Source organism: Argentina silus (assembly GCF_951799395.1).
Source record: "Argentina silus genome assembly, chromosome: 1".
Lineage (NCBI taxonomy): Eukaryota > Metazoa > Chordata > Actinopteri > Argentiniformes > Argentinidae > Argentina > Argentina silus.
In genome coordinates this window covers 25282827-25427005 of record NC_139655.1, presented here as the reverse complement: position 1 = coordinate 25427005, position 144179 = coordinate 25282827, and the positions used below count along the sequence as shown (strand labels likewise).

At 42.9% G+C, this 144179-nt stretch overlaps 5 protein-coding genes across 6 annotated transcripts; 1 reads left to right on the top strand and 4 right to left on the bottom strand.

Moving 5' to 3' along the window:
• Positions 1-70114: 70114 nt before the first annotated feature.
• Positions 70115-96667, bottom strand: dhx15 (DEAH (Asp-Glu-Ala-His) box helicase 15). Of its 2 annotated transcripts, none has more exons than XM_083671106.1 (14): positions 96514-96667; positions 93206-93548; positions 91696-91889; positions 91336-91495; positions 87983-88201; positions 84769-84936; positions 78967-79053; positions 77970-78119; positions 77334-77442; positions 74280-74471; positions 72691-72813; positions 72268-72458; positions 71051-71220; positions 70115-70829 (listed from the first exon to the last, which is right to left on the bottom strand). In XM_083671106.1, exons 1-14 carry the CDS (start codon positions 96516-96518, stop codon positions 70712-70714), a joined length of 2229 nt encoding a protein of 742 aa, XP_083527232.1. In that variant the 5' UTR covers positions 96519-96667; the 3' UTR covers positions 70115-70711. The 2 variants fall into 2 exon arrangements, with proteins under 2 accessions (XP_083527232.1, XP_083527231.1); XM_083671105.1 differs by lacking the exon at positions 96514-96667 and adding an exon at positions 96333-96477.
• Positions 96668-100526: 3859 nt separating this feature from the next.
• sod3a (superoxide dismutase 3, extracellular a) lies at positions 100527-101156 on the top strand (the record flags this gene model as incomplete). Its single annotated transcript, XM_083680209.1, has 1 exon — positions 100527-101156. One exon carries the CDS (start codon positions 100527-100529, stop codon positions 101154-101156), a length of 630 nt encoding a protein of 209 aa, XP_083536335.1.
• A 4941-nt stretch (positions 101157-106097) lies between these two features.
• Positions 106098-117757, bottom strand: LOC310801379 (coiled-coil domain-containing protein 149-like). Its single transcript, XM_083665379.1, has 12 exons — positions 117633-117757; positions 116293-116454; positions 116060-116098; positions 115551-115658; positions 115183-115299; positions 114857-115029; positions 114390-114462; positions 114037-114121; positions 113117-113261; positions 112650-112726; positions 108526-108639; positions 106098-107364 (listed from the first exon to the last, which is right to left on the bottom strand). Exons 1-12 carry the CDS (start codon positions 117681-117683, stop codon positions 106790-106792), a joined length of 1719 nt encoding a protein of 572 aa, XP_083521505.1. The 5' UTR covers positions 117684-117757; the 3' UTR covers positions 106098-106789.
• A 3655-nt stretch (positions 117758-121412) lies between these two features.
• On the bottom strand, positions 121413-127288 carry lgi2a (leucine-rich repeat LGI family, member 2a; the record flags this gene model as incomplete). The annotated part of the gene is made up of 8 exons (XM_083678186.1): positions 121413-122230; positions 123459-123623; positions 123830-123999; positions 124477-124548; positions 124975-125046; positions 125501-125572; positions 126738-126809; positions 127110-127288. The coding sequence occupies 8 exons, from the start codon at positions 127286-127288 to the stop codon at positions 121413-121415; spliced, it is 1620 nt and encodes a 539-aa protein (XP_083534312.1).
• Positions 127289-131312: 4024 nt separating this feature from the next.
• On the bottom strand, positions 131313-140619 carry sepsecs (Sep (O-phosphoserine) tRNA:Sec (selenocysteine) tRNA synthase). The gene is made up of 12 exons (XM_083681685.1): positions 140552-140619; positions 140157-140281; positions 139795-139949; positions 139514-139632; positions 138396-138554; positions 138125-138278; positions 137824-137926; positions 137277-137406; positions 136433-136524; positions 134311-134404; positions 133816-133906; positions 131313-131838 (listed from the first exon to the last, which is right to left on the bottom strand). Exons 1-12 carry the CDS (start codon positions 140580-140582, stop codon positions 131592-131594), a joined length of 1500 nt encoding a protein of 499 aa, XP_083537811.1. The 5' UTR covers positions 140583-140619; the 3' UTR covers positions 131313-131591.
• Between the last annotated feature and the right edge of the window lie 3560 nt (positions 140620-144179).

The window sequence follows — 144179 nt, the reverse complement described above, 5'->3', positions numbered from 1 at the left end:
TCCTCCAACCCATCAGCGATTCATGTCCTTGCCCTGGTGAGAGTGTTCGCATCAGCATTCCTTCCCTTTTCTGAAGCGTAGATCTGATTCCTCGAGTGCGTCACTCGCTACACTTCATGGCTCAGGTACTGCCTGTCGCTGAACAGTCTATATGCTACTCTACACACTGTGCTGCCCCCTTTCTCTCCCACTCCAAAAGCAGCTTTGACCAGTCACTGAGACGGCGGCAAGTCCAATGTATCGACTTGATAGAGGGGAAAGTGTTTGGTTCTGCCTGTGTCTCTGTTTTGAACACGATTTGTCTCCACAAGAATCATGAGAATTGTGGATTAGTACAAACACTGGAAAACAAATAAATGCATACTGAAATAATAGTTCTGATCAAAACCTATGATAGAATAACCAGCCGCACCTTACTATACATTAGGTTGCTCCTATACTGTATCTATTAAGTAACTCTGTAACTACTCCAGTAACAACATGTTACTAACATACTGATACGTACTGTAGGACTGTACATTAGCAGCTTTGTAATTGCATATAACACAAATCACTCAACTCTATATACCATGCAATTTTTGAAATTACTACGCAAAAATGTGTTTATACAATGTTGTTGCCAGACAAATTACAGTGTTACTACACAGGTATAGGGGCAAAGTTACCGAATAAATTAAAAGAAAATAATTTAATTTACCACTTGCTAGATCAAAGACAACAAAAGACAATAGTCTTAAAAGGATCCTTGTAACATGCAGGAGAGTCCAGAAAACCCATATGGGCATATCTGATGATAGTCTATACTGACTACCAAGTAGGGAAACAACACTATCAGGTTGGTTAGACAACATTATCAGATTGCACACTTGTGCAATGACTTAAGAGAGGCAGATCGAGACAGCCCCACCATGTTTTTCTCATTATGCTATCAGGTGGCATCGGCTGACAACAGCATCTTAGAGCCTAACCTCTAGACTACGGGCTGATCAACTTCCCATAGTCTTGATGAACCCTGTGACCTCATCGCCGTGGTTACTCCAGGTTTGTTATCAGATGTCTAGGCCTTCCCTGGAAATGTTGCGCAGTGGTTATATTTAGACAGGGTGGAGTTTTCATTGTGTGATATCAGGTCAGACAATCTCAGCTGTGTGTGTATAGGACAACAACGATAAACGCTGATCCATGGATTTAGTATAAGGGTTTCCATGAAAATGTTATGAGAAAGTGCTTCTTACATTCTTACAGTAAGAAAGCTCACATAATACTACAGTAGATATCCTAAATACATATGCTTTGTTGCAACCATTTACAACAATCTGGAAGGCCGACTTCATTTCCGCATAATGCACCTATCATGCCCCAGTTTTGCTATTGACAAAAACAGACTTGATCATAATCATTCCTGGTATAACCACCACACAGACAGACTTATGGCATAAACAGGCATATGCCAGGAATAGCATTGCACTCATGTATTAGGTGAAGATTGGACTGACATTCGCAGACATTGCTGCTGTTGCTCTGTCAATAACCTTTTTGCCTGTAGGGGCGACCCACAGGGACCTCTCCTCTCCCATTTAATTATCCAGCGGTTCAGCTAACCCAACACAGGCATTCCTCCTGCCTCATGGTCCGCCACAAGGGACAGCCGGCCAAAGGCCAGAGGGTGGGCCAACATCTAAACTTTGTACATTGATTCCAGATGATCCCTATGGATCCCCTTGGATTTCATGGAGGATTTACCTTTTACTGTATCCCATCCCCCACTGTAACCAGCATGGATATCTATGAGCACACAAAGCCAGGCCAGGCAGTTGTGCCATTCAGGCGTGGGAAGCAAGGAGAACACTGGACAGTTCAAAGCATCACCCAAACAGTCCAAGACCTCAAATAGATCTAAGTAGATCAGGGAATGATTTTCTTTTGTCATACAGGAGGGCACTCCTCAGGCCTTTCTCCGATGGGCAGCGTACAACAGAAAGAGACTGCTGGATGAGTAAGTGAAAGTTCTGCGTAAGCAACTTCTGTGAAAGTAGGTTATTTACAATCTGAAATGAATTCAATATCTTGTACACATAAGAGGCAGTCGAGAGGGAAAGAGAGCTGCCAAGGGAGGCTAAAGCTAGGCTAATTATGGCACCCAATCATCTCTCTTTGTTGGTTTTAATCATTTTCAGCCCAGATCCCATCAAACTGTTTTCAGTCCTTGTCAAGATTTGCCCACGTCTCGCAGTCCTTAATGTCAGCAGTTAATTAGTGGTTAATATACAGTCTGACAGATGAGTGGACATCAAACAGACAGGCGAAGGAGATGTCTAATTTGGTACCCATGTGCTCATCCTCAGCCCCTCCCACTTTTCCCTCATCCCCTCCCTCCATTCAAGCTGATACTCCACAGAGCGCACACAGCCACCTTCCACACATTGACCCTGTTCTGGCCCTCTGCACCCTGCTGTCTTTTAGCATTCCTAAAGACCTGCTGCCCCCCTGAGGTCTTAGCTGGACCAGAATTAACATTCACTCACACTCACACACACACACACACAGTTTTCCCATCATTCCTACACCAGATCACATACAGGATAGAATACGTGAACACATTTTCTGCAACTGAGAGGAATATTGCACCATCAATGTTGGAGGCAAGAATGTTTATTGCTTAGGTAGTGCATTATTCAGAATATGAGAACAATCCCTGAGAATGGCTGAGAATTAAAAATCGTTGTTGCACTAGGACCAAAAGCAACAGGACAACAAGTTCCATCTCTCAAGGATTCTCCCGAAAAACACAATGTAAACACTACTTTACATTTCTCAACTGTGTCTTCAGCTTTCTTTTCAACTTGGATGTGTTATTTGATGTAAAAGGGAGAACAGGGCTTTGATGGTTTATGTTTTGCCATTGGACATACCATGCATGGCCAGGCTTCATGTGACTACAGGAGTAGACTGCACTTCAAAGTACAGGTTAAGTGCGATAAGTGGAATGAGCATATGCCACTTGGAAGATAATGACAAAAAAAAGACTTTCCATCTCCCTTACACAAAGACAGACACAGGGGCATGGTCACTGCATTAGATTAATGGTGCTGCCAGAGGTAGAGACTCCTAAGAGGGTGACCAGTATAGTGCACCACACCACCAGAAGAGGAAGGACAAATGCATGTGAAGCAGTTGAAGAGCTTGGGATAGACATAGGACGGGCTCAATCCATCATTTGCCTGTAGACTAAGATGCTTCAGAAGCTATGCACAAGGCATGACTGTGATGACAAGGCAATTACAAAAATATATATATCGTTGAGGATATAATTGATTTTCATTCAGAGCTTCCACGACATCTCAGAATACACAGAGTCCTTAGTGATTTCTACTGGGCTTTTCAGACTGCAAAGCAGAGACATTGGTGATGACTGAGAGGATTTGCCTATGCAAGGTGCTATACAGAATTACAGATATAAAATCTACATTTATCCCAAACAACTAGCCATTAAGGGATCCCTATATAAAAAGCGTAGCAAATTTGTGCACCGCCTAGCTCAGACTGATCCTCTCAAATGCGTATACTTGCTTATATTGAGAGTACTGCCTCATCGTGTTGGTTTACCTTGTGCTTAGGGAAGTCATGGAGACCAGGGAAAGCAGGCATGAGCTGGGAGGGAGGGACGCAGTCATTTAGCAAAGTACAGTGCGCCTCCCCTCCTCTCCCAGAGTGACCTCCGACTCACCTCCCCGTCACCTGAGCGAGCGCTGTGCCATCACGGCACGGTGTCAATACCGCAATTTGTTTTTCTATTGCCTCCCTTATCAAGGTTAAACGGAATAAATCAATCATCCTAGTTGGGGCAAAAGGAAAAAAATACCCTTCCTGTCAGAAACTAAGGGTTATAAATAATACGCCAGCAGAAACCAAACACTCGCTATGCGAATTTCTCCAAAAGGCAATTAACTCGAAGGGAGGAAGAAACCTGAAACAAATGCCTTCTGAAAGCCCTTCTGCCAAATCTCAAACACAGGAACACAGGGGTTTGTTCTCAGTAGTGCAGTGTTTCAATTACATGCCGTTTGCCCTTGGTCGGTTTATTTCAATATTTTATGTTGATGCATTACCACTGCAAGAAGTTTTCATTCATTGTATCAGTATGGCTAACTTAAACAAAAATAGACCCATATTTGTATTGTTGTAATACATTTCTAAACCTGGAGTACTGTACCTTGTAGAAGGAAAATAATGCGAGAAAAGCTCTCAATGGTCGTATGCAGAACTCTGAAGTGCGGAGAGGACCAATCAAGTGGCTTCAGTGTAGAGACCTCCTAGTCTGGTGACTGTCAGTATGTGATCATCAGCTAAGAATGCATGCAAGGGTGTATGCGTGTTGATTGGCGTGACTCAATGCCAAGGTCATTTGCACAATACAGGAAGGGTTGGTGGTGGGCCTCGTAAATAAAACATGGGAGGAGTCTATTTTGGGGCCAGCTGTGGTGCAATATATGTGTGAAGAGGTTTGGTATCATGTGACAGAGTCTTTCAGCCAACCAACCGGCACCATGCACAACTTCCTCGGAGAATGTGATATTTTCACCTAAAGCACACTTGACGGGCGCCGACAAATATGCGCGTGCAGGCTGCATGTGATCTTCGCGCCACACGCACAGGGACTCAAGGAATTTCGACCGCAGCAGCAGCCTTGACTTACTGCAAATAAAGCCCAGGTTGTGGGTTAATGTGCTCTATCTTTTGCATGCAGGCTATAGTGGCCCACCCTCTGTTCCTCTCCTATGGTTTCACTACATTGCTGGGAGGTGGGAGATTGATTGGGCCCTGGTATTTACTACCGCGGAAGGCCCAGGTGCTGTGGAACACAAGCGCCACGCTTTGTTTTTATACGCAGTTTATTGCACAGCTGTTTCTGCTGGGCTGACGCTGCAGCCATAATCACCGGCTGAGTGTGGGAGCCACTCAAATAATCATCAAGGGCTCCCGAAACGACGGCATAAAAAACAACCCGGGGAAGGCCACAAAACATCCCTGAGTTTTTTACTGGCAGCATGGCGCGAAGGCCGAGGTCAAAGTTCAATAGAGGACTTTGGGTGAAGAAGTTTCTAGAAGATTCTGTGTAAAGCCAAACCACAATTTCTTCGACCCTGCCGCTCTCAAAAGTTTGTGGCTCATGACTGCCATCCACTCATTAAAAATACCCCCACCCCCCCCTCTCCCTCCCCATTCCCCAAACCCTGCCTTCTAGCCTCACGCCCCCACGTCCTCCAGAAGCATTAGCGGTGTGTGCGGCGGGTCCGCCGGAGTGCCACTGTAATCATTGTAATGCATCTCTGTTCTTTTAATTAAGGGATAATGTCCAATTTCATGACGTTTATGAGGTTATAACATCCATTAGCCCGCAACAGATGCTGTGGCTGAATAGCTAACTAGCCTCGAGCCGAGCCACACGGGGCCCTCCTCCTGGCCAGAGAGAGACGTCGTCCGGCTCTTGACGGTGCAAGCTATCCATGGTCGGTCTCTCTCTCTCTCTCTCTCTCTCTCTCTCAGCTGAAATTGGAAAGAGATTTAAAGAGTATAGCTATTGAACTTTAAACAGCTTATAGCCATGGAACATAAAACTGGCATTAAAATTTGTGATTGCAATTAAACGGAAGTTATTCGCAATGAGAATGTCAAAAGCAGTTCTAATCATTTTTATTGTGGCGCTTAATTATTGCGTTGCACTTTTTTTTGCCGGAGCCAAATGGTTTCCGGGTGCATAATTTCAACCTTTAGCTCCTCTTTTCCCGCTTATGCCAACAGCAAGAGGCAGACTGTCGGTAGCTCCTGAATTCCAGCAAAATGTGCTCGTCTGAACCTCTCCAAAACTCTCAATTTTTTGGGCACACTGCCAGCCCCGCTTTCATGAATGACCTCAATTTTCTTACACGCACCTTCTGCCCATCCCAGTGAAGGGTGAAGGACACAATCTACCCAAAACATCAAAGGAGATATCAATCTTATATCTGGATTTCAGCTTTAGGTCTAAAACCAACATTTTTGGCACAAAAGCTGCTTGTCTACTATGATTTCATTTTCTTCTCAAATTGTATCTGATATATCTGTAATAACACTCATCTAAACTGTCAAAGCATCTACTTACATTTTCATTGAGTTATTACAGGGGATAGGAATGTATTATGGAAAATGTCCTTGAAGAGAATGAAGCCCTCAGCCACAGTTGTCTAAGTAACATTAGCCCCCATTTCTCACGGGATGAGTGGAGTGTCATTGTAGTGACAAGAGGGTCTTGTCTGCTCATCCCCTGTTGATGAAGGGGGTGCACCAACGACCCTCCAGGGGCTCCGCTGTCGCCCTGTTTTGATGGAGTCAGGCTGGGCTTGGTGAGGCAGGGATTGGGGCTGGGCTGGAGGACAGGGAGCAAGCCTGCTGGCTGTCCCCAGGGCAGGGTGAGGGCTGCTGGGCAGCTGTCCGGTAATTAGTCCCCTCCCTGGTGCCTGCCCCCTGGCATCTGCGAGAGCAGTGGATAACACCACCGTGGCCCCTGTCCAGCACTTGGGGACGCACATAAATGAGATTCATTACACTTTATTCAACAACACACACCAGCTAACATAAACACACATATGCACGTAAGTGCACACACACTATATTTGAATTGTGCACATGGTCGGTCATATTAGCGAACACATAAAAGTGAATGCACTCCAACACACACACACACACACACACACACACAACTTGTGGCTCTCCTTTTGTGCAGCAGGTTTTTACCCTCACCATGAACTACTGCCAAGTGCATTCACCACTGACACCAGACAATATTTGATATTACAGAAAGAACTGTGCAGCCCCGTCCCAAATGTCTATTTCTCATAGGTGCCCTAAAAACCCCTCTCAGTCTGAAAAGGCAGCCAGGCCATCAATTCCCCCATTCGGATATGCAGTCAAGCTCACTAAAAGACTGTCTACAAAAAGCACTCCACTTTTACAGCGTTGTATGTTCCTGTGCCTTTGGCCTTCATAAAGCAGTTAGTGTTTACCGCACCTCACTGAGTAATACCCTGTCATGGGTCGAACAAAACAGTGCCCTGAAGATATTAGGGACAAGGGGCTTGCTCTCTCATTCTAACACCTTCACAACCCATTTTCTCCATCCCTCTCTCTTGGCTCCCTTTTCCCTCCCCTACTCCGACGTCTCTGTACCTTCCATTTCTCATTGTCTTCTTTCTTCTTCCTGCCTATCCCTCTATCATTCTCTCCATCCATCCCTCACGCCCCCCATGTCTTAGTCCCCACCTGCCGTTCTTTCCCCAACACACACTATAAAAATCCTTCTCTCTCTTGCTCACTCTCTCCTCTTTTCCATCTTCCTCCTCTCTCCCCCCCACCCCCCCCACACACACTCCCCTGGAGCCCTATGGTGTCAGTGACAGCATCAGTCCTCCTTGCCTTTTCATCTCTCTTTCTTTCCCCTCATGTCGACTCCTGCCGAGCGTTTGAGGGCCTCAGTCTCACTCTGTGAGAGAGCCTAAGTGTCCTTGGGTGAAGGGGGCTCCTGAGGAGCTAATGGCGAGGCGGTATGACTAATGGGGAAAAACCGTGACAAAATAAGACAAATGGTTTGGACCAACTTCATTACCTAAGTGACAGCTTGACGGCGCCACCGTATAATATGGTATTTTTCATCTGTGACTCATTTGGAAACAAAATGATGATGGTGCGGGGCCTAACTTTTTATGATATGAAAATGGGCAGATATCAAATCTGACAGAGCACAAATGCAAGTGTGGAGAGTTGAAGCTTTTTATTGAGCGTTGCCGTGTGTCATATCTTTAAAAAGAAAGCTAGCACCGAGCGAATTTGTGAGTGTGAGGGAAGATGTTCTGATGCAATGCTGTGATTTAGGTTTCTGACATCAAACTATTGTGCAGCACTGCACCACTGTACAGACAAGCACAGGCGGTTCTGCAACCGCAATTTCACTTCACTTTATGTATTCTGACTTTACAGCATGGACAAGGGACTGTGGAAAAGTTCCTTGTCATGTTAAAAGTTATCAAATTGAAGACACCAAGGCACATAGCCTAAATCTGTGCAGACAGACCTATGCAACAGCATTCTTTCTTGATTCCTCCAATGCCCCACTGTTTACAAAATGAGTCAGAATCTTGTGCCTGTAATAACCAAACATGAATTTTCTAGCCTACCGCAAACATGGGCCTACTGTACCCTAACCTGCCTGAGACTCAACATACTGTAACCCTGCAGCCTGTTCTCTAAATCTCTATGTCAGACTTTCATCTCAAATAAACAGCATGTTACATCTCAAAACAAAACCAAAAGGAGGTAGGATAGTCTTGGGGCAGGCATACAGTATTTAATAGTATCGTCTCATTTCAAATTGATGAAAAGCAAAGATGAAAAGCTCTTCTCATCTATTATCATACAAATAACAATAATTTTCACTTAACAGAAAAAAGACAAAACACTCTTCCTGGATGTGAATAAGGTCTAAATAAGGCATGGTCTACTCAATATCGGAAAAGTTAATTTTTCATGAGAGCCGGGGTCATCTGGTCTACTGTAATCTCAAAGACTGAGCCTTTAAGTATCGGTTGCCGCCCGTCTTCTGCTATAGCATACATTATTAAACGATTGCTTGGGAGTTCTTTGCGGAATACCATTGCGGTCCATTTCTGTCTTCCATTGAATTACACAAATTCAGCTCCTATATTGCAAAGATAGTTTAAATAATTCATGATCTTTCGAATGTCAGAGCCCAAACTCAAAAATGATCACAGTTGTTTTCTTCAAATCTGCCAGACGTTTGACAGCCACATGATGGTAGGAGAAACAAGCATCAGAATTCAGCAGGTTGGGTCGGAATGTTTGGCCTAATTTTGTCTCCGGAGATGATTTGACTGTACTGACTGGATGTGCTGTAGTCTGAGTTGTGTAGTCAATTTTGGTGAAGAGTTTTGATTGGCAGTTATAAGTACACAGAGACTGTGGAGGTCAATGCTGGTTCACCGATCAATTTCAACCTACAGCAAGTTAACCATGACAGGGAATTTATTCTATCCAAACAGACATTTTTAACTCAATACTGCATCTAATCTATGGTTCTCTATAGAATATAAATGATTGTAGTATTCAGTATTCATAATTAGTTTCAAACTCACACTACATCCAATCAGTACTACATCTGCTGTAGTCAAATTATATAGGACTGACTCAAATAAAATATATATCTACATTACAGTTTGACTGTACATAACCTATTTTGGTTTCAAAGGCCTGTGCATTTCTCTGGCTCATTTCTGTGTAAATGCTGCTAGGCCCAGGTTTGCTCCACGCTGTGTTAAAGCCAAGGAGTCATTGCCTCCTCCGAAAGGGAAAATCCATCAAAACCTCCTGGGAATAGCTAGGTAGAGCAGCTGTCTCCCAGGAAGGGAGGGGAAAAGTGTCAGAGTTGCAGATTGTGTGTTATTGTTGAGGTTCCTCCTCTTACTCCCCCCCTTCTCGCCTACCTGCTATTTTTGTCTGCAGTCCCATTTTTATTATTATGGAGAATGGTGCTTGGGCCATTACACAGCTACAATTCCAGGCTAAATTCTATTGCAAATGGCTCCTAAGCTGTTCTACACGCCCACAGGAACTACCTCACCGGAATAGAAATCAATTACTCCACCCTGACTTCCAAAAACTTCCCAAATTTAGTTGCAATCTGCTATTACAGTAGTTTTGTCTTTGAAGGAAGTTTGACTTTTAGTGGTGTGCAAACAAAAAAGCAGTTTTAACAGGCCTACAGTACAGTAGCTCCTACCACGACCCAACATAAGGAGCTAATGCCAAGCGCAATCTTAACTCGTTTTGAGGGAGCATGTTGACAACAAGAGATATTAGACGACTTTCAAAGTGATTCCCTTGCCGCTAAGGCACGGCTAACGATGATTTTCTTATGAAAGAGAGGAGAGGAGCTGGCTGCCACGGAGGAGGTGTAAAATGAATTATTCCGAGGTCATCCGCGAGTCCCCTGGACCAGACAGCCAGGACAAATCCAGCAGGTGTTCTGAGCACGGCTGTCCATTCGGCGGAAAATGATTTCCTGTCTCGCCCCCTCTCCTTTTTTTTTCCTTGTTCACAGCCACTCGCTGTGAGACATCTACAAAGATTTATGAATTAAAGCTTGAACTTAGTATCATGTGCCGCCCAACCCACCTGCCCATCCCCTATCCTGGCTGCAGCCCAGTGAAGTCTGGACTTTAGCCTCTTCAGAGGAGCGGATGGGTCACTGCTCACACACCCGTCCTCCTGCCCCTGCCAGCCAACCCCAGTGCAGGCTGGGAAAAGAAGCCTTTGAAAAAACAACCAATGTGTACAGCCTCCATGTGTAAACATCTTAGCCCTTTCCCACAGATGATGAAGGCATCCACCTGGGACTGCCGAGGGAGAGTGTTTCTGTGAGGTTTCTTGAGATAACCCAGCGATTCTATTATGATGTTCAATAAATGGGTCATTGGAAATAAAAGTCAATGCATCAAAGCTTTCTCTCTGAACATTGGATGCATTTGTTCCCCCAAAAGAGAAATTGAATAGGTGGGGATACGAGGATGGTGGATGGGGAGGATGGTGATAAAACAAATCCTTCAACTCGGTTTCCCTGTGGGGAAATCAAGAATAAAATTAGTTTTATAAAAGACACAGTTCATCGATGTATTCCCTGGCAACATGAGTTTGATATATCAATCAATTATTGCCATTTTGGGGGAAGCAACACATTTTCATTTCAAACAGCACCAGTGAGAATTACATGGGTCACCTCAACAATACCTTCCAGTTTATAACAACTATCAGGTCACTATGCCACTATAAAACATGGGTATGGCATAAAATATAGTGTCTATGCTGTGTAACGACATAGCGACCACCTTTACTATCTGAGCCTCTTTCACTGCTCTGCATTGATTCACACATTTATGCCTTTGTTCTGCTTCAGAAAATTCCCCATTATTATTCTCATGACCTGTCCCACATTGGATAATTGCCACAGATAGGTTAGACTCCCCGCTCTGCATATTTCTGTGGAGCCACTTCTTTCGCATGGATGGTCAGACCTATACTTCAAGCATAATTGACGTAGATCACTGTAAATTGTGTGAATGTGGATTGATTGTTGCTGTTGCCTTTGTCAGTGCCGAAAAAAAGTATGTGAACCACTACATAGATTTCACATTTTGTTATGCTGGAATGTGAAATATAAATGCATTTCATTTGGATTTTTTTTTTTTAAATTGATCTACACAATATACTCCACACATTCAAAGTGAAACAAAAATAATTTGGAAAAAATTATAGAAATTACAAAAAATGAATAACCAAAATGTCCTGTGTATAGGCTAGTTTTAAGGAGTGACTGGGATGTTCTTAACCTATGGATAGTTTTCTTCCATCTTAATATTTGAGATCTGTGGCTCTTTCAAAGTCACCATTGGCCTCACGGAATCCGCTTTTTTTTGTCTCCATCTTTTTACCTAAATTACGTCTGAAAAGCTGGGAGTGAAACTCTTCTCCACAAACTCAAAGCTCCTTCTTTCTCAGCAATTAAGAGCCATTCTTTGATGGAGAACTCAGTGGGAATAAAAACTAGTCACAAAAACTAGTCAACATGAATAATTAAGCAGCAAAAACAAAAACAACATCAGAGAATCATTACGATTGTGTGCTTTGTTTTCTTTCAACCGGCAGTGGTACTGTATTTGCAGTGTATTCAACACTGAACTTTCATCTTGTGGCTGTCTGAGGTGTTCTTTTTTAACACTATTCCCCCGTTAGGGAGTCTAGTGCACTTCCATCCGACTCCTACTGCGCCTTGGCGTCAGAGGAGACTGACAGGTGGAGACGAGATGAGACAGGGTGGAGAACACTGTACTCATCACTACTTACACTCACTTCCCCCCTCCACACCACCACCAGCCATGCAGCACATCACATCCTCACCCTCAACACAGCCCCCTCCCATTCCTAAAGAGTGAAAACAACACTGTCACACTCAAAACGCACACACTTTCACTGCTACACACCCACACAGAAAGAAATCCACACACAGACACTTTTCATACCATGGGAATACAAATTAACCTGAGGTGCCATCAGCAATTAAGACTAATTTCAGTAACGTTCAACATTTCATATTCGCACACATTCCCATTAGCGTAATCAAGCAACAACAAATGTTTTCCTGCATGATAATGGCAACCAGCATCCTCTGTGTGGGGATAAATTAAGGTAAACTCATAAGTCCTGATTAAATTTGGTAGATCTCACCGTCAGACAGTTACCAACCTTCAGGGCGGCACAATCCCCCCACCGTGATCCGATTTGAGGGGAGGTATCAGACAATTTGCATATTCAGCTAACCCCGTCAAACCCTTCCAAAGCTGTAGATAGATCACTATTAGCTAAACTCTGCCTGTTAATGACATTATTTCTCTAATGATGTGATGCCACCTATTTGTGTTGTTGGACATTAATATTCAGTACTTCTCGCGCCATCAAGAAGCATTGGCGTAATTGGAGTAGACGGGTTCCATATACATTAAGATAACGCTACATCACTGAGTGCTTCTCAGGTCAACCCTCCCAGGGACTTCAATTCTCAATAGGCAAAGTTTGCAATTTAAAGAGTGAATCAGTCACATATCCAATGTTGTTCTCTCTCATACAGCTAAGCATCTCTGATACCTTTTAGTCAACATGCACAACACAAACATGTCATTAAGAAAGCTTGCATCTACATTACTTTTTGCATAAAAACTAACGGCTCAAGTGATCTCATTAGGCGATTGGGAACGCAAGTGATTCTCATACTGTGCCAACCCAGTTGCAATTTTAAAGTTATAGTCCCCGTTTAAATTCATGAGGTGGCAATGTGGCGGAGACCAATGTGAAAAAATTATAACCAGCCACAAGCCCAATATGTAAACGTAAATTAAATACAAGTAACAAAGACAAAATGGGCTATTTGAAAGGCGCTGACTGCATTTTAACCATGAGCAAAGTGCAGCTCCAATCAGAGGCACTGATGTCAATTACCATGCTGTCCATTAGCTTTGAGTGTTCAGAGAGGAGTCAATTTTGCTCATGTCAGGCGGTTCAATTTCACATTGAGGAATGACCCTGGAAGGTATTCTTGATTCAGCACTGCTTTTAGCTGCTGCTCAGGCTAAACGGCTCTAATGCATGATACAATAAACACAGTGCTTTATGAACCAGCCTGGCCTCTCACAGTGGCAGTGCAGTCTCATATGACACAGACTCAACGTTACCTCCCGTCCAGGCAAGAGTGCACTACTGAATTACCACTGTCCTGATTATATTTGCTGGATGTTATTGAGGTATACGATGTAGAGTTGAGGTAAACAGGCACAAATTCGGCCTCTTGCATTCAGTATAAGCTTACGGAAAGTAGGGAAACAGCAGGCAAACTAATTTGAGGTTAAGCAACTAGTTTCTATGGTATTGTCCATTAAAATACAGTAATAAACAAAACATTTCAAAATGATTGCTTAAGGTGTCCATTACTAGTCTGACCATGTGACTGTGGCGATGACGCGTTTCAGGCAATCGTCTCTTGTTTGTATGGGGCTGCTGGATGAGAGTATTTCCCTGGTACACTGTATTCATACAAATATATTGCAGTGCAATCTGCTCTGGGGCAGACTGCAGAGATAAAAAAACAGCTCTGACCTATCTCTGGAGGCATGTCATATTGACCCTATAGAGAGAATCTATAGCACAAGCACCATGCTCCAGCTATCATTTATCGTTGATACTGTCCCTGTTTATTCATGCAAAAAAAGTGTCCCTTTGAGTTCCCAGTTCACAAGTTAGTGTTTCATAGGCTGTGTCTGTAACAAATTACAATCAAAGCATATACTGTACTTAGAGCGCTGAGACTGATGTGGTGGATGCTGTGAAGTTATCAGTCTCAAAGCATGACCAGTAGTCACACACATGGCACTCTCTTAGCAGTCAGGTTGATTGAGTGAGTAGAAAAGGAGATGCTGCAAACTACCTACTGGAGCTCTGTGTGTGTGTGTGTGTGTGTGTGTGTGTGTGTGTGTGTGTGTGTGTGTGTGTGTGTGTAATATGAGGTAATCTTAGGAGTGAATGCTTGGCAAACAGCTACAGTATGAAGCCTCCTCTTCTCCTCTGAGAGAAAGGGAGGATGAGGAGGGAGAGAAGAAGAGGCTAAGGAGAGGAGGAGAGAAACCAGATAAAAACAAAAAAGGGATCAGGGAGATAAGTAAAGAGAGCATGTAGGGCCTCAAACATAGCCTAAGAGAGGAGTTGAAAGGAGAGAAGAGTGGATGATGAGAGACAAGTAGAGCAGAGAAGAGGAGAGCGGTGTGTGTCAACGAGAAGAGACGAGAGGGAAGAGAAAAGGGAAGAGACAAGAGAAGCACAGGCGAGAGGAAATGCCTTCCATACTGCCAACAGACAGCCATCCCTCTCCCACACAGTGGAGGAGCTCTGTCACATAAATCCCATAGAGGAGTAGTTCTTTACCTCAAGGGAGGATGGATGGGCCTGCACAATGCCACCCTGCTCCGTCTGTTATCCCCTCTCTACACAAGGCCCCGGCTGTTTAAACCAAGTCCAAACAGACTTACGGTCATGTGTTCCTCCTTGGGTCATAAACCAGGACAGACAAGAGGAGGCGATGGCTTTACACAAGAGTGTAAATTTGTCACACAACAAGAGTTTCTTCTCGATGTCGGTGAAACATGAACAAAACACAGAGTTACAGTACAAAGCAACCCGGTTTGAAATGGAAAGTATGGGTACCATGTTGAACAGTTTCCTTCACAGACAGGAAGTAGAACAGTGTTTGGGGTTGTAGGTATACACCATCATGGGTAAAGACAGCAGAGTAAACACAATGGTTCTGGGAAAAACAAGGTCTGTTGTGAAAAACTTTAAAAAGTACAGCTTCATAATGTTTACCAACAGGGGGTTATTTCCACATTACACTAAATGTAGGCCTCTTGTACAGGGAATTCCCATTTAGCAACAAGAGCCATTTGCCAAACATGCCGACGGTGTGTCCTTATGAATATAACATCTACCTTTTGCAGCCAGGTGAACTGTGGCAGAAAGACAACAACAATACAAACACGCATACACAGAAGCAAACAACACACACACTCTCTCACACACACACACACACACACACACCCACAGCAAGCACGCACGCACACACAGGCACACACACACGCACACACCCACTGTGCTGCTCATCCATGCTCATAGGCTTCTACAGAGAATACAAATCAGGGGAAGTCAATACCACAGACTTCATAAGCTCATCACATAAACAAAAGGGAGCAGAGAGAGATTGAAACGTGTCCTCTAACAAGCACACCAATCCATTAGTAATGAGTAAATTTGCTTTTGGTGACACAAATGTCATATAGCCCAATTCTTTCACTGGCTGGATGACATCAAAACAGTGTATAGTTCAGTATGTTTTCTGTCACTGCGCAAATAAAATGCCAATTGTTTTTGTTCCTCCTACAAACCATGAGAGAGCACGAGTCAAATCTGAATATGAAACAGAATATATTACAGTACAGTAGTTGCTGAGAATATTAAAAGTAGAAAAGTAGATTTGGGTGGTTGATTATGCATTTTGTGTACGAATATAGTTTTACAGCAATCAAGTCCTGTGATGATTCAATGCATTTGTTCCCTCCTGGTATTTGAATGTGGGAGCCGTGAAGAGCGGCATGCAAGGAGTACTGTAGAAGGCCTGGGCAAAGGGAATGTCTTAGACTGGCTTTGAGTTCGGCTTGTTTACTATCAACACTATCAAACACTCCCTAATCCCACATGAGTAGATCACACTGTGGAGGCTGCTGCACATCGTTGTTGAATGCATAATGCCTACTACAGTATTACTGTTATAGCATTAGCTATGCGCTGAGGACATTCGTTTACATAACATTACCTGCAGAGTTGGACCTTTTTTTATTAGCAGACAGCACTGAGCCACCTTTTTACATTTACAGCATCGTGTAGCATTTCCTCCCCTCTGATCTACCACTACACTCCTGATCTTCTGTAATGTAAGAGAATGTTCATACGGCCTAACAACAACAACAACAACAACAACAGCAATGACAACAACAACAACAACAGGCATCTGTTTCAACAGGAAGGAACAGGAAAATGCATTTAGCATTTCTGTATCAAAGTTAGTCTAAAGGCATCAAAAAGAAATAAACCTGGTACACTGTAGCATGTAACCTGTGCAGAGAGTCAGAGGAAACAGAGACCCTCTTAGGAGGCAGGGTATCAAGCGTGCACACGCTACGCTGTGCTTCTTATCTGTTCTAAACAACACATCTGTTCAAAACAACAGTTTCGGAAATGCGCCATTTGAAGAATGCAATCAGAAATGTTTAGGTTTCTGTGACAGTGTGCCGCCCCTTCATCTTGCACCATACAAACAGAGGCTTTCTTCCACGTGGTGGGAGACGACTACAATGCGATTCCACGAGGCCCCAACAAGACGCCCATGCTTTGTGGAGATCACAATTATTGGCACCCATGTGTGAAAATATGATGTTTGTGGAGAGCTGCTACAAGTGTCACCGGTAATAAGTTGGCTCCTGAAGAAAAAGAGCTGTGCTTTTCGAGGAAATAGGCAAAGTTGTCTCCGTAGCAACACAAGCCATGGAAGACAGAATAGTTCACCAACAAGAATAACAATCATAATCCATCTCCCTACAGTGTCACGTACCTGTCTTTGAACGTGATGAATTCCTTGCTCAGTGTTTATTTTATTTAACAGGAATCATCCTTGCCTAAGAATTTAAAATGTAGGGAACAATATTTTCACTGCACATGAAACATGTCAGTGTCAAATCCAATGCAATGATTGTGTAGGACAATAATCTTGACACAAATTATGTTATTGTTCATTGCAGGTTTATCTTGCCATTCCAGTCATGTGTTATACAATTCGGTTTATCATGATTCCAGTTCTGAGAAAAAAGAATTATAGGTTCCACAGCCAGTTGCATGTTTCTGTTTGAATAATGTGGCTGCCATAAAGCATTCAGTAAAAATGGAGTGTCCAACTGGGATATCACAGCTTTACATAGCAATAGGCAGCCTAGATTTCCATTCTTACTGGCCAATACTGCAGCAGACATTGCAGAGTTTTCTAAATATTGTACACAGTCACCATGGCTAAGCATCTGCAAAGGAAACCTCTACAGGAGGCACTGCTATAGCCTATAACAAGATATAATGTGCAAACACATTGGTACAACCTCTGTCAAAGATCTGGCCATGGCAGTGATGTTTGGGTGGTGATGTACTGTAGCCATCTCATGACATCATCATCATAACTAATCATAAGTCCTCAAATCACTTTGAAGGAGAGGAGATGAAGATGGGCTTTCTGCAGCTCAGAACAAGAGAGGACAAATTTCACGCTAGGTTAATAGTAGCCAATTGTATGCCACTTTCAATTAAGGTAATTTGCTCTTTATAAAAGCCAACTATCTAGATGTTGTGACAGATTTTACAGCTAACCATGCAGTGACTTTAATATCTTTATTCAAACTGTTGTGACGGCATGGGGTTAGATCGTTTCCAAGCTTAGATGATTGATATCAAATTAGCTATTTGCTTACTTTGAAACTCTTGGAGATTGAATGTTTAGTATTCAATCAATATTTGGTGTACTGGTGCAATATTTTGAAATGCAATTAGCTACATGGCATGGGTAGCTACTGTATATGTAAAGTGTTTCGGCATGAATAGACTTGATTCAGGTTGTCCAGTACAATTATGTGCCGGGGGAAAGGAGGCAAACAGAATAGCAATTTAGCCTCGGCCGTCATGCTGTACAGCTATGATTACCTTTATATTCCCCATAGATTTTCTGATGACATTATGCCTAGTAATTTTCCCAGGCAATCTTCATGAGAAGTAGCTAGCTGTTCATTTCAAAATCATCTTTCACAAACTCGTCCTTCCTCCCTCCTCTCCATACACGCATGTACAAACACATGGGAATTTCCCCCAAGAAATAAAAATCTGGCTATTGGCTCGTATTCAATCGTTTTTTTTTTGTTTTTTTTAAAACCTACTGGCACACATCTTGGAAAGTCATGACAGCAAAACTGAACAAGCCCAGTAGAGCACACATTTACTCAATGCACTTTCCTCAACCGACATCAGAGCTACAGTATGTCTCATGTATGGTACCGTATGATATGGTACAGTATACAAGCGTATTCCCTTTCAAAGCAAAGAAGAAAGTATCATAATAGAGTGATTCAAGTCCTCAAGACAAATGCTTGGGCATGCCCAGACTATAGAAAATAGAGTATCAAGAAAATAAATAGATCAAAAAGAAAAAAAAAAAAAAAAAAACGGGTATTTGTGTGAATGTTCAACTGGCTATCCAAGACGTAGCTCAGAGGCCAGGCTGAAAACATTTGGCAAAGACGTGTCATGGGTATTTACTGAGCCCCCTTTTCAAGCATTCTGCTTATCTCATGTTAAATAGGCAGGCCTGTTCATAACATGAAAGATATGAGGGGGGTGGGTGATAACCTCTCTCTCTCACCCCTTTCCGTCTAATCAAAGTCACTCGCTGCAGCACAGTAACACTTGCATGATGCAGCTCACGATAGCCCACTGTCCCTCCAGCAATTACAGTTCTGACAGCCCCACACACTCCGGCTATAATTACTACTCTTGTATTTATCCAAGACCGGGTGTGTGTGTGTGTGTGTGTGTGTGTGTGTGGGAGTGGTTTGAGTCCTAATAATGATCAAGCATAAAAACAAGTCTATGAGCGTGAACCTGATGATCTACTGTACTGTAACAAGATGGTTTGTTTGCATTGCATGGTGGGGAGATCCTCACATTGTTACTACAAAGAGGGCTCCTCCTCATCACCGTTGAGAGAACTGCTACCTCAAGAGAATTAGACGGTGAGTGACAGTTAAAGGAGATGTAGCAATGCAGTAATGGGAATTGAACACTCCCTCCTCTCTGCATGTGTGCATGCGTGCATTCTCTCTCTCTCTCTCTCTCTGATGAAATAAGTGAGGACTGAATCACTGATTCCCCCTCCCCCGATATCCTATCGTTATTAGTACCTTGGGAAGAGAAAGGTTGCGATGAACAGAGAAGGCTGGTCTGTGCTGATGAGGGTCAAGCCTTCACTCTTTCACTTCTGCAATAACACTCTCTTAAAAGCCGCCTCTAGTGATTGGAACCTGTGATGAGATGTGGAGGAGATAGGCCCCTTACCGGAAAAGCAAGGCCCCAGTCTTTCGTGGCTCGCACACCTGTCTGATGAGATCACAATTTGGGCTGATGACGGCATAGGTCGCCTGTGAGCCGTGTCAACAGAACTTAAAAAATGAATATGAAGAGGAAACTGCAATAAATAAATAAATCTAGCCATTCTTCTGCTCAAGAGGTCTTCCCACAAATACAATATGTATGATGTATTTCACTGTGCTTTCTCATATTATTAGATCTGTCTCTTAAATCAATGTATTGGTCATCCTCTCTGGAATACAAAAAAAGAGAATTATGTATGCCCTGTGCCATGACAGCTATGTTCCTACATGTAAGGTAGTAGCATGTGAGGAAGATGTAAATGTATCTTCTTGAAGTGATAGCGGCATCTATAGTATATTCCTTATACTAGGACAAGATGATGTTCTCCCTGGAGAGTTGATGTGATATCAAAGTTAGTTGTCTATTTGTAATGTACATTACCCTTGAGATCCACGCTCTCCATACTGATTCTCATTTCATCGCCTCTCTCAGCATATTCCTTCAGAGGACTGGCTGTCTTAATATCTGGTTACTCAGTAATAGTTGTTATATCTTCCAAATCAAGGAGAAAGGGACATTTATGAGGACATATTTGTTAATTTAAACTTTATGAGCTACTGGCAGCATATACTGTATTTGCGTATCTAGAGGTCTGAGTCATGAGACACCTCATTGTGAGACAGCTGACGTCTTGAAATGTAAAAAAAACAAAACAAAAGGGGACTTTTGACTTTGTGTGCATTTTTCTGCTGCTATTTTCATTGGGACCCTCTTGCATACTCTGCATCACAACAACAAATGATTCCCATGCACTTTTGGAGTGGGGGCTGCTTTTCTCTGACTGGCTGTCACAGTGGCTCTAAATCCAGCACCATTGCCTCTTCTCATTAAAAACTAGCCATTAGACACATGGCTCGGAGAACCCGTCCAAACAGAGCTTGTTTTGACCCTTTTACATCCCTTCACTTCATATGCCAGCAAGATAAATAAAAACTTGTCCACAGCCGAGGAAGGATTGACAAGGTAATTTTAGAAGCTCTGCAGAGAGGCTTTCTGCAGCATTTTCTTGATGGGTGAAAAAACAGGCAGTGTATACATATATATATATATATATATATATATATATATATATATATAATTTTTTAGATATGTTCTAATCCCTGCAATTTCTTCCATGCCCTCAATCCAACAAACTAGCTATAATGCAGCACCATCTCAATCATACTTAATAATGTGGATTAGACATGAATATGTGCATTACTGTATGTGGTGTAGCGAGTGAATCAGTTAGGAACAGCAGGGCATAACTGCTTGTTTCCCTGGGACCAGCCTTGGGAACACACAAGGTGAAGCTGCCACTGCAGGTAATGTTTGCCCCCATTAAAATCCCAGAGTTACATTTTAGTTGGAAAACTCAAGCGAGCTCTGCAGTTCTGCACCAAAGCTCAAGACATTTCTCAGGCTCCTTTTTTTTTCTTTGGCAAGGCTGTTTTGAGATCACAGAGCAGAGCTATAATCTAAATGGGATGCCCAGACAAGCAGGTAAATGAATGAGGACAGCTGCCATTTTCTCTGATCATAAGTGAAATAGCCCCCTTTAAGGGCAACAACCAAATCAGACAGACCAGACTTTGTTAATAGATGTTTTATGACTTCTCTGAAGCACACATTATTCTACACCCCCATTAATACACTGATACAAACTTTACCTCCAGTTTGAGAGTAGCAAACGTCTCAACACTGTGTCATAAACACTTATTCTGCCTCAGTTAACCATCTATTGATGACAAATAAAACATGAAAACCTGCTCAATGACTTTCACATATTTATGTTAAAATTGCTCCAAACTTTTGAAACAGTATTATCGATATTTCAGGAAGAACAGCCAAATCATCACACATGATTACAGAGTACAGCTCAGATGATGTCTAATGCATGCTTATCATATTAGCAGTTTGTTTTTGTTGCAGTTAATCATGGCTTAAACATTACTTTAAAAAAGGAATTTCTCCATGAATGGACTGAGTTGATAGTGAAGCTTTGCCTATTCTAAAACCCTAATGCTTCTAATGATGGAGCCCTCTCCATAAGTGTTGTTTACCATATATGAGCCACTATTGTGTGCCATCATCATGGCTTCTGAGTCACCCCAGAGTAGCATGTGATGTGTTTGCCCCAAATTGAAAGCGTACACTAGCCATCACCCTTGACAGTGCATAATGGCGTAACACTCACACAAAGGCACAGAGTGTAAACAAACTAAGAACCTGTCTGGTCGTCATCATTTGTAGCTCATACGACTACAGCACCAGGACAAAGCCGTCTGATTAGAGGTGTAGAGGAGGTCCAACATCAAGACGTCACTACAAGACCTACAGCTGACCAGCGGCCCATTTTTTTAAGCAGCAGAATATCCAAAGTCTGACATGGAGAAAGGGAGGTCTTTGCTTCAGAAGCCAGCAGGGGATGAAGGCTCATGTTTTGGGTGCCAGTGTTGACACACTCATTGTTTGAGGAATAGAGACATGTCTGATGACATGCTAAAAGGTCTCAGTCTGGGAATAGACTGCGTAAACACATTACTCATGCTGCGTCTTTACACATCACTCTCATTCCTGTTGTCCAGCAGAGTTACGGTGGTGACAGTGCCAGGATCAGATGCCACCCTGGCCCTTCTGGGTAAATGCATTGAGGAGGCCAGCCCTTACAGGCAAACGTTTTTCAAATACCACAAACGAAAGGCCTCAGGACCTAACGCTGTGGGGGGGAATAGGACTGGAGGGAGTGAGTGTCACATGGTCTGAGAATAAAACGAGCATTGTGGAAAAGAGGTGACTTGTGCTGTAACCCTATTAATTTGTATCATTCCGGGAGGGGAACGTTGTTATCATTCCAATTCCAGTAATTAAAACATCACTCTACACACGCGCCAAGGAATTTCTTTTTTTCCTGCACAGGGCAGGGTCTCCAAAGCATCAGCACATTACAAACCAATTTTCCTATATCAGCTTATATTCACATTTGATTCTGTCGCAATGCTGATGGGACTTGGGAACAAGGTCTCTGGTACACAGAAATCTAAATAACGTTATGACGCCTGGCGCAAACCTCATTTATAATCCAATGCCTTGGCTGAATTCGATTATGATTATTTTCCCTCCTTTATTCAGGGGAAATAAGGAAAATGGAGATAATAAAACAACATCAACATACATTTGCTGGGTGGTTGCCGTGGCTCCATCATAATGCCTACTAGTGCACAAAAGGTAACCGAGGACAAGTTAATTATACAAACACGCACCCATTATGTGAGAGAAACCAAAGACCTTCTGTGTTCTTCTCTCAGGACCATTACACTTGATAACCAAGAGATCAATCCTTGGACTGTGAACTGAGAGAATCTGACTAATTAATAAGATGACACAGCAAGGCGATATGAAAGCATTGAAGTTAACCAGGTGAAATTAGGTCTTTCTCTGGCTCTCTTCCCTGTGACACACAAGTCAAACGAAAAGCCTAACAACAGAAATTAATGTCTTCTCCTGTCAAACCAAACGTGTAATTACAGACAGCTGCCTTGATCATAAGCAATAGAGCCCAAGTTGCATGCAACCTCAACATAGTTGCATCATGATAGCAGAGACAGCATTTCAAGCAAAAACCCCAAAAGCCCCAACTATATACTTTATTTTTTAAAAGAGTCAGAATCACCCAGGGCCGAAACACAGTCTTAACTTTGAGTGAAACTTATTCAGCACGTCAAAGTGTCACTGCAATGTCAGAGTGGTGATTTGGGGACATTGGCCCCGTACGGAGCACAAAAACCTTGGAACATCTGGGAAATCCCTTGGCTAGAGGTTGGCAGCCGGGCCGGGAGAAGGTGTCAGACCTGAGTGACACACAGATGCGTGGCCTCTGGTGGTCCCGAGCTCCGATAACTCATTAATCAGAGGACCCTGAGAGGAAGAGAGGACTACGGACGCCTACTGCTCTGCCATCCTCTGCTTCCGGTGCCCACACCAACTCACACAGAATTATGCTCATACACACATATATTACAGAGATATGATAGCGTGTGTGTGTGCGTGTGTGGCTTCAGTCTTTCACCCTCAGTTGATCAAGTCTCTGCTCAGAACACTCCCACACTATACCCTCACAAAGCTCCAGCAATTATACACTCAGTTAAAGGAGAGCCATCAGTCCAAAAATGACATCAGTCCAAAAACACATCTTCAAACTGTACATCATTGTTATAGTGTTATAGTGCAGAGAAACAGGGTAATGAAACAGTTACCTGTCACCTTGTCCTGGGTAAAGGGGATTTAATTACTTATCAAACAGCCCTCAATGTCAACAGAGTAAATCTGCTTCATAAATGTGCAAGTAACCATTTTTGACTTTTCACTTCCCAAGGGGAGGAAAATCAATTTTAATCTAAGGTCCTCAATCCATTCCATATGTATGTTCCAGTGCAGTGTACTGTACATCATCTGAGGTAATAAATATGGCTGTCTGACGGAAGAAAAAATTATAATTGAAGTTGTTGTTTGCCATTGCTTAGTGAGGCACTTTTCACCGAGGTGTGTCGAAGTCCTGCTATATAGTATTGTCAACATTCCTAATGAGTTTGTCTTATAATTGAGAACCAAGGGGGATAAAGGATGGGGCAAACAAAATATCTACTTGTGTTACATATCACCTTTCATTACAGCATTATACCAGCTACATTTCCTCCTTGTGAAAATGCCCACAATTCCAGGCTGTACTTTTCTTCAGGCCGTAGTCTCTCAAAGAGCTCTCCACTTGTACAACACTTGTTTTATATATAGCACTGTTATGCAGATATGGGAATGCTAATGCTCTTTATCTTAGTGTGTTTTCTCTCTGTGCATGACTCTGAGGTTGCTCGCCTTAATTCAACTCAGATTGCATTTTCTGACCCTTAATCCTGTGGAAGGCGAGGGGGGATTTCAAAGCAAGTTAAAATACGTATATATTAATAGAGCGTATGAATTTATTTATTTCAGTCTAAATGCTAAAGGGGCTGACTCCCTTTCAACCACAGTCGGACTTTCTTGGCAACAAAATCCCCACAAATTAGCCAGACTGACAGCACCCTCTGAAATATGGGGAGAAACTCATTTGAGGCTAGCATCGGACGACTAATCTATTTATCACACTTTAGTGGATGTGACGTTAACTTGACCAAATCGCTCAGACGGAGGCGTCAAAGCGTTTGTTGGACGTTAAATATTGAATCTGGGGTGTTACAAAAACCTTTTGCTTTTTTATTTTTTCCCCCTGTGATAGAAAGTCGAGCATGTTTATACATGAAATGTCCAGAGAATATTTGCTCCGAAGGGCTTCCTCCATGAATCACAATAGCCTTCTTAGGGGGGTGGGGGGGAGAAGAGAGAGGGAAGAGAGGATGGACAAATCTGCTTACTTTGGAGCTTATTGAGCAGAATGAGTCATGCACAGAGATGAAACGTGACTGCAAAGCAAAAGGTAAGGCAAGCCCAACAAGGAAGAGAGAGAGAGAGGCAGAGGCATGGAGGGGTGAGGGAGAGAGCGAAAGAGACAGTGGCGGAGCAAGAACAGGCAGAAAGAGGGGGAGAGAGAGTACAATACATGAGAAGGCAAAATATGAGAGAGAGGGAGGCATGGACTGAGAGGGAGAGAGAAGGGAGGAGGAATTAAAGGCCAGATGAAATTAGTTCCATCAGGCCACTCTGATTGTTCTTTTTATAGTGTGGCCGCCCCCGGGGAACTGCTGCCTTCTGGGAGTGACAGAGGGTTGCTGACACAGAACGCTTTCAATATCACTGACAGAATTGTTCAAGGTGTCACTATTGATAGTGACACAGCTCTTTGAAAAGGAGGGAGCCTTCACATTTTGTTTTTTCTTCCCTCTCTCTCACCCAGGCTTTCGAGAAGGTCCAATGGAATTGTTTTCTTTTGGTTTCAAACACAACGTGTGTAAAGGTCTGGTGGTTCTATATGAGAGGCTAGTGGGTGATCTGAGCACTAGAGGTAAAGTAGATACATTGCTTATTTAGAATTGATCTGAACATCTGAGAATATGCCTGCAGTACATGACACACTGACCTAGGGCCCACCAAGGTGTGAATAAACAATGGGTTAGGGTTAGTGAAAGAAACTAACAAGTCATTTACTTTGTGTGTGTGTGTGTGTGTGTGTGTGTGTAGCAGACATCAACCCTGCATTGGATTTCCTCTTATTCAGGGGAACAATGCTAAGGGGTTTCTAGGCTACTTGAACATTAATGACTCGGGGGGCCTTTAATTGCCAACGGGGAACAAGGTTCAGCCACAATAGAGTGGAGACCGAGAGCTCTTTTTATGCTATTGATTATTTATCCTGACCTTCAAACATGAAAAGAGGAGAAGGGGATGGAGAGATGGAACATTTCCTGAGCAACAAAACACCTCTCCCTCTCCTCCTCCCGTTTTATCCAATCCTTCAGTCCTCTTCTCCCTCTCTCTTCTCCTCTGCAGTCTTTAAACCCAGTCCAAAACCATAATCCTGAAAATGGAGCCAAAACACCCAGCCTGGTGCATTAGCCAAACAAGCTGCAGGCAAGCAACAGTTTTACAACCACAATTACTTTGTTTAATACCTTTGAATAGTAATGAACACTTTGTTTAAGTTACTGTTACTATATTATGATCAAGCACTAACCAGTATTTTTACTTTATTGTATCATTTAGCACTATAAGGTAGAGCTTTATCAATCCACTTATAACCATTTGGCTTAGCTTGATTAATTCAGTCCATTGAAAAACAATAGAGTAGAAAGTCATATCCCAATAGTATTTTGGAATGTGAGACTCTAAATCATGTAACTAACCTGATGAAGAAATAGAAGCCAAATTACAATGACAGCTGAACCAGCATCTCTCCTAAACACTAGCTTTAGAATATTGTGACTATAAATCCATTTGGTAATGTTTGTGTACCGCATATATGTAGGCTATACTCATGATGCATTATTGTACATTATTTTTGTACTCATGAATGATGGTTATTCTTTCAGTAAGTCATATATAATACTCTTACTATCAAAATATATACGATCAAAATATCTAAATATTGCTTTCATTGTAAATGTATGATAATATGCTAATATATTTATACTGCTCTCTATTTCAGTTAGGGAAATTAGGGGAGAGAAAGTTTCAGAAAATGAAGAGGCACAGCACGTTGACGCAAGTCTGGACTTGGAGAGGAGGCCTGCATTATTATGTAGCAGGAGTGCGTATGATTATGTTAACCATATGCTTAGGAAAACAGAAATTAGCCAAACATCGGGGGAATTGGAGAAGAGAGGAGAGTTTTCAAAAGCAAGCAGTTAAGCTTGTCGGAGTATTTAATCTATGAATACCAGGCGTGAGACTACAAACCATAACTTTGGGGGAAGCGAAGAGAGGCTGGAGTGTGCTTGAAACAGATGTCAGGCCTTCTCTGTGTGTGTGATATGGATGCCATCAACATCACAAGCTGCATTCATAACAGCATTATCCTACCTGGGCATGGCTCAATCAGAATTCAACACAACACTGCAAAGCTGCCTCTATCTTTAAACATGCACCTGTCCATGTATAGAAAACAGGCTTGTTACCTGCTGGAGGGGATCAATAACCCCTGCTTGCTCTATCCAAACTCACCTTGATGGAAAAGCTTAGGGAATGTTTTCATGATATTTTCCAGGGGAACAAGGAAAACTCAATTGATCTTTTATTTGCATAATCCTTTTGCAATTACACGGCTAACTTTCACCCCGGCTTTAGCGTAGATCAACCAAACTTTGATATACCCAAACCTGGCCTTAAAATCCCATTTTAAAAGCATACTTATCATGGCAGTATTTTTTTCAAGTTGGAAATTATGTTCACGTATTGTGATATATGCCAGATACTGTATGTTATGGACGTTGCTAAGGTACAGTAGTAGTTCATGTTTGTTGTAGCAAGTCAGCTGTGACCAGACACACTCTTTATTACTGGCCATCTTGAGACCTGCTGGACTGGGATTGTATAAGCCTATAACAATGAGGACCTCTTTACAGCGCTATAGACATCCTTACCCTTCCACCACTCACCTGAGGCAACCCTCTTTTAGAGAGATTGAGTTCTGCCGTGCGCAAGTCTCATGTCATTAAGAGATGAAAGTCAGGGCGGCCATATTAGTCCTCCTCACTGAGTGATTCAGGAGGCGAGCTTTGAAGCCCTCCTCTCTGACCAGAGAGAATAAGGAGAAGGGCAACAACACTTTGGCAACACCAAGCCAGCACAGGATTTGAGCGAGAGTGGGCGGCCTGAGGCGTGACGCTGCCTCCAAGTCTATATATTCTCTCGTTTCTCTAACTCTCTCTCACCTGGGGACACGTGGTGCCGTCCCCCCAAATCATTTCTAATTACCAACCGCTCAAATGGCTACTGTGAACCGGGCTGGAATCGATACCAAAGACTAACATCAAGTTAATTAATATCAAGGTGATCCAAATAGATTTCCATATAGGCGGAGACAGTTGGACAGAGGTTGGCTCTCATTGTCATTCTGCTGATGGTAGCTGCTGGTGTTTGAGATTCCGCCAACGTGTCCCTATGCAATGACTACGATGACTAACACAGTGATATGAAATGCTCCAAAAAGCAACCAACAGGACTCTCTGCAGAGAACTGTGTAGAGATTACACTACTACTTGAAGTAATACGTCAAATAAATAAAAGCTGAAGGAGAACGTTTGGTGCTGGAGACCAGAAGGCGGAATGCATAATGCCGGGGTTTGTCGGCAGAGTAAATAACACCGCCAAGGTTGAGGGGTTGGATGTGTGGCGTGGTGGCAGCAAACAAACCACAAACAGTGTTTCACAGTGAGGGGCTGTCAAAACCCATTGGCCCAGGCGGACTTATTCAATAGGTTACCAGGGCTTACCAACAAAAGGCTCACAGCCTGAACATTACCGTTACAGTGTAGAGTGTGTGGTTGGTGGTGATTGATAATGTATGAGGAAAAAGAAAAAAATCTCTCCATTGCCTGGAGAGAGTGTATATCCATATCACAGATTTGGACGTCTTATGAATATGTCATGTTTAAAACAAGGTTGAATCTCATGTGGTTCTATAATCAAAATCATATTCAAAAATTTAACTGTCACATGGAGGCTTATGTGGTGCACATCTCTGAACCGCTTAAGTAATACATAAACACCCCCCCCCCCCCCCCCCAGAACCAGATAAGCTATAGGCATGCAAGGGAAGCGATACCAGAGGTCAGTCCCCTTGTCCATTCATACTCCCGTCTCTCTCTCTGGCCTTTCATGCTAATTATAAGATTTATCCATAATCCTGAGCAAAGCCACAATCTGCCATATAGAAAATATTGATATGAGCACTAAAAGGGGAGCTTGCCTCATACATACATTCTCTGTGCTTAATGGCTTATGGTATCCATTTTCACCCCTGCTTGGCGGGGGTCATACACCTATGTGGGTACACCGACGTATGCAAATACAGCCAGCACACCTGCAGTGCATGTGTGTGAGGGGACGCCAGTACGAAGGAATCTTCGTCACTGCAGGGGGGGTTTGGAGATCAGTGTGGAGGTTTAACTTCCAGCAGCGCAGGTTAAAGATGTCACCCAGTCTGAAGGTCAATCATTCCAACTAGTGCTTTACTAGGGTTCAGTGGAGCTGGTATAGCCTTGAGACCAGCGGTACACAACTCAAGTCCAAATGGGCTTCAGCGTGCTAGTTTTTGCTTCTCCAAAATACGTGATTGAACAAGAGGAAGTCACTCTTGGGCTCGACACTCTCTCAAAAAACAAAAAAAGGATGAGAACTGTGTGCCCAAAGCTCATGGCACTTTGCTTCGCTAGAGATGGTAAATCAGCAATCATGCAGAGGTTAAAAGCACCACCTCTGACATCCAAGGTCGGGGTCCATCCGCTAATCCAATTAGAGGTGACAGAGAGGAGGGTCCCAACCCCATAAACTGTCTGTGGAATGCTGTCGATCATCCACTCACAAGGGGGAGGTGGAGGGGAAGACTCAAGGCATGGAAGTCACTTGCACGACGCTCCGCTGGAGCCCGTTAGAGACAAGGTCGACATTGACCCATCCGCTTATCTCAGATCAAACATCTGCCGCTGATATGCGGCGGGAGGGAGGAGGGAGGAGGGAGGAGGGCAGTGGTTGTCAAATGACAGCCACATCAGTTATGGGTTGAGGGCATGATGAGGGGGTGAATGGCTGCTGTTCACTTAGGGGTCATCTGGCTACTTTCCATTGTTGTATGCACAGGAGAGTCCTTTTCTGAGATGGTCTCTAACAATTGCCTTTTCTACCACATGTTATGTCAGACATTGTGTTAGAGAATGTTACTGGACATTTCTGTGGCCAGACAATCATCACCCTGGTCAGGAACTCTGCATCTTTTGGTCTAAAAGGGCATTGCTGAAACACGGAATATAGTGAACTACTGTAACACTCAATATAGTGAACTACTGTAACAGTCAATATAGTGATGTTACCTCTCAAATGTAACCTGAACATGTTGCATTATAAAATGGTAGTTATTCTTTAAAATCTGCTGACTACCATCTTATTATCAACTTTTTCATTTAACATACTGGAGCTAAAAGAATGTTGACTCATATAAAACATTTAAATGAATGAAATGTTTTAAAGCAAAACAAATCTAAAGCACATTTTGTGCATGATGTACTGCTGTGTGTTGCTTGAATAATGATTAGATTTTATAAAGACTAAGTGGTTAGACATTTAGTAAGGGCAACACGTATTAGATACATTGGGACTTCTGTGTTTATTTCCATTTTCAAACAAGCTGAGACAAAATATGAATGCTAACCACAAGTAAATAAGTAGCAAAGGGTTGCTGGTTCTGGTGAATACCTAATCATGCATGTCGTTAAAATAGCAGTGAAGAAACAAATAATAATCATTAGTTCAATACCCTGAGGGCTGTGAGTTTCTGACTTTGATGCAGGGGTTTCCCCACACCAAACAATTCGCATTTACCAAAAAAGGCTAAGAATAATTGTTCTCCCTCCTCCCATTTAGCCAGAGAAAAGAGACACATACAAAGTGACAGAGGAGAGAGAGAGAAAAAAAAGAGAAAGGGAGAAAGCACAAGAGCATGTTCGCAAAGGAGACGGAAAGCTGGATTGTCCTCTAATGGGGTCTGTATTTGGATCTCTGCAGTCGTAGAATAATATCACACTCATTGAAATAATATCACACTCATTATTATCCCACCTCAGCAGCACCCAAACTGTACTGCTTCTCCAGTACCAGTGTAAAGCCTCCCAACCTGGGATAACTCAGCCATATTGTTGTCCTGACAACATCTCTCCTGCAATCCCCTCTCCAGACATCCAAGGATACCTTGACAGAGACGACAATGCAGCAATGCTATGACAACCTGTTAGTAAGGAGGATATGGTGCTTTTATGTTGAGAGGGGGTGATTGAGCTGGTGAAACATACTGAGAGACATGCAGTCCTCGTTGCTGTCATTTTGAGAGGGGGTGATGAAGTTGGTGCGTCTGTGAGTTTTGGTCTTTAACTCTTTGCTGAGGCCCCTTTCCTCCTAACCTTGCCTTCCCCCAAAGCCCAGCACAATACATCACAGAGAGCCCTGCCAGCAGCTCTGTAATAACTCTGCAATCTCTAGAGCAAACAGCCAGTCACACCGCATGAGAAACTATCTTTTTTTTTTTTTTTTTTTAAATCAGCTGAATGCGTCAAACAATACACACTAGCAAATACTGGGAACAGAAAGCTGTACAGGCTGAATGAAGTGTGATACATGCATACAAAACTGAATCACCATCCCTAAGATTTATTAGAATACAGAGTCAGTAGGAGCAGAAAGAAAAACACAGAGAGAAAGAGAGACTACAGAGCACTCTCAATCAGTAAATTATGCCCAGTCTAATTGTGTTCCCTTCCATCACTTTCAATTATCAAACACTCCCTTTAAGAATGAGTTATTTTATCACTACAGAAAGACCAATTGTCCCTAAAGCTGTATTTTACATTAGCGGAGTATGTGGAGAGCAAACGACTTCCATTAAGCTTTACAGCTGACTAGCTTTTCTACTCCTCAAAAAATATTCTCAGAGCCCACGGGTCACGTGACGGGCCTGGGAGAGAGAGGGGCAAAGATGGATGTGAGGAGGGAATATCAGTTCACATGCACAATGGATACAATTAATCTCTGGCGGTGTTATTTCTTATCAGAAGATTATTTGGAGAGTGGGGGGGGGGGTAGATGGGAGGGAGTGTGAGGCTAAAGAGATAGCAGGTGTTCAACAGAGGCTGAGGTGCGCCTTTTAACAGCGGCCACAGGATGGTATTGGGGGAAACAGGACATTGCAGCAAATATTTCCCTCAACAATCACGTCCTATGACAGGACGTATCAACTATGACATCCCCCAGTCAATATCTTAGACGGCTACAAATAGAGTTGGTGGGGGGTGAAAATACACCCTGACAGCAGGACTAATAGGCCTTTCTTGTCTTGTTATTAGCAAGCTACTGTACCTCTGGTGTTTCTTTTCTGGCTGCTCTGGTGGGTTAGATGGCAGGCAGTACCAACATGTGTTGATTTGTCCCGGTGCCTCCAGGTCTGTAGCTGCTGCCCCACAACCAAACCTGGATGTTATACAGCAAGGGCAGTTCTCTCCAAAGCAAATGCATTACTGACATGGCATGAATAAAAAATAATTAACATGGCATGAACAAAAAAAAAGATTGAGACTGTAAGAGACTAAAATGAAAAATGTAAAAAGATTTTCTTTTAAAAAACGGCTTGGGAAACATGGCCACTTAGTTTTGAATGAACATGTTTTGACAAATATCAATTTAATAAATTATTTCCAAAGTCAATCTGGGATTTATTCAGTCAAAACCAGTACTCAAAAGTTTCCTAGCCAGTTCAAAACTAGTTGTTTTTTTACTGTAAGAACGCACATCTTTCCATCAATACAATAGTTAATACTTCAACCAGAAATTAAACATGATATTAAATAAATACATACTTTCTTGTGGTGCAAATGCTGTTTTATCTTTTTTTTTTTTTTTTAAATCCAGTTACTTTGATTGAGTCTGGCCCTTGGGTTCTGAACTTCTGCTGGCTCTTCTGCTGGCTCTGCTGGCTGTAATCTGGACTCTTGACTACAGCCAGGTCCCACACAGTGTGGGTCCCACACTGACCTCCCTATCTGAACCATTGTCCCCAAGGTCTACGCTGTGAGGTTCCTATTCTGCACCCCAGCCTCCTCCTAATCTCTCTCTCAACAAGGGTTTGACCATGACATTCATCTACCCAGCCTCTTACTTAGGAGTATATCCTCAATGAATATATCATGGCTAGGATGTGCTGCAGGTTAGCGCCCGTCCAGTAGGCCTAATTCATGGCACCAGAGTCATCCTGCAAAAGTTGTTGCATTTCACAGATCAGGATAACAAGAGTAATACCATAATTCCATGTTAGGTGATATTGGCAAATGATGTGAGATGATGTGTTTGACATTTTAAGTCTGGAAGATTTGGAAAAGCATCGACAGCAGCAGCGTGGAGATCTTTGCCCGTCGGTTAATTTCTGGTGGCTCAGGTTCACTTGGCCAGGATGAGTGCTGTGCTAATCTCCAAGCCCAGAAAATCAACCCAGACACAGCATAGCTAACGCCAGCCAGACCCCTGAATCTGCTGGCTAGGTAGCGTTTCACTGTTTTGCCATCAATATGAGATCAAGTACCCTCTCTAATGATTCTGCCGCTAATATTGATGCCTTGCGCTTATAGAGGAGCCAAGCCTCCAAAATGTCAACAGTGCTATTTTACGTACTAATGCCATATGGATGCAGTGAGCTGGTAAAAAGCTTTCCTCCACTGTGCCATGCTCAAATGCTAATACCTCTGTGCTCTCAGGTCCGCTTCATTTTCGGCCCCGTTCTGCTACATTAGCGGGAGTGTCTCGCGGCGAGCGGTCAGCTCGCGCTGATACAGAGAGGAAGTCGTCAGCGGGGGGCCACTGTGACTCAACCCCAACAGATTGGTGTGGTGCTGAAAGAGAAGACACAGCATGCTGCCCAACCTGACTCCTCAGTTTCCTCTCTGCATGGCCACAAGGTTAAGGACCTCACCACTCCAACATAGTAGAGAGAACAGGACACACACAACATTATGCGTAGAAACAACACGTGTTCGCTTTGCACTATGATGGGTCGCCGTGCATGGTGGCGCTCAAAAAGTGTGACAAAACAAAACAGTGGGAGACATCACTCAAGCCCAGTTTAGGCTATCGCCTTTATTCAAATGTGTTTTCTCCGTTTCCACTGCCCCATACCAGCAATGCTCATTTCTGTTTTGCACTTTCTCACCTCACCTTTTTTTCTTTTTTACATCAGGGTTATTTTTAACAAATAAGCTGAAGCAAACTCCTGCCATCCTACAGAGGGGGTTGTAAATGGAATCTTGCATTGGTACTGCAGGAAACAGTGCTGACTGGCAGGCTGGATCAAGCATTGTGAATGGAGTTACACTCAAGATGGAGGTGCCAGAGGAGAATTGCCTCCATGAACGTCGGCAGCTGGATAGTCGCATCTTGCTCACACACTGTGCACGTCAAGAAGCAATCTTAATTTAATAATGAACATTAGATTGCCTAAGTATGCATAGTAACTAGAATGTGTTAACATTCCATCCTAAAATATAATAGCACTGCAATACACATCCAAACAATTCTAAATGCAACAGCAATTGTCAAGACTGTAGTCGCCTGCAGTGCAAGAGTGATCTTAAGTCTCCATCTTCCATAGGACTACCACAGACAATGCCTCCCCCTTCTGACAGGTCTGCAGGCTCTGTCCCTCACCACACTCCACAACCCCACTGATGGACACTGCTCATTTTGTCACTCATCTTCCCCACAAAGGCTGGCTTTGCCTTTTTTTGCTTCGTCAACCAGCTCGCTCTAAATCTCTCTGTACAGATGGGGACAGAGCCAGGCTTTTCCAGCCACCAAACTGTTTTGAAATGAGGTGGATAACCCCCAGAGCGTTCACTCTCTCCGCAGGCCTTGCACACTTGTCACGACCTGCAAATTCGCCACCTCCTCTCATCCCCTTGGCCGTGACGTTGAGGGGAGCTTGCACAGTTTTTTGGGGGTAAATTGCAAATAAAACGCTGAAGCCTGGAGAACGGCAGTATTAATCTGAGCTGAAATCTACAGATGAGCTGACTGATCTAAAGCAAGCAGGTCTCAGGGCGAAATTAAATTACTAATCCTAAACAAATGCTGGAGAGAAGCGAGTGGTTTTCAGTTATTTACATAGGCTGGCATCACAAACAACGCGACAGGGAGGCATCCTGGCAAAATGTCAACCCTATTTGAGTGACCTCAATGTAGATTCTGGCATAATTTGCCATTCAGATAGGTATGGGTTATCACTGAATTTGAGATTATTTGACTTGTTGAGCCATACAGATACAGTATGGTACTACGATGCTGACCTGCCGATTCAATACACTACGCACTAACTGTATTGTATGGTGATGAATCAATAGGCTGAGAACAATCCTATTTTACAGTCTAGGGCATTTAGAATTGAGTTGTGCCCAACATCAACACATTATCATCTCACCTAGAGCAAAGAAAATTGCTGATGCAGGCGCCAAATCATAACCTTCATCTATGTGTGCATAGTTTATTAGCCAGCTCATTGTAGCTAAGCAATTGGCTAGCTTTTCACCATTGTCTTGGTCTCCATTCAGCCAAAGGAGACAATGCATAATGAGCAGTTTGTGGGGGCTCTTTCACTAAGATTTCACATCTGCCATTAAATGGTGAAAATGACCTCTACGCAAAAACTCATTGTGAGCAACCAACCATATCTGTCCATTCAGAACAGTGCAGAAATATAGTTCAATTCACATTTCAGACTCTATTGCTACATTAATTGCAAAAAAAACAGATCTATACTAAATTAATTAGCCTCTTGCAAGTGAATGCACCAAAAGCTGGACGAGAGGCTCTGGCATCAAAGATGGTCTTTTATCATCTGTTGTTCTTCAATGCGCTCACGGTGAGTGGAATGAAAAGGTTCCTCAAATTAAAAAGCTGGTCATTTTGGTCACCATTCAAGCTAGCTGCCAGAACAAAAGCCCACCTCGGTTTCCTGCCCTGTCTGTGGCCGGCATCCTAGCGCTTCATCCAGCCTCCCTGAGATAAACGGCTATGGCGTTTTCCAGTACACATGGATCCGTCAGGGGAACCCAATCTCTATGCATAGAGATGAAATACATTACTGTTTTAATAACCATTTACATGTGCATATATGGATGTATGCAGACACCTGGCTAAAAATAGATTATCTTTAGACACACATGGTATGTCATTGTAAATGCAACCATGTGCATATGTGTTTGTGTGTGGCAAAACAACAGGATGAAACAATCCCAGCGAGAATGTGATTTAATTTTAATAATGTATCGCTATTCGGTCGGCTCTGGGGAGTGTGTGTATGTGTGTGTGTGTGCGTGAGAGAGTCTGGTGAGGGTATTATCATCTCATGAAAACTGGCGGCTGCCGCAGTCAGTGAATTAAAAATGGCAGGGAGTACAGGAGAAGGTCCACGATCGTCACTATTCTTAGGAAGCATAACCGTTCTGCCCCCCTCTGACAGCGTGCGTTCCTTTGCAGCGGTATGACGTCTGGGGGAGTGGAGTAAGGCCGGGAGGGCTCCATTACATCACAGACATCTGACACACTACTGACACACATACCGGAGGCTGTGCAATGCGGGCCGGGAAGTGGGACTGGATTTAAGATCTTTTAACACTGTAATATGCCGTAAGGATCGCATGGGTTAAACATCCCACCCTGATGCGTATAGAAATCGTGGGCTTATGGGTACGATTAACTGATCCGATTGCCTCAACCTCCTTGCCCTATGAAACGACAGCTTTTCATTTGCGTGTTGAGCAGGGGTTGGCACTGAGCCCACACCACGAGACCCTGGCACAGGCCATCGGATCCACACGCGCCCTCCCAAGCTGGCACCGGTCTCCCTTTCTCAGCCTACGTCCAGGGCCAGTTGTGACGTAAGCCAGGGATGGGGTATTTTTGGTATGAGGCGCGCGAGTTCTCGCTGAGCGAAGTGGGATAATTTTAGATAGGTGAGATTCCTTCCTATCTCAGCATTCCTGTGTGGCGGTGGCCGTCTGAGATATTTCGGGTGAATGCTTTATGAGGCAACAGCCCCCATGGAAATAAATACCACAGGGGGGAAAAGGACACATGACGTATCTGACACCATTTGGAGGTCCAACAGCCAAACATAGGGATGGGTGCTAAAATGACTTTTGACTGTATTCTAGTTACATGCACACACAGGTTTTTGGCTGGAGCTCAAGGCTAATTTTGTGTGCACTATACTGACGATGGGGGTTAAAAACAGGACAGAATGTCGGACACATGACAGACTTCTATCCAGCCGGCCAATCATCTTGTTAACCTGTGTTGTCACTATAATTACTATAGTAACTACATTGTATTAACATGTTACAAAGAACATAGTTGTGTAATTGTATTGTAATGGAGTTGAGAATGTTGTGTTATTTCACACGTGGAATAAATATATTCCTAAACTCATATACCATGCATTCACCTAATTACTACGTACCAATATGTTAATACAATGATGTTACTTGTGTAATTATATCATTACCACACAGGTATAGGGGTTTTCATGTAATGGCTTTTGAAGCAATGTAGATTTACATGAGGAAAGGATAGAGGTTAAAGAACCAGCAACCAATCTGAGTTAAACAAGCCGCAGCAGCTCCATGCTTAGGAAAGTGCTGCATTGCAAATAGCGTGGGCACTTTATCTTCTGTAATTGATATACATGTCTGCACAGAGACTCATATTACATTGTCACTGTCTTCCTGGGTGTATTTCTGTGTCCCAGATTCACTGCACACCTTGCATCCTTACATCACACACTTGGAGCAAAAAGAGAAATGTGAGCATCCTTATAATAGCGGAGAACAGGGAGTTTTGTCTGTGGTGCGCAGGCCTCTACATTCCTGGTTTCCTGTTGCACCCCTTTGTGCGGACGTTGCATTTTACCTTTCCCGGGCCTCGTGTAAAGCGATCCCACCATCCCTGTGAGCGGACCTCCGTTCCGGACTGTTGTGAGTGATACATGGCTCAGTGATGCCAGCTGCACCCTTTTAAGTCCTTGTTCTTTGAGTCCTGGCAGCATCTCTCCTAGCACAGACAAACAATCAGCAGTTTCTTCCTGGTTGCACATTTCACTGAACCACCACATACACATTCACACCTGAGAGAACACCTCAATGCCCCAGAGCTTGTGATGTGTCTCCTTAAAAAGCCCATAAAGTGGCTACTCTCAGTAGTTTCTATTACTCTTGAGGACATTTGTAAAACCTGACAGGTGAAATACATCATCGGATGTGAGAAATGTAAGAGAGATCTGCAGAGGCATAAACTAGCATGGGTAGCTAGCTCATAACATTTGGTAAATGGCACAGCCTATTAAACAACAAACAGGTGTTGATTTTAACAGGAGAGAAATGCTCATTTCAATTTCAAAAAGATTCTATAAAATCACATTTTACTGACAATGCAGGCTACTTTGAAGAAATATGAGGTAAGACATGCATGTCTATTGCCATAGAGTATACAGTATGATTCATAGTGTATTGGGCAGACACAGGAAGCAAGTCCTCTTCTGAGCCTCACTGGCACTCGAAAAAAACACTTGTTCTTGACCCTGCATGGGCTTCACTTTGGAATGCTGTCTCTAAACAATGCTGGGGTCCTGTTCATTCTTTCCGAATTAAATTTCCAAACATTACATGCAGAACATTCCAGCAACATTCCATAATGGTGATTTCCGATTTCAGCCCTAGCACGTTCAGGGCCTCATCTTTTTGCATCCTCTTATTTACTGTAGCTTCCACTGACAAGAAATTTGTCATTTTTTATAGAGAGCTCAAGGGGTAACAAACGAGCCCAAGTCCATGTTAGTAGGCAGCCTGAAGCCAAAAGGTGGATGTTATTTTGTGCATCTTCATTTCTGTTATCATATCTCATTGATGCATGATAGCATTTAAAAACTCAACTTTGCAGGAGAAGCAATTCTCACCCATTATATAAAATGTCAGTAGAAATGAGTAGGCAAATTAAACATCAAAAATGCTTCAAATTCATATAATTTGCCCTTCGGCTACACAGTACAAAACCAATAGATAGCCTGCCTGATTGTTCTCATGATGATTCCTATTCAGACAAAAATAAATGTGGCACACCTAGTTCACCATACTTCATGCAATAATTAGCTCCCAGCAGACCCGGGAAGAGAGCATGAATGTTTAGCATAGGGAAAATGCAAGTCATGAGTGGGAACGAGAGAGGGGAGGAAGAAGGAGAGAGAGAGAGTCAGGGAGGTGAGACACAGCTGTGTGTAATCTCAGTGACATTGTACTTGTTCAGCAATTAGCGTCTGCAAGAGAGCAAAAGAAAAGGTAACATGAAAAGAAGCCCCAACAAACTTTGAAAAAAAAATAAGTATTGTAAATTGTGAAGTAAACAAAACTAGTAGAAATAAAATGACTAACCAAGAATTTATATCGCTGTTCTTATTGAGCGTGTGTTTTGGGGGCTCTGCCTCAGTGTGAAAATGCGGTGTGGCCCCGCTCCACGGCTCGTTCTCCTAATCGCACGGAAACTCAGACTACTTACAGGAGCAATGAGGGGGCTAATGAGAAAGTAATTTTTTACTAATTTCAACTGGCTCCGCTTCCATTCTGTTTGATTGTGTGAGCCGTCTGCATCATTACGGCAACATCTGCAGTGACTCGCCGAGCGTAAGCCACAGAGAAAAAGAGTAAGGATGGAGAAAGGGAGAGAGGGAGGGAGAGAGGGAGGGAGGGAGGGAAGGGTGGGTGCATTAGAGAGAAAGACCACAAGCTGGAGAGAAAGATTGGGTTTTGATGCTGCGTGAACATAACAGAACAGAACATGCCATTACTTCATGAGCATACCGCCTCCTATTGTCAGTGTTTCTGTTATCAAAGTGGACAAGAGCTGAGACGCCGAACCCCATCCAGAGATCTTCCCAAAGTCCATCTCCAAGCAGCTGCTGCTAATCTCTTCTACCAGAGCACACTAAACAGCTGACGACCCAGTAATCTAGTCCCACCACAATCATTACCTCTGGAGCCAAGAGGGGGTGCCTAACCCAATTGCAGTCGAGTAAACAAATGAAATCCGATTTATGTCCATTGTCTGTCATTCCACTGGCTTTCATGTAATCTCATTTGAATATTCTTAATAGGCCAAATTCACTATCGTTTCATCAAGCTGTCCCGTGCTAGTTACATGGAAGGCACAATGTTTGTCCAGTCTGTCTGTTTGCATGAGTTGAAACGTCATTATCTTTCTTCAGTATGACATAATTGGGCTATTGGATGCATTCTGGTGCCTTGGTCAGTTTTTACCAACTGTTTCTTACCTCTAACCTTCATGAGACAGTTACTCTAAGGGAGGGGTGGAGGGCTGTCAGTGTGGCCCTCAAACACACACACACACACACGGTGGCCAGAAGTCCCTTCCTGCAACAACACCACAAGTAACCCCATCAACCTTTGGGTAGCCCCAGAAGGGGACAGTAGGGGGACTTTTGTTTGCTTCTATCATTTGGATCATGTCTGCACATTAAACTTACAGAAACCGACCGGCCACTTCAGATGACAAATGCGTCCGCCACTTCCGTTTGCCAATCTGTCTGTGTGAACACGACTGCACATGTAATCACCAGCGCACCCATGAGAGAGCGTGCTCCGTGTACAGAACGCATTTCTTTTTCCTTAGAAGTTTCTGGCTCAGTCCTAGTGGTTATATAAGTCTCATATACAACTCCTCTACCTTGAACATGGAGGAACAGGTGCCCGTGAAATTAAAGTTGGGTTTTCAGACGTGTGGAAAGAAATACTAAAATGCCCAGCACTGCAGACTGAAGATTAGCTTTTAACACTTGTCGTCCCAAATGGAGGTCCACGTGTGACACTTTATAATTAAATAACTATGTCCCCCTCCTTCCCTGACTTTTTCTAAATGTCAGTTATTAACATAATAGCGTAGTTACAATTTCAAAATTACACAGAAAATAATCTGGAAGTATTTTCATGACTATAGTAGGTCACAGTGGTGGGCTACCTTAATGCTGCTGCTACAGAAATGCCGCAATGCCGCTGCTGCAGATGGTAGTTGTTTAGACGTGTGAAATGCTGCTGAAAGCCACAAGGTGGAGGCAAGCGCTGTAAAGGATGTTTGAAAAGATCCATCCTTCTGTGGTAGAAATTACTGACAGTGGTGACATTTGTCTTCATTCCTTGTAACAAAATAATCACAAAAATAAACATGAGAGAGAGAATAGTTTGGGATTGCTGAGCCTTGCTTAATCATCTTGCTAGATAGATTAACTCATTGCACGAATGACAGAATATCTCCTATATTTGGCCAAACTGAGTTTATTGTTTGAATATCAAATTATTTTAATGGGGGCCTATTTGTGTTTTTCAAATATCCATATCTACTCTCTTACTGTTTGTTCAGTAGGAGAGTTTTGCAACGTTGAATACCCCCTTCACCTTCCCCCAGCCATTTGTTAACAATGGCCAGAGTGCAAATACCCTTTTGGGTGAAGCAGGGGGAAATCCTGGATGTGGATTTTTTTATACCACACAACCACGCTCTTGTAGATAACAGCTCATGTTCAGTTTATCAACATGTTCCTAAATAATTCGTATAGGCCCTATTGGATGATTCAAAACTGAAACCACTGTCAATTTAAAGCTCAATGAAAATTCATCTCTGATGCATGGAATGTCGCACGCGGCCATATTTATAAAGCAAATGTCCACATTTGTGCCTCTATTCAAGATGTATTTGATATATGCGATTTACAAAAATGTAAACATTGATTGATTGCTTTCAAATAATACTGTCCTTGGCTGCTGAAGAATCAAATAAAAATGGGCAAAGAGTCAACAACCCCTGTGCGGACAACTAAACATTTTTCTGGATACTTTGCAACGTTTTGTTCTGCACTATAGTAATAGGCTATTAGACTTCCTGTTGATGTTATTTGATCTGATCAATTAATACACATCATACACTGTCACATCTTTCACCGTGTATTATTGTGTGTTTTTATTGTGTGTGAAATGCAACAAAGGCAACCCTTACAAGTGTACAGGCCACGACATCCTCTATGGATTGGGCAAGAATGTCTGGACATCTTGTTCTCTCTCACTCTTGGTTCCGTCTCCAGGTTAAAACTGGACCTGGACTCAGAGCATTGCTGGGTCAGGACTGCTTGGTGGCTGTGGTGTTATCGTGAGATACAGTGGCATTCCATCATTGTGCCCCTGCGCTTATTATAGATTCCATTAAGATGGGCCTAAATTGGACATCTCTGTCAGTTTTAGAGCACCTTGTTTGTTTTAGTCTTCTTGACGGTGAGTCATAAGAGTTTTATTAAGCCGTTCAGAGATAAAGAATAAATTAAAAGGCACAATCAAATAAAAGTCTGTTACTTCTATCACTTATTGCCTTTCTGTTCGCTGTATCGTAATTACACTGAAATACACTTCAAAACACTGCAAACTTAGTTAAATACTTAATGAAGGCATAACAGCGAGAGGACTCCACTTAATTGTCTTCCAAACAGTAGCCAAAGACCGTATCTTTTGTTATTCTTTACAAGGGCAAATGAATGGCATAGTCACAGACATGCAGCCAATCGAAGGGAATGCACACGCACACACAGACAGACACACACACACACACCTCAGAGGTCACTTCTAAGAAATACAAGCCAGTTTATTACCCTAATTTACACCATAATAAATCATTTTTCATGATGACAATTAAGATGCCTGGTGATAAAATGTGGCCATATATACTTAAACAACATACCACACAAATTCTGAATACAACCTCTGACAAAACATACTGTAACAAGGAAACAATATACAGATTTCTCCACAGCACCCAATTCAAGACTGAAAGACATTTACCTTGCATGGCTGAGAACGGAGAAAGATTAGTTTGATTTTGCTACATAATGGCGAGGTTCCCCTCTCAGGTTAGGCTGATTTGTGAGCCTGTTTGGGAATATTTCCGGCACACTCACTTGGTAATGGATGTACCGGGCCTTAAATTGTTGTGCAGTGAAAGCAGTTCAATTAATATCATGCCACCATAAAATAACTATTGAACTGACATCCAGGGTGAATGAATGAGCATAAAACGCTGCAGGCAAGGGGAGGGATGTGTGACTTGTGAAATTTACACCTGCAAATCATGCCCTTTTGGGGTTGATGATGTTGACAACTAAATATCAGACCCCCTGTCTCACACCAGAAGGGACGGGTAAAAGATGAGACAGTTATTTTGCATCGACAAAAGATGGCTCATTTGAATATTTATGGCCACCACTAAAGCTCATAAATGATCACTGGTGATTAGGCCTCAGCCCTTCAGTGAGGCAATGAGATGCATCAACAATGGCAGCCATAGAGGTAAGTCATATGAATGTACAAAAGCTGGCAGAAGTGGGAACATACCAACTAACATCTCTCAAACAGTGAGAAAGAGGGAGAAATTGCTCTAGGCTCTACAGACAAAACAGATGCGGCAGGGAGACAGTCTGGGGGTGGCCAGAGAACACTCACACTGCAGTCGATAGTCATTTCAGGAACATTGACCAAGGCTGGACACATGAATATGCATGAGAGAAGAGATGGAGAGAGGGAGAAATAGAAAGAACTCCTGGCCACACTCAACAAGCTCACAATGTTCCCTGCATGCTGATTAAACACTCGAGTACGGGATGACTAAGTCAGGTTCAGACAACTGCGGGGCAGATGGGAGTTTTTAATTTACACTTTGCCACATCCAGGAGGTAGTCGGGTCTTAGTCACGGCTGCCATCTCTGATTGCAGTCATTGGACGAGAGGGAAGTTTTGACTGTACCAAGCAGGTTATTTTGGGTGGTGGTGTCATGTCGACTCGTGAGTATATATTTTGTTGTGGTTGTCTACTTTTGCAGTTTCCAAAAAAAACATAACATTGAGAACAACTGTCAATTAAAAGGCTGGCAATCCCCCCCCCAAAAGGTTGAGCTTCCAGAAGAAGAAAAAGACAACTTATTGCACCAAGTAAATGAATTCAGACTGAGCGTGCATCTACACATAGAAGATGCTACAAAATCATCAAAGGTAGTCTTGTCTTTTCTCCCACAAAAAAGGATGGTGTCATAAGCAAGTTCACAAGGGTTTCAATTAGCGGTGTCTAAATGAATTAAGAGGGTTTAAGCCTTGTGCTGTTTTAGTGGTGGTATTAACCTGGTGCCTCTCATTAACCACCCCTGGCTGATAAAGAGAGCAGGGAGTGCCGGTGCAGACAGACACCTCGTGCTGACAAGGGTGACAGAGTGGATCACATCAGCTCATGAATAGTAATGGCCGCCACCATGTCCCGCTCTCCCCCGTGTGAGAAGTGACTGATTCCATGTCGAAAGAGCCAAGGGCTGCGGGAAATGGAATGACGACTGAGAGACATTCTGGAGGGAAGGAGGGGGAAAAAACAGCCATCACATGAAGGCAACGTCATAACATTGTTCTGGCTGTCAAAGTTGCTGGCGTTGTCTTCTGGAGTTAGTAAATAAACTGAGTTAGCACGGAGAGTGAGACTGGATTTTCAGTCTGTGCCCTTTGGGCGAGTGAAGAGGCGCTGGAGCATCTCAATAAATCAGGCCGAGGCGCCTTTCTTAATGCACTCCCCGACTATCGATAAGGAAAGAGAGGCAAACACTGCCATTCTGAGGAGAGATGTCACTGATAACCTGCCGTGCCCATACTCTGCCCAGCTCCCCAGGCCCGGCTCAATCGATAGCGGCACAATGCTTCACTTGGCAAATGCATAGGTGAGCAGAATCTGAAATAGCAGCGGGGAGAAGGAGTCGAACAAAGCCCTGCTTTCTAATAGAACCGAGAGCAGTGCTCCACTCCAATGTACAGTTCTATAGACAGGCGCCACAAAGCTGTTCTCCTGAGCAGACTGGACGTCACACTTCAGTCAACTTTAAAGCCATGAAAAGAGGGAGAGAATGGAATGGCACCTCTGCTCCCAATCGTCTGTATGTTTTTTCCTCCTCTATCTGTTGTTGTTTTCTGTCTTGTTCCACTGATCTCAGAGAAGAGGGTGACAACTCAAAGTTGAGAGCACAGCTGGGTCCCTGAAATGTTCATTTGTTCCCAGTGAACCCCCTGGCCCACTGAGAGCTCTCACTTATGGCCCTTCCTCTCAGCAAAAAAAAAAAAAAAAAAAAAAGAGAGAGAGAATCTATTGCCCAGAGGAAACAGCCCGCGCTGCCAGCCAGCTCTTTTCACGGGAACATGCAGTTCCTCTTTTCTAAAGATCTGGACTGCCTTTAACCGCATCCCTCCCTCTCACTCTCTTTCTCTCCCACATCAAATGCACAGTGAGGCTGAGATGTCGCAGCGGTGTTTGTCAGACAGCTCTCAGACACAGTGGCTCTTTTGATCAAACTGTAATAGAATGATATTTCCCAGCAATTGTCTAGTTAGACATTCTATCGTTTATTCCAGGGATGTGACAGGTGTTGTGTGCAAGCTGTCAAAAGCTAGCTGGGTGGATGTGTCTGAGCCTAACATAGCTGAGGATAAAGACACATGGTGAAAGGCAACATCTAATGTGATGGACCGGGTTTCGGAGAGCTTGGCATCATTCAGTCCTCGGGTAATTTATTATAAGAGCAACATCTAGCAGAGTGACACCAACTTTTGCTGGCCAGGTTCAAGGGTCTCTGAAAAGAGATTTTTGAGAAATATTCTATACTCCAGTACCTACAGTACAGTATGTGACTTCATGCTGCCTAGCATTATTGTAGACAATCTTTAACCGACTGTAACTGTGTTTATGTTCACTGACTTCAGTTAGTGGACGTCAGCAAAAATGTTCTTTTGAATTCGATCTTCCCTTAAAAAACGGAGAGATAATGTAAATCTAAACTTTAAAGACCCACTTTAAAGCAGGCAGCAGGGCATTAACTAGACAGATCGAGCATAATCACAAGCTTAATTCTTTGGTTGGCATAAAAACATTTTTCTTGTTCAATCACTAGGAATCAGCAAATTAATCATTGTATTTTCAAAGAGCTGGATCACAGGGGCTCCACAATGATAGAATGTTAGGGGGCAGGTTTCATTCATTATGGATTCTGAAAAAGCGAAACAATTTCCGGCATCAATTATTCACACATACAGCCTGTTTCTTTAATAGCTCTCCCATTGTCCCCTAAATGTCTCAAATCATGACAAAGTCGACAGGGAAGACAGAGTGAGCGCTCGGCAGGAAACGCTGGGATGAGGTTTCCTCCCAGTCACGTGGTCTTATTGGTGGGCTGTGCACAGGAATATAGCAAGTGTCAACCTATAGATACATCTTTGGATGAAGTGAGTGTAACATCACCTGTCACTTTCTGCAACGCATCAGAGCAGAGATACTGCCATCTATCTTTATTATAATCTGTTTAAAAGGTCACCAGTCACATTGGCATTCCTCTACTTTATTACATATTTTGGTATTGGTAGTGTGGAGCACAACTAGCCACCCTCACCTCCCACTGAAGGTGAAAGATGATTTTTTTTTTTTACTGCAGTGTTTTCCCCACAGACTTAAGTAGGAAAATTAAGAAAATACTTTTGATAAGTTACAAATTTGACAGGCTGAAACTCTAGACCAACGTTATTCCAGTTGATCTAGAAAAATATTGAAATAGGAAATATGACATTGTACAGAAATGTTGCTTGTTTTTGGCTAGCCAGGCATTCTTAAACCAAGGGAGATAATACTGTAATGCAGTATTAGTCTGTGAGTATGTCCATTACAATGCCCTCAGCCTTTGTTGTTGTGGGATGTACGTCTCAAGGAGTCCATTGTCTGAAGCGGAAAAATACAATAGTATTTCATTTTTATTAGACAACAAACATCATACTGGAATAAGGCTTTTCTCCAGAGGGAAAACAACTCGACAGCATCATCAATCCTTGAAGAAAATGTTGACTTTTTGAGCGCATACTGTCCATGAGTTTCCTATTACATAAAAAACAACAAACACTCAACTTCATATAGCTTAATCTAAGCATCCTCTTTATGGGTATCAATGAATTACGGTTTACAAATTACCTGAGGAAAATATGTTTGACAAGTCAGGTGACTTGATTTGAAGTCACACTTTGCATGAAGTTCTTCCTATATCTGCGCAGTAACTGCGATTACCCAAGTAGTATGCTTTGTAATTGCATAGTAATGGAGATGAGTGGTGTGTGCATTACACAAGTGGAATAAATACTTGTGTAATATAACAAACTGCTCAAACTCCATATACCATGGAACTACCTCATTAGTATGTAAAAACATGTAAATACAAAGTTGTTACTAGAGTAATTACATCATTACTATACAGGTACCGGGGTAACTTAATATAAAGTGTTATATAATGTTTTTGAATGTATAACCACACTGTAGGTCAATTCCTGACCACTAAAACAAATAATTAATTCAATGGGAAGCAGAAAAAGAACTATAGTTCACATCAGACATTCATACAGGGCCAGCTGGAAGGTTAAGGTGATTACAATAATTAATTTCTTTACAATGACTCTCAAATTATTGTTTGAAAATATGTCCTTCAACATAGTATGCATATTTCGTTGTGAGAGCCTATTGCCTCTCATGTCTCTCTGCAGTGTACAAAGGTGCTTTGCTACTTGATAAGTCTCCAAGTTATTTTCTGCCTCAAGCGTAAAGAATAAAATCTTATTAATAGCCTACTTACTTATGGTTCATCATCATCAAATTTTCATTAAAAAAATGTTTTCCAATACTTGTGGGAAATTGGGGTTAGTGTAATAGCCTATGATGAGATTCAGATAAATACCCTTTCTTGTTAGATAGTTGGGAAGTAATTCATCCGACGCACCCACAGTTTGATCCCAATATCAAGTCAAATCGCAGGAAATTCGGGGAGCCACAATTCCAAAACCAGAATTCAAATTGTGATGCACGTTTCCCCAGGACTGTGGAGTACACTGGGGAGGGGAGGGGAGGGGAGGCAGAGGAGAGATCAATGTGTCAGGTTGTGGGTAGAATTTTACGCACGGGGACAGGGTGAGCCATGGCGAGTTTCAAAGGACGCGTGATAGGTCCGTGGACAAAGCTCAGTTTTTATTTCATACCTAATTATTGATTAATAGCAGCTTAACATAGGCACATCAGAAATGGCCAAATCCTGACACAGGCAAAACTCAAAACTGCATTCATTACACACACATTTTACCATACCGCAGTCTGCCCTCGATGTAATGCCTCTATAGTGTAATATCGAAGGACATTTATGCTTTTCTCTAAAATTGAGTCGTTATGTTGTCTAACCTCATAGGCACCAAAGGTTGTGGTGATCGGTTGCATGCATGTTATTCACAATTATAGATATATTGATATAATTTGTCCAAAAAATCAATACGCGCAGCAGTGTCATGTTTTCAAGATAGAACACACATATTTGACTTTTATATTACCAATTACATACTTAGTGGTTGAGAACAGCTGCAGTCAAAGTAGGGTAGCAGTAGTGGCTCTTCCACCTCGGCTGGCCGCCTGGCACAGCCGCCTCTACGTGGATGCAGCAGCCGTACTACTCGGTCACAGCTTTTCACTGTCCTGGCGCCCCGCTGGTGGAATGAGCTTCCCACTGCTGTCATGACTGCAGAGTCACTACCAATGTTCCGCCGTAGATTGAAGACCCATCTCTTCAGGCTACATCTTAACGGTCCCTCCTAAAGACCTCTTCACCCCCACTACCCCCCTGTACAAGTTTCTCTCCTGAAAAATCCTTCTTCTAGCATTGTGACTGCCTATGGCCCCTGTTCTGAGCATTGATCACTTTATCTTATGATGACTGATGGATAGATGATGCATGCAAATGCATTTGTTGTAAGTCGCTTTGGATAAAGGCATCTGCTAAATGCCATAAATGTAAATGTAAACAAACAAAGCTAACTAGCTAGTTAATTAACAAAGGCTGCCTCTATTTATCTCAGGATAGTTTTTCTCAGTCTCCCTGTGCTTTTAGCTACCGATAGAACTATTTCAGCTCTGCCTCCATTCACGAACCAACCAATTAATGGTGTGCAACATCTACATGACAGGTAACTCATTGAGAAATCAAGAGAGGAGCGCGAACCCCTGTGCAACCTCTGCAACAGCTTGACCTTGTGTTTGTGAGAGCTGGTTGCATTTTTGTTGATGAAGCATGAATTGGCCTTTACTGTAACAGATTTTGAGCTAAAAATGAACAATATGCACATTTTAATTTTTCTGTGGTTTGCAAGCTACTTGGACTCTGTCTGCACTGATCTGTCTCATATTTTACAAATGGTAGGCCGGCTAAAATGTGCTGTCGTATCCTTTCTTACATTGGTTACAATGTGTAGACTACTCATAACTGAAACAATAAATCTGCAGCCATTATTTAGGAAATGTACACAAAAACTACCATAGATTGACTTGGGCTACACTTGATTCACACCATGATAGCTGTCAGCCTGTCAGGCAAGCAAAGTGAAACTCTTGTAGCTAAATATGAGTTGACTTCGGGATTATGACAGTAACCATATACCATCTAACCACAACCCATATTGTTCTCCTGGTAGACAAGACCCAAATAATAGCAATGTGTCACATTTAATTTCTTCCCCATTTCAGGAAAGACAAACAAACACTCATGGTCTGTTCAGAGGTTCCACCTCCTCTGGGACTAGGGCTGCTCCTTGTTAAGGATCAATTTGTCCAGACAGCCTTACAAATTGCACAAAGAGACAAAGTTGTCATTGGCGTGCACCACATTTGATTGATGGCTACACACCTGTGTCGTAAATCCTCACGACAGTGCAGAGACTAATCTCTAGCGTGTGTTCGCTCTCTCTCTCTCCCTCCCCTCCCTCTTTCCCTCTCCTTCCACCCTTGCCTTCCTCACCCAAACCCAAACACCAGGCGGTTCAAAGTTTTTAATAGATATCCAAAACACATCACTCGCATTTCTTCCCCTTTATGTTTTGCATCAAAATGTGCAAACTCGCACTGGCAACACATAAATATGCTTATCAGACACTTTATATGTAAATTCGCAGTGAGCAGTGAGTGGCAGTGAGTTTATATTGTGAGGCTGTTACAAAAATTAAAAAAGCCATCCCCGGTGAATACCAGATGAAGTCATTCCACAATAGTCTTTTTTTATCATCCTTTTTTTGTCTGCGGCCGACACGATATCATCGCTTTTTCGATCAAGGAGAACAAGGAGTGAGCAGGCACATCGTTTAAACTCCAAAGTTAACAGCAGTTGGAGATAAAACAACTCCTCTCGGGGGCTGCATTGTGCAGGAGAAATCTCAGTCTTCCCTGGGGAAACCACACCACTGTTTGTTTCTGCAGAAACACCACAGGCTTCTTTTTAAAGCACCCCCTCTAATCAAATGTGATGTGTTCACATGTGCCACCCTCCCTCCCTCGGGAACCACTGCTGCTCTGAAGGAACAAAAATATGTTTATGCATTTTCTACACACAACACAACATTGTTGGGGGATGAAGAGTGAATGAAGATCAGAGAGAATTAAAAAGTGAAACAAAAGGGTCTAAAAAAATATTTTGGAAATACATTTGAGAAAGTCCAGAACTTAAGTTCACAGCTGTAAAAATGGGTCACAATTCCAACGAATTGAACGCAGTCTGTGTGTGTGTGTGTGTGTGTGTGTGTGTGTGTGTGTGTGTGTGTGTGTGTGTGTGTGTGTGAGAGAGTGAGTCTAAGAACAATGGCTACTGATCTTTGTGTGGGGACATTTCGGCAGTGCTTTGATGTGTAGGAGTATGGTGTATGTGTGCATTTTTGTAAGTGCAAGTGTGTAGGTCTATGTGCAAGCAAGTGTGCGACAAAATAAGCCGTCTGTTCAAGATTCACCTGAGCACTGCCATTCCCCCGACTAACGTGACATGACAGAGAAAAGGATTTGGAGAGACCTAAAGTTTAAACTAGACACAAAAGGGGGCGAATATTAGATTTCCTCTGTTGTATGCATGTTAGTGTCCTCACGATTTTCATACCGTAACGGATAGGTATAAATAATTAAGCGGGCTGTTCCCCTGAATAGCCTGAGAGAAAAAGAGAAGAGGAGAAAAAAAAAAGAAAAAGGAACCAGCCTGCTTAGGGCAATTTGGAGTACCACAACATCCACATAATTAGCTCCTCTTTCCAGGAATCACCAGGAATTTCTTTGACGATAAAAAATGGAATGCTTTCCTTCTTTTTCCCCTCTCTCTCAAGTAATTAAAGGGAAGCTTTGCCATCGCTAACATGAAGGCACAGCATGCTCCATATTCCCTGGCATTTTAATGGGAGCAATAAATGCTATGCTCATTTTGGCTATTTATACATTTTATGGCACAAATTGCAGCGTAAAGGGCACAAATCACACAAATGACAGATGAAGGACAGCTGCGGCAAAGTCCTCCATTAGATGATGCAAATACCCAACTGTGGCCATGGCAGTTAATTAGCCAAAGAGGGCCTAATCAGAGTTTTGGATCCCTGTCCCTCCCCAGGTGATACGCTAATAGGAGACACTTGAAAAGGTATGTCTGAAATATGAGAGGAAAGGTGGCACTTTTCAGTTCTATCTGGCATCTCATAAACAACTCTGTGACACTCACAGCAAGCCCATATTTCTTTAAAAAGACAAAAGCTACTGGAGAAAGTCAATATATTTTGAGCTCCTTCTCTCAAAGGAATATTTTTAATATTAAGTTGCTGTTTACTTTCTTCCAGCATATTTTGGATGTTTGGTGATTTGAGCATCTGAAGTTGAAGTGACAAGCCTTGCTCTTCTGTTCTCCTGCCAGATGATTAACAATGCCTGATGTTGGTTGTGGCAGTAACATCTTGGAATGGGCAGGGGGCACTGTGGAGTACACTAGGAGGACACTGAGAGACATCATACCCGAGCAACAGCCAGCACACACAGGCAAACACTCCCCGAGATAAAACACACAGACGCCTGGAGCACTCTGAAGTGAACCAGAGCAGTTTCTCTATGCATTTCAAATAGGCTCCAAAATAAAACAGGCAGCTTTGGTTTCATAATCTACCAAATAATCAGCCAGCGTGCACTTTCCACTTCTCCGCTGTGGAGGAGAAAAAGGAGGAGAGGAGAAAAAAAAAAAATCTAAGTCAGGTTGTCCTGACGGATGATGTGATGCTGTAAACAGGGAATCTTTTTTTCTTACAATTAAAGAGTGGGGGTTATTGATTTCCGATGGGGCTTTCGGGTGACTTGGTGGCTGGCGGGCTGCTGTCACAATGAGGCCTGGGGTAAGGTGACCATGCTCCATGCGGTCCACTAGCTGTGATAAACCTCAGATGTCATCAGCCAGGTAGGACGCTGTGTCCCACCTCCCCACACACACGCACGCACGACTCGCGCACACTCCTTCACTCACTCACCGACCTCCTTGAACTGCCACCACAGCATTTACCCATGTACTTGCACAGCATTTACCCATGTACTAGTGCTGGGAGCTTATTAGCTTGTCATGGAACATTCAGGTCATTTAAAGCAAGAAGCTAATGACATTTAAAGTCAACATGTATGACAATTCTCAGTTTTAGCTCCATAATAGACCTATTTTTGATTCCACAAAGTTGAAGTAATGCAGACGGAATATACCAAAGAATAGCATGAACGGCACCATCTGAGGTGGCCACAGCTCAGACAGAGGTCAGCTGCAGTCTAACTCCTCTGGAAAACAACCATAAATCAGAGACAAGCTGTCAAATGAGCAGCATATCCATCACAGAGGAACCTGCAACACCCCTGACACATGTCGAAGAGAAGGAAACAAGGCTATGCAGATTGATTCATTCTTTAAGTGAGTTGTGGTAACTGTGTTTATCGATTCCATGGATAATTTACTGATTCAAATGTTGTTAGTTAGTTCTGGAGTAACCATTACTGTACATGTCAGGGCTGTGATGTGATGGGCCTCAGGGCAATAAACACACCAGCTGATTTATGTGCAGCACAGTGACCTAAGGTTATGACGAGAGCATTATGCACAACAGGTATCCACAAACGGCTATTTCAAAGCAGAAAGCCAAGTTTCTCCACTGGAAATGTTTATTACTTGGATATATTCATAGGCCTACAGTAGCCAAATTTAGTATGTCAGTAAATTGTTATGCAATACAACATACATTGTAACAAAGTTATTTAACCAGCAATAGGGCTCCCCAGTCCATTTCCCTAACCTTTACACAACTGGACATGTGGGCAGTGAACTGTGTTGTTAAAGCGGAATGGCGAACGTGCATAAAGATGCCGTGACGTCATTCATGGCTTACCATCGCTGCCATTAGTCCTCCACACATGTACAATCGTACAATGATTTGCATAATTTTCGCGCTGGAGCAAAACATATTTAACACACTGTAGTTTACTTATGCTGAAACAAAAATGGAAAAACTGAGAACATTCGGCACATACAGTATATAAAGGGTGCATGCTACTACTCAAATTAGCAAACGATGCACTGTGGGAAATGTGTGACTAAATGATGCCATTAAATTTGCAAACTGTAGGAACGACATATTTGTGCATGTCCGCGGTTACGAAAAAGACATTAGCCACTGTGTATCAGTGTAAAATCAGACTGAGCAAGTGAAGCGAGTGGATGCCTGGGGTATCTTGTTCTCAAATAGCAGCATTCTCTGGCAAAGACTTCATAGTGGAGGGTGGGGCGATATTCCAGTGTCAAACCCACCCCATGTTCCATAGGTCACCTTACAGACTTGGGTGAAAGAGGTCATGGACTTCTGTCGCTGAGCGGAGATAGGGAAAAAGTGTGTCTGCTGGAAACACAGTGGCATGAGAATGCAGAATAGCTCCTGTTTCCCCCATTGGTAAAATACACTCAGTCTGGCATGACGGGGGCCCATACTGAGTCCAAGGAGGGACACTGATGAATAAGAGACTGAGCAAGCGTTAATTATTCTGGGGAAGGAGCAGAAGCCCTTGGCTTGTTTACCACTTTTCCGGAAAACAACTTTTATGATTGCTTTGTAATTATCTCCCTGATAATGTAAAATGCCCCCCCTCCTCTCTCTCCCTCTGTAGCGGACCTTGCAAATTGATAAAGGAATCAGCATAAGCCCAAATGTTTAACTTTTTGGGGGGGAAGGTGGCTGAGTGGTGGTTTAGTAGATAGCTTCTAACAATAAGACCAATATGTACGATACTCCATAACACGAGGATGGTATATCATGACAACATATCTGTACTTACATTGTATCTTTTTGGCCTGACCAATGGAAATTGAGATTAATTGTTTTCTGCTGTGTAGATCAACGTAGTTGCTAATTCTATTCAATTGCTACTCTTTGGCCAAAAACTGCATAATTTTCTCCCTGTGTGAATTAACAAGACGTTTAGCCTACTAACAAGCAGGCAGTCAGCAGTGGACAGCTGAAACGGAATGTGATTTTCTATGTATAGGCAGGTTTTTGACAGTCACCATTCCCAGAGTGCAGGTTACAATGGAAAACAACTCTGTGTCTCCATCTCAACAGCTTGTGATGGCTTTTACAATTGCTCCCCAGGAGTACGTAACACCATAAAACATTTTATTACCCTCAAATAGATCAGGTTAATCTGCCTCTGTTGTTTGCTCTTGTTCTGCAATACAGAAAATGCAAAACAGCGGCAGACTGCCAATTTACTCTCAGAGCTTGTAATTCTGTTTTATGTAGAGCAGTGCCTAAAAAGTAAGACTTCTAGGGAGTGGTTTTCTGTTTGTGTGGTGGATATGATTGTCTGATTTATCAATGAAGGTGGAACAATAAGATGATATTTACAGTACATAAAAATACCTTTTCATTATGATGGTCAACTGTTAACATAAAGCAATTGGCCAATTGCCATCATGATACAAAAATATAGTAATGCTGTAATTGTGTGGTTAAAACATTGTATAACATATGAATACTTATTGTATTATATGGCCATTATAAGATATACATACTGTCATATCAGTGTGTATGTTTTATAGATAATTACATTTTAGGCATTTTCTGAAACATTACATTAAGCTATTTTTGACAGATTTGTCAATATTTTACCAATATTTTCAGTATGAGCTGAGCTCACTGTGGGGTGATTTGGGCTGTGTTCGGAGTCTGGAACTCAGCAGCACAGCAGTGTATGCAGGGAGGAAGTGACAAGGCAGTGTCTGAGGAGGGCCCTCACCCCCGCCGGGCCTCCCAGCTCAATTAGCTCGGCTCAGCCAGGCTTTCTGCTGATGGGGGAAATCAGCATGCTGAAGAGGGAGATGGGGCTACCCTCACTACACTACACAGTCCTGGGAGTCAACCTGTGTGTGTGTGTGTGTGTGTGTGTGTGTGTGTGTGTGTGTGTCAGTGACTCTCAGCTCCTGTCTGATGGATTGGAGCCCCACAGTGCTCTCCTTAACAAGCACCTGGATTACACTTGGGCTATACTTGCTGAAATTCACTGATATTAATTGATGTGCACAGTCATAGTAAAAGTTAATAAGTACAATAGAGACTTATTATGAAAAGGTGAGGTGAATTTAACTAAGCTGCTCCTGCACCATTGTACCAGAATATGACCCATGTTTTTTTTTAACTCTAATCTCTGGCATGAGACCAAGACCAAAAACTAGCTTCTGGAATATGGATTGCAAACTCCTGCCAGAAAAAGAAAAGTTATCTTATTACTCTGAGCTCTAAGCAAAGAAGTCTAACAGCCCCGAAAACCACACGTGTGAAATCCACGTCCCGTGAGACTAGCGTGATACAAAGTTGCTAGACTGTGTTACCTGCTACACCAGCGCATGCATGAAGCATAGACGTTGCACGGCTGCTGTAGCAGCAACGTAAAATTAGGCTTGTCTATTTTTCTCTGATCCACCTGCGTTAACACCCATACAAAGTGCCAGAAATTAATAAGTTTCAATATTTGGACGCTTAGAAACATTCACTCAGTTTCATTGTATGGCAATGTAGTAGAAACATTGATAATAGTAGTAGATGCATACAATAGCGGTACCTGTTCGAAATACAGTCCTCCTTTATACATTAACCCTAACTCTAGTCAGACTTGACAGGGCTCTCAAAATAAAACAACCAGGTTAACTTCAGGAATTGATATATTTGAAGTTCCTTGCAGAAACAAACTGCCGTAAGGAACCCTTACCATCTGAATAAAGCATGATTTACTCTTACACAAGTGCACACCTGAAATTATGGGCTCAGCAGCACTTTCGTAAGTCCCTTACGAAAACATTGATTAAAACTTTCCCATTATCAAACTCCCTGTCCTCCTCAAAATGACCTAACAACGGCGTGGTCCAAACTGCAGAAGGCAGGTGGTCCACATTTCGGATGCAGTGTATAAATCATCGAGATGGACGGCGGACGTGCTTCCAGAATGTCCTAAAAAGGCCAAGGTCTACGAAGGCGGGCCGTTGCTATGGCGCAGCCTCCCTCCCACCCCCTGCAGGGGGTTTTAGGGGCGCGGTTGCACATGTGTGCTTCAAAGGCAAAGTGGGAGGAAAAAGGTGCACGGTAAAAAAAAAAAAAAAAAGAGAGAAAGTGCTTGGGCAGCAGAACTCAAGGCCAAAATCTATTTAATCACAGAATAAGGACAGTTCAAGAAGTGGCAATGTAATATTCCCTGCATAAAAATTCCCCCGCCTTTCCTGGTGACCCACACCCGGTGGAGATGCCACTTTTTATGACACTGAATACATTTACGCGCGAACCCACGACCACCAAACTCATCTCATCTGGTCTAGGAACCGGTCCCAGAAATTAATAAACCTCTCAGACCACACCAAGATCCAGCAACATACCGCTTCGAAAATGTGGCCCAGAGCCGCATTGCGCGAAGTAAATAAACAAATAAACTGATAATGGTGATAATAACAACGCTGCGAGATGAAAGGATGAAGGTCAGTAATTGCGAGGTGGCGAGGATGGTGATGTGTTTTGTTTTTCTGGTGGTGGGGGGTCTGCCTGGGCGCGTGCTGTGGGCTCGGGGGCGGTGTAGGAGCAGCCTGTGCAGAGGTTAAGAAAAGCAATTAATCGGTGGTTGAGATAATCAAAGGAACCTCCCCCTCCAAACGCCTCAGAGTAGAGAAAGAGAGAGAGAGAGAGAGAGATGGGAAAACACTTGTTTACAGCACTGCGAGCATGATCAAAAGCACAAGGGCTCAGTGCTGACACAGAGGCCCTCCTTTTCAGTTGATATTGATAACACACAGATGCACAATTCAATGTTTGAGAGAGTACTTTCCTCTCCCAGAAAGCAGGTCTTTGAGCAGGGCTTTCCCAGCTTGAGCTGTATTTCCTGTCATCTCCACATTTCGACAGGGATCACTGTTCCAAATTGTAAGAGGGACATTTTCCCTAGATTTAAAATGGTGTAAGTGCCTTGGATGAGAAGCTTTACTACTGCATGACTGTACCTGCTGTAAGTGGGTTAAGATGGCACATACCCTGTCCATTTGCTCATTAAATCAAGATTTGTGATATCACCAGTACAGCTTCTGAGTAAGGTAGCAAAGTAAAGAATAGTATTAAAAGTAAAAAATCAAGTTATCTATATTACTGTATACTATATACTACAGTATATCTATAATGATAGAAGTAATACTGTATGTACATGATCAAAGTGAGAGCATAGTGGTAACAAATATGTATTTGTTAGAATCCAGCTCTGGAGGCCATGTAAACGAACAAACAGCAACCCCTCACAGAGACAAAACAATAATAATCTTTGAAAATCAAGGCATTCAATCTTTGTGGACCAATTAAACAGGGTTCTTAGCTACACATGCTTGTCTGAGTGTTGCTGTTGCACCATGCTGCACTGCAAGGATTGGCACTTATATTATGTAAAAGATCCTCAGCATCACTTGTTATGCGTTCCAGAGATGAGTGTACACATAGCAAGGTATAGAGGCAGCCATTTAGCAGGTCAGTGGTGAGTACATTTCATGAAGTCTGATTAGATAATTATCCATCCATATCATGGCAATATGCTGCAAAGTAAAGAATAGGTTCTCTCATTAAACCACTTATATGGCCTTGCTCCTCTGGGCAACTAAGGCAAGATATTTGGAAAGCACATATTATGCGTTGAAATGGGTCTTCTAATTTGCAACATAGAAAAAAAAAAGTATTCGCTGGGGAAATTCTAGGTAAATTACCAGACAATGCATTGACAAGATAATAAGATAACAAAAGTAAGCACGTTCATTTTGGTCATATTATAAAAAGCCAAACTAGAGGGTTTCTGCATATTCATGGACATACACAAAATTAGAACGTGTTTTATCATATGATATGAATGAATACATTCCCTGCAGCTTAGTTTACTATAACCGTTCATGAAGGAAATATGTAATAATAAACATTTTAATAAACATTTTATAACACTTTATAAAAACATGAATGAATAAGAATTAACAAACTATTGTAAGTAGTACACATCGTAAAAGGCTCAGCATTTATTAACATTTTGGACACATTATAAGAATGTATAGGCATGCGTTTCTCCTACTTAAAACCTGATTTCATCTCTTTCACTGTCAGACATGGGTCCTTAAACTACACTTCAGCCTTTCAATAATATAATTGTATAATAACTTGACACACTGAAATGTGAAATGTAGGGTTATAATGCTGATGTACTGTAGGTGCACATAAGCAATGCAACCTCAACCCACCTGTAATAAAATATGCTGTAGTGGAGGGAAAGCAGGCTCAAAAATGCATGAGTCCTCAGAAACTACTTTGAGACTGAGTTGTGTAACCCGCGGCTTTTTGAAGCCTCTGAATGATAGGCCCCACCCTTTCGAGCCAGAGTGGAGAGTACTGGCACACGTTGTCAAGACAAACTGAATACATCGCTTTTGAAGAGCAAGGGGGCCAGATAGCAATTCAAGTCTGGAATTTTAAAGGCATGAGCAAATGTTTGATGAAACTTTCAGCACCTTGGACAGCTGCCTCAAGAAGCTGAGCCAGAGAGGGATGCGTGTGAGCAGACTTCCCCTCACGCTCACAGGGAGAACAGCACTGGACCATACAGTTCATTTGGTAATTAAGTGAACATGTCAACCCTTTTTACCTAATGCAACTCATAGGTCTCCCTGTCTTCTCTTTTAGAAGTGGAGGCAGTCATCCAACCACCACTATACAGCACGCACACACACACACAATCCCCAGGCAAGATCCAACAATTCCACTGTTTTCCCCTGGCCTCTGCGTCTCAGACTCAAGGCAGTCATCCCACTACCACTACACAGCGCGTGCACGCACACCCACACACACACACACACACACACACCCCCCAGGCAAGACCCAGCGATTCCACAGTTTTCCCCCGGCCTCTGTGTCTCAGACTAAATAATGTAGGGCCTTTATCAAACGCTCAAGCATGAGTGGATAATCTGGCCACAAGGACAGACTGTGTCAACATTTTGCTTATTTATTTATTTACCCACCTATGGTACTGTAGGAGCCGGAATTGGGGCAGGCAATGTGCACCACTCACCACATGCAGGCAGAGCTGGCAGAGCTTCCATTTTTGGAAGGTTCTCTTTTACAAGAAAGGGTTATGAGAAGAGCAGCCTTTCTAATATAGTCCAGCTTGTTGCCGATAAGACAAACACAGGTCCCTAGTACTTTGAATGATCTGTATGGTGAATTATGTGGCTCAGTTTTTAATTACGTGGCTTAGTTCTGTTTCCCCCACTCATTTCCACGTGTGGGTAGAGAGTTTTCTCAGTTTTGCAATGGAATCAGGAAAGGCTTAATGGTCGTAAAATTATGGCATTCACAAAGAATGACTTATTAATAATGTTTTGGGTTGCTATTGTTTTCTCGGCCTAAATACTGTTTCAATAGGATTTTGAGCATTGCCAATCACAAGCCTGGTTTAAGCACCTAATCCGCTTTCATTTGCAATGGCTTGTAATTCAAAACAGCACTCTATGCTAAACCGCAAGTGGTGTATTGTTAAAATGCTCTCCCCCAACTGTACTGCAACTGATTTGGACAAAAATTACATAAAAGCCACCACGTTTCCAGGAAATGTATCCTGCACCTTGATGGTAGTGTTAGGAGTAAAGTCAGTGCATCTAGGACACACACACAACACACCCATACACGTTTTAGTTGGGTTTGGTTGGAACATGCTGCTGATGTGAGTGTGCAGCAGGGAGCAGCCCCTCCTGGGGGATGCAATAAGTATAGTGACCCAGGAAGTTGGGGAGAAGAAGGAGAAGGGCGGAAACACGGAATGGGGAGAAAAGAATGAGAAGGAACTAACAAACCCATGTTGGAAGTTTGGTGCAAGAGAAGATTATTGGCATAAGGAGGCCATTAGGACTCGTAGACCATCTGCACAGGTGGGTTAAAGACTAACCTAAACCGGGGGTGTGATAGGTATGAGCTGGCCATGGAGGGTCACCTATGGCGCTGTCAGTTTTGGCACCAGTGTTTGGCTCAAAGCCTCAGACTTTTGTGTTTCCATCCACCCTGACCTGGGAACTTGGAGATTTGTGGGTCTTTTATTGGGACTTGGGCTTTGCGGGTAGACGTGTGATGCGCCCTTCTACTGTTTGGACAGGCTAGTCTATGGGACTGCTATTATGTTATAAAAGCATGAACATGCAATATAAACCATTAGTTATTCTGGTTTGGAGTCACGTTTAGAAATATGTATATGCACTATTAAGTTTGCTAAGCTGCAGGTAAACACCTGTTTCATTTAATGGGAAATGTGACTGGTTCATCTGGCTGGATAACTGAACAATCTGTGCTAGTTTTTTGGAGTCCAGCCGCCAATCCCCCATGGAACTGGTAAGTCTCGAACGGGAAGGGTGGGGTCTGTCTTGTGCCAGTTTACATCTGTTTTACTTTTATTTCTGGAGGGGGTTGTGGATAGGTTGAGCCGGCACTGACTACACCACAGGTCAGGTCTTTTATCTCTGTAGACATGGGCATACCATTAAATTGAAATCAGTTCACCAAAATGGTATAATTACTCCTGTGATTATAATCAAAGTTAGTAATTTATTCTCACAGTAAGTAGAGGTGTTTATTCTCACAGCAATCATATTTGTCTCCTTTACCAACATAATTTGCAAGAATGGGCTATATGATTTTCCAAAACCATGTGCTCACCAAACTTCACGCAGTTAGGGTTGCTGTATAGCTATAGTTTAACCACAACCATAAATTTGGCATAGAGTCAATTGTTTTCATTTTTCCTCCTTTTATAATTCTCTCCATTCTTGATCCTGTCGTATCTTTTAAACCACTGTGTTGGTAAACTTCAATCAAGTTGTGGTTTACTGCTGCGTCTCAAGCACGTGCAGCTTGCAGTGGATGAAATTTGGCTAGCTTACTTTGCAGATAACCATAGATACAGGTGGGCATTTCTAAATTAAGATTACATGTATTGCAGACAGCAAAAGTGTCTGCAATCTTGGTTTTCGAGATTGGAACTTTGTTGTTTTCGGGGTTGGTCTTGAGCCAGGGTATCCTGTCATACCCAAATTACGCGCCTGCCCATCTCTGCACAATTCTCAGAAATTCAAGCAATCCCCAACCCCTGGAGTCCAGTCAGATTCAAGATGAATCAAAGCTCTACAGCAGGAGCACAGCCTCCCTCCACACATATCAAATAACCAACCCCAGCCCGGGGAGACAGTCAGGTGGCCAAATGCACGGAACAAATAGTCAAGGAAAATGTATTGCATAGAAATGTGTTTCTAATAGGCCCAATTTTGCCCTGTTTTATTTCATGGATTATAATTGTAAACAGGCCCTAAAGTTATTGTTGTCATGTGAAAATGCATAATTGCAGGAAATGCATTTTGAAATTTATTTTTTTTCGTGGGGAGGACCCTCAGACCCCCCCCCCCCGTGAAACAATTGCTTCCCCAAACTTAAAACTCACCCTGTAGATCACTACCTGGTAGGTAGAATACGAGCTAGGGAGACTATAAACCGTGACAGTAGCATTCAAGTAAATTACCATAAAAATTCATGAAAACCAATGTATAAATATTTTGCCATCAATCAAGCAGCATAAATTGCTAAATAGCTTAACATTCAGAGCAAATACATTCACTCTCGTTCTTGTTAGTGAGATGATTATAGCTCACATTCACAAATTAGAATCCTTAGAATTTGATAAAGACGGATTTCATACCTCCACATAAGTGTGTTTTAAAGCAGAATGATTGGGTTTGAGAAAAAGATGAATACGGTAATTATCTCCAGACACTACGGCTGTTCTGTGGATGTGGGTGTAGACTGTAAACTCACATCATTTCAAGTTGCCTCCAAGTTTATTACACATATACCTGAAACATTGTGGCTTTCAAAATGTATTCCTGTAGGCCTTCAATGAGATACAGCGATGACTCACTTATGATTTCGATATAAAATGCATCATCCCCATGGATACAATCAAATATTACATTTATACTTGAGTTGCTTCAGTTCAAAGCAATGTTGTGTTCCTGTTTGGTTCTGATTTATTGATTTGATTCCTGGCATAAGATTTATTCTGTCTATTGCGTTAATTCATTATTGATTTCAAGAACATGGAGTAGTTGTTTGATCCCTTGCAAAGCTGTGTAACTTTAGAATGGTATCTGAGTGATGGGAGTTGCCCTTTCCTTGAGACTTGGGCACTTAGTCGCTGCGCATTTTATCCCATCAGCATGTCTTTAAGCATACAAGTTATAGCATTGTGTAGCTACATCCAGATTGAACCAAAGGTTTCAACGCGTGGTTGCAATGCCGCCGATTTGAATTTGAAATTGTGATTGCTTATATTGAGCTACTGAGATATTAGTCTAATTTTAATCCGTGAATTAGTATTTATTTCAAAAGCATAATGACATTCTAAGTACATTCCATCGATTTTTCAATTATTTAGGCTACGCAACGTGTATGCGATGGGCTCTCAAGCCATGTAGGCTATCAAGTTTCCAAAAGTTTATTCAGCGGTATGCCCCAGCACGCGGACAGTGATGTAGCACAGTGCACTGTGCACTAAATGGCCAACACTTATCGGACACAGCAAATCATACTATGCATACACGTAAATCAATTCAAACCACACACTCTTTATCTATTACGTGTGATAACGGTGTTGAATTATTAGGCTATCAAGTAGACAACAATTTAAAACTGATCATCGTCGCCATCATCGTATGCAGACTAATATTAGGTTACTGACGTGTTATAAATCATTCTGTTTCATGTCATTGGATTTATCAAACTTACAAAAATGATATGCTTTTATGTGAATATTAGAGTTTGAATTCATCTACAACTACGGTATGGACCAGCAATGCAAGGACATCTGAGAGTCAATGGGGAAGATTTTGAGTGAAGTCACGTTCCTACCTGCTCGTATGAATTCTCCCAGGTGAGGTTCAGGAGGCAGGAGGAAAACAGCTCATCTTCTGTCAGCGCATAACCGTCCATGGTCTGTTGTGTCGGAGTGAGTGAGTAGAATATTTGTTCGGAAAAGGTTTTATTCTTCCCTCGACGAGTCTTTCTGCCCCGCTTGCTTCTCCGGTGCCGTGTATTATTAAACGAGGGACAGCTGTATTGCTGCTTGCTCTATCACGTGGGCACCTTCTCTCCAAAACCGGGATGCCTTCATTGGACCAAGATTCTGGCAATTTATTTTTTTCTTCACCTGTCTGACTAATCAGTTTTTTAAGTTTTACAAACTTTGCGAAAAGTGTTTTGAAAGCAATTGTCGCCTAATGTCTTGATGGCTTGAACTTGAACAGGTTGACCACTGGGGGACTTACCTCCACAATCATGTTGCCAAGTGCTGGTAGGCATAGGCCTTTTACAGAAAATTCCTGCTAATTGCATCCCTACGCCAACATAAGCTTTTGAACAAATTGATGTACAAAATGATATGCTTTTCTCCTGAATATTGCATTTATATTATAAGATACACACATACCATCAAAGTTAGGACAGGGTGAATAACCAAATAGGAATGGACTTTCTAAATGTAAATCTAAAAGGATACCCCAGTGTTACTGATCAAACATGGTGATTCTGTCTTGCCTCCATTATCAACTCACTTCTACACAAGGTTCGGCCCCAGAGCTCATTTGGAGAACTGTCTTTCACCAGTTATCATGATGTGTTACTGAGGACCACAAAGCCGCCTTTCATTCTTCAGTTGAGTCTTCTTTGCTCTCCATCTCCTTTGATCTGACGTGTGTTCGCCACGCATCAGCTGTAACCTTTTGAATTGTGGTAGAGTTGTTCAATGTTGTGCATGCTCATTCACACACAAATTGTCAAAGATTCCCTTCAGTGGCTTGAGTAATGGAAAGACAAACTTTACACTGATTGTTTTCCCCACTCATGTTAATACGATGTTCACACAAAAAAGGTTTTGATACAGTGAGTGTTCAATGCATGCATGGTCACTTGGTTAAAAGGATGTAGGAATATTTAAAATACCAATATCCACACTAATAGAATAAGAAATGTCCATATCCTCTTATATAACAGTTGACACACTTTAGCATGAAACTGCTCACTCAGGCCTGGTTGCAATATTATTTCATTAAAATTGTATGGAAATTATGTCTTAGGGATGTTCACCAAAGGTCATTCGTGTGTCCTGGTTTACTTTCCCTCACCTTATTATTTCCATATGGCAGTCAAATACAGTTAACTGAAATACATGGACATGTTCACACAGATATGGCATAGGGTATCACATACTGTACATAGGGTATCACATACTGTACATAGAGTATCACATACTGTACAAGGCATGAAAACATGACAGAGATTAATTTATTTAAAAGAAAAGCATATACTGTAACCAACAGATACTGAACCGTCACTGTATTTTCTATCTTTGATTTCTATTTGATCATTAGTCACAATACCCATGTGTGATGGTTGTTACAACTGTGTCATACAACATAATGTAATAGCTTTATTTCTGGTGGTTTACGTTAATACGTTAATAACCAATTAACAGTGGCTATAAAGCAAGGAGGCTAGAATCTAGAAACAGGGAAAAAAAGAGTGATGCAAGCAAAATAAACACTGGGGAGAGCATGGTTTGTTCTTTAGCCTTATCTTTCTGTCACAATCGACCATAATCTGTCCTCTACTGTAGATTAATTTAAAGATTGTGGGGCACCATGCATTTGCACAGCACAGGAGAGCTGCACAGCCAGAGACAAATCACGATAGTCTGAGCAAGCTTTTTCAAAAGAAATGGCATACAGTAGCACACCACACTCTACACTTCTGGCTGCTTTGCTCTTTGCTTTCAGTGATGTTATATTGTAAGTGTGTCTAATTATATTGACGCACATCAGAGATGTTTAGAGAACCACATTGACAGGCAGAGATGATTCCATATGACATTGTAACAATCATGTCTGTGATGTGATTTAAATATTTCTATTTTTCAATCATTCTCACATACTATTTCTACATAAGGAGATCACACCAGTAAACATGCTTAAGTGATGTGTCAGGATATCTACCAATCATTCTGAGTTGGAGGAAATAAAGTCCCAAATTATGAAAATGTTGTTTTTCTTTTCTTATGAGCATGTGTGGGCAGTATATTCCTGCATAGATGTCTGTATTGTAGTTGGGACGAGATTAATTTCAAACTGGCAGTCCGTTTTTTAACCTGCAGACTACAACCCACCTCTCCATATATAGCCAATCAAGCCTAACCTGGTGCTTCATGCATATACCATATCACAGAAAAGGCTGGCAAGCAACTGTCAGAGATGGCGTGATTGAATTGTTCCTTTGCACTGTCACCAGAGGGGCTATTACTTCAAATTAGCATACAAATTCAAATCAGGACAGATGGATTTGTCACATTCCAGTCGCCATCTTCCTGCGAGATTGGCTGCGCTTGTGCTGCGTGATGGAGATAAGACACCTGTCTGGGCTCGGATTGGGGATGGCAGGCACTGGATGGTAGGAGGCTAGATGGCCGGATGGGTTTGCAAAACGCTGAGGTGTTCTGCAATAACCGCCCCCCCACGGCCTCAAACTGATGAGGCCTCCATTCAACACTCCATGGGTGGTCTGGAGATGGAGCTGTTGCCCATTCAAAAGTGGGGATTTGCGTGTTGGTTGGCCAGAGGCAAAAAAAGTCATTCCAACATTAGTTTGTCTCAGAGTTTGTGGTCTCAGTAAGTTATGTTCAGATGAGGTCCTTGAATAGTCCCTTATATTGTCATCTGCAACACTTGGAAAAGGTAGATGGATCAGCAAAGGCTGAGAATGACTATGTCAGCAGGTGGGTGTTGAGCAAGTAGTGATGAACTCTGATGCTACATTGGCCTGGCCTGGAATGGCCCGGCTTAGGCAATGCCGCCGTATATACCCACCCATGTCAAAGGACTTGAGCCTAGGCATAAAAAATAATCCAAAAAAAGGATCACTTGCTGCAGTGATTGGATTAATTCATATTGAAGTGTGAATTACAGTAGGTCATAAAGCTGAAAATAAAATTCTGAATGTTGTCATAGAATATACATTTACAGATATCACACACATTGTTATGATGTGATACAGTCCACAACTATTTTCTCTTGATGGAAAAAGATGATCTAATTGATGATATAGAAATGGAGCTAACAAAGAAAAATGTATCAAATATATGTTATGCTTTCACTGCCTGCCATTAGCCCTTCACTAATAAAATATAACTTAGAAAAATAATGATTTTTCTTTTGTAATTATGCTAGAATGGATCAATGGGAAATATTGAGCATGAAAAAATGCTCTTACCTCAGGATCAATTCCACATAATTTCCCGATCAGCTCAAACTAATGGGTTTTCTATTGGCTTCAGTTAGAAGTGCTAATCTCTCTGGCACAATTTCATGGTTACATTTACGTTCCTGTGCAAAAAGCCATCTATTTAAAAACTTCAGCTGAACACTTGCTTCCCAACAGTCTGAAAAGATCAAAATAAACATGCTAATCTCCTGCCTTTGCATATTGCACAAGCCGTAGCCTTAATATGCAACTCCCTCAGTAGTATATATGGAGCTACAGTATATCCCCTCCTCTCTCCCTTGCTACTAAAGACAGCTCTGCAAACACTTCAACTGCCCCTCCCCGGTTGGTGCATTGCCTTTGAAACTTCAATCAGGGGGCAAGTGTGAACTTAAGGGTCACTTTTGAAGTTTGTATGTTTTCCTCACGTGTCTCTTTGCATAAGACTCATCTCTTCACAGCCATACACAGCTTACATACAGTATATTATGCCATAGGTGGAAAAAAAAGGGATTTGGATTTCATCTACGACTAATGGATCCACACAGAGCTGAATCAAAAAGACCCCTGGGTGCCATGGCGAACTGTGTTTTCTCTCATACAGTATGTTGCATAAACATTAGTTATGATGCTGCAAAGGCTACAGCACAGGAAGCAGCCATTTAAAAAAATAACAATTTTACAAAAGTACAGAAATGTCAGAGGTGAACCAAATGTAGACTGTAATTCAGGTGAGAACAGACCACCTACACTAACCCACTGAGAATGTACAATGAGGCTGTAGACAGATATGGTGGAGACAGTCAGTCATTTAGTCATGTGCTTGTGTGTGGGAAGCAAACGTTTTACCACAATTTTACTATTTACATATTTCTATATTTATTTCCTGTCCCCCTCTCTCAGCCCAGAGCATTTATTTATAGTTCAATGGGCATGCCAGGTAGATATCCTGAGGATATCGCTCCTCGTCTGTTGATAAAACTTGTAGATTCTATGCCATTGTAATGCTGGTCTTTGATGTTGACTGTTGGGAAAGGTATTTAAGGAGAAAACAGAAATACATTCTTCGAGTTTTGGTATAGGCCTGTGGGCACCATCTCCTGTGTGTCCTTGACACACATAGCCTAAGACTTATAGTGAAACTTCCATTTGTTTCCAACAGTTATTTTGTATGTTTCTATGAACTATTAAATTGGTTATTTTGTATTGACACTCTATTCTTATTCTTCATATTTGCCTCAATGTAATATTGTGCAACGGTTCTGCTAAAACAGCATGACATACTCATGACCAGGTGTTCACTTTAATGTTTAATGTTCATGCGCATAGTTAGCAACACATAGACTTGAGTCATCGACATCAGGTATCATACCATGCATGAACTCATGACTTCTTGTAACTCAGGCATAGTCATAGCATATTGGGATTCTTATTGTAAATCTAGGATCAGGGATGAATGTGATTGGAGTCAAATATAACATAATGTTAACTTGTGTTAGTAGGTCATGTGACCACTAGAGTTTATTATGTCCATAAGCGTCTGAAGTTTATTAGGGAATAAATGTACAGTTTATCCCTATCTTCATCCAGTCTTCTCTTTTTCAAGTCTTCAAGTGAGAGAAAAAATGTCACGAGCACAAGGAACTGAATTCATCCACAACGGCCAGAGAGCATACAGCACCATGTATTAGGAAATAAGCACTAAATCTCAGAGACACTGCATCCAGCCATTGACAATTCTTTAAAGCATAATCCACCACAGTGTCCTGAAACACCGGAGTTCATAGAACTGTCAGGAGGTTTTAACTCTGAATAATGCTGAGATTTTATGGAAGTCGGCAAGCCTCACAGCCAGCCAAAGCTTGGACACATGCTGTGAAAACCCCCCACCCAAACCATCCACTAGGGAGCCCTCAGGGGTTAAAGGACCTAGGATGCTCACTGAGTTGGGATAGTCTTCTCTGTGACCTGGGATGACCCGAGCCTGAGGGACAGCCCCTCTTCAGTGGCCTCTCCTCAGAGGAGTCCTGCTGTCCAATTCCTTGTGGCTTCATGCTCCGCTTCCCACAGCAGGCTTCATTTGGGCTGCTGACCCAGAGAATGAGAGGGGAGTTCTCCAAGAAACTTCTCCAGGGCTCATCCAGCTTTCTTAGCACATCTTATAAGTGTTCTGCTCCTTACTGTGCTATGTTTGATAATGTGGACTAGTGGTCACTGAAGCAAATGTCCACTCAGGACTCTATTTTAAGCTGGCGCAAAACGGATGCAGATCCAAGCGCAGGCGTATTGGCAATTTGTGTCTGCAATAACAGGTGAAATTACCACAGTGCTGACTGGTCTGCACTCAGGTGGGTGGAGTAGCAGTAATAGAGGTTGCTGAGAAATTCTGGCCTTGAAAATAACAATAGTATTTCAGACACCCTCTAGTGCCCCCACCCACGTTTGCACTAAGACCGTTTTTTATGCTGTTAAAATAGAGCCCTCAGTGAGATACAAAATTAGATGTAGAATGGGTTTATGAAAAGAAGACAAATATGTAACCCCATCATGCATTTTCTTGTCATCTTGTCATCTTACGATTTCACTCATCAGGGGACATCCCAGTCTGATGACAGGAAGGAGACAAAGCCAATGTCAAGGGAACGTACAGTGCATAATGCCCTCCATAGTGCCTGGCCAATGAAGCCAACATTTGAATTCAAACTCCAGCAATTTGGATTTGAGATCATACTACATATTGTATATATTTGTACCATTTAGAAAGCAGGTTTTATTATTCAGCCCCCCCATCATAAGTATTACTGAAGGTTAGTATTTGGTTGAATATCCCTTGCACATCCGACTGCAGCAAGCCTGTGACTATGAACTCTTTGGATGCATTTGCAGCAGTTGTCAAAATGGTGACTGATGTCTGGAGAAATGTTTTTTGTAAGTGCACAGAGAAGATGTTTCATGGCAGCATCAGAACACATTTAGAAATGTTTAGAAACATCCACTCTGATCACTTATACAAAATGATGTCTCCAGACATCAGGCACCATACAGTCGCCATTTGGCAAGACACGAACCAAACAGCAAATGCATGGGGGTATTTAACCCTCATGTAGAAAATATATTTATGAAAACACCCTGAAACAGGTGACATTCTATACATTTATCTTATTCTAATCCAAATTGCTGGGGTATAGAGCTCAAATTAAATGTTGGCTTCCCTGTCCAAATACAGGCACTGTATACAAAGTGGTGTTTGATATGCCACTGATGTGAGTCTGCACAAAGTTAAAGCAGTTGTACTACCACTCCAGGACAGACTCCGGCAAAGATTTTCTCATCAATCTGGCTCTCAAACATTTTTAATTAACCTTCTTCCCTCTCTGATTACTTCTACAGCTACCCTTTGCAGCAGCTAAATATGTGTGACTTTTGAAATCTGAAAAAATAAGTAGGAGTTTCAAGTTCTTATTAGCCAATGTCTGTGTTCTTATTCAGAGAACTACCCTACATGACGGAGAAGGAAGGAGCTTGGACATTGACTTCTATGATATGATTGTGTGATACAGTATATCGCTCATCAAAAAAGAAAAACACAGAGGCCTTCATTACAAAGTCAGACAGTTTATTCATGTATTTTAATTGTTTGAACAAGAAATCGACCACATTGGTTCACACAAGTGAGCATCCCTCATGTCCACACACACACACACACACATCATATGCACATTAAAATACATTAACATTTTCAATCTACTGAGATCATGTTGAGATCCCCTCCTCCAAAGACCAAAGTCTGGTAGTTGTACAAGCGGTAGGTAGGTGCTAAACCGCTAAAGCTGAAATCAATCATTTTTTCATTTAAGTCAAAGTTTGTTCACTGAATTAGCATGGGCTGTCTTTACCCAAGTACATTTCTGTAAGAATACACAAGTTTCAAGAGGAATGTCAACATCTCCATGAATGGTCATGCTTAACAAGGTCAATGACAGCTCATCCTATTGACCACTCACTCCCTCCCATCACAAACCCAATTCCACAGTGCCAACCTCCCTTTTCACAATATGACCAAAAAATAAACAATAAAAAACAGGAGCAAAAGAAAGATGATTAAAATAATAGATTATGAACAGTAAGTCACAAACAAAATTCTAACTGAGGATGTTTGTCTTTGTACAGATTGTGATGGTATTGTTCCAAAGCACATTTTTTTAGTACTGGGAGTATTCCTTGGTTGAGAGTTTAGCAACAATGCGCTCCAACTGTCTCTTAGCTTCACACTGGGGGAAGTTGCCCATCTCGTAGTACTGCGGGGCAATTTTTACCAGCCTGGGAAAAGAGAAAAGTAAATGTATTCGTCACAAAATGTGTGTGAGGCTTTCCTCCTCACATTCATACAGAGATTGACAGACATATACATTTGACTGACACAAATGTACAAGCACACACAGACAGAACAACAAAGACATACAAAAGACAAACACCCACATACACACACAGGCCTAGAATAGTTAAATGTAGTCAACAGGAAGACTGTAGGCACAGCTTACCATTCTGGCTTGATGTCGGTGCAAGTGCGGATGTAGTTCTTGGTGGTAAGCACAAACTCGTTGTAGAGCACCCACTCAGGCTTGTGGTCCAGCACAGTGGAGGGGTGCAGCTGGACCACCTGGTTGTCCTTCACAGTCAGGTAGTGTCCAGTACGCTCCAGGTGGGCTATCTGCTCATAGTGAGATGAGAATCATAAGAGACAGAGAGAGACATCATAAAGTGCACATGGTCTCACACACAATTCCTGATGAGATGCCTCTAGTCTGCAGGTTAGTGTTAGCTTGGAGGCAGTATGACTAAACAGGTTTTAAATAACCAAATTAGCCTATTAGGCTTTGAACTCGACTGGCCCCATTGCCCACCTCTGAAAAACATGCAATGAACACAATCATTTAAACAGACAGGGGAAAAGGGGTTTCTGGACTTGGGCCATTTGACTCTTTTTGAATTCACCAAGTTAGTGGAGGGCAGTGAGTTTCTGATTCCTCTCGGTACTTAAATATGCAGACGGCGGCTGTTGTGATTAACCAGGGCAATCAGTCTCAATAAAGACCTCTCCAAACAAAGACGTGAGCTCAAACGCCCCTAAACTGGGACATGAGCCGCAAATTTGTCTTTGTGATAAAGGTTAATGTTGACAAATATTTAAATATTAATGCCCTAATTCAACTTGTCAGGTTGCTTGTTTCAGGTTCTCTTGGAAATGGTCTCCCACTAAATACCATTTATTTTCCTAAGCGGGAGCAAATTGACTTGATTTCTTATTGTGTGTTTAAAAGTTAGTGCCTGTGTACAAACACCTTAGGAGGCCATCCATTTTAATAAATGCCCATCTCAACAAATACTAGACTACAGAAAATCAGTCAGAATATACTCCAGTCTTGCACTGATCGCCCCAGAGGAATGAACCAACTCTTTAATAACAGCAGCACTTCACACTTGTTACAGATCATGAAGGAAGCTCAATTTGAGGTTCTCAAGAGTCAAAGGTACTGTATACAGCGCTTAACCAGTGCAGGGTTTTTTTATGTTTCAGGAAATATGGAGTTATTTCAGAACATTTACTCCCTCCAAGTGTTCAAGGGATAATACCTGTAATATATTGTGTGCACTGGGTTAGGGTTAGGGTTATGGCCAATATGAAGCCATACGATATGAAAGCACAAGAACAAACAACTTGGTCAGTCCTTTATCTGTTTGGGTGGTGAGTACTGACCTGCATGAAGAAGCCAGTGACCAGCGCTCGGCGGATGTTGATGTAGTAGTCTCTGCTGGTGAACTCAGTGCTCCGGCGGGGCAGGTTGAACCGGTCCATGATCCGGGAAAGCTGCTGGCGCACGTTGTCGGCCGACATCAGCGACCGGTAGTTCACAAAGTTGTCATAGCACCACTGAGTGGACTCATGGTCTGTGGGAAGGGCAGAGTAGATTTAGGTTAGGTCAAGAATTAGGCATGGCTTATCCACTGATGTAAGAGCCATCTTTTTAAACACAGAGACACACAAACACTCTGTTTGAAAAACAGAGTAAAAGGCATGGAAATCCTATGTTAAGGAATGTACATGTACATAATCACACTTTCTACTCATAGGTGATACATTCACAGAGTTACAAAGGGAGGGCAGTGCTTAGCCACATACTCTGCTTGAAGGCGTGGTAGACATTGAGGAGCGTCAGGTGGTCCCCATCGATGTGGGCGAACCTCATCTTGGACTCGTCGGCCGCCTTCTTAGCCTCCGTGGGGCGAACGAAGCACTGTGGGACTAAACAAGGTTGGTATGGGCCCCAACACAGCCGCCCATAGGGATGAGTTAAGCAATTCCCACAAAGAGGAACAAGGCCTCGGGTCAGAGAGGCTAGAGCACTTCACAGGGCACGGAGTATGGCCGGGTGCGTGTTGGAAAAGGGGGAGAGAGAGTGAGAGAGAGAGCGAGAGCTAGAGAGAGAGAGAGAGTGCAAGAGACCGAGTGGCGGCTTTTTACTGGGTAAGGCTACAGTACGAGGCTACCCTGCTTCTAACGTAAAAAGCTCTTCAGGTGGTGGCGCATAGGCAGACCAAAGAACAAGCGTCCTAACCACTCCATCTGCACTTAGGCGAAACGCTTCACATCAAAAGACTCCATCAAACACCTCCCTCCCTTCCTCCCTCCCACAACCTGCTTCGAGCTGCCTAACATCAACATGCTCGATGGTGGGCTTAACGGGTGTAGGTTGAGTGTTTATCGAACTCCACGCTTGGTTGCCGTGCCGAAGCAAGGCCTCGATCGGCATAGTTTTGCTGCTGACTCCGTAATGGACTCAGCACAAAACGGATTCCCTGACACACCCGTTATAAATGTGTGTCATGTCCAAACAGCTAGTTAAATTCCCTGTTCCCCCTAACCCACCTGACCCCCCCCCCTTCAAAGGCATTGGATTCATCTCAATGAGCAGCATTCTGCTTTGGCAAGCCGAAAGTGCAATTACTGCCGCAGCACACCGGTGCTGCTAAGACTATAAAGTCATTAATTTACTGTAGACACTAATTTCTCTCCAAATATTAACTGACACTACCAGCTCTCCCTCTCTGTTATCTCTACGTCACTGGGGCCACGTCACTAAGTCCCATGTCCTACCTAAGCCTACATGCAAGGAGTGAAGACTGGTTTAATATCAGCATTAGGCTGACACATAACATCGTTTGTGGTTCAATGTGCTAGTGCCACCCTAAGTCAAATCACCTTTAATAACCGTCAGTGCTGATATTCACAGTTGCAGTGAGGAAGCCCCAATTACACCTCCTATGCACACACATTGGCACTAAAGTGACAGAGAAAAGGGATGGCCAAAATGCTTTTCCAGACAAATATTTTGTATTGCATCAGTTTTAGACACAATACAAGCAAATCTAATGACAGGAAATACATATGGACTGTGGGGTCTTACTGTTACATCTAAGAACCCAAGCACATCAAAGTCCCATGACCCAAAGTTAACAGACCAGTATCTTTGAGAACTAGTCAAACAAACAGGAACAAATTGTATCAGCATCATTTGCCTATACAACTAGAGAGAACATGAACATATCTACTACAGATAATCTAATTATCTACTGTTATGAGGGGGATTGTAGGAGGTAGGATTTCTCCATTAACACAAACACTTGTCACGTAGATATAGTTATGATCTCATACACAGTGACAGTGGCTTGTGATTGTCACACCACACTTTCTCCTGGCCTGAGCATTACCTGACAGCATGGCGGTGATGGAGAGGATCTCGTTGGAGCAGTTGAACTCACAGCTGGCTATCACCATCTTGGCCAGCTGAGGATCCAGGGGGAACTCTGCCATCATGGAGCCCAGCTCAGTCAGGTCGCCATCATCATTGAGGGCCGCCAGGTAGTTCAGCAGCTCCAGGGCCCGCATCAGAGTCTCTGGGGCTGAAGGCAGGGAGGTGGAGAGAGAGGGAGAATGAGAGAGACAACAGAGGATGAAAAAGAGAAGAGGGACAAAATGAAGAGAGGCAGGTGAGGACAAAAAACAAGGTAAAGGAGAGAAAAATAAAAAGAGCAGAAGGGGCAGCGATCAAAAAACAAAAGCAACTTAGTGTGTGATGGCACCATGGTAACCCTGGACGGCAACTTCGTATGTGATGGCCAGTTACCCTGGATGGCAACTTGGTAATCATAGTGGGGAGGCTCATTTTTCATCCTCCGCTTGAGCGATTCAAAACAACTCTAATGCAATTACAGGGGAACCCTTTACTTAATGCATCAACACAAGGCTCCCATTTGGTTAAAATATTTCCCCCCCAGATGCAATTATTGACCTTTGGCTCAGGAGAACTGAAGTCTAATGACCAGTTGCATGTTAACTGAAAATTAGCTTTGGCTTCAGTTAAGGGCCATAAACCCTTTCATTTCTCTTACGTGGAAAAAAAAAACCACCCCCAGAATGTTTTTTTCTTATGATGACTAAATATCGATTTGGGGCATGAAATCTACTTTTTATACAAAGTGAGAGCACGCTGCATTACTTACTACACCAATGGCTTGTGTTGTGCCAAACTCTGGCAAAAATCTGATTTCCAAGTACTGGTAACATGATGAACCAATGTGGAAATTAAATCTATATACAACATACCTAATCAGAAAGAGACTATTGACTGCCTCAATACACGAGAATCCGATATATTAACCAAGGGGCAAATCAATGACACTAAAGGCTAAAGGTACATTAAACCACATTGGCTTTGAAATGTCTTACTCTGCAAATGTCACAAAGCAAATGAATCCTAGTCAGCCTCGTCCTCCAGTAAATCGCTACCGATTTCTCTTGGATTTTCCATTTGGTTGGTGAGTGGTTCACGCAACTGCAACTGTGCTTATTGAGCGTGGAGCAGGTCGACATAAATAGGCATGTGTTTGCGCACCCCTAGGTTACAAAGAAAATCTAGTTTCTAGTTTAAGATTTAAGCCCAACTCTAATGTAACAGACTAAAAGCCAATGGCATTCATGCCTGGGATCTTTCATTACCCTTACATATAAGGAAAGCCTTCGACCCTGGCCCACCTCCCCATGCCGTTCCATGGTAGCCAGCCAAAGAGGAGAGCAACAAATCAATCACACAGTCCCTTTCTGCCTTAATGACAGGACTGAATCCAGGCAGGAATTTTAAAATCTTTTTAACGAAATACAATTGATGAAGAATGAAAACAAATGGCTGATACCTAGCACTGCCCACCATCTCGCAACAAAGAACTTTTCAATCGTCGCAAGGAAGCATTCCATCCCTCAACCCCTTTGAGGAGCTGACATCTAATTCATTGGGTTCTGTGTGGCCTCAGCATCAGTGTGTATGTGTGTGTGATGTGTGTGCCAGAGCTCCCTAATAAAGCTGACACCTGGACAATCTAACAAAGCTAAGGACTTAAGAGCAAAACATGTTCCAATCATGCCATCCACCTCTCTACCTTGAGATCCAATTCCATGGCTCCTTTAAAGGGTCCAGATATTCACTGGAGCTTGGCTGCACTTACAACTCCACCACAGTCATTCCTAGAGTGGTCCTTCCCTTCAGACTGCAGGTCAAATTGATCTGCGTGCTAGCTAGATACAAAGGCTTTGTTGGAGAAGTTTGAAGTGTGCGTTGGAGCGAGGGCGCAGCCCCACTCCATCTCTTCCTCTTTCTCGTCCAATCAGCTCCTGTTCCCAGGGCACTGAGGAGCTAGTTAGATGGACGGAGCGCCTCCGCTGACAGGGCGCACCACTTCCAGGAGGCAAGGGTGTTTCTAAGTGGATGAATAAGGTAATCATTCTTTCCCCCCCTCCCCTTCACAGTTAGACTAAATGGACACGGCTTGACTGGGGTCTTACCCTTGTGAGCTGAGAGACGTATAGCATAGGGAGTGAACTAAGGGGGTTGAGGGGAAGAGGTCAGTCACGTTTCACTAGAGGAATACAAAGAGAAGGCAATAGCCAAGGTGATACCGGGGCTATTGATGTAACCAATTTCATTCTCAAAATGGCATTTGCTGCACCGGGTGGGAAGAGATGGGTTTAATCTCAGGAGGTAAGATGAAAACCATATTACGGTGAGAGAAGGGGGAGGTGTGTGCGGGGTTAGGGCTATGGAGAGGGGAGGGGTGGTCTCCTTGGGGAGAGTAAGAACACATGCTGTGCTGGCTCAGGGGATGTTGGGAAGTGCCACGGCTTTGTCTCTCTTGAGTGTGACATTGGGACGAGACAAGGCGCCTGTGTTTTTTGGCTCAGCTCCAGCCCAGTGCGGATGAACGGGGAACAGAGAGCATCTAAAGGCAACAGCCCAAACACACCACGACTGACCAGCCACAAACTACTCCCCACAAGACTATATAGACTGTCCCTTAAAATAGGTGGTTGAACAGCACTGTAAATGCACAACAACCAAAGAAGCACAATATCCTGTGACCATTATCTTACAATACTACTACTCAAAATCCCCAAATCCCAAGTGACATAGCTGACCTAGATTGGGTGTCATACATCAAACATCTAGTTAAACACGTGGTTGGTAGACTTCAGAGCAACAGCTTGTAGTGGTATATTTCTATTCATGTTTCCCTTAACAGACGATATCATTATCAAATACCCAAATTCACCATGATGTTATACATCAAAGCCGACAATTTACAATTCAATCCATCTCTGTAACTGGGTTTCTAGGATAAATCAAGAACATCAATCTTTTTGGAGTGAAATATATTTGGATTTATGGTTTACAATGTGTAGCAAAGAGAAAGCCAAAAACTAAGACAGCTAACCTGGTGGGTCCATGAAGTCGAAATGTACCAAGTCGTCAATGCCCAGTTTCTTCAGTTGCAGCACCACTGAGCCCAGGTTGGACCTCAGAATCTCTGGATACGTGTTGTCCTGTGACAGAGAGGATGGAAACCAAAGGAAGAAAGGAAAATGAATTAGTCAGGGTGCAGATTATCTCTTCACACTTGCTTGTATGTCAAAGTGAACAGAGACTGGGAGTCTGGGGCATTTTAACTTGTTTTAAAATTCCCTTTGCCACTCAGCGTGACATGAAAGAATTACCCTGTTAAAGTGGAGGACTGGGCCTTTACATGTTCATTTGTCACAGGGTGTCTGTCACTGGGGCAGGTTATTAAAAAGGGCTGCCGCTGATTGGCGGAAAATGTATCTTTCGGGGCGAAGAGGCATAACTGAGAATGGATAGTTCTGAGTGGAAATACTGGATAACTAGGATTGTATGCAGGTATGCCTACTCTGCATCTAAGCCTTTAAAGGCTGTTCAGCATGGAGATACAGTGCTCTACACTTTCGTGATATAAGAATCAACCACTTAGTGGCCAGAAACAACTCTAGACATACAATTTCACTTTTATAAAATCAATAATTCTGGAAGTGATGTGATTCTTCCAAGACTGCACCTGCATCTCGGTCTTGTAAGCCTTCTCTGTGTAGAGACGGAAGGTCTTCCCTGGGCGTGTCCTTCCGGCACGCCCCGCCCTCTGCTGGGCAGAGGCTTTGCTGATGGCCGTCACCAGTAGCGACTCTACTCTGATACGAGGGTTATACACCTGACAGGCACACGAGAGAGAGAGTTGAGGCACGATTATAGCTGAGGCATTGTGGATTTAAATATTAAAACATACAGAGTTTTACATTAAAACATACAGAGGTACACATGATAGCTAGGATGAAATGTGTGAAGCATCAGGCATTCAAGCCACACATGGTTGAGACATGTGCACAAATATATATATTCAAAAACAGAGGCTCCAACATGAAAAGATACATACTACAAAACATTGGAAAGTCAAATTCAAGCACTTAATTGAAATGTTCAAGGACCTCAAATTTATTTAACTATAAAAAAAATAAAAAAAAGATTATATACACATCTTAAACTCTCCCCCCACAAAATGCATTACCATTTGTGTCCCAAACATGTGCATTACCAGTTTAAGAATAAAGCATTGGGTCAAAATGTGCTCTTTGGCATTTAAATCATGTATTTTACATTCCAAAATATGGTCAGAAGAATGTGAACGTCGCCTGACTATTGCTTACTTTAGAATTTTTGTTAAAGCAAGCACTATGTAGTCTATGCATATTTTTTTTTTTTTTTTTTTACAATTTGAGATGTTGAATGTTGTTGTATCACGTTTTTAAATAAAAGCCATATCGCGAATATCGCATTCCTTTGGTAATGACACACGCGCACACCGCATTCATCATCCCTGATCGAGCCACATGTATGACTTGGCTCCAGGCTGGAGAAATGTCAGAGGAATAAATAACAGGCTTTTCCATCTCTGCCGCTGTCAGGTGCACGCCGCTCTGTTTATCTGGGGATTTTCAGGCAACAGAGGCAGATGATCGGAGCAGATTAGGCAAGGGGGCGGGGGAGGGACGGTGACTAACCTTTTGCTTAGCAAATCCGGGATCAATTACAAACACCACACCGTCGATGGTCAGGGACGTCTCAGCGATGTTTGTCGACACCACGACCTGTGGAAATGAGCACAGCTGGGTTCAGACACACTTGTGCTGAGGGAGGGCGATAAGGGGTTCAGGCCCTGCAATGGAACAACATCATTCACTCACTCAAGTGTTTGATAATCATCCTATGAAATGAATAATGAAATTATCGATTTTGAAACAAAAACAAGTCATAAAGGTGTGAATTCTGAGAGTCAAATTAATGTTAAATCAGTGGTGCGAGTGTGGTGGGAGGGGGGTCAAACTTGACTTGTAAGAGAGAGAGAGAAGGATTAAGCAAAGGACTATCTTGAAACACTGCCTAACACTCCAGTCCCCAAACACTACAGTTATGCAGCAAGCAAGAGGCAAACTCTGAATGAATTAAGTTCTGCAGACGCTTCTGTGACCCATCGCAGACACATTGTCTAATACGACCCAACAGGGAAGTACCGCAACAGTTGCTGCAATCAAGTCGAATGTGGCTTCGGCAAACTGTGGCGGGCTGGCTCGCCGCTGAGTGTCCCTTCCAAACGCATTACGCTGCTCTTTTTGGAGGGGGTCCCACTGTCTGCTCGCAGCACGCTACCTATCTCCAAGAGCTGTAGTTTTCTTTCTCCCCCCAAATCCCTTCCCACAGGTCTTCAAAATTACAACAAATAATTGATGAAATAGTTTCTATTCCATGGGTGGCCTGCATTTAAAAAGTGGTCCTTTCAGAAACAGTGTGTATGTTTATCCTCAACGGATGATTCATGTGCCCTGAGGTGCAGGCGTTGTGTGGCAGCGAGAGAGTGCCCACCAAATTAAAATCACTCAGACTGACAGAGGGGTGCTCAAAACCAGCCTTGTAATAAGAGCTAAGTTGCATTGGAATTAATAAGCTTGGAGGATAGCTGCAATGATGTTTGGAAAAACTGTACTACTGCAATTGGAGCTCTAAACTCGAGCTGGTGGAAGCCAGTGGGCGTGGCAGCTGCTTCAAAGGGAAGGAGGGGTTTCGCAACATCTTTCTCTACGATTCCCTTTCCGAGTACAATGTTCGAAACATTATGGCTCGGTTTCTTTAACTGAAATTCCACAGAGGCAGCACATAGTTTACAGAGCTTAGAGAAGCTGTGAGGGGAGGCAAAAATAAATAAATAAAAAACACTCCCTCAGCTGTCAGAGGGGTGCAGTGGCTGATCAAAGCACCAGGGCCGGCTGCAACATTTATTTTCTCTCAAATTTAATAGGGTGCAGACAAATACTGGGGGAGACTGAAATGAAAAGCTGTTTGGTTGTGGGGAGTGACGCGAGTAGGGAAGCTTGTGGAGTCGCACATCTCCCAGTCCCAGATCTTTTTCTATTACAATTATCCCTATAGCAAGGCTGTCTATGAGAAATGACAGCTGAATCGGAGCACCGGAATCAAATGAGTCACATCACCCTATGGGTCTCTCTCTCTGTGTCAGCGTTTACACAGGCAGGGTGGGTGGGATGGGGGGGAGAAGGAGAAGAGGAAGGCAGATTTTTGCAGCTGCTCTCACGCGAGCCTTGAGGGGTGTTCCCATTACATAACGTGTGGCCCGATTGGCCAGAGAAACTCCTCGGACTCTGCTGTACATCATGGCTCTTGGGACTCAGTTGGACAGGTCCAAAGCTACTGTACTGGACACTGCCACTCCAATTTCTTATCATTACCTGGGGGCGGGTGTAAATAAAAATGCCTCATCGCGTTTCTCCGCTCTCTCATTCCCTTCTGGGAAAAGCATGGGTATATCCCTGGCAAAGCAGGGCAGTTAATCATCAACTACAAGCAAAGGGAATAGTGATGGTTAGCAATAAGTATTACAACAATATAAGCATTTTACAGATGCACTACCCTTCCCGTATAGAACTTTGAGAAACAATTCTATGACACAGTATCAAATAAATCATTAGTCACACTTTACATTAAGCTGCCCTCATACCTGTGTAGTATAATGACTCTAGTTAAAATATCACTATGCTGTTACATAGTACATTGGTAACTACTTTGTAACGGCATAGTAACAGTTTGTCTTACTACACAAGTAGAATAAGGACTAATTTTCAAATGACAGTTATTAGCCTCCAGCAATGCTACACTGGTAAAGGGGCAACTTCTTGAGTGTTACACACATTGATAATGATTTCCTGTAGTCATCAAGATAAACATGAGCAGGTTTACAATCACTTCTGAGCACCATGTATAGCTGTCTCTTTAGCTATCTGAAGCTGAGGGCCTCAGAGGCTTTTAAATCCTACCCTTTAGGTTTGGATTTCTGTCCAGCAAGAGAACGTCTAACTGTTTAGTTATTAATGCGCAGGAGCTTCTTTTTCTCATTCAGCCTTAACCTCTATGTAATTCTGCCGTCAGAAGAAGAGCCATTCTGCTTTGTATTCATATCAAGGAATGAAACAGCAGCCAAAGTGGGCCCATTTCAAACCTGTCAGAAGGCAGCCGGCCCAAGCTAACAATCACTTCCATTAGTTCACACCTCCCCCTTGGAAGGCTGTACATCTTGATCTGATTGGACACTTCAGCATCAGGTGGTAGGTGTCGTTTCAAACACATTTGAGGGATGATTTTTAAACAAACAAAGCACAGCACCAACCTCCTATCAACATAAACACCAACACTGGAATCAAACCAAAGCAAATTGCTTGGCAGAGCGTTCAAGATATTAAGGGTGCTTCGCCACACTCAGTGACCCGTAGGTGTGGAGAAATTGGACCTTTTTATGAAGTCAATGATCCACACGCTAGCAGTCTGGAACAAAAGCGGCTGCCCAAGCACAGAGACAGGCAGGTTGGGCCATGTCTTACAAAAAGACAACTATGTCTGCCAACAACATCCCCAAGAGGAAAGGATGACAAAGAGAGCTCAATTTCTAATGCAAAATAAGAGATTCAATGGGTGTTTCCCTCCGCTTCAAGACACTGTGTTGCATGTCAGGGGTCAGTCAATGCCCTAGCAGCTGCCACTGTATTATCCTCAGATTTCATGATCATATGGGAGGACCTCTGACTGCATTGATTCAGAATGCTTATGGAGGCCAGGGCCATTACACCGTGCACAAGCTGGCTCCTGCCTGTCTGTACTTGTATTGAGCAATCCAGACTTTTCATCAGTAATATCATTAGAGCATCATCTCTTCGCGTTATTTCTGGGTTATTAACTGGCAGTGGGCAAGCACTGTGGCTAACACGAGCCATCTTTCACTCTCCCGCTGGGAAGATTGGACTGTTGACAAATAAAGCCTTCCCCTGATAAAAATGGAGGGCGCCATGAACAATCTGAGCCTGGTCACATCAGTGGCTCATTGATATGGATACCACAAAACGTGCACGGCTGACATTAGAGGGAATATCCACACGTGGGGATGATGGAAAACAAACCTCGAGCTAAACAGAGCCCATTTGTCAAAAGCCAGAACAATGATACTTGGGAAGGGAAAGGGGGGATTAAAGTCTTTGTTGGTAATTACAGTGAATTGAAGCTCCAACACTAAATCATTAAACTGTTAAAAAAAATGGGAGATCAGTGGGTTTTCTGGAGGAAGGGAGAGAGATGACGGGCAAGCACGTTATGTTAATGAGGGAGTGCTTAATGCAGTCATTAGCATGCATGGCAGCAGACTCGGGTAGCCTTCATTCTTTCATTACCTCTCCTTGGGCTCACTTGGGTGACATCCCGCCACACCTCCGCCAACAACAGTGTCAATCTGTCACAAGATGGCCAAACTCACTCTGTGCATGCCTTTGTCTAGCCCACCCAAGACGAGCGCCATTTGCTGCCAATGCTGTCTTTGATAAATTGAGCTTGGTAAGAAACCTAAGTTACTGTCAACCTTGCCGTTCAGTAAAGGCAAGTTGTTGGGTTCAACGGTCATTATGTGACCCACACAATGGTCCTCACTAGACTCACAGTCCCTGTTTGCTAGGTGGGGTTCAGACACAGCTTGAGTTAAAGTCCACGTGAGGCAAGTCAAGACTGGTACGACAGTGCCCGGCAAACTTTCTCCAAATCAAGCCCAAGACAATTATTGATGCAAACAGTCACACGCTTGCTCCTGGCAGAAAAATAAGCTACTTTACTACTTATGTTTGAGCAAGGCGCTGCGCAGAATCACTGATCAACAAATCACCTGCAGTAAAGAAATAACCACCGATTGTGTGATCAATATCAGCGAATCTGCACAGTGCCTTGCTGAGGCTGATCCTCTCAAACACAGAGCTTGTTTTTGCATTGATTACTGCCCTAATGTGCGCTGTCTAGGGGTGTGACTTTTAATCTGCTGCAGAGTAATGTGTTCTTCTGCGAATTTGGCTATTGAGAAGAGAATCATAAGATATGATGTTATGCAGTTGAATATGTTGGCAGGACAAGGCAATGTATGTTTGCGCACATGGAAGTCAGTGATTTATGTTCACTATGGGTTAACGAGGCAATACAAAAGGTCATTACAATGTGACTAAAATGAAATTACATTAAGTTTGATCTGCATGTCTTGTACAACCAGAGGGACCCATTAAAAGTGGATCAAACAGTGGCTTCAACAAAACCTAAATAAGGTCATTCTTTACATTATGTTGCCACTATAACTATATAATATTTCTGTAATTACTCTAGTAATAACATGTTAATATGTAGCACATTAGTCATTTCAATTCATATCCTTGTGTGGTAATGAAGTTGAGTGGTTGGTGTCACTGCACAAAATGGAATAAGGACTTTTCCTTGATCCACTTGTGTAATAATAAACTGCTCAACTCTAGTCACTATACAATTGCCTAATTACTGTGAAACAACATGGATATACAATGTTATTAGTATAATTACACAGGTACAGGGGGCAACTTAATGTGATGTGTTGAAATCAAAATGACGTCATAATGAAATCACAGCCATAACGTTTTTTTATCACAAATAAGTCATCAATAATCTTTCACAGCTCCAATGACAGCCAAATCAGCCTCTATTGGAGAGGCTGCGGCAATGAGTCATTTATCAAATCCCTGTCAGATGTTGGGGCAAATGTTTGCAAATTTACTGGCGATGATGGGTTTTGATATTCTGTCAGATCCCTGGCCAGCGGTGTGGCAGTCCAGGTGGTTCCACTGCTGTGAGCCTTGAGTGAGGAGCGAAAAACTAAACGCTGGATGTGTCTATGGTCCACATTAATACTACAAAAATGCAGACAAAGGATCATCATCATCCCATAGCTGTGGGACCAGTCCAGGACGAGGGAGAAGAGAGGGAGTGTTACATTATTCTACTGTAGGTGAGCAAGGTTGTTTTTTACCTTCTACTCTTGTAATGCATGCTGCCTTTCTTTGGGACTGAGAAGGCGGATGATTGTGGCCTCTGTTCTCGGAGAGAGTGAAAGAGGCCGCGCAAAACCAATAGGGGAGTGGAAAGATAAAAAGACTGCAGCTCTAGTGCTTTCCTTAGGCTCAGAGGGCGTGAGTAATACTCCAGTTATAATTTAGAGCAGGGAATCGTATGCTGACAAAAGCAGCATGTGTTGTGTGAGTCAGTCCTGCACCAAAGCGAAGGGGGGAAAACTTTTTTTTTTTTTTAACCCCCCTCCCACCCCTCTCCACATCAACCCACCTATTTCCCTGTCTCTCTGCCTTTGCTCTCCCTCTCACTTTCTCTCGTTCGTTCTCTGAACTGGGATATTGAGTTGCAGAGGCATCCTGTGTGGAGGAATGCTTTTGAGTGCCGGCGAGGTTTACCTTTCTTCCTATAGCTCCATTGGGCTTGCGGGGCGGGGGCGGCTCGAAGATCCTCTGCTGCTGCTGTGGGGGTAGTGTGGAGTACAGAGGGATGATTTTGATGTCCCCAACTTCGGGTCCCAGGTCGTCGATTTCCCGCTTGATTCGCTTACAGGCCTCGTCAATTTCCTGAAAGACGGGAGCATAACAATTAATGCAGGAGACGGATAGCTGTGGAGCAGCACTTGGGCATACACACTGTCACCTGGGCTCTGGTCTGAATGATGCCTGGAGAGAGAGAAAGGCCTGGGTCCGGAGGGTAGAGGAAGGGGGAGGAGAGAAGGAGGGCAGGGAGATGGCGGTTCCTGCTACAGTACATTTGTTCTGCCTATCGCTCCATCTGACTGAGGAAATTAAACCTGGACTGCCGTGTGCTTGGGTGAGCTCCCCATGGCTCTGTTGTCAAATGCGGCAATCAGGAAAAACATGGCCGCACGCTCAGACAAACTCACACATGCACACACACACACAGGGTTCATTATTCCATACGGCAATATTGTAGGGCAAATGTGAAATGAGAATACTGCACTGATGCATAACCAGCGGCAAATCATGGCAGATCAGTTTAGTGGAGCTGAACATTATAGAGCCAGTGGGCTGGCAGACAGAGGACCTGAGTAGCGACGGGAATAAGAAAACATGACAGCAGACACAAGGCCAGGCCTCTGAACTAGCCAGCCTTAACAGGAGCTAACATGGTAGTGTGTACCACAATATCACCCTAGTAAACACAAGATGGACCACATAGTAGGCTACATCTACATGGAAGACTTATTAGTTGCTAGCAATCATTCTTCTCGATGAAGTCAAATACTATCAGTTTTTTTCATCACCAGACACGAAGAATAGATTGTTACCTATCTAATCGTAAAACCAAAATAGACACAAGCGTGAGATACCGCCTGATTAACTCAATTTCATGTCATATTTAAACAAGTACTCAAACATGTCACCCACATATGAGGCACCAGTTCCTATAGAAAAGGGACCACAGCCTATACTGTTGCACCACCTTCAGGCCCAAGGGGGCAGTGCAGCTATTTCTGTGGCTGTTATGGTGCTAATACAAATGAATTGGCACTTAGGCTACTGCTAATAATAATAATAATAATTTTCTATTGGTGGGGACACGGGGGCTTGGGATATGCTGGAATAACAGGAATCATTTTAATAAATGTTTCAATCATCAAACCAACAATGCGACTGACAGCTCCACAAAGTAATCCTATGAGCAGAACGGTGGCTCTTTCTCCAGGAGCATCAACACCTCAGACTACATTTACTTTGACCAGGCTCAGAATGGTTTGTTCGTGTGCTTTATTGTTGAATGCCTTACCCTAACCAAATAGTACAGAAACCTATCATCAAGATTTGTCTGACCATTTCTTTACCGCAGAATATAATGTCTTCCCTGTGTGCACTGCCCAAGTCAAACCCTGCTGATGGCCATGTGCCTCTTCATCAACAGGTTGACAAGTTGGAGTAAAAGAGTAAATATGAATGGATTGATAAAATTAGCCTGCGTATTAATAGACCATCAACCCTCTGGATGCAGCAGCTGTCATGAAAAATGGACGCCGCTGCCAAGGTGCTGGGAGCGAGCCGGGCGCCCGGGCCTGAAAAGAAATGGATCGCGCGCACAGCGGGGCAGGCAGCCAATGTCGGGAATTTATCTACCAGCAGTCCCACGACCCCAGGAGCGACGGTTGGGTGCCAAGCACCTAACTTGACACAATTAGGCACTCGCTGCCTCGGTCCACTTAATAAGCAAAGTCCCCATGAATCCTTACGTTTTGATGTTAACCGCTAAGGGGCAGCTTAAATGCTGGGACTTATCAGGGCAAGACAGCTGTGATACGTTTTGACATTCTTTTTTTAGACTGTGTTTTTGTTTGTCTCTAATGGTTTGTGGCAGGAAAATATCCCACAAATACTCAGCGGGGGGGGAAAGAATCCCACCCCTTCACTTTCGCTTGTCATAAATTAAACGGCTTTATCTCAAAGTGAGATAAAGAGGCAGCATACGTCTCTGCAGATCGGCAGCCCGATCATTAGCCGACATCAAAGTTGAGGGGAGATGCAAGAGGTTAAGAAGCGCTGGAGGGTGTGCCACGGCACCCTTTGAACAGCCATCTCCTCCAGACCCACCTCACATTAACTTCTTTAACCCAATTAGAAGCAGGTTAATGAACTCACCGTGGGAGTGCTCACTGCACTGCTTTGCTGCATGACACCCTTTGCGTTCTGCATTATTGAGCTGAAATTTGGGGGGGGGGGGGGGTGTCCACCTCCAAAACACCATGTAACGCATTACCCACAAAACTTCCCAGCTTCACTGAATTAAAATGGGGTCAAATGCCATTCCTGGCTGTCCAAGTAGCTCGAACATCACTAAATCTAAAATCAATTACCAGCCCTTGAAGCAGACCACTTCAAACACAATGCCCATCCATGACTTCATCCCTTTCGTAACGAGCCAGACATCGATCTAACATCAGCAAATTAAATGGATGTAGGTGCGTGGCAGTATCTCCAGGCCCCTAGTGGATGACGAATAACCACCGCTAATGAAAAGGCTGTCACACTGTGGATATGATTTCATTTTTACGTTAGCGACTCTACTCCTAAATATGATGTAGAATGCGCATGGTCCCGTTGAAATAAATCAATTGTGATCTAGAACAAAATCTATCCATTGAAATTAATTTACAACTATTAGGTTGGTCTTCAATGCAGCCTAGGGTTGCATTTATACTAATTAAACAGAGTAGCACACAGGAAAACTGTTAAGTGTTGTGTTGGTGAGGAGTGGTGAGAATATTGTGGCACTGCAGCACTGTTGAGCCTGGACAGGCTGCCACTCGTGATTTGGAGGCAGACAGACGTTTCGGGGGAAGGCAGGCATGTGCACCCGCCCGGCTGTGACCAAATTCATAATTTTGGGCATGAACCTCGCCCTCCATTACACATCAGCGACAACATTTGCAGGAGCGAAAAAATAATAAATGACTTAATTTCAGGGATTCATGAGGAGGGCAGAATCTGGGTCACGTTTTTTTCTACCCATGTCATTTCCAAACAGGTAAAGGGTGTGTGTGTGTTTGCATGTTAAGGGTTAGGGGTTGAGCATGTGTGTGTGCGCGCACGCACGCACGCGTCAGAGGACAACGCCTACCTCTTGTCCAGTGAGGAAGAGCAGCACATCTCCCTCATCTTCCTCACACATATGGATCTGGATGACAGTGCGGATGGCGGCCTCCAGGTAGTCCCTCTCGGGCTCGGGTGTGTAGAAGATCTCCACAGGATGCGTACGCCCAGGGATGGTCAGCAGGGGGCAGCTGTCAAAGTAGACCTGGAACTTTCCGGCGTCCAGTGTGGCACTCATGACGATGACCTAGGGCGGCGAGGGTACAAGAAGAGACAATAGTGAGAGAGGAAGTGAAGGCCAGTAGGTGAGGGCATATGGGAGAGAGAAGAGCATCATAGGGAACATGTATAGATAGTAGTAGCTAGTGATAGCAGGGAAAAGGACTGAGCACAAATAAGTGTAAGAGTTTGTAAATGGCCAGGAGGGTAATGTGGGAGATGGAGCATGGTAGTAGGGAAATAGAGGACAGCCGAAACAGGATAGGCCTATAGATGGTTCGGGGTACAGGCCTATAGATGGTTCGGGGTACAGGCCTATAGATGGTTCGGGGTACAGGCCTATAGATGGTTCGGGGTACAGGCCTATAGATGGTTCGGGGTACAGGCCTATAGATGGTTCGGGGTACAGGCCTATAGATGGTTTGGGATACAGGCCTATAGATGGTTCGGGGTACAGGCCTATAGATGGCTTAGCCATCAACTTGAGGTAAAGTAGTGGGAGTGAGTATTTCTCAGAGAAAAGACAGGACAGGGCCAAAGTGGAATCACATTACCACGGCTCTGACACCTGACCCATGTGGAGTGGACTCCATTCCATTACGGATTATAAAAAGGAAATCCAGCCGTTATGCACGGCAATGCCTCTCTTCCAGACGAGGTCAACACATTCTGTGCTCAGTTTGAGGCCAACAACACCGAGCCTGCTACGAGGGCTCACGCGGCTTGTAATGACTTGTGTGCTTTCCATCTCTGTGGCCGACATAAGTATGACTTTTAAGAGGGTGAATACGCACAAAGCAGCCGGCCCAGACAGCATTCCGGGCTGCGTCCTCAGAGCATGCACTGACCAGCTGGCAGCCGTCTTTACTGACATACTCAAACTCTCCCTGTCCCAGTCTGTAATCTCCACCTGCTTCAAGGTGACCACCATTGTTCCTGTGCCCATGAACACAAAGTTAACCTGCCTAAATGACTATCGCCCTGTTGCACATCTGTCATCTGTGCTTTGAGAAGCTGGTCAAGGCCCACATTAACTCCACCCTACCAGACACCCTGGACCCACTCCAATTTGCATATTGCCCAAATAGATCCACGGACGATGCAATCGCCATTGCACTGTACACTGCTTTATCCCACCTGGACAATAGGAATACCTGTGATAATTCTGTTCATTAACTACAGTTCAGCACCTAACACCATTGTTCCCTCCAAGCTTGTCATCAAGCTCAGGGCCGTGGGTGTGAACACCTCCCTCTGCAATTGGATCCTGGACTTCCTGACAGGTAGACCCCATGTGGTGAAGATAGGCAGCAACACCTCCTCCACACTGACTCTCAACAGGGGGGGGGGGGGGGGGGGCAGAGTTGTGTGCTCAGTCCCCTACTCTACTCCCTGTTCACCCACAACTGTGTGGCCACACATGACTCCAATACCATCATCAGATCAGCTGACAAGACCACTGCAGTAGGCCTCCTGCTTACCAACAGGGACGAGACAGCCTACAGGGAGGAGGTAAGAGCCAGGACATCAACCTCTCCCTCAACATGAGCAAAACCAAGGAGCTGATTGTGGACTACAGAACGAAGGGGGGTTAAGGTTAGAGCTTCTACAGATCGAGAGGCTGCATCCTGACCAGCTGCATCACCGCCAAGGCTCTGCAGAGGGTGGTGAAGACAGCTCAGTCAAGCACAGGGGGCGAGCTCCCAGCCGTTCAGGACACCTACAACAGGCAGTGTCGGAGGAAGGCCTGAAAGATCACCAAGGACCCCAGCCACATTCTGTTCTCTTTGCTACTGCCTGCCAGACGGTACCGGTGCATCTGGTCTCGGACCGACAGGTACCAAGACAGTTTCTACCTCCAGGCCATAAGACTTTTGAACAGCTAACCCTAGCTGCCCACCTGCACTACCTGCTGCTCACCTGCATCTAAGACCATTTGCTCTAATCTCTGCACATCAACCCCACAAATACACACACACACGAGGCAAAGTAAGCATTTCATTGTACAATTCACAACTGTATCCTGTGCATGTGACCAATAAACTTTGACTTGACTGAGTAAAGGGAGAGTGCAGGTTGGAGAGAGGGCACAGACAAATCAAAGTACCCAAGATCGTGAAGACAGCAGAACTAAGGTCCCTGACCGACGCGGGTGACGATGCTCAAAGCCATAAAAGCACACCATGTTCTCCCAAGAGCCCATTAGAACAAGCACATTAGGATTCTGATGGGAGGCGCCTCTCCGATTTTCAATCTAAAATATTTCGGGCCACCGTCTCGGCATTTCGCTTTACGCACCATGAGACATTATAATTGCTCTTAATCAAGGCAAATTAAACTTCAAATTTAGAAGGGGATGCGAGTAGGGGGGGGATCATTCCCAGTAACCTAGACCTCATTTAACAGTCCCTGAACACGTGTATAACCTTTGATTCAATCCTGACAACAACTAGTCATTACCCATCTGCTTTATGAGAATTGTGTCCGCACATTCGGCCTATAAAAGCTGTGCGCCTCTGCACTCCCCCTTCCCTTGGCTGATTGCCTTAAAATGGGCTGACCCGGGGAGCAATCTCCGTGCTGCCGCAGAGGGGACTCGCTGTGCATTTCTGAGCTGAATGGCGCCGTTTATCTTTCCTCAATAGACACACAGCTGTCAAGCGTGGAGAGACTGTCAGCAAAAGGTGAAAAAAGGAGGGGGATGGGGGACGACGACGACGACAAACAATGTTTGCCACTGATGCTTTTTTGGGGAAGTAATAATAGGAAGTGAGAGTGTGTGTTCGGACAGACACAGGATTGTCTGCATGCAAGAGTGTGCAAACATTGAGGTAGCAGAAAGATAAGCATGCAGAAAAGTGTGGAAAAGTAAGTGGAGGCAAGGCACAAGAGATTACATATCAGGGAGTAGCTTAGAGAAGCAGTAGACGGCTGTAGATGCCGCCAGGCTAGAAACACAGCATGACTGAGATGTGGAAGTAAACTAACATGTAGAACGTGTAGGCACAGCTAGGGTCACCATCAGTAGGGATAAATAAAAGAAAACTGGACAAGTAGCTCTTTGTCCATTTCTACGCTGCCTCCCATTTGACACCTACTGAAAGTGACCCGGGTAATCGCTCTCATTAGCCTGAGGTGGCATTTACTAGAAAGGAATACTACCTTGAGGTCGGACCTCTGTCGGACCACCTCCTTGAGGACACCCATGAGGATGTCTGTGGCCAGCGTGCGCTCGTGAGCCTCATCCAGAATGATGACACCATAGCGCTCCAGCAGGGGGTCGTTCATGGCCTCACGCAGCAACATTCCGTCTGTCATGTACCTGGCAGAAGGGGATAAGTACATACATGAGAATTGTAAATGTACGTGCTAATCACTGATCTGTAAGTGACAGGATAAGTGGCAGAGGTTACCTATCTAACTTTATCAGATCAGAGATTACCATAGGAATGAGGGAGGGAAATACCATGAAACTATTAAAACGGGCAAAAGTGTTTGGCAACAGTACAGACTTATCCTTACTTCAGTATAGTCTTGGCAGAGCTGCAGTCTTCAAATCGAATGGAGTAGCCCACCTCCTGGCCCAGCATGATGTCCATCTCATCTGCCACCCTCTGAGCCACACTCATGGCAGCAACTCTCCTGGGCTGGGTACAGGCCACGGCCCTCTTGGGCCCTGGGATGGCCCGCACCATGTCCACACACCACTGGGGGATCTAAGGGGGGAGACGGTAGAGGAGAGGATGTCATTCAAATGACTCATCTAACGGTTGCTACTTCTGGGCTGGGTTGAACTGTGGTGTTCGCTGGTTGGTGCATTTTTTTCTTTTTAATTGAACAAAACATAATGCATGTTTGTCTTAAGAACCCCCACCCCATCACATTTTGCTCCACAGAAAGGAGCAAGGAACGAGAGGCCTCGCGCCCAAATACAAATACTAAGTATATGAGAACAAATCAACGTAGTCGCTCAGAAGCCAGCTTTGAGCTTCGAATATGGGTCCAAAAAATGGGAGTGAATGAGAGTGAGGAAAGTTGGGTTACTAGACCAGTGGGTGCAGCGCTCACTGTGTACCACATTAGTCTGGCTTCAGCTAGGTTAGTTTTGAAGATCAAAGTATAAATAAACTGCAATTTACTGTAACCCCATGCCACCATCACCAAATCGACCCCCCCCCCCCATCGAGAAGCTGTGATGATAGTCTGTGTTAGACAGACAAGTCTGCCAGCTTTCTGCTGACGGGCATGCTCAGTAGGGATCCCCACTCACTGTTAAAAACAGGAGTATGGCCTGCTAAGAGAGATCTAAAATTAGAAACGGTTCCTTCCACTGTATTAGCCTTCAGCTTGGATGAGTGCCCAACCAACATTTTTGGACAGGGAATGGGGAAAAAAACATTCTGTATTTAACATGTCAACAAATCAAGGAGAGAGAAAAAATATGAGGAAAAACATCACTTTTAGCAACAGGGTTCAAGGTTCTCCCTAGGATTTTTTAACACGCTTGATTGCATTATCAAAATGTGCTACAAATACCGCTAAAATATTGAGGAACATAACGCTTTGACTTTCGCTTTTAACAACAATGTCATTGGTGATCAGAGATAGTTACTCTATCATTACTAAATATCAGTATAATTTGCTCTGAAATGTTTACAGAGATGGAGCCAAGTCAACAAGGTGGTGCAGCACCCCTCTTACCCTCTTACACCCTGGGGTTAATCAGCAATAAATAAGGGGACCAAAGGGGTAAAAAAAAAAAAATAATAATAATAATGCATCATGACATTGTTTTCTCTAGGGTATGTAAGGCTATTTACAGACAATCACACAGTGCTCCCTGTCCCACATTTATAGACAAGGAAAAGACTATACTCCATTTCAAGACACAATTAGTTATCAACCTACTGAATGTGTCATTGACTTTTTTTCCTTCCCATCATGATAACATCTGTTATCAAGAACCCCACCTCCATATGAAGTAGTCAGACACAATTTTAGAACTAAGCGTGTCAGAGACTGTCTTCCCCACCTGTGTGGTCTTCCCTGAGCCAGTCTCTCCCACAAGCACAAAGCTCTGATGGCGCGCTAGAATGTCGTTGAAGCGCTCCTTGTACTCCCACACGGGGAGCTGCAGCCTCTTCTTCAGGATCTCATAGTAGCGTGGCGTGTGGGGCAGGTTGGTGAAGGGGTTGATCTGCTGGTGCATGGCTGTCTGCTTAAGGGAGAGGAGACTTCCGCCGCCGCCACCACCTCCTCCAGCAGGGTTGAGGGCCAGGCCCGAGGGCTTGACGTCCCTCTCTCGGTCGCGGTCACGATCTCTGTCGCGGTCGCGGTCCCTGTCCTTCGACCTCTCATCGCGGTCTCTGTCTCGTCTGTGGCAAGGAGAAACGTGCAGTGGTGAGATGACATAAGGCTCGTGAAATTACCCTGAACCATTCCATTCCCAATCCCCATTTCCCTTTCAGCCACCCATTCTGAGTTCAGACCTGGAGGTCGGATTGCTGAATAAAGTGATGGCTCCACCTAGACCTGACAGATTTGAAGCAGTGGTTTTTTACATTTTTAAAATGACAAACCATAGCAACCCAAATACCAATAACTAAACAAAAGGGCACTGAACATTCAATCAGAGTGTAACGATCCCATTTGAATCTCATTAACTACAGTATTATTGTCAGTATTATGAGAACAAGTTTGTTCTCAGTACATTACAGTATTATCATCATCATCAGACCATGTTTGTTATTTACCAAGGACAGTAAGCCTTTTATTATTATTATTATTATTATTACTAAGCCTGTAGGGCATAAAACCCTATTGTTATTGTTAGGATTTTTATTATTATTATTGTTAAGATGCTGTTGCTCAATTTCCTGTGAGATTCTAAGGCTTTTACAGTTATTTACCTATCTACACCAAACTTGGTATGTAGCATGGGGACTGAGGTGCTCACATGATCCATTTCGTTTACCATTTGAAAAAAAACGAATGCGTGCCTTCTTGGACCACCCGTGTCTTTGACACCACTGCCCTAAAGTCACATGCCAATCAACTAAAAAGGGGCGCCATAAATGCCATATTTTGATATCATTTGATATGTACCAAATGTCATGACATTTGATGAACCACATGCCCTGGGATACAGTGTTAGCCAATATCTTAACATGGCCATACTGTTGGGCTTGTGGGTGTGGTCTACCATTATGAAACTTGTTACACATTTCAGAATATTAGGCAATGACTTCATCATGAAGGTCACATCTCCAAGGCTCTCCCTTGATCATTCTCAGACAGCCGTTTATCGCTACTTATTATTATTATTATTATCATCATCATCATCAATATTATTAGACCAAGTTCGTTTACTCCAAATTAGAATTAGAGTCCTGCAACTGCATTTATAAGTAGTTGTTAAAGGCAAAAGCAACAAAAAGTTTACTTTACTTCGCACTGGACATTGCGATGCTGATCCAGAATGCAGTGCGGACAGTACACAACGTCGGCTGTCTGATTATAGGTAGACCTACAGGGCGCACTGTAGTATTTTGTGGCGGGAAGGTGTAGTGCACATATACATGTAATTTTAGTCGAGAGGAATCCAGGGGTACAATAATTCTACAATTTGGTTTGGCGACGTAATGTAAATCTCCTGTGACCCACACGTGGGGTGCTTTTTACAAACTTTGAAAAAAACTGGCTTAGGAGCTGCCACTATACTGCTTTCAACAAAGGCCCAATCGTATGCTTCCTTCTTCACAAGCTTGCTTTAGTCCCGATGTTGGGTCCTCTGGATTGCAAACACACGTAACCCTTTGAAATACCCCATGTTAACCACCGCCACCAAAAAGATAGCAATTTGACGGCACGGATGGGGTATTTCAACTTGAGGAGTGAGTTTACCACTTCGACTCAGTTACACACACCACACTTATGTAGTTTCTTTGTAACATGCAGGGCATTAACCCTGAGCATGGCTCAGGTACTCAAGAGTCAAAGCGCAAAGCTAAGTGATACGTTTCCAGGCCAAATATGTTTTGCATTTCCCAAAACAGCCAATTTGACCGGCCACACATTTGTCCCTATAAGCGGTTTCAACACCATTGACAAGTGACGCTGAAGTCGTCGGAGAGAAAATGAAAGACAACTCTCATTATTGATCTGAGCTGTAGCTACTCTACCATGCACCAACGGTGTGTAGTGATGCGCTTCCCTGTGTGATCCAAATGCCAGACCTGAAGTTCCATCTAAGAAAGTATTTTATTAGGTAGGCCTCCCCCCCCCCCACAACTGTGCAGTAACCACACTGATCTACATACCATCCATCCATTATAATCTATATAGTTGTAATCACTTCAGTAACAACGCTGTATCACGTTACATATTATGTTGGTAAAAGCATGGTAAAACCTTTCCTGTTATTACACAAGAGAATATGGAACAGTCTATTGCTCTTACTAAGTGACTTAGCTATGCCCTGGGTAATATAGCTAGTTTGTGTTAAACCAAACTGCTTGACTCAATTAGTATAAAACCATGATTTAATGCCTAAGAAAGTGTATACTGAATGGAATCATGGCTAATTTAGTATTCAATTTATAGCTACAAGGTTAATGCCACAAGCCAATATTACAAGGCTAGCTAGCTGTAACAACTGTTAGCTGTACTACATTAGCTATAAGTCCCAATCTAACTATCTGGCTGTTTGCTAGTAAGCTAACAGTAGGCAATGTAAAATTACTGAAGAGCGAATCACTGAAACCTTCTCACACCACAGATCTTCATCTTGTATCACTTTTCTCTGAAAAGTATGCTGGAAGCAGCAGTAGATATCAAGCTAACGTTAGCTGTTGGCTAAAAAGCTAAGGCCCGCGCGCAGTAGCCATGCCCTTTGTCACCCACGTGCGGGGTGCTTTTTAGCTGTTCTGGCAGGCTAGAGACAAGTACCGCCCCCAATTTCGTTGAATAAAGTTCTACACAGCGCTTAAACACATTTTTGATTTAATTTACCAAGCGCGGGTTTCGTAGTGAACGTGCGGCAGTTCAGTTTTTCAAGGCTGCTAGCATGCTATCAAAATGCAATACACTACACTGCACTGCAGCGCCTGTCTAGCGAAACACAAAAAACCTGGCGGGTACGTCCCATTCCCTGTACATACCCATCAGAAGACGTTCTCTTTTTACTCGATGAGTAATCATCTCCTAAATCCAAGCGATGTCGTTTAGACATCCTTTTAACTAGTAAATGTCTAAATAAGAAACAAATAGGTCAGTTATGCCATACAATCCTTTGCTCACACTCTCTCCACGGCGCTCAAGATGGCTACCGGAAGCACTTACCTCATCGTTATACTTAGGAAAATGACAGAAAACCAGCAATGTTGTTTGTAGCTCGCCTATTCCTGTGCATGAAGTAACTTTACTATATATTTGCTGGTTATTCCGAACGAAATATGCCCGCCATGCATACCGAGAAACAACAACAGGACAGAGATGCTGTGGTGCAGTATGTGACTCGCTAGCTGGGATGTTAGAGCACGCGTCAAATAACGCAGTCGCCCCCCTCGCAGAGCTTCTGCAACTGCTCGGGGTCTTAAGAGAACTGCATATAGAACCACTTACTATTAAGATTTCATCTGAACTTATTTATGACTGCTTTTCGCAAAAAATAAAATAAGTTAATTAAAATAATGTGAATGAAGTTAGGTGAGTGAGTGGGGCAACACACACACACGTGTTAAGGATATGTTTGAGCACCGTCACACATTTAAAATTAAATCTGTCTCAAGCAATGTCAACATTTCAAGCAGTTTACAATCATCATACTGTACAGTACAAAAAATAATTATCTGTGGTTATACCCCAAATTCAGGACGTTTCTTGCATCATTCAACCTATATATACAGTATGTATGGAGTGATGAATCAGCTGGCACTGAAGACAATCATTGCCATCGACACAGGTAATTACACAGCCTGGGCATTGCTAACAAGCATCGTAATGGCAAATGGCTCATTGCTTGTAAATAGGGATTGATGGTGATGGGGAAGGAGAAGTCAACGTTACAACAAAGCCTTACTAATGCTCTATATCCAATCCTAATTTAAAACACCAGGCTTTTTTCTTTCTTTCACAGGCAATTAAATAACAGTCCAATTGTGTGTGAAATAGGTCTGCCAAACAGAGATGCAGACAGACTGGAAGAGAGAGGAGTCAGGACCGCACTCAAAAAGGAAAATAATGATCTGTTATTTCACTGGTAAAGGTACATGGCCCGCTACCTGAATTAACAATCCTCTCCCAAACATTCAGAGAAGTCAAAAGGATGGCAGAGGATTAAAATAAATGAAGATTGCAAAGTTGAAGTTGAATATCTTGAAATTATTTTTTAAAATCTGTCCTACTTTTGAATAATATTTGCAGAATTTCAAGCAAACCCACTAATTATATTAATGTAATTTATCGTCCGTTACTGACTTCAATATATAACATCACTTTCGGCAGTAAGAAAGTTGCCTCATGCACACACATTTATTCTTTCTTATTATAAACAACAGCACATCATGTATTTCGCTTTGGGAGTTGTTGATCTTTTATGTATTTCTTTCTCTCCATATGATCAAAGATACAGTGGATTCACGATTCTGTCGAAGCCAGCGCGCCAACCTTCACACTTTGGTAATAAGGGGGGCATGGGTTTGATCAATGACTGTAAAAGAATGGACACATTTAAATCGCTAATCCGCCAACGAAATGCGTACTTAGTCGTCGCCATTTTTGTCTGCCCGCCCACAGAACGTGCTCAGTATTCGCTCTCATCACGAGAAGAACGCGCCGGGCCAGTCTCTGCCAATTGAGCATGCGCACTGGCTTACTAAGAGGAGAAGCACACGGGAACGTCCTTCAACCAGCAACCAATGCCAGCATCGAGCAATACAGACACAACACATTATTCAACTGACACCCAACAATACCCGCTATAGAAGTCATCATTTATTTTACCAAGGCTAAATCACAGATAAACTGCAATAACCTTAATGGGTAGCCTATATCGTGATTATTTATTGTGTTTAATCATGGCCCTATTAGGATACTTGTAGTGTAATTTATTCTGATTCTGTGCAAATCCTTTATTTTTATTTTTATGAGTAGCTCCTAATCTGCCTAGCTGTTGAAGTTGAGTTGACTCAAATTCTATCAAGCCATGATATGTTATGAAGCTGGGATGTAAATTCCCAAAATAACACAAGTTTCCAAGTAAAGCAATAGCCTACTTCTGCTACAGAATGTATAACCCTAGTTATAAATTGACTCCCGTTTGACATTTAGTATTGTAACGACCCTGTGCAAGGCCCGTTCGCAGCTCCGCCAAGGGAGTTAACTCTCTTGGTGTTGTTGCTAGAGCGGTCGGTTTGTGGGCGGAAGATTGTGAGTTCGATACCCGTTTAGGACAAGCTGTTCATTTTCGTAACTTTCACATACTGCAAAACTTTCTCGTCGTGCATATTAAAAACGCCTACTTAATAGGTTGGAGTATGAACTTTCGGACATGGCCCACCTGTTGGGTTTGCTCTTAATTGATATGCTGTTAAATATGGCGACCACTCATCGGTTTCCGGGTAACAGAGGAATTTAGGAGAGGGCAGATTTTCTGACGATTTAAAAAGGGCTCAGGTCGTTGCCTTACTAAACTGTCACTTGCTTTGAGCCAGCAATATCAGCTACCCCTATCTGTAACAACTGGATGATTACGCATTCCTGTGGGTGTAAGAGTGGTAAAGGTAAGGAACATTTTGCTGCGCAATGTGAACATTGCAGTTGTTGAGGATACATTTCACACTATTTTTGTCTTAAATTAATTGACTGCTTTTATTTTATGGATGATGGTCTACACCTGCGTGCGAAATTAGGCTAGATTGCAAACAAAAAGCCGCCCAAAACTCGGTGGCTCTCAGTTGTTCTCAAGAGAATCGCCTGCAAATTCGCTGATAGACTGCGGTAAACGTCAAGTCTGAGATTCTATCCCCGCCGATTAGAAACCTCAAAGGCTACACCCGCCTAAAATTGGAGTTCATGAAGATTAATATCTCCGATAATCAAAGTTAATAGTTTCACTTATGAACTAATTCATAAGGACGAAATGAAGAATAGCCTAGGGGGGAGGAATGAAATGGGCTAAACAATTATTGTAAAATGTTTGAAGATGGGAATGCGCATTAAGTAATTCAGTGGGCGTGTTTTGAAAGGATACATTATGAGCAGTTTCTGACCGGCGCAACGGTGCAGATCTGCGCCTTTCAACACCTTTTGCATGATGGGGATGAAATCTGTCGAATTTCCTAAAGAATTTCGATCGTGAGATCGAGGCTCACGCAGTTTAGTGAGGCGCAATCCCAGCAGCTATTTCTCACAGACTGTATGAAACAGCAAGTGTCATTATGGCGAATCATGAGTTTTCTTGACACGTGAATCAGGAAAAGCCCTATATGCCATGGTGTCTAGACTGTGGTAGGATAAACCATTATGGTATTTGAGGGGGCTATTGATTGCACATAGGCCTATGTTCAGTTGATGGTTGTGGTGTTTATTCAAAGAATTTATAAGACGTTTTATTGAGGATTTCAATCATGTCACCGCAATGTTTGCAAGACCTGCAGTCAGATTTGCACTTTGTAGTCCAATTTTGAGACTGCATTATCACATTAGACAAAAAAAATAGTTTGACGAACTGCAGTCATGATGCCCCCATTTCACGACAGCTGATATAACGTAGGCTATTGCCCTGCAAGGTCAATTCATTTTCAATGTTAAATTAAATCGCGGAGCAACATTTTTTATTTTCAATGACTGAAAAAAATAAACATAGAACATTGGAATCATTATCACTTATCTTGAATTGTAATTGTTATGGACACAGGATTTTCTCCAACTAGGATGAAGGGCACCTTTTCAGTCTGGTTGAAAACAACAGGTTTAAGTTTGGCCTGTTTAAAGCATCCTCTGGAGGGGCATGACACTTGCAAATGTTTGGGAGAAATCAGGATTACCTAATGAAGATGAGCTCCAGGTGTATACTAATTGCTGTATTTGCAGCACACCTGTAACCTATCTGTTTTAACAGGATACCAGTTTATGGTCATCCTCTTCAGAGTTTTGGTTACAACTGAACCCTGATGTTTGTGGAAGTAAATTATGATTCAACATTTCTGTTGACCCAAGTGAAGTATCTGCAAAACTGAATGTCAATCTTTGACATTCACTGTAACATACATTTTCCAATGCTGTAGCATTAAATGATCAGGCTAATGTTTCCCCTTCTCTTTCCACAGGATTAACACAAAATTAAGCTGAATATGTTTACAGCCTATCTGCTGTTAGTGGTGATTGTGGGACATGGTGTGCTATGCCAGGGCAAAGCTTTACAAACCAAGGGCCGAGACCCAAAACCAGAGCCCCCTAGCAACCTCTATGCTACCTGTGAGGTCAAACCTAGCACCAATTCACCCCAGGGTCAACCAGAGGTCTATGGCCAAGTCCTCTTCAAGCAGTACTACCCAGATGGCCCAATGCAGATAATGCTCAACCTACGCGGTTTCCCCATCCAGAATGCAGTGGAGCACGCCATCCACATCCATCACTATGGAAACACGGGTGAAGGCTGCCGTGCTGCCGGTCCCCACTTTAACCCAGAAGGTTTGAACCATCCCTACCACCTGGGTGATCTCGGCAATTTTGGCCCCAGTCATGGACAGATCCGTATGCTGCTGAAAGCCAAAGCTGACCTTTTTGGGGGGCATTCGGTGCTGGGACGCTCCATAGTCATCCATGAGAAGGAGGATGATATGGGGCTGGGAGGGGATGAGATGAGCATGAAGAGTGGAAATGCAGGACAGAGGATCGCCTGCTGTGTCATTGAAGTGAGCAATGCAATCCTGTGGAATATGACAGTGGAGCCCATCTTGGAAGAGTCCACTGAGGAATAGGCTCTGTTAATGCAGGTCCCAACTGTTGTAAGGAAATCTTTGTTTACAATTAATCTGTTTCACATTACAAATTGACAAACTGTTTCAATGGATTCTATGACGATGTAGAAGCAGCTAATAAACATGAATTTCTTTACCACACTGTGCAGTATGAACATTCATTAACTCGAACAATAAAAAGATGTGCATCAATTCAAGACTATGCTGAAAGCATTCACCTCATGGTGCATGTATTTAATGTACCTAGGAGAATAGAAAAACATAAAGCCACCTTGACCATTAACAATCTAAAAAGTATACTTGAAAATAAGTCTTCCTATAGCCAAATAGTTGCAGTAGCCTTTGATTAAGTGGCATAATTATTTAGATATGTGGTTTGATCACAAAAGCCACATTTTGAACCATTGAAGGTCAGCACTGATGAGTAACTAAGATGGGAAAAGCACAGAACAAATGTAAAATGGGATTTCTATTTCACCCCATCAGAAGTATTTTTTTTTGTGTTGGCTCAACTTCCCTCATTATAATTGTGGACACATTGTGTCTCTGTACATCTGCCCATTGTCATTCTGAGTGAACTAATGTTGGCTGACTCAGACGGTTAGCCCACACAAAGTGGTGATATTGTCTTTATTAGACAGTGGCTGTGTGGTCTGGCATGACGTGTTAACACCATGTGTTGCTCCAACCTGCTATTAAAGGTTTAATGCATGGCAATGCTTATGCAGGTGTCATTTCATTTTCAGATATAGCCCAACCATTGCTCATGGTAGAACAAGTCATTAGTATCTTCCCTAACATTTCATGCCGTAGTCATCTAGGCTTGATTTGAACACATCCCTGAGTAATCTGCTTATTTTACCAGAGTGAGACAAAAGTGCATCAATCAAAATGTGTGTGGGTGTCCTATGACAGCTAGCAGTCTCAAAGATAGCTCACACAATATTAATGTGAGCCTCACAAGAGAGGGGATAAGTCAAACTAGATAGATTGGGCATTGAAACGCAATGACAATTGCATTGGGCAATTGTTTATGTTAAAGGACAATCTTGGATTCTTTTTTTTCTTTTAAATAAATGATGTATGGCCATTGAGTCTTAAGAAGAATATAAGTTACAAATGCTTCATGAGCTTAGGTCAACTGTCTTACCCTATCAGAACCCAAAATATAAGCTTGCTTTACTCCATTGTATGTAAACCAACACTCAGTGTATACCATCAACATGGTTAAAACTATCATTTTGATCTCATGGATGGTTAGTACTTGCATCCATAGCTCAGTCACATTTGAGAGTGGTTACATTTTTCCAGCCTAATCCCCCAGCTGTTTATCAACATAAGTGGCGGGGTGAGTGCTTTGCTATTGTTTGAATCCCAGATTGCTCCTTTAAGGGTCCTTCCAGCAAGGGACTGTAGTTATAAACAGGTAACACCTTAAACTTTTGAGTGGTAAAGATTTGAAACAACATTATTGCCATCCGGGACAACTTTACCTAACCCGTAACTCCCCTGCTGGTCCAGTACTGTGGTGTCTGCCCAACCGCCAATATCAGTGGTTCCTGTCTGCGCTTATCGCGTCAGCCCACCATCTCCTATCTTAATAGAGATCTGACTGTACACGTCGGCTGAGTGCTGACCTCCGGTGTGAACTCTCTGCTTATCGGCCCTCAACAACCTCCCCCTCCCCAATGTCCTCTGACGTTGCAAGCCTGGCTTTACAGTGGGGCATGTTGTTGTTGTTGTTGTTGCGGTCAATTATCGTTTTCCCAAAGGAAACTTGGAAACTGCAAGGTTGGTGAAAAGGCACAAAGTAACCCAACCACAGCAAGACGAGCAACATGGATGAACATGTCTGAAGTCAAAAAGCCTCCTCTTGAGGGACACTCAACTCAATGATTTACAAGCAATATTTGCATAACCACCCACATATTCTCCACCTCAATTCACCTTGCATAAACAAATCAAAATGGAATACAAATAAGGTGACGGTCATAAAAGGCAACAACCCTAACGGTTCTGCATACTGTTTCTCTGGGGACTTTGCCCTTGTGTAAAGCACAACATGTAATTGGACACAGTAAATAACAGTGGGACATATCTAACTCAATATCTTTGTAGGACCTCTGTTGGGTGGGAGGAGAGGTTGTTTGATGGTTGCTATTGGGTCATGGTGATTTATGCTAATGCTAACAGGGGCATTTTTTATTGGCTTCTTTAATCAAAGATGGCATCATTGAAGTTGTTACAAATGAAGTATGAGAACCTGAGCGAACATATGCAAAGTAATCTCAACTTCATTCAATATGTTAAATATTCAATAGATGCTTACACCAAGGCTGATCATAAGTCTGGGTGATTACAACCATGGACAAATATGTCATACAAGACAGCACCATTGCTCTTTGCTGTGATTTCTTCCCCCATCTGAGATAATGACAGACCTGTCACTGAGTGGAAAGCTACACTTTTCAAATCAAAACACCAGGGAACGACACTGCGGGACCTGGTGCACTTTGGTTCATTCCAATCTCAAAGGGCCTCCTGATAGAACTCAGGTAGTGTAAAGAAATGACTGAGGTGCAGCCATTGGCTATTGCTGGGAGGACACTTGGCTGGTAAAGTAATTAACCCCACTGAGTGGTTGGCCTGGAAACTGCTGGCTCCAAGTGCCCCCCCCCCACACACACACACCTAACCATTTCCTGGGAGGAACCAGTGATGATAGGGTGTCAAATCCTCCATATCCAGTTGCCTCCTGCCTCTTCCATCACACCTATTAGAGCCAGCAGACAACATTGTGACCTCTCTAGGCTGCTGTGTCTGTCCAGAGTAGGATGAGGGGGGAGGGAAGTTGGGCTAAAGAGTTTGTAGCAAAACATGTTGCCATTCCCCAAGAGTCAGAGATAAGATGAGAGGACGAGCACATTGCAGTGCTGCCAAATCACCATACTAGATCTCACAAAAACTTGCTCAGAAGCACATACATACATGCATACATGCACACACAGCTTTTTTTGTTCCGAGGAAAGGGGTCTTCGAAGCCAGTACAACTGCATCACTCGCTAGTAACTCGTAACTAGTCTCTGTAAGAGACGCGAGGCTGAGATTAGTGTTGGCAGGTGCAGCGCCGTGGTGACCACAACTCGTTTTACCTGCGGAGGCGGTGGTTCAGCGGCTCTTGCCAGTTCCACTCACAGGGGGCGAGGCAAGGCAGCCCGCAGGCTCTCTGCACCTACACCAACCACCTGACAGCAAATCAGAGTCTCCCAGGTGATCCTGTCAGAGGGAGAGTAGGAAGCGCAGCTTGTCTCGTTTTTTATTCCACTCTGTCTAATAGAAGCAGACTTGGACTCCAAATCCTGCCTATGATTGTTCCTTCCATGGTTATATGTTTGTACAGCACACATCATGTTAGATTTTCTCATCATATAACACTTATGCCAAAGGAACCTTTCCATGGACAATAGCGTTTCCATTCTACTCTATATTAACAGATTATGTCTGTTTTAATTGTTTTGGATGTTGGTATGCCATCTTATAAAAAAGAATAGAATAATACAGTCAATCTTATCATAACCAATCCATACCAGTCTGAGCATAATGCAAATCTGTGTAGGCAGGCATATCAAGAGTTGAACAGTAAGCCTATTGTATTTTGCAAATGAGCACTCAAAGTCTTCTGATGATAATGCAAAGAAAGCTGGGGCTGTGACGCAAGAGGACTCCAACTTCCCACAGTGCAAAGTGGCAGGCTGTGACAGACTATCTGGCATCAGTGCCGGGAGGAGGGTGGGAAAAAAAGTGAATTGTCTACTTCAATCCATGTCACAACTCCAGCAAACCCACGAGAGTATCTGAAATTGCTAACTTCTCCAATGCCCAGGTCTCACTAAGTGGCCTTGCTTGACTGGCACAGGGCACATATTGTACCGTGTCTCAGTTCTATAAAGACAACAATCCATGCTACTCCACACCACTGCTCAGACCAGAGCTAAGGGTGGATCAAAAAACCCGACCTTCTCTCAAGTTGCTTATTTCACACAGACATAAACATACACATAAGAACTGAAAATAGACGAGACACCTGACAACATGACAACAAGGCACATCTTTAATACTCCCCTTATCTTGGTGAGTTGCCACAGCAGTTACTATAGTTACTATAGGCATTTCGCTAAAAGGCCCAAGGCGTGATGTGGCTTCACAATTTCATTAGTGCAAATCCCATCTGCTTTATAAAGTCATCAGATTCCTCGGAGTGCCTCACCAGGATGCCAAATCAGCTGTCTGGCAGTGGGCCTACACTGTTCTACACGCCGCGGATTCCCGGGTTGTTGTTTTTCTCCCTCTATTTTGTGTCAAAGATTATAAATAGCGAGCAGCCTTCTGCAGAATAAGCAGTTCATGAATTCTGGCTTTGATGGTATGTTTGCTTGGAGAGGCCAGCTGCCACCTGAATCTAAGCAGAGAACTGATTCTGAATACTGTAGCAGGGTCTTGACTTTGGCTGGAAGACAAGAGAGAGGGTGTGTGAATTTCAGTGCAAGCTAATTATTTCCTTAAATCTTCTGTTTACATAAAATGTTGTAAAATTCTGTGGATGAAATAGCTGTGAGTCTGTGTGTGTATGTGTACCCAACACACTCATTGTACATAATGTTGTATTGTATTGTCTTGTCTTCATTGCTGTTTATGTCGGTGATTGTAGAGCTCCCCACTGTACTGAAAACAAGTTCCACCAACCTCGTAACACACTGTGTGTTTGTGTGTGTGCGTGCGTGCGTGAGTGAGTGCATGTGCATGTGATGTGTGTATGTATGTACACACAGTACATGCACATGAGTGAGTGAATGAGTGTGCATGCACATGTACATGTGTGTAAGAGTGCAGCAGTACTGAACCCGTTCATTTGGGGCACTGCAGCAAGCAAACAATGCTTGTGAGTAGACAACCATGAAACTGTATACAAACAGAAATGTCTAGTTCATTCAAAATGATTTATAAATACAGCGGAGCATATGCATCAGAGTAAGGCACATGCAGTCACAGGGCAACATCTACTAAAACAGAATGAGAAAAGGGCATCATAATTGATTAGTGACTGTTACAATAATCTATATACATAAAGCTATATATCAATACATAATGATTGCATTATACTCTCTGTCTACAAATTCTCAGTGCCTTCTCATATTTCCATGTGTAACTAATACAATCATTTTAACTTAAGGTTAACTCACATGGGTCTCCTATGTGGATACTGGCAAAACAGCTCTCAATGTATTGGTAACCCCTAGGAATAAGCAAGAAGCACATAGCTGGGATTATCATATCGCAACCTGGGGGAAAAGACTGCTATCTTTGATATTTTCCTTGCTAAATTCTTCCTGTAGGGCATGAGACTTGTTGCAACTGGATTTATTTCAAGATTCTGCTCTTGTGGACCAAAAAGCCTATCTTCAGGCACTGTCAATAGAGGCTGAAAAAAAGTGTTTTCTCTCTGTTATTGACTAAAGTAGACAACTGCCAGGACCACAACAGTAGGTTGCTGCTCTGTTGTGTGAATGTTTCAAGTGAGTGTTAAAACACAAGATACAGGTGACCTTCCCTATTTCTGTTAATGGCCTGCCTTACTATGCCAGGCTGTCACTAGGGCAACTGTCACTCTGTCCTGACTGACAGTGCAGGTCCCACCCCTCTGTGCTAGCCCAATCTGGACCCTTGAATATTGAAGCAGAGTACGAGGTTTCTTCAGGGACACGAGGCCCCTCCTCCTGGAAATGACAGGGCAAATGACCCGCCCCTAGGGTGTGGCCGACAGGAGTTTGCACTATTGGAAGCTGTGGGATGTTGCTCAAATCCGTCTCTGCCTCCAGGGTAGGGGCGTCCAGTGCCAGGGCCGCCTCTTCTCCCTCCTCCACTGTGGAGCCCAGCTCCTCATCGACACCCCTTTCCACTTCATGACCCTCCTCCTCCACGGGACTCCGCCCCTCATCTAGCTCTGAGGCAGCCTGCTCCTCTGTCAGAGTCAGAATCTCTGCCCCCTGCTTGTCAATCATGTAGCTGCTATTAGTCCCCGCCCCTTCACTGGACTCGGTTGTGTCAGACAGGACAAGTGCACCCTCCCTGCTGATGCCATCTGCGCCAAAGTCGCCGCCAGCTGTGTCCTGTTCCCACGTCGACGCTCCTGAACTTCCTGTTCTGTCATCTGATATGATTGAGAGAAAGAATGAGAGCTCATTGTGAGAGTGCAGTAATATCAAAGCTATAGTCCTGTTCTTAAACAATCCCTCATTCTCCCCTAAACCCCACCCCTTCAATGTTTGGGGAGGCAGCTAGGGAGTAGGAGATAGGGGAGGCAGCTAGGAAGTAGGGGATAGGAGAGGCAGCTAGGGAGTAGGGGAAGGAGCTAGGGAGTAGGGGATAGGGAAGGCAGCCATGGAGTTGGAGAAGAAGCTAGGGAGTAGGGAATAGGGGAGGCAGCTAGGGAGTAGGGGAAGGAACTAGGGAGTAGGGGATAGGGGAGGCAGCTAGGAAGTAGGGGATAGGGGAAGCAACAGCAGCCAGAAGTGACCAGAAGTGGTCAAAGACCTGGAATTGTGACCCAAAGCTGGAGACACTCCTGTTGGTCCATAAGTAGCATGCTACCTCTGAACTGCAAAGCTGTGTAAATGGATGAACGTGTGAAAGTGTAAGCTATGCAAACCACCCAAGATAAGTGAGAGTGCAGTGTAAACTTTACGGACAGGCAAATATAGGATTTGAAAGAGAATTAATATCCAAATGATTGCTTAACTAGGCTAACTTCATCTTCTGAGTTGGGGTGCTGCATCAATCGAGAAACTTATTTCAATTACTTATGTGCTTCCATGGCAACAGGCTAAAAATAGTGTGGAGCCCCAGACGAGGGGACAGAAGCGTGACGCCCCTATCCCAGCGATGGCAACAGCTTAGTTCTGCCTCCTCTCCAAAATATGCTCTCATTTTGAGGATTACTGACCCATATTTGTGAATGCTGAGCCAAAAAGGTTAAAGACACGCAGAGTACCCCGGCCCCCCCCAAAAAATGAAAAAGAAAACATCGTTTTGCGCACCGGCATCCATATTTATGGAGAGCCCTCCTTAAAAAAACACGCCCTAAGTTTTTGAATGTCAGCAGGCGAGAATTTGCTAGCATTTCCAAAATGCCATGGCATTTGAGGAGCAATGGGTACTTATCCATCAGCACCAATGAGAGCCTATGTGGAGGAAAGGCGGGAAAGGGGACTGGGGGGGGGGGGGGGGGGGGGGTTCTAGCTAATTACAGCGTTTATGCTGTTGGCCGGGGTGCAGTTAATGGACGGCCAGTTACACACAATTACACACTCACCTTTGGGTGGCGGTGCTCTGGCCTGCATAAGGGGTGGAGGTGAACGCTGTGTGGTAGCTGGTGAAAGGAGCTCGGGTCGCTGGCTCTCACCCAGCGTCATGGCATCTCGCCCCCCTGTTACCCCCCCCCCCCAAAAAAAAAAGAAAAAAAAAGAAAAAGGGCCAGAGTTAATGAAGTTTCAGCCCCCCAACACACTCACAAACAAATAATAACAACAACAGACATAGAAAGTAAACAGGCAACAGTGTGACATGAGTGGAAAGGTGCATGTGCAAGCAGGACAGGATGGATTCTTCTCCTACACACAGATAAAAGTCTCATCCAAACACGTACGCACGCACGCACACACACACACAGAGCTGTGCTCACAGGAAGTGGCTACAGTCCCCTCTCATCCGTCTTCATTAGTGATGGCTGCACGCCTCCTGGGCTGACGCCATATGCTACTCACTGGGGACTGTGCACTATATACCAGACATCACACACACACACACACACACACACACACACACACACACACACACACACACACAAAAACACTGTGAACGCAAAACATAGCTCACTTATAGGGTTCCACTCAAGCATCAATCACAAACAAAAATAGAAAGCTGTAAAAATGGATGACACAAGGTGTGTTGACTATGGAGGGGGAGTCATGAATGGTGAACAAACACCATGTTATGACTGCAGGGCACTGATCAACTTCAATCATAGGACACCAGGCTGATTTCATCAAGGGTTAGGCGAAAGACCTGTCCAAGCAATTCAGTTGACCTTAAAGATGTAATATGTAACATTCAAGCCGCTTACAATTGGTCTGGGGTGTTCTACGGGAGTGGACTCACCGATTTTCGTGATCTTATGATTGAAAAGGTTGGTGACCACTGCTATAGAGGGTTTCAGAGACACCTGTCCTTGACCTATCATACAAACTACAAGAGCATGAAGTTAGGCTTTTTACTCCGGGGTGCAACAGTTAAGGCTTAGATCTTAAAAAGAGGATGTGATAGTGGCATGCCCAGCAGTGACGACGATACCTCTGCTACATTAGGATAAAAGTGTCTGCTACATAACCATCTCATTAGAAACGGACAAAACATCTGAGCTCTGTTCTCCTCCAGGCTGGAATTGCTGTCTCAAGATTTGAGAGAGCCTTTCGTGAGTTATGCAGCCTTCTTTTAAAAGCCTCTAATAATTGAGCGGTGGTGATTACGTATGCAGAGCAGGGCCTAGGCGGTACGCAGCAGGTCTCCAGCCCACGCTGTGCACAGGAGAAAGCATGGAGGAGTGGGTTTACACCCTCCTGACAGCTGCCTATCCATCCGTCCATCCTTCACACACACACACACACACACACACGCGCACGCACACACACTGAGAGACAGATATCTGGGCGCTCACACACAAAATCAAGCAGCACACGCAATTACTCACAAATGCATGTGCGCGCACACACACACGCACGCACGCACGCATGCTGTACACAGCCAATTGAACAAGTGCGCACACACCACGCACACACATGCGCACACACGGACGGACACACATGCACACGTCGATGCCTACACCTGCCCAAACATTTAGCCCTAAACACATACATACTTACAAATAGAGACAGAACTAGTCTGAGAGAAGTACCCTACCTCCCACAATAGACCTGGATGCTCCTTTACACAGAGACACATCTAACTAGTGCACTCCCCATACCTCTACAGACACATCTCTCTGGCTCTGGTAGGTCTCTCTCTCTAGTCAGCATGCACAGTCTTATATTTTGACAACACGGCAGGTCTGCCACAACTCGCCACCATGAGACGCCGGCCCGCAGAGTCCCCGCCGTTGATCCGCAGAGAGGCGGCGACAACGACGGGGAGAGAGAGAAAGGAGCTCCAGCCCGGTTCACACAGACCTCAGTCTATCAGGGCATTTCACACCCGTCTCCTCCTTCAGTGCTGCTGGCACGCCACTTCCGCCGCCAAACTGGCTGATGCACCCTGACAGGCTTTCAATAGGGATGTATTCCACCACTCATTCAACAGGGGGATAGAGCTCCCAGGAGGGGGTTTGGGGAGTCAAGTCAATCAGAACTCTATTTTTAGTCACTGCTTTGTTGTTGTCGTTTTTTTCTTTACTTCTCGTTCGGGAACAACAACGCAGTCACCTCTACAAATTTAGACTCAGGTCGTGCCTCGTCCCCAATTGCCCCCGTCGCCTTTCATTTTTATTTTCACCGGTCTCTGTCCATCTCAACAAGGCCACTCACTCACTCTCTCTCTCTGCCTAATACTGACTGTGGTGGACAGAGTCGTGAGGTACTTTGGGCCTCGTCTACAAATTCCCTAATAACAGCACATTCCCCTAAATGTGTTTGTAATGTGGGCAATCATTTTCAGTAATGGATGCTTGTCAGTTTTATGGTGTGGAGAATGGCAGTCTCATGACAGGCGAGCTTCATCGGGCTACAGCTCGACGCCTGAATCCCGCCAATCCACTTGAGACACAGCGCAACAGCACACTCTGCTGGACACGAGAGGAACAGCTTTTTTGTTTGTTATTTTACAACTCTACGATGACAACGGCTGCCGTGTTCTCTGCATTGCACTTTGCAGTATTTTTCCCTTCAGTGGTGAAAACGTATGTGGTACTTACGCTATTGTTTCTGTGCTCCAAAGCTTGGGATCATTAGAAGAGACTAGCATTGACAAAATGTTGCCATTGCAACATTGAATCACTGCATATGCCATAACATAAATAGATCTGAAAATGAATGATAATTTCTTAATCATAGGGTTAGATATGAAGTAGGCATCTATGTAACTAAATGGTAAAAGCTAGAGTTAATCAAATGATCCTCTGTCATTTTGTGGTTCTAATTCATCTCTACTTTGGAGACAGTGCAGTCTCTTTATTACTATGTAACAGTAAAAGACAGACCCATAAAAAAACTAAAACAATAGCTTAGTAACCACAAAGGTGAGCAGATTCCAGCAGATGATGTCATTGGAAAAGGGATGATCGTAGAGGTACAAGTGTGATGGAATCAGGATGGGGGTATGAGAGGTGGCAGTTTCTGGGATGCTGCCCAGATTTAGACTGGTATAACACAATGGAGGGCATGGATGGGCAAAGAGGGGGCAGCATAGAGAACATACTCCCTAATCCCAGAGACACGCGGTAGGTCAGGCCTAAGGGCAGCCGCAGCCAGGGAGGAGAGAGACACCCGGTTAATAACACAGCATTTCATTGGTCAGTTCACAATGTATTTGGAATAAATCCAATTTTATTGGTTTAGCTCTTAATCTCAGTATTGAAAGCCACGTAACAGTTTTGACATATTGAAGATGGTGTTTACTTGGTATTTACTAAAATGAAATAGCAAACAAATGTATTTTGTATTAGTAATTAAACACATTGAAAATTACATGGTACCACATTGTTCTCAGTGATGCTGTCTTTTATTAATCCAAAACAAACAAAAAAGTAAAAATTGGTATAAAATTATGTTATTAAGATAATACCATATAAATCCTGACAAAATATTGTAGAATGAAATGCAACCACTGGCTGTATGGTATAACAGTGTATGTGAATAATGATAACATACAATATTGACTTCAAAGCATATGGGAGGAGAAAATACGGAAGTTAACATGCCCTTCACCAGCTTGCTTATCTATGAGACCTCAGTGTAGCCCCATAGGGTGCATACCGACAACTTAGCTAAATTACTTTGGCTCAAGTGCCTGACCTGACAGGATATTCCTGGGAATGATACGCAGATAGCCAAGTACAGTACATGCTGGGTAAGGAGATTAATTACACATAATATTTTCATAATCAAACTTCTTGCGCGGATGTGCTTGAATGCAAGAGCATGCGCATGCACACACACACACACACACACACACACACACACACACACACACACACACACACACACACACACACACACACACACACACACCCTTGAATAGACACTGTATTTGCTGATGATGTGGTTGAGCATTTTTTGTAGAGTTAGTTAAAGTGTCATCAAAGCAGAACATGGTGGCCTATTACACATTAATGATTTACACTTGTACACTGTGAACTAGTGTGTTAGAACATGTTCTGATGACACTTACCTGGAAGACTCCACAGGCCAGAAACCTCTAAGGTCTTCAACTTCCTCTCCAGCTCAGCAACTCGGTTTCCCAGAATCCTATGTGGGAGAAAAGGGTTGAGTTTGAGTCCTTCATGCCCCCAGTTGCAGGTCTCATATGTGTGTCTTTGGTATTTGATTAAGAGGAGTGGTGATTGTGTGGTGAGGTTTATGTACCTACTGTATAGGTGGAGGTCAATGGAGCAGAAGGAACATAGGGGTGATGTAAAAGACTTAATGGAAAAGACAGCAATAGAGTACTGTAGTAGAAAAGGAAGGAAGAAAGAAAGAAAGAAAGTAAAGATAAAGGACAGAGGGGTGGAAGAAAAGAGAGAAGAAGAAAGAAAGGCAAGACAAAAACAAAGTAGCAAATAACCTACATACAGACACATACACACACAGACAGACACAGACACACACACACACACACACACACACACACACACACACCTGTTGGTGTGGCGTTGGTGCTGGATGACCAGGTTCTTCTCATGGATGGTCTCCAGCAGTGCTGTGGCCAGGGACTTGAGGTCAGAGATGGACTGGGGCGTGGCTGGGAGACTGCAGACCTGCTCCTCAGACAACAGGTCCTGCACTGCACACAGAGAGAGAGAGGGGTGAGAGAGTGGGAGGGGTACAAGCAGAACGAGGGAGAGCAAGGGAGCAACAGAGAGAGAGAAAGAAAGAGGAGAGAGATAGAGAGAGAGATAGAGAGCGAGAGCGAGAGTGATAGAGTGACAGAGTGACAGAGAGATAGAAACAGCTGTCTGTACAATAGATGACCTCCCTGTTCCCTCTAGCTTTAACTCCAGACCTACTGTGCTGGCGCTGCCTGTCAGTTTAGACTGCTGGCTTGTCTCTCTGCCAGAACTCCTCAACTCTGAATACAATTAGTAACAGAGTTGTATCTTGGGGGTTTCTAAAGCTAGGCACAGGAGAGCTTCCATCACTCCAATAGATTATGTCAAAGTAAGACAGAGACAAAATTACAGATGCTTTCATGCATGGATTTTGTAAAACACCTGCACGCTATACTTGAACATCACCATTGCTTGATCATTATTTTGAACACACCTACAAAAAAAAAGAAAAAGAAAAAATGGATGTGCAAGTGCATTTCTTTCACTTTTGAGTGATATATGGATTTGGTTCCCAGGTGTGTTTAGAAAAAAATATTATTTGATTTCACACAAGGGCTGAAAATTGAGAGAGTCCGCTTTCCAAAAAGCATATTCTACACAATGTCAGCACAACTGTCCGTCGCAATACGTGCAATGCAGGTCCCTAGATCCTGGAGCAACATTGATATTTGGATCATTACAGAGCCAGCTGCCATCCTGACCAGGGAGCTGTTACGTGAGGGTACTTACCTTGTTTTGCAGAGAGAACTCCTGTAAGGGCACTGCTGTTGGACTTCCCATACACTTTAGAGTTTTTTCTCCGCTCTAGAGCAGTCTGGACAACAGAAACACACATTTTGATAGTGATAATCACGCTCACTCTCTTTCTGTTTCTCAAACAGACGACCAACATAACACAGATTCACATGCACACTTTACTCCTCATTTTCATAAATACATGAACAGCATGTGAATGATAGTAACTTCACAAACGTAATTACACTTTTCTTTTAAATACAATTAATATACAGGTACACATACACACACACAGCATAGATTAGTATCTATAGACTAAAACAGCAGACAGAAAAGCCCATCTCTACCTTGTATTTCATGATATTTGTTTTCAACAGGTTGACCTCCTCTTGGACTTGGTTGAACCGCTCATGCAAATACCTGACAGAGAACATAACAAAACCAGACAAATATGAACTAACAATAAAGATGCTATGATTTAGATAGAATGACATGACACTGACCGACTACCACCTCACCACCTCAACATATTGTGAAGCCATTAGTATGCCATTCATGAACTATTTATACACTGGGAGAGGACTATAAATATAAGAGTAGAATTTGAGTTCTCCACCTCTGGTGTGGCAGTCCAAAAACGACAATGATGGAACACAAATGTGCTGTTACAAAAGTAGCTCTGGTGTGAGGTAGACACAGACAAAACACAAACATGTTCTTTATACACAGCAATATCCCCTTTTTCCTTAAGTGTTTGACTAAGCCTAACCCTACAGTAGCAAAACAGTCCAGTGCAGTTAACACCCCCCCTCACCTGTTCTCCATACAGAGAGCATCAACATCAATGATGCGTGTCTCCTGACCGCCCAGGATGTGGTTGAGCTCCAGGTTAAGACGCTCCGCCTTCTCCCTGAACACACCTCTCTCCGCCTTGACATCCTGCAGCTCGTCAGTCAGCGCCTTGACGCCGTGCTCCAGCTCCTCCATCTGAACGACACAATACGGGGGGAGAGAGAGAGGAAGAGGGAGAAAGAGAGAGAAGGAAAGAGAGAGTATAGAAAGTAGTAGGAGTTATAGGGGAGAGAAAGGAGAGACAGAGCATAGGAAAGTGTTTGATAGACTTGCTTCCCTCCCCTTCACCTGTAGTCCTGCTTTCTCCAGTTGCCGGACCAGGTCTTCTCTCTCGTGGGCAGGGAAGTGGCGCGCCCCCACCTCCTCATCCCCTAGCCTCTGTTTGGTGATGGTCATCCTAAGGAGCTGTGGACGGGAAGGAGGAACACACATTCACTTCTATTGCCTACAACACACTCCTGAACACATTCTCAAGTGTCAAGTGTGAGTTTAAATGGCCGCTGTAGGAGGGAAAGACATTCAAAGGCCTGATGTGATTATTTAACTTAGAGGGCAAGGGTGGCCGTGTGTGTGTGTGTGTGTGTGTGTGTGTGTGTGTGTGTGTGTGTGAGAGAGTTAGATAGAGAGCACCTGTGTATGTGTGATAGGTGCCCCACCTTATTATCTCCCTGGGCCTCTGCCAGTCTCTGATTCACCTCCTTCACCTCCTCAGATAGCTTTTTCCCTCGCTCACGTGAGTCTCGCAACAGCTGAGCCAAGTTCACCTGGGGTGTGGAGGAAGAAGGAGAGATGGAGGAGGGAGACAAAGAGGAACATAAGAGGATAAATAGAGGAGGCACAGAAGAATAGGAAAATGATGCAAAGCTAGGTCAAGGGTTGAATCTCAAAACAAAAGGCTTTCCTTGATTCCTTGCGTCCTCTCTCCTCCTTCTCAAAATGCATTGGAGGACAAGGTCCGAGATGGGTCTAGTTAGTTTTGAGAAGGAGGTGAGGAGAGAGGACGTGAAGAATCAATGAAAGATTGGCTAGTTAACCTTGGAAAGCTTGCTTTGCCATAAAATATGAGCTCATGGATAAGTGCTTTGTCCACTACATAAACTCTGATAAAATCCCAACAAGAGTTCCTTGTGCAAGCCTCAGGAATATGAGGAACAGAACCAATTACCTGATTGCGTTTTTCAGGTGGTAAAGAGGGGTCTCCATCCTGAAACAACAAGATACAAGATAAATCATCTGCTGTGTGTCAGATTATGGTCCCTGTCCTTTTAACAAGATGAAACTGTAGATCAACCTCAAGACTAAGCAGATCCTAAAACACTGGGATTGCCAACCATTGCTCAACATGTTATTACAATATAAACTACAAAGCAGATACAGCCTATGTATGGACAGACTCACGATGAGCTCCCTGTACTTCTTCTTGAGTCCCTGGTGGTGTTCTCGTAGCTGATTGGCCATCAGCTTATACTGGTCTCTCTCCTGCTGACAGGTGTCGAGCTCTTTGGACAGGATCAGGAGAGCCTCCTTCTTGCTCTCCAGTTTACGTTTACACACCAGGAACTGAACATGCAAATACAACACACACACACACACACACACACACACACACACACACACACACACACACACACACACACACACACACACACACACACGTGCAGTTTGTTGACATTAGAGCTACCCACAAAATGGACTTGCGTGTGTTTAAAGTAATACACTCACTGTATTACTGTGTGGGCATACTGTGTTAACTTAATTCAGCGTCAATATCTTTCATCCATCAGAAATAGTATTGCTCCTTTATTACATTTTGGAATACAACAAGAACTCAGGGGAAAGTCCCAAGAACAGTACCTCACAATTCAAAACTTCTAGGATGTTAGTTAGGGTTAGGGTTAAATAGCAGATTCTGAATTAACTTAAATAAACTATGTTGATGACACTGTCAATCACAAGGTAAAGATCACAGTACTTATATAATCAACAAGTATGGCCTTAAAATGTGTCCAACCATGCCCTAAAATACAAAGGTGTCGAACTTGCGACCTCTGTTAAGCCACATGACTATCAACCTCTTGTGTGGCGTCTCACTGAGCCAGTTAGCATGCACTATGTAAAGAAAGGAGATAAGAAATGTCAGAGGGTTATTTCATGTGAAGAAGATTGAACCTTCTTCATCATACCGAGAGGATACTGTGGGAATAGGTATATCTTCAATTATGCAAAGGATATACAAGTGATAACTAGTCGTGTGATATCAGAACTGTGGGAAGGCAATGGAGGGACAATAAATGACAAAACTCGAGGTACAGAAAAAAGAAAAAACACATATTTTGGGAGAAAATTATTCACACATGAAGCTGGACAGAAAACAGATAAGATAGGCTATACAAAAATGAGCCCAAATTGGTTCATTTGAAAAAAACGGACATAGCATTTATTTACAGTGACTGTCGGCCTAAAGCGAATACTGTGTTAATAAGCACAGACGAACAGGTGGTGCAGCAGACCGATCCATCATTGCGCGTTTGTGGATCATTTTACGCAAAATTCGTGTTGTGAGTAATTACACACTAATCGACGATGCTGCTTGTTTTTCTCAACAAAATAAAGTATGTTATAGTGACTATTCTGTGTCGATGAAGTAGACATACACCATATGGTAAGACCGCCAGAGCATCGACGCTGACTGACGTCTTGCAACCCAAATAGTCACTGGATCAACGCAGCCCACTCACCTCGCTCACAAGGCCTTGCCAATCACTCTCACTCCTTTTAGAAGAATTCATGTTTTCTGAGGTCTCCGACACTCAACTATCAGGGATATTGGTGTTTCATTCGGCTTTCATCTGTAGAGGTGAAGGATTCTCCATCTGTGTTCCATAAACGATAATAGTGGAACTCCGCCCACCTACTTCGGGTGTATGTAAATGAGGATTTCTTCCAAATAAAAGCGCCCACGTTAAACTTGTTTAAGCATTTAGAAATAGTAAATATGGATAAAAGAACCACAAATTATACTAAACATTTAATAATCGTAATGTTTCTAACATCCTAATTACCCTTCTGATATGATGGAAGATTATTGGACTGAATAGGACATGTAATGGATTGTACACAAACAATTGTTCAATGCTAAACTTGATATTTACCACCAATCTACTCAGCAACACTAGAATATGGATCAAGTGGGTTTCAACCACAAGTGGTGTCATACAAAATGTTGATTGCTTTTTACTGTGGCCAAACAGCTAACAGTGCCCCATCTGAGCACAAAATAATGGACTGTACTCAAATATTTTTCCAAAACTAAACATGGAACTCTAAGTGAGTTGCTATATAAGCTATATAGCTATATATATATAAGGTCAAATGCTAAAAGTGTTGCGCAGTAGGTTGGGAGTAAATATCAAATTGAAACTCACTTGATCCATATTCTAGAATTGTTGCTGAGTAGATTGGTAGTAAATATCAAGTTTAGCCTTGGAAAAATATGTGTGTACAGTCCATTATATGTGCCCTATGTAAAATTGCATGTAATTGCACGAATGTGTACATTTTAATGAACAAAATTTGTTTTTTTATTTCATGAAAAATATGGCAAAACAGATCACAGATTACTTTCCATTGATCGCCTACCACGTGCTTTTATTTTAAAATTGCGACAACGAAACCGGAAGTCGTAATGTCGGAACTTGTTGCTCATAGTCGTTCACAGAACGCAGATCTCCGCCGCACCAATGTTTACACTAGGTCAGCTGTGTTGCAGGTGGGCGGGGATGTCCGGGTGGGTGTGCCATAGAGATAGATAGGCCATGTCCGAAAGTTCATACTGTCTACTGATTACTTAAAGTATATACTGCATACTAAATACTATTTAGACATGTCAACATCATGAGCTTGGCCTTTAGTAAGGTGCTTTAATCATCTTACCAAATGTAATGACATTTATTCAACAAAATGTTGATGTAATAGCAACAAATATTTGAAATGAAAGAAACTGCACGTATCTTTTGAGATGAATGTCAAACCTCGCAACTCAATTCAAGTTTGATGATCAAATCATAATCCTCTTTACATACTGCATGTTTTGTTTTTTCAAAATTAACGTAGGCAGAGGCATATGTAGGATATGCATATTTATGTAACCCTGATTCATATACATAATTAGCCACTCAAAGGGAATTTGTGTCGCAAACATGAATACATGAATGTTTTGTTTTTTTAAATGTATTCAAACATATATAGCCTAGATAATATACCTGAAATATTATTCGAAATGCGAGCAGCACCTTAACTTCCAATTACAGTATATGGCACTAGCCTACTCTTTCTAATTTGAATGAGGAATGCCACAGACTAACATATGAAAACTGTAATGTTGTGTAATATATATGTTCAAATTATAATAACTTACATTTGATCCACATGATATAGTCTCCAGCTTGTTTGAAGAAATCTGAAAATGCAAAAAATGAACCTGCAGGTAGTGAGCAGGTAGTGTGACTTGTTGTAAATGGCACTGAAAGCAGATATCTGATGTTCCGTTCCTTAGAGCCATGTATAGTTTTGTTTTTCAAACGCTATTTACATGCACTGAACATTTGTTTTTGAACTGTAATTATTTTACAGTCTGACACAAGTGCCAATACCATAAAAACATTATATGTTGTCTTGACAGTTCATTAAGACCCATATATTGCATTTACTGTATACTGTAGCAATACATTTCCTAAATAGTGGACTATTGAACTCATTCTCATGGCTTGGTGTAAGACAGAGGCCACATTGTTTACAAAAATAAGGTCTACAGCCCACTTCCTTTTACATCAGAGTTAGAGGCCATATGGTTTACAACCATAACAACGGTTCTGCATATCAAGCCTTTCTCAAGACCAAACCACTGTTACAAACTACTAAGAAGTGGAGGGGGTGTGATGTGGTTGAGCATTAGACAGAAACACCTACAGAAACACATGCCCTTTTCTATAGTGTAGAGTATAACTTTGTTCTACTGTGTAGCACTGGTCATTTTATCTTATTTTAGTACAGTATGTGAGCAGCAGACATTTCCAGCAAGTCATAAGCATTTATTTTTATTTTCAACAGTAGTCATAAGAGTAACCATAATAATCATAAGAGTAACATTCGATATGCTTAAAACAAACCTTAGCATGATACAAAAACAACCTGCATATCATACAGCTTGCATATTCTATGAAATGGTACTGTGAGCATTAATACCATACTGTAGTTGTTGGGCAACAGTAGTAGCAGTTTGGTTTAAAGCGTATTTCAAGATTGAAAGTTGTATCAAACTTGAAATTGGTGAACATTCAGTCTTGAATGGCATGCTCTTCTTGAAAGCTGCAGTAATATTTTTGGGATAAGTGCAAAGATTTGTTCTGACATTTGGAGTAGTATGCCAAACAGTTAGTGGCAATTCTGTATTTCTATGCACAGCTCAACATTCAGTTTTTTTCAAATGTAAGTACCAAACAAATCAAATGCATTTTAGTGTCCAGGTTGGTGCGGCAACATATCCTATATCCTGACTGTTTTTCAAAATGTATTCTTCTACACTTCAAAGAAATGTACCTATACAGGTCTAACTCTTCCTGGAATGGTATAGATATAGCATAGACATCATCTCATGCTGATTCTATACCTGTGCATGAAGGCATTTTCTGCCCAGAGCCTTATTAGCCTATTTACAAAGATGTGACAATGGATGGTTGGTTTTCTATCCTGTTCATGTGGTCACATGGTTTATGTAAATTCAAAGGTTCCTTAAAGAAATTCATTTTAATTGGATATTTTGTAAAGTTGTATTCTGAAATGATATTCTGTTCAAGAGGAATTGAAATATTTACACCATTTACACAATTTTTACACCTCAATGTAAATAATAGGCTCTGTTTCTTATCTTCCTCCAAGATAATTTTATGTTGGGACTAATATGTATATTTCCCATGACAACTAGGCTCATAGACTCAACTAAACTCATACACTCATGAGTTAGGTCTCATACTCTCATTATTAAAGGTTTGTGCTTACAAGACTTTTCCCTGTATTTACAAAGTAGAGAGCGATCACTCACTGGTCACAGCCAGTAGGGGGTGCCACAGGGCCACCAAAGCACTCAAGCCCAGTGCTAATAAGGCAACATACTCTACATCACCACAGGGAATGAGGATATGAGGTATGCTGTATGAAAACAACCACAATTTCCAATATAGCCTATTTACCCCCATGTCATCAGTACGATGAGAAAATGTAAAGCTGTCTGTCTGCGCTTTGTATAGCCTACTCACTGTTATTATGTGTATAAAATGGTCAATAGAACAGGACTGGGGGCATGAAATTGAATAAAACTATATACAAACGCAAGAAATCCTGAATATGAATAAATACTTGTCGTATGACATCCCTCACCCTTCCCCTAGCCCCTTCCCTCTAAAAAATACAACTTTTACAATGGAAGACGTTGGACGTTGTGTGCAGACCCCCTGGCTAGCTCACAAGCTCAAGTCGATGATGATGTGCTCAAAGATCTGCGTGTTGCCCTTGAAGCTGGAGGAAAAGATGAAGTCCCTGCGGTCGGTGGAAACCACAGTGAAGGAGCGCGGCGCCTGGATGTATACCTCCTTGAAGCGATCAAAGACTTTCTTCTCTGCATCCCACAGGTAGATCTGTGAGAAGGTGTAGTCGCTGCCCAGGGCCAGGTAGTGGCGCTCTTTAAAGAAGAAAGGCTGCAGGATCATGGAACCTCGTGAGGGCAGTGCCTGGATCTCGGAGAACTGCTTGGCACTCCAGCGAAGGACCTTGGAGTCGCCGATGTAGCGAGTCATGGCCAGGTAGAGCTCCTCCTTAATCCGGAAGGCCTTGACAGCCACCACGTCCTCCATGTTGGGGATCTCGCCCTGCAGGGCGAACTTCTGGGAGCTCTTGTTCCACTGGTAAATGACGGGCACCTGGGAGCGGCTGGCCAGGATGAGGTGGGCTTTGCCGTCCAGGTCCACGAACTCGGCATCCGTGTCGCGGAACCACTCGTGCAGGGACTGGTAAGAGTAGAAGCCCTTGTCATTCCACTTGTAGAGGGTGGAGAGGCCCGCCTTGGAACTGTCGGCGATCACAAAGAACCACTCGCCGCTGATCTGGAAGGACTCAATGTCGTTGGGCTTGGAGATCTTGGACACCTCGATGTCCTGGAACTTGCTGAACCTGCTCTGGTCTTCGTCAAACTTGTAGATGTGGGAGCCACCGAAGAGCTGGGCCACTATGACAAACACCTGGTCCTTGATCACCACAGATTTGCACCCTACAATGGACTGGCCTGAGTTTGGAGACACAAGATCGATCAATAATATTTGAAAAGACAAATGACATTGTGTCTTTATGATATGGGAAGTACATCATATACACATCTGAGAGGGAAGTGCTGAACCAAAAACAATACTCTCACAATTAACATGAGGTTAAAGTACAGATTGTCAGCTTTTATTTGAGGGTATTTGTATAAATATTGGTTTCACAATTTAGAAATGATCAGGCCTTTTATACATAGCCTTATTTCAAGGCACAAAAGTATTTGGACAATTGGCTTGACTGTGTTTCTGATTAGTCAGGTGTGTTCTGTCTCAGAATTTGTCCAGGCATAAGAGAGCTGTCAATGTCTTGTCGTTATTCTAGGCTTTGCATTTGCATTTGGAGTCCATTTAGAGTGCTATTGGTGTCTGTCAACGTGAGGTGTCAATAAAAGTCAAGGAAGCCATTATGAGGCTGAAAAATCTGAAAAAAATCAATCAATCAATCAGAGATATAACCCAAACCTTTTTGGTGTACCAAAATCAACAGTTTAGTGCATCATTAAAAATAAAGAAAGCGCTGGTGAACTCAGAAATCACAAATGGCCTGGTAGGCCAAAGAAGACCTCTACAGTCGATGACCGAATAATGCTCACCATAATTGATTAAAAGTAGGTCCTCTACTGCCCAAAAGAAGATACCCAGCGTCTGGTGGGGTCAATGGATCACAGACTTCAAGCAGTTATTATATGCAAAGTATATGTGAGCAAATACTAAACATGCATAATTTGGACACAATATTAATCTGTCCAAATACTTGGTGACCTGAAATAGGGAGACTATGTATAAAAGTTGATGTTGTTTCTAAATGGTGAAACCAATATTTATACAAATACCCTCAAATAAAAGCTGACAATCTGTACTCTGACCTCAAATGTATAGTTTGATTTCAAATCCAAACTTTTGGAGTATAGAGCCAAAAGAAAAAAAATGCTTCACTGTCCAAATACTTATGGAGGGGACTATCTCTGCAATACGCAGATATATTAAGATTTTAATGAATGGCAGAATGGCATATCTAAGTAAAGAGCACAGGATATAAATGTCAAAAGTTTTGTTAATGACATTTCATACAATTTCTTATTATATAGTCATCGGGTACTAAAATGGTTATTTCATCATGTGTCAAAAACACTGTTGTCTCAAGCAAATCCAAAAGTAGACACAAGCCATGGTACAACACAAGCCAAAGCGTACCTGTAATGTTGTCATAAGTCCTGAAGTTCATCTCAATGTGGTCCCACTGTAAAACCATACAGCTCTCCGTATTAGGTGCAGCAATGGCCACATAGACGTCATTCTTATAAGAGAATGTGTCCACAGACAGGGACTCGGATGGGACTGTCTGGTGGAGGACAAAATCTGTGGAGAAGAGACAATGCTAGCATTAGTGTGAGAGCTTACACCCTTACAATACAAACGTACACCATAGGCCTAAAGGAATAACATGTTATTGTTGTGTCGTGTAATGTATTGCAAAACATGCTGCCATTTATGAACTAATGGGTTGGGGGTGTCAAGTAAGCTTTTTGCCACCTAGACCAGGAGCAGTTGGCCAGCTTCCTCACCAGTAGAGGTGCATTCGTTGTGCAGGCTGGCCATGTCGTTGAGCCGCTTGTCCTTCATCTCCTCGGGCCCAGCGCACACGACATCAGACACCGTGGCATTGGTGCTCTTCAGCCACGTCATCAGCCACTTGGCGCGGCAGTCACATTCAAAGGCATTGCCCCGCAGGTCCCTGTGCAAGGGCACACGTCAATCACTGCAGGACCACATGCTGCCTGACAGTCATCTAACAGTGATCTGTCTAAATGAAAATCTGCCTGGATGTGTTGTGCTTCACCATTCTTTCTGTGAACATGTGCCTACTGATTAAATACTTTGAAAGATATTGTTATATGATGGTATCAGGATAATGATGGATTAACATAGCATTACATCACATTCCAATGAGTAATTCAAGACTTAGTCTTGGACTAAAACTAATATACTGAGCATGTTAGAAGGGGTCAAATACATTACAAAAATAATGCTAATTGACACAAAATGCTTCCCATATCACTCATTAACATTCTAGGAAGGTTCTTGACATGTTTCTTGACTAAGAAGGAAGGTAAATCCAATCAACAAACACAAATGGTTGTCTTTGATCTCACAGTCAGTATTTACCTGAGAGTATCGGTACACATTGAGAGAATCTGAAACACAAACTTACAGCTCTATCAATGAGTCCAGGTCAATGAAGAGATCCCTAGGCAAGGCTTTGATGTTATTGTTTGCCAAAGACCTGTGTGGAAACAACACTGTCAGATCTCTGTATATGGCAAATATACAATTAAAAAGCCAGGAAATACAGAAGGCTGAAGGCACATTTCGCTGTCAATAAATACAAATGGCCCAAGAATGATAATGAGTAATAAAAATATATTCAAATGATATCAGTAATATCATACTGTATGTTTAATTTCCAGGCCAGTCACTGACAGATTCCTTTGAAATGTCACACATTTTCACTTAATGTGTTCTACTGTCAAATGGTACAGTAGGCTTACTTAATTATTTCCTGACAGTGGAATGACATTGAAATACATCTTCAGGATGCCCTGTTAGAAATCGGTGTCGTTAAGGAAAAAACATTTTAATCCTATTTTAAAATATCCCTAAATTAAATATTTCCTTTACTCTAAATAAATCAATGATGATTTGAACTTACAGGTGAGTCAGGTCCCTGAGTCCTCTGAAGGCATATTTGGACGTAGTCTCAATCTTATTACTCTCAATGAAGCTGAAAAACAGATATTTTTTTTACGGATTGTGTGATTATATGGAGGCAAAGCATAATGCAGTGGAATTCATCAGAAATATCACATAAGATATTAAGAAGTAACCTATCCACTAGGAAAACAATGTTTTTTGACAATGACCCCAATCTTTGGCAATGTGGAACTGGTCTTGCATTAACTCAGTTAACACAATAATCCTGAGATCAAACATTCCAGTAGCTACTACAAAACCATTCCACTTGAGAGTTGAAATTACAGGAAGAACTCCCATTTCTGGGTCCCTTGTGTTTTAGTGCGCCCCTCAGTAAATGTCAAATGCTGCCTTAGAAAGCCATTAGTACAGTACCTGCATGTTGATGTTAGACTTGATTTATACTCCATAACTGATTGCCCACAAATGGACCTCATCGCATGGTGATACTGAAGACATGTAAAGAATAGAAAGCAGGTGCTTACAGGTACTCCAGGTGTGGAAGGCCAGAGAACGCATCATCCCTTATTGTTGTGAGTGAATTTGAATTAAGAAGCCTATAACAAAAAACAAGACATTAAAAGTTAGGTAAATAGAAATACATGATCAATATGCAAATTACAATCCTGGTTCGTTACGTTCCATAATCAAGTGTAAAGTATGATCATCCAGAAACAACAGTCATCTTACTAATGACATCACACCACTGTGTTCCCCAAAGTGGGATTGCTTTCATTTGAGAACCGATCCCCTGTTAAACCCGCTAGTACTGTACATCATATCGCTGACAACATCAGTTCTCTCTCTGTTTCCTCTATGTAACCTTATCATCTGAGAGAAAGTCAAAGGTACTATTGCTCTATGGTACTCTTTCTCTTTGATAAACACGAGGGTCACTGTCAATGACAGTGGCAGGCATGCAGTAAAAGGTAACTAATGGCCTAAAATTATGTTCTGGCTATGATACAAAAGATGTACAAATGCAGCAAGAAAAACCTGGACCTGACCAGAGTAGCAGTGCACAGCTCTCTCCTCCCTCTTAGTTGCTGTATGGTCAAGATAATGATGGACTTCTAAAGTGTACCTGCCACGCCTGTGTTTAGCATCACTAGTCTAGGATCAATACTAGAATGTGAATGCAGATCAATGGCTTCCGGTAATTATGAAAATAATGGAATGAACTGCTTTCAAATCAAACCCATCAATATTATGGGAGCTTCATGTTTGGGAGAGTATTGAAAGCTGTAAATGTATATAAATAAGGTCAGCATGCACCCACTCAGGACCCATCAGCTGAGCAAGTCAGGAAGTGCAAGCTGGCAAAATAGTGAGAGAACCCTTTTAATCCTATAGCTCCTTTGTGGAACTCTGAGGGTAGTTACTGTATCAAGCTTAGAGCAATTGAACTTCAAGCCATAAACAACACACTAGACAACATTAAGGCAAACATGTAGGTAATATATTTGCTGTTTAATGATAATCTATCAATCTATCATCTAAGTATTATTTGTGTTGTACAGTAGGTCACACCCATTGCAGCAATTTTAAAAACATATGAATGCTTGCTTATTGCCCCTCTACTGTATGTAGCCTACTTTACTATGATTGAATACAGCACTTTTCTGACCATCTATCGAATCCAACTTTATTGGGAGTTGCAACCGCAGGAAGGGAAAGCAATGTGGTGAATTCTTCAATATTCAATCTTTATCATTGACTCACAAGAGTTGGAGAGAAGGCATGTGAGCGAACATAGCCTCCTTGACCTCAGCGAACGTCCCGTTGACAATGCTCCTGTAAAATAAAAGTAATGAAAAATGATTTGCAAATACCCTGTACCAAATGAGACCATTCAATACAACCGTATCGTACTTTCAGTCGTGTAGGCCTACTTAAACGCGTCACAGGTGATTAAGATATGGTATAACCATCATGTTTCAAAGATGCTGCATGTCACCAAAATATAATTTTAGCTTGTGGAGATAGTATTAACACGTACAAATCACGTAGGCTACCAATATGTCTATATTGCGGTATTGGTCATACCGAAATCAAATGTGTTCTGACGGCCAATGTAACCCATCTGCTACTTACAGTGAATTGATGTCGTTTGGGGAAATCCTCGGGGCATAGGAAGACCCGACGCAAATTATAGACTCCTTGGAACAGCTGCATGTTGAAGGACATCTGAAAACCCTTTTCAAAGAAACCGGTGGAACCAGGTACAATAACGCCACAGAAAATAATACGCAGTTTTTAACGATTGGAAGCATCTTTCTTGTCGGGCGTGCATGTGTGAGGTTTGCTAAGAACGCCGAGGCAGATCGCACTGCTTACACCCTGCACCATGAAATGCTGCACTGAACCCCTGACATCAGCAATTCAGCTGCAGCCCTCTTCGCCCAATTTAATTATTTATTTAGCCCAGTGCTCTGGTGAATGTTGGTTAAACAGCATTTATCTTACTCTAGTCTAGTATGCTTATATGGAGCGTAAACCTACTGAATGGTTTGCCTGCATTGATGATAGGCTACTTGGGCTATTTCTATCAATCCATGTTTAATATATGATCAATCCATATTTGTGCTATTTCTATATCAAACTTGGCTATTTGTCCATAATTTCTTCATGTTTAGGCACCATATGCAGGATTGCGCCCTCTTTTCACTGCAATGGGAATTGCAATGACAATACAGAATATTGTCTCCTCTTTCCCTCCCCTTGCTCAATGCAAAATACTTCTAACTGAAACAATTAATCTATCAATCATATGTCTTAGTTACATGACCTTGAAACGAGCAAAGGAGTGGAAGTGGTTGTAAGTGCAGCCGTTATTTAGCTTGGAAATGTTCGCGAAAACATGAACAGGAAATTAGCTAGCCAGTGGAGACACTCACATTCTCTCTGAGTATATGCATTTTCTGTCTAGGGCTGTTGGTCCAGGGCATAGTATGGTATGCTACCTAGAGCCAACTCAAATGCCCTGTTCCGGTCAATATAAAAGTGTTGGCCTCTTGTCTATCGGTCAATTCTTTGACGACCTTCAATATACTTTCTTTACTCACCAAAGTACTAATAATGATATACTGCTGACAACCTGTTCTTCGTCTGCTCAAGGGTGTAATTTCTCCAAAATACTAAATAAAACTGAATTATTTACCCAGTGTTTTGAGTTTAGAATATGGCACCTGTGCACCTGGATCAGCGCAGCATGCCATACTACGCCCTGGACCAGAAATATACTTATATACTGCGCCAGTAATTCTACATTCATCATATAGGAATTTGGCACTTAGGCCAATATTGAGATGATCGCTAGACGACCTAAAAGTTCGTGTCAGATCTAAAATGTGGAGGATTTATTTCATGACACAAAGTTGATATAGCCTACATGAAAAGGGCTCATTTGAACAACTGCGCGTGGCGCATTGACGGAAACTTCAATTCAGCACCATGGACAGAGACCATGGACAGGGGCCGAGGAGAAACAGCGACGTCCAACAGTTGACAAAACAAAAATCCCGCCGCAAGCCTATATTTTCTCTGAATTTAGGCCCTGCAGTCTAGAATCAATGTACAAAAGGAAGTTTATATTAGGCTAGAGGAAAAGCTATTGTGTGCGTTTCGGCAATAGTGCATTAACGAATAGGTCCCTTCTTGAATAACATAGTAGAAAATGCGGACAGGTCTCCCTTTACATAATTCAGGAGATGAGAAGGCCGATGGGGCACTATCAAGTCCCTGGTGGTGGCAGCCAGTTTCTCCATCGTCACGTAACCGTAGGCCTATACCTGGCACTTGAGGAGAGGAGGGGCGATTCATCATCTGGCACCCCCGGGGTACTTTACTATGATGGAGTACAGCACAAAGTAGTCGAGCGAGGCGGGCTATTTAAAGGCATTCTATTTTGGTGAGGATGGATCAGAATAAACAATGTTTGGGTTTGAGGGCAGATGCGATAAAAATGAATGTGATACTGTGCCTCTTTTTGCCGTTCAAGATGAGCTAATGAGAATGGGCATGGCTGCTGACAAAAGACTAAGAGGATGATGGCATACTTTTGGTCAACTTTTGGTACTTTGGTGAGCATTAGGCATTATTAGACTGATTATTTTGCTGGTATTCTGGATATACCATATGGACTGTAAGGGCCTAGTATATAAAGCCAAATTATACGCACCTTTTCTGAGGGAATAATGAGAATAAAGTGATAATAACTCAACCCTACTGAATCTGATTTTGTTATCACTCTCTCTGAAAATAACAGTTGTAAACTTTTAACTGTGAAACCAAGTGTAAAAGTAAAAGAAGTCCAATCCCATTAGGTTACACACAATCATGTATATATGCCCTAAACAGCCTAAAAAACATAATAACATATCAATTCAGCTATTCAATTCACTCTGAGCTTATAACCAATACAAATATCACATAAACTTCAGGGACAGATTCTAAGGTGTAACTACGCAATCAACTTGGAAAGTAAGTACTGCACTCAGTGTTTTGTCTTCAAGTGAGTGAAACTACAATGGCAGATACAGACTTCTTGAGATTTACACACTGCAGTAGACTTGATCAATACGGAGGCCTTAAAACTAGCCAACACAAAAAACTATGTCTGACTCTCTGCTATTCTGCGCACACAGCATCGCTGCAACGTCAGCAGCAGATGGGGGAAGCAGTGTGAGGACGGGGAGAAAATAGGAAATTATGCTACCTCAGCATAGAGAGAAGCCTGGATAACACACAGCGTTGATGCGCTGGAGGCAGAACCATATGAAAGAGGCAGTGAGAGACAGACATCTGCAATAACAGGGAGAGGGAGGAGTGAGAGAGAGAGGGGGGGGGGTAGAAGGGAGCGAGGGAAGGAGAGAGAGAGATAGTGTATGGGTTCTTCAGGGAGCTGCTTCCACAGATCATTAAACATTCACACATACTTTTGTACTGTACATGTCAAGCATGTACACTATGAAGCAGTAGCTATTCATGGCCAAATCTTGCACAAAGCACACGCAACAATCCATTTTCTTTCTCCAAACACAATGTTGTTTTTTTCTTCCATAGCCTTTTCCTTTTAAGGAGATAGAACCAATAATTACATTTTAGGTCATATACCACATGAATAATCACATCAAGCAGGTGCATCTGTTTCTATTTACTTGCCACCAGAACCCTGTCTAAGAACGATCTACCTTAATGATCCAAAACATCAGTTTCCGAGAAGAAACAGAGAGCATGGACAGTGTAGTACCGAAGTATAGATTAGTCATCAGTCAATGAGGCTTCACTGCTCACTAGCCTGGGGGAGTCTATTTTTGTTCCTTGAGGCAATGCCTACAATGCTTGATTGCGATTGGAGAGAGGAGGGGATAGGGGCCAATGGAAAACCCTGACATGTGAGTACAGTCTGGCCGCTTTGATTATAGGCCAATTCCCATAGTATAGTGGTCCTCTGAGATTTCCTCCCTCCCTGATCCTTTGCAGTAAATGTGATTATATCTGGACTCTTTGGGTGTAGGTCTATGTTTGAGTATGCGTAGCCTTATTGACTACGAGCTGGGCTGGGTTGATATGATATGTATCTGTTACATTGCTAATGGGGCAAATGAAAAGGAAACGGCAATGGAGAGGGTTGGGATGGGGGTTAATTCCCCTGTAAAATGTGTATCATATTACAACACAAAGAACAAAAGCTTTGTGAACAAAGACACATTAGTAGCATTAAATAAAACACTGTCTTAAAGCAGAAAAAGGATTGATCAATAGCCCTCAAGATGTTTATTCTTGATTATGAAGTGGATGGGATTTATTTTCCCAAATCTTCTCTATCTTGTCGGGGAGCCATAGCTTGTTCACTCCTGTTCAATAACAATAACATTAGGGTACATAGGGATCAGATTTCTGGCAATAGGCATTAGATGGCTATTAGTCTTGCATAGCCATACCTCCAAATCACGTTCTTCTCACGCCTCCTTTGGAGGTCTGTTGAAACAATTGAACTGGACGGAGCGATGGGAGAATGTGCTCGCAATTTCACTGGATGTTACATTCCAAGAGCCCTCCCCCTACATGCCTGTAGAATGGTTGTTTGTTGTTATGTGCATCTTCTTTTCCGACTGGGTAGGAGTATTCTGCAGAGAGTTGTTGCCAATGCTAGCTTGCAACAGTGTAGAAAATGGAAAAAAGCCTAAAGGAAAAATTTAATTCTGTTTTCTTTCCTAGGAAAGCCTGGTATTAACGAGGTTAGATGGCGATAGATTTCCTGTAAAAATGACAGAGAACAACCAAAGGTTAGATATAGAGATTCTTTATTGATAGATACAACAGCTTCCATGTCAACACTGTACAATCAGCAAAGTGCCTTCAGACACAAATGATACAGACACTGGATATCAGTGTAAACATTATTAGTGCCACATGGGACGATTACAAGTGGACATGTTGTAAGCACACTATGGCCATCAATGTCCTATACAAACAAGTGGTAGATTACCCATCAAGTACTCACAAAAATCACCAGAGATGGTCAACCACATCCAACAGGCATTGATATACTTTTATGTTTTAAAAATAAGTTCACTCTCCAGCAGAATCCTCCTGGCCTGTGGGGGGCGACGGAGAGATACTTCTAGCAGTGCCGCTCTCTTTCCTCAGGCTCTTTAGGCACTTATCCAGCCTCTTGATACACAACGTCACATCGTCACGTGTGATGCCCACAGCTGAGGCGGCGTTGAGGTAGGGACACAGGTATGCCTCTGAGTGGGACATGAAGCCCTGGAATGTGTACCCGCTCACTGTCTGCTCGTTGCCAAGGGGAACCACCCTGAAAACATACATAATACCATGAAGTATATCGCCAAGGTTTTTGTGTTCCATGGAAACCACCTGAAAACCAACTTCTATAGTATCGGTTGAGGGTGGAGGTGGGTGGGCTCTGGTTGATGTTAAGGAAAATATTGCCATGTTCCACCTCAGCCAATGATTGCTTGCACAGGTCAAGGACCTCCAAAAATAAATACAGTAACTACCACCACCAGTTTGTTACATGCCTGGCGGCTACTCCGAATATGGGCATTTCTGGCAGCGTAGAAAATGAAGGAAAATTCAGTTCCCTTTGCCCACCCCCTTACAGGAAAGCTCTTAAAAAAAGAGACTATGCAGTCTCCTCTTAGCTTATCACTAAGTAGAGCTAAGGCACAGAGGAGGCATTGCGGCATCATTAGAGATGTTGCAGTCTTTGATCTAAAGCAATCGCCTTCAGCCCCTCAGACACCAGGCAACAATCTGCAAACTAAGATTTTGATTACACCTTTTGAGAGTAACTTTCTTGAGGAAATATTGTTCTCTCTCTTTTTCTGGTCTGGTTGTCTGAAGTGGGATTTTTGCTTGACAGAGTATTCAGCAGTGGAAGTGTATTAAATCTCCCAAAGCGTATAGACTACAGAAGCCTCTGGAGTTCTGGGAAGGTACATCTCAACTTGTGAAAATCCCTCCACTACTCCAGTGAAAAATCAATGGCTGACTCCTGAGCCAATGTGTACAGTAGTGGCCATTAGAGAAGGGGAATGCATTATAATGAGCTGTAAGCTTCCATCTTATGTGATCTGTTTGTTTGTTCCACTGTGTGGAGGTCTCAGATCTAAGTAAGTCTAAGTACTGGTTCTGATGCTAAATCTGCTACTGACACATTGAGGCTCTCATGGCATTACACTGACAATGGTGAAAACAACCTCCCAGAGCAATGGCCTTAGAGGCCCACAAACTACATCTTGTTATAGCATCAATGACTATGCATCTAGATTTTGGACTGGCAGAACATTTCACTGCACAACACTAGATTCTTCACATCACATTATCAATATGAGATGGAATCCCTTTAATCTATTATGAATCTCTCTATCTGTCCATATACGGATTTAGCAATACAAAGCTAATCAGTATCTGCCATCGTAAAAACGTTTTTAACTAACGGCTCCTATTAAGTGTAGTGCAGCACATGCCAGACCATGACTTTGGAACAGGTTCGACACTGGCATTGATAATGAACGTGTTCACTTGCGGGAAACAACAGGGGGGTAATTCTTTGGTGCGTATATAAGGTAATAGGACTATAAGTGCTTTTCAATTTGAACCAAAAAATCATAGCAGAATGACACAAATAAATAATTCATGAGGATGTTTACAATATTTACACCGCCTCCCCTGTTTCGCCACAAACTATTAGGTCAGTCCCCCAAAAAATAAAAAATACACTGCAACAAAGTCAACAACATTAATCACAATCGTGTTGCGTTAATTGAATTAGGCATCAAGGAGGAAACCTTTCCATCAATATCACTGCAGGATTTCTCCTCTCTCAACAAAGCTAAAGTAATCACTGTCAGAGAGAGAGCATTAATATTCAAGTCATTGTTTTTCTTTCAGATGGGGATTTTCAGACCAATTTGTGTGAGTTGTCCCAGTAAGAGAGGGAAAAGGTAGAGTTGGCATTGTCTCACAAGCGTAATGGAAGCTGCTTAATTCAGCAGATGGCCCAGACTCTGCATCTCAGTAGTCTCAAGTGGCTTCCTCTCCTTCATCAGCACTTACTGTAAACAGTCCTGGTTAATGCAATGTGTTGGATTCCTACCAGGTATTCCCTTTAAATGGTCCAGTTTTTTTACACCCTTGTAAATGCAGGAAATTAGATGATTCAAGGAAGTCACATAAGGCTACTGAGATCGACCCTCTGTCTGTCTCTCTCACTCCTCTCTCTTTTCCATTCCCCCTCCAGGCTGTGTCCTGGGGCAGTGTTGCTTACCTGGCTCCAGACACCTGCCTGGTGAACAGCATGGAGCCGAGTTGAGTCACAGCCTTGTCACTCTGGGCCTGGAGGCCATCCAGAGACATGGCTGCAGGACAGAGGGCACACACACACAGAAGGGAAGGTCGTCAACAACGGCATGCATGGGGCAGCCAAGTTACACCCTGCACTTTGTCAGATCACTAGGATTGTGGAGATACAGTGGAGGATATAAAAGAGTTTCACAGTCTATAAGCCAGAATAGGATTTATAATGCTTTTAGCATTGTGAGATGACATATTGACAAATAAAACCACTTTTTCTAAATGGTTCTTTCCCATCCTAAATGTTATTTGGAAAAGATTGTAGTATACAGTATCTTACCCAGTGATAAGGGTTATGTGGGATGTAGTATACAGTATCTTACCTAGTGATGGGGTTATGTGGGATGTAGTATACAGTATCTTACCTAGTGATATGGGGTTATGTGGGATGTAGTATACAGTATCTTACCTAGTGATATGGGGTTATGTGGGGTATGCAGCAGTCTCTCTCCATGAGCCTCAGCTAGCCTCTTCATTTCCTGTGCAAGGGAGGCGTACATCTCCTTCAGAGAGAGAAAGAGAGAAAGAGAAAGAGAGAAAGAGAGAGAGAGAAAGAGAAAGAGAGAGAGAGAGAAAGAGAGAGAGAGAAAGAGAGAGAGAGAAAGAGAGAAAGAGAGAGAGAGAAAGAGAAAGAGAGAGAGAGAGAAAGAGAGAGAGAGAAAGAGAGAAAGAGAGAGAGAGAAAGAGAAAGAGAGAGAGAGAGAAAGAGAAAGAAAGAGATATAAATAGCAGCAGAAGGCTCCCACTCTCTGTCCCTCAGCCTTATTTTAGCAGCAGCCTCAGTTTATTGCTAATCTAGCAATTTCCCTCCTGCAGACTACCTCATCCCCCACTCCTCCCTCCATCCCGTTCCCCTGACTGTGCTAGCATTAGGCACATTGACTCCTCCCTCCATTCTGTTCCCCTGACTGTGCTAGCATTAGGCACATTGACTCCTCCCTCCATTCTATTCCCCTGACTGTGCTAGCATTAGGCACATCCACTCTTACCTCAGCTCTGTCACTAAAACGGGAGGATCTCTGATAGCATCACGATAGTCCACCTCAGGGATCAATTACCAGGGCAGAGCTTCACTTATGCCTAACTGTGCAGAAGTGCTGACAATGTGCTCGTCTTGCTTTCAACCCCTTCAGGATCCAAAATGGTAGAAAAATATTTAATTGCCTAAAGGGGTGAAGCTTGTGAGGACTGTTTTGGGAGTTGCATAACAACAACTGCAGCACTTCATAGACAGTAGGTTATGACTTATAGAATGCAGCCATGTGCACAAAAGAATGGTGTACTTGAGTGTTGTGGTGATGAATACAGTGCATGATGCTGCTGACTCATCCTCTACTTATCCAAATGTCACCTGGGCAAACTGGAAAACCACAAAGAGAAAAGGATTGTCTCTTCAAAAATAGGGTTGAGTCAACGGCTTCACTCCACCCATATTAAGGCTAAGTCTGAGTTTATTGTCCCTGAAGCATGCAATAATGCACAACATCTCCTAAAGATTCCCTATAGGAAATAAAATATAGGATCCAAAATGATTCCCTAGATGCTCCTAGTTCATAACACTCCTCACCATCCTCTGGCTGTGTATGAGAGTGACACAGAGAGACAACTGACAACTGACAACACTGAAGTTAAGATGACAAGTTTGAAGCGAGTGTAAGGAGTATAAAAACAGTCCCTTCAGCTATCTGCTGAAAGAATAAAGGTCATGCCTACCAGAGACACCGGACCACCCCAATCACATTCAGTCAACACCATCATCATAACAGAGATCCAATTACAGCCAATTCAGCTACTAAAACACCAACCTATTGCATAGTGGTAATGTATACAGTAGCTTCAATTCTACAAAAACATCCACTTAGGCTAAATCATCATACTGTACCTAACGATCAAGACTAGGGTTTTGAATTGCAGTGAGAATGTTATTAACTATTAACTGTTATTAAAAGAGAATGTTAAGAAATCACTCAGTTCTGCAGTCACTATGATAATCTGGTCTGGACATCAAATATGCACGATCAGGACCAATGGGAATCGATAAATGTTGAGAGTGCCAGGTCATGTGAGAGGCCAGAGGTATTTCCTGGTTGGATTTCGACAGCTCAGAGCATGCTGGGGATTGTATGCCATCCCACAGGGAGTAAGATGTATCAATGCCAATCAGTCACATTATACAGCGTACAAATATAGGAAAAAACACTGTGTGTAGAATATGTTTGAGGTAAGGGGAGATCAGCAAAGTACATATTTCCAAGGCAAAAGACACCAGGCTTTTTCAACCAATTAAGTAACTTTTCTTTTTTTTTTTTTAAGTAAAAAGGTTTCTGCATCATCAGCTCAGGTAAAGGGAGCAACTAAGGCTCTTTTGGATCGATTTCTCTTTGCTGTAAGCCTCCCTTTCTACACAGCAGTAACAACTAGTATCAGAGTGAGGATGCAGGTGAAAGTAGAGAGCTGTAATTTGTCCTAATTCTGTTAAGAATACAGTAGCAGAGAGGGGGAACTGGTTGAGGGATAAAGGGGGACCTCACCTTTCTCTCTGCTAAAAGTTTCCTGTAGCCACTGGCCCCCAGGGTGAGCAGGGTGATGAGCACGTCCAGAGAGGGAGAAGCAGATGCTCGACCTAGGGGAAGAGGGAAAAGTTAGGCCGTCAACTAATTGTGTGCCAGAGCAGACTGAACCTAAACCTTGACCAAACAAAAAAAAGACATATAAAAAGTTTAAATGTACTAAAGAACAGCCTCATGTCATACATGACTCATATATAAGTACAGAACAAACATGCCACTATGGTTGGCATTATATTGATGGTTGACATTGCTAATTCATTCAACTCGCTGTAGGGCAATCCGTCAATGTCAAAGGCTTCTGGGCATACTGTATGTAATGATTACTGCTGGCCTTACACTTGCTTAAACACAAAATCAATACACAGCAGTTCATTTGGAAGTGTGTGGTTAAGAATGTTGACTAACAAGACATAAACAAGAAATAATCAGATTTGACATGCTATATTTTATCTATCAAATCATATATGACAGGTGTGTTATTTACACAGGGTCTGATTGGGAAGAATGGATACAACACTAAAAAGCCCAAATGAAGCATCCATGTGCAGTGAGCACTCTGATGAAAGTCATAGCTGCACTTAAAATACAGAGATTAATATGAACTGAGCATTTGCACAAGTATTATGTTGCATAATTTAAGCATTTGCACCTGTTATTCTCAGATCACTAGGATTGTGGAGATTAAAAAAAATACAGAAAAAGAATACAGTCAGTATGACACTTGTGTGTGTTACCTTTCATATCGATGACACACAATCCCTTTGCAAATACAGCCCATAAGAAGTGACGTGATTGTTGCACACACCTGGGTACATTCTGCTGATCTCCTGAATGAAGGACTCATTGAAACCAGCTATTATGGCGCCACCTACTGGAACCATGAAGTTCTTGTCCAGGCTTTGTACAAAGGCATCAATTCTTCCAACACGAGCTCCCTAAGGAGTTTATAACACATTCTTATCGCAAAATAAATTACAATAATCATATTGCAGTACCACCACATTTATATTCAAACTACTGCTTTGACACAGTCAAGGCTTTCCAGAATATGCAAATAGTTTGACGCTGCTACAGGAGATACTCTACAAGTAGTAATAAAACACCTTATTCAGTGGGTTGGATAACTGGAATGGGAACAAAAATTGTGAACAACATTGTATCCATTACTGATATATGAGTGTGTATATGTCACATAAATCATTAATTTAAGTCAATCTGAGATTTGTGCACAAGTATTTTATCACAGCACATGCGGCATCGATGATAAGGAAATGTAAGTATTTGACTGAGCACAGTATGGTCTAGAAAATGAAAGATTTATTAAAGAGAAATGGGTCACACAGCATTAGTACCTGCTGGATGAGGTGCATACACTTGGACGACTGCACTCCATAGGCATTGTTGACAATATGGGGGATGTCGTATTTGGAACACATGGTGGCCAGCTCCTCCAGTCTAGAAGAAGAGAGGAGATTCAGAATGTCCTGGTACACAGGAATACACTACTAACATGTGGAGGAATTATGATTATATCACAATCTAGGATAATCTAGGTATGCATAAACTTTTGCTTCAATCATAGCATGATAGTTATGATTATCATAATAGGTAAGTAATGGATTTGTTCTACTGTGTGGCTAGCTCTGGGACTACCTGTCAGGGACACGTGGGGCGAAGCAGGAAGTGGTAGAGTGAATACACAGGATGTTCTCTGCTCCCAGCTCCTCTATTTTACCCTCCACCGCCTCCAGGTCTGTCCGCAGCTCATCACCCTCCAAAATGTTCTCTACCACCACTGGTTCAAACCCTATTCACGTCAGGATTTAATAGTGCAGACAAGAGATAGGAGTCAAGGTAACTCCCTGACTTCTATCAAGTGTGAAATAAAACAGCCATGTCTATGATGGTGCTGGCAGTTCCAAACCTGCTGTGATCATGGCTTTGAAGCAGGACTTCTGGTCGATGCGGGGCCAGATAATGTAACGTGCCTTTGGCCTCCTGTGGCGAAGTGTCAGGAAGCACAGCGTCAGGCTCATCCCCGTCGCCATGGGAACCACAAAGCAATTGGCCACGCTCCGCACACCTAATAAACATGATCATCATGATCCGCACACATAATAAACATGATCATCTTCAAATCCATTCTCTCATCTATAAGCCCCATTAGCTATCCTACACAAATCAGCATTATGGGTCATTCCATGTCAAATCAACAAGACACGACACCCACCATCTAAGATTGTTCTGAAATGGTTTATGTAATTAGAAACAGATATGATTCCTGCATCTGCCATAATTATTTTGTAGAAATATACTTTCATTCCTGAGAAACAATCTAATTGATTGTATCTAAATTGGCCATTTTCATTTTGTGGGATTCATATAATATTCAATAGAATTCAAACCCCAAATCCGATTTGGAACAAAGTCCTACCTGACAATGATTAAATATGAGGAATCCAAAACAATGGTCAAAAGACACCCATGAACCCTCCGTTAGAAGATTTTATCGGCCAGTATGGAATATCAGTTCTATATGTCTTACAAGTAATATTAAGTTTTGTTTCTAGATACTATGTAATGTATGGCTGGTTATTTCTGTCCAAATATATTAGTTAATAGCCGACTTTCCACAGCAGGGTTTATGCCATGTGTGCCAAGGCCAATTGCTTTCCCACAGTCACTCCCGGGCTTCAACAGGGCTTACTCAGGGCCTATTTGGTGCTTAAAACCCATGCTTTTAGCCTCCTCTACCCCCCTGGTCCTTATGAGGCCAAACGGGGCTAGAGGGCACGGTTTAGAGCGGGGGGGGGGGGGGGGGGGGGATAGTAAGCCTTGGCACGCACTGGCATCCATGTTGAAAAGCGGCTTTTGAAGTGGTGTGTCTCATGTCCCATTATACAATGCGATAGTCCCAAATTCTGTCCACTAAATAGCACTGTCCCTGCTACTGTCCCAACCTGAGATGGTGGGTGTCGAAATCCTCTTTTGTCCATTGATTTGACATGGATTGAGCCTTTTGTTATTTTGCCATTTACACACCTGAGAGTTTCAAAATGTCCAGCACAACTGAATTGGTCAGCTTGTTTAGGAGACTGGAACCTGCCGCCTTGGGTTGAACGGCAGCAATGTCACCTGATCGGCCTATCCCGTGGATCAACCTTTATAAAGCAACAGCCACAGGTCACCTTATCAGGACAACAAAACATGTTGAAAACACCACATTAAGCTGCTAGACCATAACATTTCAAATACAACACAGATTGTATGAGGCAACATAACTTTTGTATGATAACATTGGGGAAGCAACAGTTGATATGAACCTGTAATGTCGCCTGGCCACCAAACTGGATGCCACTCGGCCCTCCCTCTCGCCCACGCCACAGTTTCCCAGGAAGTTGTTGCTGTCCATTATGGCCAGTTCGTTCAGAAAGAGTTCTAGTGTGCTCTCGCTCCATCCCTCCTCTGGACACTTGCCCTGTAAGACACAATACAGAGCAGGCCAAATAAAGCACTATCTAATAATCACAGATATCAGTGAGGAGAAATTCTGAGTGCTAGTACTATGACAAAGATATGGCACCTTGGTAAGCATTGGGCAAAAACGAATGTACATGCAGCAATACAGTTTGATCATATCTGACCATGACATTGTGGATTCAAAAGACTAGGGTGCAAATATTACCTGTTCCAAGAGCAGTCTTATCAGTTGCTCATGACTCCGACGTGCTTGAGACCCTTGACGAATGTATGCAGGAGACACTACCTTCTCACTTATGGAAAAGTTTTCACTATTCATCTCTGCATCGACTGTCAAAAAGAAATTCGTTTCCAAAACAAGGAATTCACATAATTATGCTCTAGCCGATGTGAACATACATGCATACCTTGATTAGCTACAATGACAAACAAGGAAAGTGTGAAATAAATTGCAGTAGCCTCACTTACAAGCAAGCAGACAAGCTATGGACGCTAACCGGCTAGCTTGCTTTGGTTATATATTCATTCCTCTACTCAAACTGCCCACTTCAGCTACTGTTACTACAAATTTGGTTTATTTTCATAATCGGACTTATTTACCGTTATAGATGTCTTCCTTGTCAATTTTCATGCAAGTTCATGCTGGCAAGAGCTGTCAGAAAACCCGGAACACGAGTGTACTGACGTCAGCGTGCGACCCCGATTACGTATGGAAGGAGGAGCAAACCAAAAATAAAGTAAAACACTTTGATTATTTTGGTGTTAAATTGACAAATTGCATCGGTTAATGTTCTGAATTTAAAAAATCACGTTAAAATATTCTTAAAAATGCATAAAAACACTTGGAATGCAATAGTGACATAAGTAAGCCATCATCAATTAAGTTTTGTCTTAGATACCTCTCAAAACCCAAATTAATAGAGGGGAACACTATCTGACAATGGAACACATACTGACACGACTGCTGGTCAGGAATGTCCCATTAGTCTCCCCCTTGCACAACCATCCAAAAACAGTCTCAGGCTGAACAGAAAGTAGAGACATATTTTCTTTCCCTATATCAGAGTTAAAGTTGCAATTGCAGTGTATTTGGTTGAACATCTGTCACTGTTGTAGTGTAGGCCGATGTATTCACCCAGCATTTCATACAGGAACCATATTCCATACAGCAGCACAGGCGGGCAGCTAGAATAACTGCACTGCTGCTTGAAGTCATAATTCCCAGGTAATCAGTAACATAATCAGTGTGTCTTCTGATGTAACACAATGGAGATCAGGTGCACTCTGCCCGACTGCTATGTAGGCAACCTGGAACACCACATTTGGGAATGTTCAGGCTGTGTTGTCCATCAACACAGTCATTTCATATCGAACTGTATGACACTGTTAGTCTCACGTAGCCATACCTCCAAATCCTAACCATTTTGTCTTCAGGGTGATCCTTATAGATAGAGGAGAAGTATACACTCCTTCACACCTCTTCTAACTGTGTCCTCTGCATTGCCATAGCCCCTTCCTCTTGTACTGTTTATACACAAAACTAGAGTTGTTTTATAAGTTGTAATCCCTTCAGATAAAAACCCACAATTCCATAATCAAAAGCCCTTGTTAACTAAATACATTGACCGCCTGAGTGTGTGTTTCTTCTTCACTCACCTGTCTGACCCAACCTGTCCCCTAAGCCCAATAAGTACTGTGAATGCCTCAGTGGGCATTCCCTGGGGAACTTGGGGGGAAGGGGATGAAAGGACGCAAAAACCTGCCCCTTTGCCCTCCTGGATGTTTTTTTGTTTTATTTGTTTTTCGCATCTCACACACACACACACACACACACACACACACACACACACACACACACACACACACACACACACACACACACACACACACACACACACACACACACACACACACACACACACACACACACACACACAGACACAGAAAGAGAGATAAACCCCACTACCACAGGTCCTCAGTGACAGCAAGAACAACAGCTGCAGTATTGTGTCTGATTGTTGTAACAGTTTATTCAGAGTAGCCTAAACAGATCTTCAACAGTCTGATGTCTACTTACCACTCAGACCGCAGATCAGTTGGGATACTGCTCAGGCCAAACTTGTTCAGCGACAATATAAAAGTCCTTCAACATTGCTTGCTTTTCATCTATTCATTGAGACATTTTAAGAAAATCTCCTGAAATGGCATTGCTTCAAATCAAATCAAATCAAATTATATTTGTCACATACAGTTATATATCGCATATATCACATACAGTTGTAATTATATGTCGCATCCAGATTGAAATTGACACAGTGAAATGCTTTGGGATCTTGCTCCATGCTCAACAACAGCATACATTTGTTGTCAAATAAAAAGTGACAAAAAGTGACAATAAAGTGACAATAGTACTAGTAAAGGCAAATTCTGCCAATGCAAGAAGAAAAAGGCTGGCAACCATAGAGAGAGGCAACAAGTGTACAGCCTAGCTTTCAGACCAGCTGATATTGAATAGTCCAGGATTCCTCTTCTTCAGGCACAGGCCATACTGTGCCATGCTCCATCCACTGTATATGTTGCTGCTAGTTACGTTGGCTGGCTGTGAATCTCTCTGGCTCCAGTAGTCTAGGCTGGACTCACAGTGGGCTAATTGTTAGCTCGCTCGCTGTTGGAGCTGTTGACTTGCAAAGGGGATCATTTTGAAATAGCCGTGTTAGCTACTTGGTCGGGTTGGCTGGTTAGTTGTATGGGCTAGCTGTGTCCATTGGCCTCCTCTTGAGTCAAGGGGCTGCTCTCACACAGGTCTGTCTTTGCTGTGGGGTCTAGTGGGCCTGTAACAGAGGGAGAGGAGATTTTAGACTCATATACAGCCAGAGTATTCATTGTGTGGTCAAGCAATTCTCAATTCTGTCTTTCAACAAGTAAATTCTAGGGTTGTACAATTGAGTCAAATTCAATCTATTAAAGTTTGGTTGACAAATCAATCAGTGAACTCATCAGCAACAGTCTTGCATTAAGATTGTCTACCCTTCACCCAGAGGTGTTCACTTGTAAACTTACCATTGTGCATTCAAAAGCATTGGATTGGCATTGCTGGAAAGAGTTTGAACCATATTCCTTACCGCAGCCCATAGCTCTATTATTAGTGGGCTTGTTTCAGCAAGTCCAACTATTGTTCTAGCTCATACATATCACTTTGAAAACTGTCTATCTATCCATCTATCCATCTATCCATCTATCCATCTATCTATCCTACTGTATAACCTGCTCTCATCTATCTGGCTACCCTACCCTCTGACCATATTTTATCTTTATCCATCTGTCCATCCTACTATCTCACTTTATTTCAACTATTCAGCCATCATCCTTTCTTCCTATTTCCAGTCTGCTTTCTCAGAATAACTCACTTATACAATTCTTAATTGTATTTACAGAACTATCCTTCCCCTCTTTCATCTCTACCTCCTATCTATCTATCTATCTATCCAACCTTCTCTCTCTTCCTTCTTTCAACCTTCTCATGTATCTGCCTATATGCTATATCCTCTGATCTATTGGTCCATCCTATCTCACTTTCTTTACTACCCAGCAAAACTATCTATCTTATCATCAAAACCGTCTTTTTCCACAACCAAAATAAGACTGTGCAAGCCCACAAAGTTTCTTCTGGAACTTCTTGTTTTAGTTCTCTATATTCACCCATCAGACCCATCTTATCCTTCCCCTCTTGCTCCCTCTGGTGTCTGGCTTGAGTACTACTAGCACAGTAAGGTAGGACTGGTCTCTTACTTTTCACTGGCTGCATTTCAGTGTCTTCTGTGGTCTTACTGGGCTGGGAGCAGTCACTTCCTTTCACTTTCAGATATCCCACAATGCCTATGAGGGCAAGAGCCAGCACGGCAATCACCACGGCAATGATCCACCATTGAGACGTCTCCTGCAGATGCAGCCGCTCACCTACAGTAGACACAGGTAATGCACACACACACACACACACACACACACACACACACACACACACACACACACACACACACACACACACACACACACACACACACACACACACAGAGTAAGATATGACTAATGTCCCTTCAAAGTTGATATCACACTTATAACAGCTCAATACACATAATACGTACACACATAATCACACCTCAGTACACTTGATATACACTTGATACACACAAATCAAATCAAATCAAATCAAATCAAATCAAATCAAATC

What these genes read in the sequence shown, in the direction of transcription:
- LOC310801379 (XM_083665379.1), bottom strand. Translation starts at nt 117,683, where the DNA reads ATGAATTCTTCTAAAAGGAGTGAGAGTGATTGGCAAGGCCTTGTGAGC. An exon ending in AGAAGTACAGGGAGCTCATC is followed by an intron (nt 116,099 to 116,292) that starts GTGAGTCTGTCC and finishes TTGTTGTTTCAG; the next exon opens with GATGGAGACCCCTCTTTACC. An exon ending in CAAATATCATGAAATACAAG is followed by an intron (nt 114,122 to 114,389) that starts GTAGAGATGGGC and finishes TCTGTTGTCCAG; the next exon opens with ACTGCTCTAGAGCGGAGAAA.
- sepsecs (XM_083681685.1), bottom strand. Translation starts at nt 140,582, where the DNA reads ATGAAAATTGACAAGGAAGACATCTATAACG. An exon ending in CAAGGAAGACATCTATAACG is followed by an intron (nt 140,282 to 140,551) that starts GTAAATAAGTCC and finishes TCTTTTTGACAG; the next exon opens with TCGATGCAGAGATGAATAGT. An exon ending in GATCAGCAGAATGTACCCAG is followed by an intron (nt 136,525 to 137,276) that starts GTGTGTGCAACA and finishes CTCTTCCCCTAG; the next exon opens with GTCGAGCATCTGCTTCTCCC.
- dhx15 (XM_083671105.1), bottom strand. Translation starts at nt 96,403, where the DNA reads ATGTCTAAACGACATCGCTTGGATTTAGGAGATGATTACTCATCGAGT. An exon ending in CTTACAAGACCGAGATGCAG is followed by an intron (nt 77,443 to 77,969) that starts GTGCAGTCTTGG and finishes TCTCTGTCACAG; the next exon opens with GACAACACGTATCCAGAGAT. An exon ending in CGACTTCATGGACCCACCAG is followed by an intron (nt 74,472 to 77,333) that starts GTTAGCTGTCTT and finishes CCCTGCCTTCAG; the next exon opens with CCCCAGAGACTCTGATGCGG.